General features: G+C 43.9%; 2 protein-coding genes across 4 annotated transcripts in view; both read left to right on the forward strand.

The window, feature by feature from the left end:
- Positions 1-912, forward strand: part of GPD1L (glycerol-3-phosphate dehydrogenase 1 like) — a 19535-nt gene extending 18623 nt beyond the window's left edge. For both annotated transcript variants that reach the window (XM_056800381.1, XM_056800382.1), the window contains exon 8: positions 1-912. This exon is cut by the window's left edge and continues 1474 nt beyond it. The gene's annotated coding sequence lies outside the window, so the exon portion shown is untranslated.
- A 53415-nt stretch (positions 913-54327) lies between these two features.
- CMTM8 (CKLF like MARVEL transmembrane domain containing 8) lies at positions 54328-118775 on the forward strand. Of its 2 annotated transcripts, XM_001370050.4 has the most exons (4): positions 54328-54695; positions 108761-108934; positions 115812-115928; positions 118358-118775. In XM_001370050.4, the coding sequence occupies exons 1-4, from the start codon at positions 54549-54551 to the stop codon at positions 118439-118441; spliced, it is 522 nt and encodes a 173-aa protein (XP_001370087.2). In that variant the 5' UTR covers positions 54328-54548; the 3' UTR covers positions 118442-118775. The 2 variants fall into 2 exon arrangements, with proteins under 2 accessions (XP_001370087.2, XP_016281961.2); XM_016426475.2 differs by lacking the exon at positions 108761-108934 and having other exon boundaries at positions 54335-54695.
- Positions 118776-126391: the final 7616 nt, after the last annotated feature.

The following is a 126391-nucleotide window of genomic DNA, read 5'->3' on the forward strand; positions in this document are numbered from 1 at the left end:
GCTCTTTACTTTTGCTATTGCTGAAAATGATTGTAGACGAATGTTTTGTGGGATTTTTAAAAAATCCCACCCAAAACCACTGGGCATTTTAGAATCAGAAATAGACACCTGTGAGAAGCACATCAGGCTACTTATTCTCTTCATTGACTTCAAGCCACTCGACTGGTGGGAAGCCTTTTAAAAGTTTGTACATTCATGAAAAAAGTTGCATTTTAAGATCCCTAAAGGGTTGTCCACTAATCGGGGGCTCCTGGGTAGCTTCACTGTGAGGGGCGGTTGGGGTTTTGTGGATTCCCCTCTGCATACTCTCTCTTTCTCTGGCTTTTATACTAGTGTGGTTGGTTGGGTTTTGTTTGTTTTCCCCCCTTTTGACAGGCCCTGGCACCACTCTCTCTAAAGTCCATTTTTTCAATCTTAGACATACACAACAGCCACACATTATGAGAAAGGGCAGATTTTTAAAAAATTTGCACGCTGGGGATTCTAGCTATTTATTATTCCACTGGCGATAGCCATCTGCTGATCACCTGTGACCTTTGGTTTGATGCTGACTTGGATTAACGCTTCCTACTAATGGTGGTAACTGGGGGATGTCCATTTGTGCACGAGCCACCCGTAATGGCGCCTTGCTAAAGCATGGCTGACAGCAGCATGGAATCGGCATCTTCCTCAGATTTCTCATCCAAGAGAGTGGAATGAAAGAAGGACCTTGTGAATGTCATGGTCCATTGGGTGGGCTCATGGGGGGATGGGGAAAGGAGATGGAGCTCCTAGTGAGGTGCCCGTGGACAAAAAGAATGTTTTCTGTCACTAAATCTAACTCTTGATTTATTTTCACGTGGACTGTATTTGTTTACGTATCCTAGATGGGCATATAATTAAAAGCTTGGTACAATAAATGTTTTATTCCCACTCTGGTCTTTGAGTCTCTTTGTTTCTTCTAGGCAGCTTGGCATAGAGAATAGAACACTGGCCTGTGTTGGAGCCCCGCTGACTTTGACCCCGGTCAATCGATGCCTTGACCTCATTTAGAAAATAAGAGAATTGGACTCTGGCCTTGAGTGTCCCTTCAGGCCAAATCTGCCCTGGGAGGGGGCGGTCATAAGATGGCGAACACTGGAGAAGATGCCCCGCTCCCCAGCTTGGGTTGGGGGGATGGACGGGGTCACGGATGGTGAGGTCAAATAAAGTATTGCACACACCAAGTGATGTGGCGACGACTGAATAGAAATAGACAATGTAGTAGTACGTAGTAAAAGGATGTTGTAAATGGTCAGACGCTCTTGGGCAGTAAACGGCCTCTGGCATCCGGCCATCTCTTCCATCCCCAGGGCTGGCCCACTAGAGGTCACTCCTGGGCAGACAAACATCTCTGGTTCCAGGCCCGGCCCTGGCCCAGGCAAGACCAGACTTTCTTCAGAGCCAACTTTCCCCAAGAATTGAAGGCAGTGCCTGAACTTGGCCGCACTTTCCCAGAGGTTTCCCTACTGGACATTCACCAATCGCCCTCCTGAGTCCCCGACCCCGGCACGGAGAGAGAAGGCTTTCCGTGTCATTCCAAGTTCGTTCAGTCAGCTGGCCTGTGTCTATTTGAGGTGGAGGATTTTCTTGGTTTCATAGGCTATAGGGGTCCAGTCAAAGTCCCGTGATGTAGAGCCAGGATCCCACCAAATCCTGGGCCCCCTGGACCCCAAGCCCAGTCCGGTGCCCGTCTTCTGGCCGGTGGCTCAGCAGCGGCCCATTCTGCTGCTCCCAGGAAGCCCGGAACCACACGCACCCTGTGAAACGGCCTCTGTCTTTGTCTCCCTCCCTTCACACATATAATTAATAACTATAAATGGAGGAGGCCAGCTAGTCCAACACCTTTCAGAGATGAGGCTGAGGCGAAGAGACGTAAAGAGATTTTCCCAGGAGCACCGAAGGACCAACCAGAGGCAGACAGACTCCTGCCTCCTCCTGCACCCCCAGCCCTGTGGACACCCAATAAGGGCTTATTGACTGGCGCCTCACCTTGTAGACACGGCCCGGCTGCCCTTGAGGTGCCTCCTCAGAAGAGAAGACATAGATGTGACGCAAGTTTTTAATAACTTAAAACCGGAAACACCAACAGTAATCAACAACCATTTTATGGCGCCCCTCCTTGGAGCCAGACTGAAGATACAGAGACAAAAATGAAACCGTCTCTGCCCTCAAACGGTAGAGGGGGAGCATCTAGTAGTCCCCTGCTGTGTACGAAGTACTGGGGATACACATAGTAAAGGAAGAGTGTCTGCCCTCCAAGAGCATGTAGAATAGAAAAGGCATTCATTATTATAATAATGGGGACATAAAGAGCTTGTGTTGTTTTTTAAGAGCTTAGTTGACTGGAGCTCCTGCTAGTCTCCTTCAAAGGATCATCGCCAGGAGCTAGAAGGAATTCAAGAAACTGGGGCTCTGATAGCCTACAGGATTTGTCCAGGGTCTCCAAGGTGGGAGCCGTCTGAGGCAGAATCCCAAACCAGATCGTAGGACCCCCAAGGACTCGAACGAGGGTCTTCCTGGATCCTAGACCAGACCTCTAACTACTACACCGTAATGCCTACATAATAGTCAGAAATTTAATAATATCTATATCAGTAATATCAATTTCAATCTTCTTGAACTCAGTCTCAATTATAAGAAAAAATAGAGATCATAAATGAGTAACCATTAATCATATATATGTGTATATATATATATTAGAAGAATAAAAGAGCACGTAAAGAGAGCTCCAAATGGTTACTTTCCTTTTAGTAATTAAAAAAAAGTTAACACATGTCATGTATAATAATAATATATTGAACTGCATATTGTGATTTGGTGCATAACAAAAAAAATAAAATGCTAGAAAAACAAAGAGTAAGATAAATGAGGGATGGGGTAGGATCTGTGGTTCATTGTTCCAAACACCTCCCAGGTGAGGAAATCCCATCAACTAATGCAGGTCAGCACCTTTGCAACCGGTTTTCTTAGAGAATAACCTATAGCAAAGTTAAGTGACTTGGTCAGGGTCATATATGTCAGAAGTGAGACTAGAACACATCTTCCTGCCTCTAGGATGACCCTCTAATCACCATACACAAATAATAAAAACTATATCCCAAACCTGAAACTTCCCTTATTTCATTTTTAAAAATATATTTAATTCCTTAAAAGTAGGGGGAATTTTTATTTAATTCTGTATCCTATTCATTTTTTAAATGTATATTTTTCAAAATTTTGTTCCTGTTAAGAAACCTAGTGCTGGACTTATAGATTTAAGTCAGAAGGGACCTTCAAGATCATCTAGTCTGACCCCTTTGTCTTACAGTTGTGGAAACAAAAGTTAACAAAAATTAATTGACTAGATTGTGGTCACACAAATAATAGCAGATCTGGATTCAAACCCAAAACTCTTTCCACTCCTTGCCCCTACCTTGGAACTGTTACTTAGTATTGATTCTAAGACGGAAGGTAAGAGTTTTTTAAAATAAAAATAAACAATGACACAAGGTCAGACAGGTAGTGTCGAAGGCAGAACTCAAACCCAGGTTCAATGCCAATTGCCTAACTTAATTTCTATAGCCACTGAACCTTTTTTTTTTAGTGTGATTTTTTTTTATTGGAAATTTTTATTTAATTAATTTAGAATATTTTTCCATGGTTACATGATTCCTGTTGTTAAATTTATGGTTGGACTGAATATATTTAATTGGTCACCAGGGATTTAATTACTAAATCCCCAAAATGAATTATTAAAGTCAGAATGGAATTTATGGTAGTTTATTTTACAATAGAGGGAAGATATTAAGGAAGAGAGAGAGAAAAAAAGGAGAGAGTGAGCTCTGGCTTCCTCTGAGCCAGGTAAGAATTCAAAGGCCTAACAGGCAGTTCTCAGCCAAAGAAATCAAAACTATTAATAAGCACATGAAAAAGTGCTCTACATCTCTTATAATCAGAGAGATGCAAATCAAAACAACTCTGAGGTATCACCTCACACCTAGCAGATTGGCTAACATGACAGCTATGGAAAGTAATGAATGCTGGAGGGGATGCGGCAAAGTGGGGACATTAATTCATTGCTGGTGGAGTTGTGAATTGATCCAACCATTCTGGAGAGCAATTTGGAACTATGCCCAAAGGGCAATAAAAGAATGTCTACCCTTTGATCCAGCCATAGCACTTCTGGGCTTGTACCCCAAAGAGATAATGGACAAAAAGACTTGTACAAAAATATTCATAGCTGCGCTCTTTGTGGTGGCCAAAAATTGGAAAACGAGGGGATGCCCTTCAATTGGGGAATGGCTAAACAAATTGTGGTATATGTTGGTGATGGAATACTCTTGTGCTAAAAGGAATAATAAAGTGGAGGAATTCCATGGAGACTGGAACAACCTCCAGGAAGTGATGCAGAGCGAAAGGAGCAGAACCAGGAAAACATTATACACAGAGACTGATACATTGTGGTACAATCGAAGGTGATGGACTTCTCCATTAGTATCAATGCAATCAATGCAAAATCAAAAACAATCTGCAGGGATCTAAAAAAATACTACCCACAAGCAGAGGATAAACTGTGGGAGTAAAAACACCAATGGAAAGCAACTGCTTGACTACAGGGTTGGAGGGGATAAGACTGAGGAGAGACTCTAAATGAACACTCTAATGCAAATTCCAACAACAGGGAAATGGGTTCGAGTCAAGAACACGTGATAACCAGTGGAATCATGCGTCGGCTATGGGAGAGGGAAAGGCGGGGGGGGGGGGGGGGGGAGGAAAAGAAAATGATCTTTGTTTCCAGTGAATAATGTATGAAAACGACCAAATAAAATAATGTTAAAAAAAAAGAAATAAAACAAAATTATTAAAGAGAAAAAAAAGAAAGGAGAAAAAAAAGAATTCAAAGGCCTCAGCAAGGGGAAAGGAGTCTCAAGACGATGGGCCTTTCTGGAGGCCTCCAGAAAGGCCAAAGGAAAGGAAGTTAGCCTTGACACTCACCATGTGTCAGTTCAATCAGCAGATTCTTTATCAGCCTCAACTCCAGGTGAACTGCTTTTTACAGGAGGTTCCACTGCAAGTACGAGTCTTCACTCCAAGTGAGTCTCTTCACTCCAAGTGTGTCTCCTTACTCCAAGTGTGTCTCTGTTTCCACTTTAAAAGATCATTTTCTCTTGCATCACTTCCTCTAAATTTTTACATCTACCAATCACAGCGGACCCTCTACTTCAGGACTGCCCACTCTTTAACACGTGGGTCACAGACCTCCCACTCAATGTATGAAATGGGTGTTCACACTTTTTTGTGGTTAAAATCCAAGACTGGGTAGATCTCCATACTCAACTTTAAGTACTGTGTTTACATTTTTGGGTATTAAAATCTAAAAACAGACAGGGGGTTACAATTTAATCTTCACAATCAAGGAAGAGCTAAATACTTTCATTGTTACAATCAGGGGAGAGCCAAATCCAATCTTCACACTGTTCTTTTCCTCCCCTTCTCCCCCACCCCTTAGCCAAAATGCAATTCTACTAGGTTTTACATGCATCATTGATCAAGACCTATTTCCCTATTATTGATAATTGCACTAGGGTGATTGTTTAGAGTCTACATCCCCAATCATATCCCCATCAACCCATCAAGCAGTTGTTTTTCTTCTGCATTTCTGTTCCCACAGCTCTTTCTTAGGATGTGGAAAGCATCTTTCTCATAAGTCCCTCAGAATTGTCCTGGATCATTGCATTGCTGCTAGTAGAGAAGTCCATTACGTTCAATTGTATCTCAGTGTATCAGTCTCTGTGTACAAGGTGCTCCTGGTTCTGCTCCTCTCGCTCTGCATCACTTCCTGGAGGTCATTCCAGCTCCCATGGAATTCCTCCACTTTATTATTCCTTTTAGCACAAGAGTATTCCATCACCAACATATACCACAATTTGTTTAGCCATTCCCCAATTGAAGGGAATCTTCTCATTTTCCAGTTTTTTGCCACCACAAAGAGTGCGGCTATGAATATTCTTGTACATGATTTTTTCCTTATGATCTCTTTGGGGGTATAAACCCAGCAGCCACTCAACCTCCTAAGGGTAGCCAGCCATGTAATGAAATACGTTCTTCCCCTTCCTCCTGCCTTGTTCTCCCGAGAACAGCAGCCTTCTTCTTCTGGGGCAGGTCCGATGTTTGGGATGGACATTGTCCACAAGCCGCACCCAGGACCACAGTCACCCCGTGATAGAGAGGGTAAAGGGGATGGATCAGATGCTAGCATCTCTTCTTTCACTCTCTAGTATTCCATCTACAGAGGAGACCCTGATTTCTGAATTGCCTTGGAGCCCTGGACCCAAGGACTGCCGTGTTTGGTGTGTTGGCCCTTCTGCTCTTGGCTCCAATGCATTTGACCCTCAGGGTGTTAACAATCTGGTCTCTGTTGCCAAAGCTCAGAGAATAATATCCACCTTGGTAGAAAGAGAGAAGGAAGAAGAAGGCAGAAGGAATGACATCAGTCTGGGCTTCAGGATGACCAGGATCCAAGTTCCAGTGCTGATATATCCTGGCATTGTGACTATGGGCAAATTATTCAACGTCTGGTGCCTCCAGGAAAAAGAAGATTTGGGTGGAAAAGAGGATTTGGAATCAAGAGGACTTGGGTTTGAAAACAGCCTCTTCCCATAACTATCTGTGTGACCTGGGGCAAGGTGCCCTCTTTGGTCCTCAGGCTCCTCATCTGTTAAATGGGGGAGCTGGACAAGGTGCCCTCTAAGGTTCCTTACAAATCTTCATCAAGAATCCTATGAATTGGCATCAAAGTGGCTATTAAGGTCCCATCACAGACATTGCGTGGTCCTGGCAGAATGGAATCTTTAAAAATAAAAGGATTGGAGTGGTTTGGTGGCTCAGTGGATAGAACACAAGACCTTGAGATGAGAGGCCCTAGGTTCAAATATGGCCTCAGACACTACTTAGCTTAGTGCTCCTAGGCAAGTCATTTAACCCCCATTGCCTAACCCTTTCCACTATTCTGTCTTGGAACCAATACTTCATATTGATTCCAAGGCAGAAGGCAGGGATTAAAAAAATAATAAAGAATTAGGCACAGGAATAACAGTACAAAAAAAAATGGTCATTCCTTGTTTTCCACTGTGGAGAAGGAGATAGCAGCAAAGTCCCTCCCAGCACATGACCTCTATCTAAATCATCTTCAAACCTATTGTCTTTCTGCCTTCCTCTTCCTCTTCCTCCCTCTCTGGGACTCTCCTTTTCCTCTTCTCTTTCTGGACAGAAAAATAGAAGCTGTGTTTTTTATTTAGCCTTATTGTATCTATTAAATATAGTCTTTTGTTTCCTGTTCTATTTTTTCCACTTATTATTGATATATTTGGGATTTGTATCACCTCCATTTCTATATATAGCCTTCTGCCTTCTCCCCAAGGAAACATCTCCTATAAGCAACAACGGGGGGAAAAGTGTTTAGTAAAAAGTTAACCAACCTGTCAACAGACTAAATGTGTCAGTTTCCTGCCCATAGTCCCCTGACTTTGTAAAAAAAAAAGGGGGGGGGTGATGAAACATCCATTTTTTCTCCTGTCCATCCCAGCCAAACTTGGTCATTATAATTACATGGAGTGGGGGCAGCTGGGTGACTCAGTGGATGGAGAGCCAGACCTAGAGACAAGAGGTCCTGGGTTCAAATCTGGACTCAGACCCTTCTTAGCTATGTGACCCTGGGCAAGTCACTTCACTCCCATTGCCTAGCCCTTCCCACTCTTCTGCCTTGGAACCAATATATAGTATTGATTCTAAGATGGAAGGTAAAGGATGAAAAATATTGATTACATGGAGTTCTAGTCTTGTTCCCTCTTCCTAACTTCGATAGCAGGTAAGTGAAATAACCTTTCTGTTGGAAAAGATTAAGGGGGGGGAGGAAGGAAGGAAAGAAGGAAGGAAGGAAGGAAGGAAGGAAGGAAGGGAGGAAGGGAGGAAGGAAGGAAGGGAAAGAAGGAAGGAAGGAAGGAAGGAAGGAAGGAAGGAAGGAAGGAAGGAAGGAAGGAAGGAAGGAAGGAAGGAAGGAAGGAAGGAAGGAAGGAAGGAAGGGAGGAAGGGAGGAAGGAAGGAAGGGAAAGAAGGAAGGAAGGAAGGAAGGAAGGAAGGAAGGAAGGAAGGAAGGAAGGAAGGAAGGAAGGAAGGAAGGGAAGGAAGGAAGGAAGGAAGGAAGGAAGGAAGGAAGGAAGGAAGGAAGGAAGGAAGGAAGGAAGGAAGGAAGGGAAAAAGTTTTCGTTCTTTCATTTTCTCTTTAGGCTATGACATTCCTTGGGATGGCTACCTGGTTGGCCTGGCTGGGTACTGACAGAGGTGGCTGGAGGGGGTGGCTCTCCCTGCCATAACCACCCTAAAGGCAGTTTGCAAAGCCTTGTCTTTCCTTGGGTTCCCCCATCCAACCTCGGAGGCAGTTGGCAGCCATCATTAAACCTAAGAGTCATTAGAGGTCACAGAGGTGGTCACCATTAGATTAGAGGGAAGCTTTGAACTCATCTCCTAAGACACCAGAGCAAAGTATTCTTTCCCTGATAAATAAATGATTATTAAAATCAAATAAAAGTTAAAGATTAAATTAAAAATTAAATTGAATTCCACCATGAAAAAATTAAACTCAAGGTCAGACAGTGAAGCCCCCATTGGGAGGGCACCCAAACTCATGTCTCCTGACCCATCAGTCCAGTCAGTCAAGTGATCAGTCAGTCAGTCATTCCAGGGCTGGATCTGTCCAAATGGTTTGATCCAGTTCCTCATTTGTGTTAGATTTAAAATAGTTTTGAGTGTTAAATAGTTGTAGATAAGAAAGTGGGAGCCATAAACTGTGATAATTAAAATGTTTGGGAGCAAAGGAAATATATATATCAATAATGACCGCTGAAATATGTTTTCTACTGTGTCTTGGTTTTATATAAATATAAGATGGTCGCCGGGGAATATATTCCCAATTTATGAATATGCCCAAGCCAACTGGGTTTTACAGAGAAATTTAATTTATAATACACTGATTAATCAATAGAAAAAGAGAGAAAGTAAGAAAGGAATAAGAATGAATACATCAGTCAGTTGGTTTTATCACTCACCCAAGAACTCTCTAGGTAAGGCTTCTCATGCCAACCTCAGGCTCCACTTTCAAGAGAGCCTCCTTTCAAGAAATGTTTCCAGAGAATTCTCTTCCTTCAGAGCCAGCCTTCTCCCCTGGTCCTCCAACAGAGCAACCTCCTCAGTCCTCCTTCAGAGCCACCTCGCTCAGAGCAAAACCTCCTCCTTCTCTCCTCACACCCCGCTATCTTTAAGGAAACCATCTAAGTCCCCTCCCCTCAGTTCTCACATCTACCAATCACTGTCGATGTCTCCCCTGTGCCAATGGTGGCTCTAGCTTAACCCAGGACTGCCCAGAGGTCTGTTTTCTTGGCACATGTCTGTTGTAGGTCATATTCTCAAATAATTAAATCTTGATCTATGCTGCAGCCCTTCCTAAATCCTGTTACTCTAAGTAGGGTGGAGATTGTATTTTCCAAGACCTGGTTCTGTCATTCCAAGTATCTCTATTGTATCAATTCTAAAATCAATCATGACTCAAAGAACTTCCTGTTCTATGCTTAAGCATAGGTCAAAACCCTTTCCATTGTTTAGCAAAGGGTTTCTGTCCTAAAGTAGTCTTAAGTAGGGAGGAGAAGGATCCTTCCATGCCAAGGGGGTTCACATTCCAATAGAGTTCTTACTATCAGTAGGAAATTTTTTCCAGTATGAAATTTCCAAATGGGGAAATTTCTAACATTCATAAGTCTAAGAAATTTTAAGGTTTACATTTGGAGGACCACAGTTCCTAGTTCTGCCTGTTATCCTCAGATGGATTGAGCTGATGCTCCAGTGGGGGCATCTTTTCGAATATAAAAGGAACTTTTCTCCTCGGGCTCCATCCTGGCCTGTCAGCTCCCAAGGGTGAGTTTTCCTCATTCCTTTCCTTAAGATTAATTTCTGAGTTACTTAATGCCAACCTCTGAGCCCAGGAGGACACCCAGCAGTTCCACAGGGCTCTTCCTCTTACCATTGGAAACAAAACTCTTGTCATGAGTGAACCCAGCAGTGCAGCTGGCTGAGAGCATGTCCAGAGGGACTTTGGACTGTCCTGAGCCTGGTTGGGGGCTGCCAAAGGCTGCACAGGAACAGGACATCTCCCAAAGGCCAGCCACCCACTCGGCCGTGTGTTCTGATCCTCGTATTCCTGTCTGGCTGCCCCAGGACCAGAATGGAGCAGTTGGCTCCTGGTCTGGACAGGCCAGCCCCAATGTGTCCAGGAGACAAGCCATTGTCGGATGTCGGCTGTCTCCCATCAATGGCTCTGGCTCCTGGGATTTATTTTCCTATTACCTGATGCTGCACAAACAATGAGCCAAAAATAGGGTCTTCCGGCCCCGGATGGAGAAGTAAACAACAAGAGTTGCCGAGCCGGCCACGGCTGAGGCTCCCTGTCCAACTGGGACCTTTAACAGCAGATGTAGCAACCTAGAATTCCATGTTCCATTCGAGAAATTTGATAAGTAATTGGACGTTTGTCCGAATGGTGTACAGAGACCTGGGCCAGGAGCCAGACTTGAGATGCCCGACCTCATGGAGCTTAGAGCCATCTTGAAACAGACACAGCTATCCCAGATAGGAAATAAAGCCTGATGAGAATGGCTGGTGCTTAGAATAGCTCGTCAAGGTTTGCAGAGCTTTGTTGGAGGATCTCCTTGGTGCCAGGTGCCATTATTACCTCCATTTTACAGATGAGGAGACTGAGGCAAACGAGTGAAGGGACTTGCCTCGGGTCACACAGCTGAGAAACAGAAGAATTCAGATTCAAACCTAAGTGAGTCCAGAGCAATTTCATCCTTTGAAATTGTTGATTTGAGAATTGAGCCACTTACATTTAAAAAAATTGATAGCATGTGTTGTGGAAGTAAAATACCTGGGGACGTCGCAGGGTGTCTTAAATAGAAATTTTGTTGTTATCGTCATTCAGTTCTGTCATGTCTGACTCTTTAGGACCTCATTGAGGGGTTTTCTCAGCAAAGATACTGAAATGATTGGCCATTTCCTTCTCTAGATCATTTGATGGATGAGGAAACTGAGGCCAACAGGGTTAAGTGACTTGCCCAGAGTCTCATAGTTTGTAAATGTCTGAAGCCAGATTTGAACTCAGGAAGATGCCATCCAGACTCTAGGCTTGGTATTCTATCCATTGTACCACCTAGCTGTCTACTACATGCAAATATCCCCTTTTTAACACTTACTTTCTGTCCTAGTAACAATTCTAAGACAGAAGGGCAAGGGTAGACAAACAGGGTTAAGTGACTTGCCCAGGGTCACCCAGCTAGGCAGTATCTGAGACCAGCTTTGAGCCCAGGTTCCCCTCAACTACAGCTCTGGCACTCTCTCCATGCTGCCACCCAGCTGCCCCATAAATAGCCTCTAAACAAGTGTTCCTTGAAGGGACTGAATTGGATTGCAATCACTGGGAATCCTCTGAGCCCAAACTCTACAAAGGTATCCTCAGATGGCATCGAGGGGAACACGTTGAGATTTTTTGGAGGTGTCCTAACCATTAGACTTGTCCCAAAGTAGAAGGGGCCACCTAATGATAATGGCTAATAGTAACTCACATTTACATGGTGCCTCTGTGCCAAACATCGGATCCTCACAACATCCTTGGAGAGAGATGCTGTTCTTCTCTCCATTTTGTAGTCAAGGAAACAGGCAAACAAAGGGTAAACGACTTGCCCAGGATCATAAAAGCTATCGAGTGTCTGAGGTTGGATTTTCTCTTAGGTCCATCACTCTCTCCCCTGGGGTCCCCCCTCAGCTGGGGTTTTCTAGAAGGGGCAGAGGAAAGGCATGGAGGGTATTCTTAGTCAGTACGTTTACCCTGGAACTTGGATACTCCATGATTTTTTGTTTTAATGGAATCCTTTAATCCCTTCATCTTCTAAGACTAACTTTCCTAGTGAAACAAATAAGGGCCTCTTGCCTAAAGGAGAACAGATTGTAAAATTGTGAAAGGAGTTTTGGTAAAACAAATCTAATAATCCGTGCATGTATCTTTCCCTTATAATTAGATTATAAAGTGCCTAAGAGCAGGGGTCAGGTTGGGCTAGCAAAGCCTTAGATATAAGAGGAGCTGTTTGAACCAAATCAATTCAAAATCACTGATTAAGCTCCTACTATGTACAAAGCACTGAGCCTAGGCACCAGGGACACAAAGATAATTCATAATAATAATAGTTTGCATTTCTATAGCCCTCTAAAGATGACTAAATATTTCATGTAAGTTATCTTATCTGATTCAACCCCCTGAAGTGGGTGCTATTATTATTCCCATTTTGTTGTTGTCCTTCAGTGATGTTCAACTCTTTGTGACACAATTTGGGATTTTCATGGCCAAGATATTAGTCTGGTTTGCCATTTTCTTCTCCAGCTCATTTTCCAATGAGGAAACTGAGGCCAGCAGAGGTAACTGACTTGTCTAGGGCCACCCAGCAAGTAAGTGTCCGAGGCCAGATTTGAACTCATGAAGCCTACTGCTCTATTCACTTCACCTCCTAGCTACCCCTATTCCCATTTGACAGCCTGGGTCACTGAGATTCAGAAGAATTAAGTGATTTGTCCCAGGGTCACACAGCTAGCCAGATTTAAACTCATGTTTGCCTGACTCCAGGCCCAAAGTTCTCTTTACCATTTAAGGCTGCCTGCCCTAAAGTAATGGATATAATAATATATAGTCAAATTCGCCAAAAGTGATCCAAACCTCCTGGCAAAAAAGTCATTTCAGAAGGACCAAGACCGATAACTGGTGGGAATCTGGAAAGACATCCTGGAGGAGGTGACGCCCAAGCCAGGCTTTTGAGGAAGCATCCCATGCTTCTCTCCGTGCAAAGGCATGGAATGGACTGTCCTTGGTGGAGATTGGTGGGGGACAGGGAGGAGGGAGAAGAGCAGATTGTTTGACTGGACTAGAGGCAGTGAAAGGGAATCATGTGGAACCACCCTGAAAGGGGAGCGAGAGCCTGACTCTAGAGAGCTTCCGCCATAAGCCTGAAGACTTTGGATGAGGACCCAGAGAATAGAGGAATCACAGAAGGTTCTTGAGTGAGGGGAGGGTTTCAGGCACGGTGGTTTGGTAGCTGGGGAGAGCAGAGTCAGTCTACTGCTCAAGGAGCAAGAGAGTGGGACCCTCTGCTGAGAGGGCACTAATTGGCTGAGCTCTGACCCTTCAGGATGGGAAGGAAAGGAAAAAAATGAAGGAGATGCCCATGACCTGGGGCACAATGGAGCAAATGGCACAGAAATGTGCTGGGATGCCATTGTAAGAACTAATGCAGAATGACGTGAGCAGAACCAAGAAAGCAACTTATGCAATAACAACAGAAAGGTGCGGTGGGTGGTGCAGTGGTTAGAGCCCTGGACTTCGACTTGAGAAGACTCATCTTCATGAGTTCAAATCTGGCCTTGAAGGCGTCTTTGCTGTGTGACCTTGGGCAAGTCACTTGTTTGCCTCCGTTTCCTCATCTGTCAAAGGAGCTGGAGAAGGAAATGGCCAACCACTCCAGTGTCTGCCAAGAAAGCCCCAAGCGGGGCCACCAAGTCTGAAACGACTGAACCACAACATAATCCAAACCTATTTGGAAAGAATGAAGAACTGGATCCAGCCCGATGGGGGAACATGGCAGCCCAGCAGGCAGCCCCCATTTCCTTTTCTTTTCTTTTTGACACTTTCTTTTCTTTCTCTTTTTTCAGTTACAGGGAGAACATTTTGATAGTCTTCTGATAGTTTGTGATTCAGACTTTCCCTCCCCACCACGACAGCCATAGTCTGACATAGGTGAGGGCTCGGACTTCCCACCGTACATATTTGCTCATCCCTCATGCAGTGACAGAATCGTGTCACAGACAACAAAAAGCACTCTTGAAGGAAATCAAGTGGAAGACGCACACTTTGACCCTTCCGTGGCTGTGGGCTGCCCTTTTCACCATGACGTGGGGTCTCGTGAGGCTGACAAAAGTCCCCCATCGATCAGATACATGCTTCTGTGACTGTATACAGCGTTTCCCGACTCTGTCTGCTCACCGCACTTTGCTTCGGTTCATATCAGTCTTCCCAGATTGTTCTTTTTATTTTTTTAAACCCTTACCTTCCATCTTGGAGTCAATACTGGGTAATGGTTCTAAGGCAGAAGAGCCGTAAGGGTGAGGCAATGGGGGTCAAGTGACTTGCCCAGGGTCACCCAGCTGGGAAGTATCTGAGGTCAGATTGGAACCCAGGACCTCCCGTCTCTAGGGCTGGTTCTCAATCCACTGAGCTACCCAGCCGCCCCCTTCCCAGATTGTTCTTAACGCATCCTGCTCCTCTTTTCTTATGGTGCCATATGTCCTTCTGCCGACTCCTTTTCTGTGTTTTTTTCTTCAATGTGGAGCCTCAGGAGGATTTGAAAGGCTGTGGGCACGGCGGCATTCCCCGGGGGCAAGAGGGCAGCCCGAGGGGCTTGACGACTGACAGGACAGCGTCTGAGCAGCCTGCAGGGTGGGCTGGCCCCAGGAGAGTCACGTAGTGCGTCCCACAAGGAAAGGGGGCTCTTTCCTGACCACTGTGGCTCCATGCGCAGGATTTGTGGTCGGGTCACTTGAAGCGACGCCCCCAAATCACTAAGGGCGCAGCCTGGGACCCAGAAGCAACTGCTCGGCCTGGAGGTCCCAAAGAGTAAAGAGAAGAAAAGGACTCGCGAATACAAAGCATTCGTGGCAGCCTGGAAGACAAAGCGGAAAAGCTCAAGCCCTCGAGGGAGGGATCGTTGTTTGTCATCCGACGGGGCCACCAGAAAGGTGGGGGGGCCTCGGGACCACGATGGAGCTTGGCTCTTGGCTGGCTTCCCAGGTGAGGGACCCGAATCTGCGCACTCATTCGCTAATGCACACCAGGATGCTCTTGTGCTTATGGGCTTTCTTTGAACATACGTTGAGTGCCCTGAACTTAATGCGTGTTTGTGCGCGGAGCACACACTTCCCCACTTCGGGGGAAACCCTAGACTAGAATTAAACATGGAATTGTCTCTGGAGTCCCAGGGGGGAGGCTGTGACCCGCGACTGAGATTGAGGAGCCCCTCATCTATCAGCTGTGTGATTGGGTAATTCACCTCTGCCTCAGTTTCCTTACCTGTAAAACGGGGATGATAATAGCCCCTCCCTCCCAGATTTGTTATAACGATCAAAGCACTTAGCACAGCACAGCGGTGACCCATCTTAGGTGCCTAATACATGCTTGTTCACTCCCCAGAAGAAGATCAGGCTCCCCTAGCAAAGAACTGGGCACATAATTGCTTGCCTAAGTTACAGAGCAGGAAAGTTCAGGACTCTGAACTGTCCATGAGACTGTGAGCTCCTTTGGGGGCAGGAAGGACATTTTGTCTTTCCTTGTACAGCACAGTGTCGCACATAGTAGGCGCTTTCTTATTGATGCTAGTTGACTGATGGACTGCACCCCTCTGCATCACAGTCTTGAAGTCAAATTTCAAAGCTGCCCTTCTCCAGTGCCTGTGCCGCCCCCAATCCTTGCCCCCTCCTTTATGCCCTTGCTTGCCCCAAATTAGAACGTTTATTTTCCTTTATGAGTTAAATTGCATCAGATAAAGGTCTCTTGTCTCTAGCTACACTGGCCAATCTGTGTCTTTGATGTTCCCCAAAGCAGCCTCGATGAACTGGGACCATCCCCTGCCCCACAGCGCCCAAGAGCTAAGGCAGATGCCCTCTACGTTTGGAGGAGAGAAGGCTTTCCTACCTCTCCATCCTCTGCAAATGGAGGTTGGTGCATGAGGCCCCGTTGTGGTCACAGTCCGTACCTGACACGCAGTAGGTGGTTCATGTCTGTTGGTTGGCTGAGGACGTTGGACCTGGCCTCAGAGGACCCAGATCCAAACACTAGCCGTGTGACCGTGGGTGAGCCTCCTCGCTTCCTCAGTTTCCTTCTCTGCACAATGGGGGCATTGGACTGAATGGCCTCTAAGACCTCTTACAGTTCTAAATGAAGGTTTCTGTGATGGATTATTTCTTGCTCACACACAGGGACATCCCAGCACCTAACGTTGTACCTGAAATACAGCAAGCGCTTAACAAAAGTTTGTGGATTGACTGATAGATCTTCAGTGCTGGATGGTGGAATAGCCAAGTGCCCATCCAATGAAGAGGGTTTGCCTTTGGGCCTACCAGAAACCATACGTTTGGGGGGGAAGATCAGGGCAGTTCCTAGATCAACAAAGAATGGCATCTACTTCCCAGGGCTATGGTGAGGATCAAATGAGATAATATTTGTAAAACACTAATCATAGTCTCTGGCACATAGTAGGTGCTTAACAAATGTTTGCTCTCTCGCCCATCCCTCCCAAAATCAAGGACCAGACCAATAGCTGTAGTGTGGGGGTGGGGGCTATGGGGAAAGGGCTAAGCCTAGACAAGGGTTGTATAGGACAGGACTTGCAACCTCCCTTTTATAAAGGTTAAGATTGTTTTCGGAAACAGGATGTGTGCATCCTTGTGGTTAATGTATTTTCCTGATTTCATTCTCCATTTCTATTTTAAGTAAGGTATCCTTTTTTTTTTTACTACTATACTCTGAGGTCATGTGATGAATATAGTATTGTCTTTACAGAGGAAGGGAGAAACAATAGTAGAGACAAATAGATGATGTACATAGAAAATATATACAAATTTTAAAATAAATTTTAACAAGCAAAGAGGGAGAGAGAGAGGGAGAGAGAGACAGACAGAGAGAGACAGACAGAGAGAAATAGAAGTAGTGACAGTTCAGTGCTAGGCAAAGAGTGGTCATTCATGCTCCTTCCTATGTCAGCATCCTGAAGCAAAGCCCCATTCATCCTTTCCTAGTTATGTCTCTTTTTTTCTTAGAGCAGTGTAAAAAATTATTTTAAATATATATTTACCAATTACATATAATAACAAGTGTCCACAAATGTTTTCCTAAGTTATATGATCAAACTTATCTCCCTCCCTGCCTTCCCTTCCTTTTCCCAGTTCTGGCAGAGATCTGGCTTATACAGATATTATTGTGCAAAACATATTTCCATATTGTTTATTTCTGTGAGAATCTTATAAAACCAAATCCCCCAAAAGATAAACCCACCTGAACAACCGAAAAATCATATGCTTTCCTCGGCATTCTGACTCTGACAGTTCTTTCTCTGGAGATGGAGAGCATTCTTTGTCATAAGTCCTTCAAAAATTTCCCAGATCATCATATTATTGAGAGTAGCTAAGTCTATCACAGTTGATCATTCCTCAATATTGCTGTTATTGTGCACAATGTTTTCCTGGTTCTGCTTATTTCACTCTGCATCAGTTCATTAAGGTCTTTCCAGTTCTTTCAGAAATCAGCCTGTTCATCATTCCTTAGAGCAGAATAGTATTCTATCACCATTATATACCACAATTTGGTCAGCCATTCCACATTTGATGGACATCCCTTTAATTTCCATTTCTTTGCCACCACAAAAAGTGCAGCTATAAATATTTTTGTACAAGTAGCCCCCCGCCCATTTTTTTAGTCTCTCTGGGATACAGACCCAGTAATAGTACTACTAAATCAAAGGACATGCATTATTTTATAGCCCTTTGGGCATAATTCCAAATTGCTCTCCAGAATGGTTGGATCAATTCACATCTCCACCCAGCAATGTGTTAAGTGTCCCAATTTTGCCACATCCCCTCCAGCATTCATTATTTTCCTTTACTGTCATCTGATAGGGGTGAGGAAGTACCTCAGAGTTGTTTTGGTTTGCATTTCTCTAATTGAGGGTTTTAGAACATTTTTCATATGATTAATGATAGCTTTGATTTCTTCACTTGAAAACTGCTTATTTATATCCTTTGACCATTTGCCAATTGAGGAATGACTTGTATTCTTATAAATTTGATTCAGTTATATATGTATATATATTTGAGAAATGAGACCTTTGTCAGAGAAACCTGTTTTAAATCCCCCCCCCCAGTTTATTATTTCCCTTCTAATCTTGATTGCATTGGTTTTATTTGTACAAAAGAGGAGGAGGAGGAAGAAGAGGAGAAGGAGAAGGAGGAGGAGAAGGAGAAGAAGGAGAAGAAGAAGAAGAAGAAGAAGAAGAAGAAGAAGAAGAAGAAGAAGAAGAAGAAGAAGAAGAAGAAGAAGAAGAAGAAGAAGAAGAAGAAGAAGAAGAAGAAGAAGAAGAAGAAGAAGAAGAAGAAGAAGAAGAAGAAGAAGAAGAAGAAGAAGAAGAAGAGGAAGAGGAAGAGGAAGAGGAAGAGGAAGAAGGAGAAGAAGGAGAAGAAGGAGAAGAAGAAGAAGAAGAAGAAGAAGAAGAAGAAGAAGAAGAAGAAGAAGAAGAAGAAGAAGAAGAAGAAGAAGAAGAAGAAGAAGAAGAAGAAGAAGAAGAAGAAGAAGAAGAAGAAGAAGAGGAAGAGGAAGAGGAAGAGGAAGAAGGAGAAGAAGGAGAAGAAGGAGAAGAAGGAGAAGAAGAAGAAGAAGAAGAAGAAGAAGAAGAAGAAGAAGAAGAAGAAGAAGAAGAAGAAGAAGAAGAAGAAGAAGAAGAAGAAGAAGAAGAAGAAGAAGAAGAAGAAGAAGAAGAAGAAGAAGAAGAAGAAGAAGAAGAAGAAGAAGAAGAAGAAGGAAGAAGAAGGAGAAGAAATTATTATAGTTTTTCAAATAGTGGCAGTAAAGTTGCCCTTAAGTGGTTACCAAACTTATGATTTCCCCTTTGAAAGCATCCCTGAATAGCCTTAATCATTAGGAAGCAGGTTTGCCCCATTTTCCATGACTTTGATGTTTCAGTTTGGAAAATGCTTTCACTGGTGGGAATAAATTAATCTATCAAAACTGCAGTTTAAAAAAAATAACAAGCAGGCTCAGTAAAAAATGAACTCTATGATGTTCAGTTTGAATCTTCCCTGTACATTACCCAAGGGGGTCCAGGCCCCTTCATCATGGATCAGAGAGAGGTTATTATCCCATGGTGTGATTCTCATCCTTTTAACATCAAAATGCATCCTTCTGCAACCACAGGGAAGTCATCCTCTTTAAATAATTCGGTCTGTTCAACACGGAGTGTCACCATAAATATGAAAGGGGCTTAATGATTTCTGACTCTGGGGCCAGTTGTGTTTTACAAATGATTTTTTCCACAGCCATGGATTCCATCTAAAGAAGATTCTGGGTTCATTTTGTTCAAGTTTTACTGATTTCTACTCGTTTCCCAATGGAATGCCCTCCCACCGCCCTTCTGCCTCTTAGAATTCCTGGTTTCCTTCAGATCTTGATGTAGGCTCTACCTTCTTCTTAAGACCTTTCCTGATTCACCCACCCACTAGCTAAGAGAGCCTTCTCTTTCAAACCTGGGAGGCAGCTGGGTGGCTCAGTAGATAGAGTGCCAGACCTGGAGTTAGGAGGACCTGGTTCAACTCTGGCCTCAGATACTCCTAGTTGTGTGACCCTGGGCAAGTCACTTAACCCCAGTTGCTTAAGTCTTATCACTCTTCTGCCATGGAGCTATTACTTGTATCAGTTCTAAGACAGAAGATAAGGGATTTTTAAAAACTACCTGGCTTTTATTCTATAGATTCTTTCATATATATTTCATATATAAGTTGTCTCCTTTTATATCATGCAAGTGCTTTGAGGGAAAAAAATGGTTGTATTTTTGTCTTTATATCTCCAGAGTCTAGCACAATCCCTGGCACATAATAGGTGCTTAATAAATGTTTGCTGGTTGATTACTGTCTCTCCATGCCACTCTCCCTCATGACAAACACAGTGAAACAAAACTGACTAACTGAATGAGCACATCTACCACACCACAAACATTTCAAGGCTATCTAATCCAGCAAGCATCTTTTACATGCCTACTATGCGCAGTCACAGTCCTAGAACTCGGGTTAAAAAGACAAAATGAAAAACTCTTCTTTCTCTCAAAGAACTCCTGGGTGGATCTGACACGTAAGTAGATGAGCAGATACGAGGTCATTCAAGGTAAAGGGGAGAACATTAATGACTAGAGAAATCAAGAAAGGTTTCTCATTGGAGGTGGCACTCAGCAGTAATGGGGTGCTGGAGTCCCCAACGGTCTCAGCTGAGAGGACAGAACGCTCGGCTCTTCTTGAATCAATCCCTAAATGACCACAAGCTCCTAGAGGAAGAGCTAGAAGGGATCCCAGAGCCCATCCAGGCAAGTCACTCAATGAACATTTATTGAGTCCCCTCTATGTGCCAATATTGGGATGCCATTTTGGTCCTCTTTTAGTATGAAGGACTATACTAAGCACAAAGAAAGGCATGAGACCATTCCTGCCTTCAAGCAGCTCACCATCATTAGGTTGTAAATAGCTAGGTACATTCAAGATATATACAGAACAGACAAGAGGTCATGGGTAAGGGGGTCAGGGAATGCTGGGAAAGGGCTCCTGGACAAGGTGGTGCTTGAAAGAAGCCAGGAAAGGAAGTGGAAGAGATAAGAAGAAGCATTCCAGGAATGAGGGATGGCTGGTACTAAGGCACAAAGTCTACCTGAACTATACGGTATGGAGGGGAGTAATGGATAAGAAATCAGAAGAGATAGAAAGGGATCAGTTGTGAAAAGCCTTGAATGCCAAATAAATGACTATATATTTTATCTTGGGGACACTCAAGAACATATTGAGAAGGTAAGGTAAGGGGTGACACTGTCAGACTTGTGCTTTAGAGAATTCACTTGAGCAGCCCATTAGAGAATAGGTTGGCATGGAAAATGATTTGAGATTAGTTAGAAGGTTATTGTGAGCAGCCAGGTGGCAGTGGATAGAATGCTGGCTTGAATTAAATTTTCCTGAGTTCAAATCCAGCCTCAGAAACTTACTAAGTGACCCTGGGCAAGTCACGTAACTGTTTGCCTCAGTTTCTTCATCTGTCAAATGAGCTGGAGAAAGAAATGGTAAACCACTGCAGTATCTTTGGCAGATGGGGTCACAAAGTGTCAGACATGAATGAAAACTGAACAACAAGAAGAGATTTCTGTGCTAGTCTAGGTAAGAGGTGATGAAAGCTACTTTAGGGGAGAGAAGGAAACACATACAAAAGATACCATTTGGTAGAAACATTAAGGTGAAAACAAATGAATAGGAGAGTGAGCAAGAAGTCACTGACATGGATGTTGGGAATCTGGGCATATAGGTGGTGCCTCTGGGAGTAGGAGAGAAGTTAAGAACGGGACGGTTTGAGGAGGGACGAGAATGAGTTGTTTTGGACCTGTTGAGTTTGACATGTCTATGAGTCATCCAGTTTGAGACATCCAAAAGGCGATTGATAATGTGACTATTTCAACAGAGATTAGGGCTAGATAGAAGGATCTGGGAATCGTGGCCTGCTTGGAGATGTTGATTGTCTGTGGACTCTTTCTCAGAATCATGTTATTAAATGGAAAAATACATATCATTTAAAAATGAATTTTATTGAATTAAATGGGCAATTTTCCCATCTACTTTCTAGAATGCCTTGAAATCTATCCAGACATCGAAGGGTGGTCCATGGGACCAAGATTAAGAATTCCTCCCCTGCAAAAAAGCACAAGAGAACCCCAAACAAAGTCTTGGGGGACACCATTGGACAGTGGGCATGGCATAGAGGGAAAATCTGGCAAAGGAGAGTTCAAAGGAACAGTCAGAAGAACCAGAAGGAGGCAATGCCATAAAAAACTAGAAGAAGAAAAATCATTTTACTCTCCCTTGATTGATTCACTCTCCACAGTGGTTGCTCCAAACTTTCTCATCTTTCTTCAAGATTCTTCTCCACCTTCTCTGCCAAAGAGAACCTCACCCCATACTTCAAAAATGGCAGCCATTTGCTGAGGATTCCTTCTTCTCCTGTCTTCCTCACCTTTCATCAGTCAGGTATCTCCTCCCACTATCTTCTCCTTCATTTCCGACTCTTCTTGCCAAGGCCATCTCCTCTACATGCACTCTTGAACCCATCTCCTTTGTCTTTTCCAGCTGATTGCCTGGTCCATAGTAAGTGTTTGTTGATTGAATGGTTGACTCTCAATAAGTGTTAGCCATTATTATTATTATCTCATTCTTCTCATCTTTTTTGATGGAGTTCAGATGAAAGTGATCCAAGGAGCATTTGGACTGATCCAAAGGTCCAGTTGCTATTCTGATGTGAATCTTTGATGTATACATATATGTACTGTGAATTTTAAAACTATTCTACCCTAATCAGACCATTCTTTAGAAGATCTGATTTAGCTGTTTCTTGATCAATAACAGTGGAGATGCTTGGAATAACAGAATCAGGTCTTAGAAAACCCACATTCTCCACCCTACTCAGTTTAACAAGATTTTGAAAGGTCTGCATTAAACTCGAGATTTAATTATCTGAGGAGATGGCCTTCAACAGACATGTGCAAAAAAAGGACAGACATCTGGGCTGTCCTAAGTCAAGCTAAGTCCTCATTGGTACAGATGAGACGCAGAAAAGTGATGTAAAAACGTCCAGATAAGGCACATCAGTTTCTGCCTCACTCTCTTTCCCTGGAGAGATGACTGGCAGCATGCTAAGCGTTCTGACATCTTGGAGTGTTTGTTGGTGAGTTTGCCCTGGAGCTGATTTCAGGTTTGGGCATCTTAGCTAAGCCTCTTTGGAGGTCAAACTGATTCTTTCCTCCCTCACACTCAAACCCTTACTTTCTAGATCTCCTAATTTCCTGCCCGGTATTAGCCCCCTCCTTCCTCCTTCTTCTTAAAATCTTCTCTACTATATCAATTAAATCACCATAAAATTTGGCAGCTGACTTGGGTATTTTATTATTTGGGATTCACCCTTTACAATACATATATATACATATATATAATGTTCTGGAGACTACTGCTCAGATGGATAAAGTAATTGCTTTTTGTAATTGAATGAGTGTTGGGATGAGTAATATATATATAACCTGTTTATGATTATTATATAGCATGTTAAATAATCATAACAGCTAGCATTCACATAGTATTTTAAAGTATGAATAATAATATCTCACTTGATCTTCACAATATCCCTGAAAAGTAAGTGTTTACTATTATTCCTGTTTTACAGACAAGGAAATGGACAGAGGTAAAATGACTTACCCAGGGCCACACAACCAGTAAGAATCTGAGGCTAGAGTTTTATGCAAGTCTTCCTGGCTCCAGGCTCATCATTACATTTATTCATTTCCCATCTACTATTATGTGTCCAACACTTAACACATAGTAGGTGCTTAATAAATGTTTGTTGACTTCTCTATGGATAATAGAACGTTGTAACGTTAGAAAAGTCCAAATTGCAGGTGATTTTTCGTGATGGAAAGATGCCCATCTTTCAGTGAAACCCCAAGAGGGCTGCCGTCTATCAACAGTGATGATTGGTACACCACATTTGGAATGGAAGACCAAGATGGCCCGATAGGGAAGGGGCTGATGATGTCCCCAGAGAAGGAGATATTAGGTGAATAGCTTGAGGGCTATATTGGTACCCACAGACTATTTTTAAATATCCAGAAAAACATCTCCAGGCATTGAACAGATCCTCTATCCTAAGCCATGGAAGGAGCCGAAGGGAATTCAGCAGAACCAGAAGGCAGGGATGGAGTAGAGAGTGGCCATGTAGTGAGAGCCAGGCTTGCTTGAAGGAAGGCAACTGGCCATTTCCACTCTAAAAGCAAGTTGTTTTCTGAGGCAGTTCGAGTCTTAGAAGATAGAATGGGCTATCTGGGTCTGAGAGTCTTTTATCTGCCTATAAATAATTCATGGTTAGGTCTTTAATACCCAGCAGTGTGTAGGTAAACTGAATGGGGTCAGGCCAGCCCAACAGGCTCTGTATTCAGAGGCATCCAGGGGCAATCTCTGGAGACCAGAGTCTTGCTCACCTTAGAAATACTCCTCGAAGCGGAGTGAGAATGTTCCCTCACGATTTCTCTAGCAGACTCTGGAGCATCAGAAGCACCAAATCGTGGAGAAACCATCGGGTTTTAGAATTGGAAAGAGCCTGTTTCCTCATGCGTAAAATGGAGAATTTAAACTAGATGACCTCAAAGTTGGCCACGAGGACCCGGCTTACAGCTGGAAGCCCTTTCCTCCTCAATGGAAGTCACCCAGGACCTGACGTGCGACACAGATTGGAGAGTCAGGAGAGGACTGATCTCCTGTCCCCCCACCAGCTATGGGACCCCCCCAACCTCTCGATACCCCCAGCAATTGGCTTTCAACTACTCATGTCTGAAACTTCTTTCTTAGTGCATTGCTCACATTAGTCAGAGCAAGGAATGGAGAGCCCAGATACACAACAATATATCTGTTGCCCTTCAGAGCCATAATCTTTATCCATTATAGCCCTCTTTGGCAGGTAGCACTAGGAAATATTGCAAGAAGGAGAGCTCTAAGGAGGAAACGCGTCCGTGTGACCTTATATCCTCTTCACATTTGCTAAATGTCATTCTGTGGCATCACTCTGCAGACATCAGGAGAAGAAATTTCCACACTGGGAGGCCTCTTCTGATTAAATCTTTGGGTCCTCCTCATATTGGCCCCCAGAAAACTACCCTACCTTACTTATGAGGATAAAATTAGTAAAGCCTTATTTTAAAAATCAATGATTATAAGGGGCAGTTGGGTAGCTCAGTGGATGGAGAGCCAGGTCTAGAGTGGGAGGTCCTGGGTTCAAATCTGGCCTCAGACACTTCCCTAGCTGTGTGACCTAGTCACTTCACCCCCATTGCCTATCCCTTACCACTCTTCTGCCTTGGAGCCAATACACAGTATTAACTCCAAGACGGAAGGTGATGGTTTAAAAAAAATCAATGATTATTATAGGATGATTACGAGACTGGTTATATTATCAGTAAAGAAAGGGAAAAGATAGGCTTGTTTCCATTTTTTGGAGGCAGGATTAGTTCACGGCTAAGATAAAGAGAGGGAGTTTGTCCTCAGATTCACTCGTTGGCATATGGCAGACTGAACTTGGGTCACAGGAGTCATTGGGGTTCCCCAACTTGGGAGCTCAGCCTCTTTTTCAAATTGAGCTGTTTGGCATAAGCATGATTTAAAATAAGAAATAAATGAGTCAAACATAAAAAAACAACAACAAAGAAAGAACAGTCTTTTCCATAAAAGAAAAAGAAAAAGAAAAATACCCTCGTTTCGACAACCCCAAAGTTAGTCTTAGTCAAAGGCTCATTGACCATGTTTATAATAAAAATAACTGCCATGTCCTTCCAGTAGAGGTCAGATGGATCTGGTTCCCAGTTGTCCAAAACAGACTTTATTTGTGCTTCTAATCCAAGATCACAGAATATTCGAGCTAGAAGAGACCTTCCACGTTATCCAGTCCTATAATCACAGATTTAGAACTTGATTTCAGGCATATTTAATGCAACACTCTCACTTTATAAATAAATAAACTGAGGTCAGGTAAGTTACAGGCTCACAGGGTCATTGCTCTGAAATTGGAAGAGACCCTCTATGAAGGGATCATCCAGAAGGGTTCACCTAAGACCAGCCCCTAGAGAGGAAGGAACTTAGCCAAGGTCACCCAAATGTGCTCTGGTCTCATTTAGTTCAGGTTTGGTGGATATATCTAGCATGCCCCCACTTGCTCTTTAAGTGTTCCCTTTTTGCTATTATGTCTGAAATGCATGAGATTCATTTAGAAAAAAAAAACTCATAATTTCTATATATAAAGGTTTCCAAAATGGTAGGGCTGCCCATCTGGATTCTGAAGCAAAGGCATTGGGCTCAAATATCAACTCTGCTACTTAAGAGACTCTAACTTTGGCCAAGTCAACTCAACTTTCTGGGACTCAGTTTCCTCATCGTACAGATGAGAAAGTTCAACTAGACCTCTAGGTTATTTTCTTGTGATCCTATTTTCTTTCTGGTCACTGTTAAACCCTAATAAGGCATTTTCATGCCCTGGGCAAAGGGAGAATGTACTTTTTCCAAAGCCCTAGCCAAAGAAATTTAATAACTATTAGCATTCAAGTCCCAATCTCATCTTTTATGTGAAGCCTTTCTTGATTCCCCTGTTAGTGTCTTCCCTCTATTATCCCCAATTTGTCTTGTATTTATCTCCCCAATTAAGCCATGAGTTTCTTGAGAGCAGTGAATATCTTTTGTTTTTCTGATTCAGCCCTTAGAACAATGACTGACATATATTAGACCCTTAATAAATGTTTATTAACTTTCCATAGCTATGAGTAAGAGATATATTCTAACCAAGCAAGAGACAGAACTACACAAATAAAATTGCTTTTTATAAAATAAATAAAAGATTACTTTGATTACTTGAAACTAAGAAACTTCTGTAGACAGCGTTTAATGTATCAAAGATAAGAAGTGAAATGGTTGAATGGAGGGAAAAAAAAACCCTTTGTATCAAATATCTTTAATACGGGTTTGGTACCTAAATAAATAAAGTCATTGTCTAGAGAAATAGTCAATGGATATGAACAAACAATTTTCAAAATAAAATTTCAAAGTATTTACAACACATGAAAGAATGGTCCAAATGACTAATAATAATAAGTGAAATTGAAATCAAAACAAGCCAGAGTAGTTTAATTTCATCTCCTGCCAAGTGGCAAAAATGACAACAATTTGACAATAGTCAATATGAGGGGTTATGGAATGATAGACACACTAGTACATTGTTGGTGGAGTTATGAAATGATACAGCCATTTTGGAAATCAGTTTGGAGTCATGCAAATAAACAGACTAAAATGCCTACACCCTTTAAGTCTGAGACTCCATTACTGAGTTTATATTCCAAAGAAGCCATCAGTAAGAATAAGTCTCCATAAACTCTAAAATATTTATAGCAGTACCTTTATGATAGCTAAGAATTGGAAACAAAGAAGATGCTCATCAATTGTGAAAATGCTAAATAAATGATGATATATGAATGTAATCGAATATCACTGTCATGTAAGAAATCATGTGTGTGATGAATACAGAGAAGCATGGAAAGAGCTATATGAATTGATGCAGAGTGTCAGCAGAGTCAAGAAATCAAAATACTCAGTAACTAGAAGAATGTAAATTTAAAAAAAAAACACACAAAAAGTAAAAAATAAATTTAACAAAAGTATAAAAATTAAGTAAGACTCAAATGAAGAAGTTTGAGAAGATATCCCTATCCTACCCTTTCATGGGAGGTCCAGAGGGGTTACATATTGCTCATGTTCTCAGACTTTTTCAATATATTTGTCAGTATCCTGATGTTTTTCCTCTCCAAAAATTAACATTTGTACTATGAGATGGCCCTCTGGGAGGAGGCAGGGATCCATAGGTAACTATGGTGAGTTAAGAAACAGAAAATATCAACAAAAACTTATTTTAAAAGTGCTTTTTTTTCATTTTTATTGTCATACAAAACCCACTTCCATATTGGTCATTGTTGTAAGAGCACGCTCATACGCAACCCAAATCACAAAATAAAACCAAAGATACATTGATGTGAAAGACAACTCCAACAGCCCTTTCTCTGGAGGTGGAGAGCATTCTCCATCTTTCAGGATTGTCCCAGATCATTGCATTGTTGAGAGTAGCCAAGTTTTCACAGATAATCATGGTAAATAGGCACGTAGCAAGTGGAGCACTCCAAGGCCCTATCCCTGGTTCCCTTCTATTTTATATTTTTATTTATGATTTGATGGAGGACTTGGCAGTGTTGTGGTTGACAAAGTCACAAGAATGACAGAACATACTGTGAACTTTAGATTACTCCACCCTACTTAGTCTAACAAAAATCAGGAAATTGTGAACTTTAGATTACTCCACCCTATTTAGTCTAACAAAATCAGGGATGTCTACACCCATACTGGTGGCAGTGTGCTGGACTTCTTGGCATCTTGGTGTGGCTGCAGCTATTGTCTGGTTTAGCAGTGAGTTTTCCTTGATACTATACTAGGAGAAGCTGACTAGCTAGTTCAGGTTCAGGTATCTTAGCTGAGTTCTCTTGGAGTTTAGGCTGATACTTTCTCCTTTACCTTCCAAACACTATCCTCTTAGAGAAAGCCTCTAATCTTCCCCCTGGTTCAGGCCACTTCTTGGGATGTCATAGAGGGGATTTGTACTTTTAATCTAGATTAGTTGAGACAACCCCAAGCTTCCTTCCAGATCTAGGATCCTAGGACCCAGGATCAACACTGGATGGGACCTTGGAAGTCAGCTAGCCCAAACTGTAACTGAATAGCAATTTCTCCTTATACAGATCCCTTTAGCGGTCATCCAGATTTTGTTTGTAGATAGTGATGAGAGAATGGCCACCTCTCAAGGTACCCCTTCAACTATGGGAAAACTCTAATTTGTGGAATTTATTCTTCATCTGAAGCCTTTATTTACACCTTTACAGCTTCCACACATTGCTCTTAGTTCTTGAGACCATCTAGAATAAGTCTTCCACATGACAATACTTCCAGTACTCCAAGACAGCCATAATGCCCTTCCTGAGTCTTCTCTTCAGCTTAAACACAGATCCACCAGTTAACAAGGGTTTGCTAAGTACCTGGTATGGTGGGTGCTAGGTGCTTTGGATACAAAAGAGTATAGTCCCCTGCCCTCGAGGAGTTTGTATCTTCGGTGCCTTTGGTGGACCTCTATATGGCATGAACTTAAAGCCTTCACTCCATCTTCTTATTCTCCTCTGGATATTCTCCAGCTGATCACAAGCCTCCCCCTCCAAAAGGAGCTGAACCCAATACTTCATGACAACCATTGTGATTCGAGGCTGCAGAATTTTCTGACATCAAAAATACACATGTTTGTAAAAAGCCACATTAGAAAATATCCCTGTATATTGGGCTGTAATCTCAGCCCCTTGATCCTTTCACTAGTTCTGGCTCTAGTACTAATATTATGTTCCAGAACAGTGGTTCCCAAACCCTTTGGTCTCAGGGCTTTACACTTAGAAAAAGTAATTGAGGTCTCCCTCCCTCTTCCAGGAGCTTTTGCTTATGTGGGTTAGTTTACTGATATTTATCATATTAAAAATTAAAACTCCTTAGTTTTATCGCTTAGAATTATCCTCATATTGTTGATCTCAGGGGTTCCCAAAAAGGGTTTTGGGATCCCCAGATCACAGACCATACTTGGAGAATTGCTGTTCCAGGGCCAGGGTCTTATTTGTTGCTTTATATAAGGAAAAGAGCATTGACTTAGGAGTCAGGAGCTCTGGGTTCTTGCCTCAGGGTGACCGCTAATGAACTGTGTGACTTTGGGCAAGTCATTTCTCCTCAGAGAGCCTCATTTTCCTCATCTGTAGAACATGACAATTAGACAAGATGATGATGGTTCTTGTAGGATCATTTATATCCTCCAAGGCTCCACTTTCTACATCATGAGCACTACCATCACCTCTCAGCATTGACAAACACTTTACTTTTATGACCTCACTGGATATGAAAACTTGAAGCCTCTCCTGATCTCCCCAGTGCTTGTGCTTTCCCCTCTGACTTACTTTGTGTTGACTTTGTGATGAATCCATATATACTTGTAGGTAGATAGATAGATTTTGTTGATAGATTGATGGATGGATGGATGGATGGATATACAGTTTGACAGAAGGGTAGATAGATGATGGCTAGGTTGATAGATTAATAGATGGTTGAATAGATACTAGATGGGTGGATGGATAGATGGATGGATGGATAGATGGATGGATGGATGGATGGATGGATGGATGGACATACAGTTAGAGAGGTAGATAGATGATGGCTAGGTTGATAGATTAATAGATGGTCGAATAGATACTAGATGGATGGATGGATGGATTGATAGATGGATGGATGGATGGATGGATGGATGGATGGATGAATATACAGTTAGACATAGGGGTAGATAGATGATAGATAGATTGATAGATTAATAGATGGTTGAATAGATGATAGATAGATAGATAGATAGATAGATAGATGATAGATAGATAGATGATAGATAGGTGATAGATAGATAGATAGATGGACAACCAGACAGATGATGTCTGTCCCATGTTGGCTCCAAGAAGTCAAGGACTATTTTATTTTTGTCTTTGTATCCCTGGATAAATGCTCAGTATCAGGTACATAGTAGGCACTTAATAAATGCATATGAGTTGACTGATGATGATACCTGCTGGTATTTGAAAGCACTTCAAGATTTGCAAAATGTCTTAGAAATATTCTTATTTTATCCTCACAATAGCTCTAGGAGATAGGTGCTATTATTATCCTCATTTTACAAATACGAAAACTGAGAGAGGTTAATTGACTTGCTCAGGGTCATACAGCTAGTAAGAATATCTGATGCTGTATTTGAACTCAGCTCTTCTTGATTCCATCTTCAGCACTCTATGCATGATGGTTGCCACCAACTAACTGCCTAAGAGCAATTAGGCCTGAAAAGCACAGAGTCCTGTAAGGGGGTGCCTATAATTATTATTATCCCCATTTTAGCAATAAGGAAACTGAGACCCATAGTGGTCAGTCACTCAGTCTTAGAGGCAATATTCAAGTTCAAGCTCTTCCTGCCTTCCAGTCTGGCCCTTTGTCCAATATCTGGATGCTCCAACTGGGAGTTCAGAGTTCTTTCTCACAAATCAATCTAAAGTGGTCCCAACCATTCTATCTAATGACTACAACCCCTTATTCCGGCAGTCAGAAAAATCCCCGTGCTCAGTGGGAGAGATTCTGAATGGCCAGGAAGGCATCAGCATTCTGGTCGATGAGCCTCACTTGGAGAGCTTCTCCCCCACATTCCAATCTCTCTTAAAGGGCTCAGATGTTCTGTGACCTTCGGAGAGTCTAAGGAAGGGCTTGGACAAGACGATCTCTGAGATGCTTCCTAGCTCTGCTGCCACATGGAACTTCTATAGCATCCTCAGACCCCTTTGGCATAAATCAAGGCAACCAGTACTTCTTACTCTCCTATGTGCCAGGCATTGTGCAAAAGCAAGTGCTGGGGATTCAGTAAAAGGCAAAAGAGAGCCCCTAGCAGGCAGTTGGGTGGCTCAGTGGATAGAGCCAGGCCTGGTAAAAGGAAAAAGCTCTTCCTGCCTTCCAGTCCAGTCCTTTGTTCAAATTTGACCTCAGATACTTCCTAGCTATGTGACCCTGGGCAAGTCACTTAACCCCCATTGCCTAGCCCTTACCGATCTTCTGCCTTGGAACCAATACACAGTATTGATTCCAAGTTGGAAGGGAAGGGTTTAAAAAAAAAAAAGCTGCAGCCCCTGCTCTCAAAGAGAGCACAGTTTTTGTTGCCCAGGGTCACACAGCTAGAAAGTGTCTGAGGCCAAATTTGAACCCAGGACTTCCTGTCTCTGAGCCTGGCTCTCCATCCACTGAGCCACTCAGTTACCCCATAAAAATCTTACCTCTTAAGTTACTGTCTTGCAAACTTGGGCAACTCACCACCTTCCTGAGCCTCAGTTTATTAGTCTGTAAAATGACCAGGTCAAACTCTCTGGCCTCAGCGGTCCTTTCCAGCTCTAATTCAAGTTAAACTTGAGGAAGGAGAGAGAGCTCTAACAATTGGAGTGATAGGGAAGGCTTCAAACAAAGGGTGTTACCTGAGCCTTCTTTTAAGGAAGTCATGGCTGAAAAGTAACAATGAGAAGGAAGTGCGTTAAGGGAACAGCCTGCACAAACGCAAGGTGGTAGGAAATAGAGCATCAAGTTCAAAGAAAGGCTAGTGGTCCAGACTGCTGGGCCAGTGGGCTTGTGAAGAGGAGGAGTAGAATTTAGCACAGATCAGAAATTTTTAAAAGAAAGAAAGAAAAAGAAAATTAAAAGGACTTCCATTCAGATTATGGGCAGCTAGGGGGTGCCATCGTGCAAAGAATAGCTAGGCATGGAGCCAGGAAGACTCATTTCCAGAGTTCCAATCTGGCCTCAGATACTTCCTAGCTCTGTGACCCTGGGCAAGTCACTTAACCCTGTTAGCCTCAGTTTCTCCATTTATAAAATGAGTTGGAGAAGGAAATGGCAAATCACTCCAGTTTCTTTGCCAAGGAAACCCCAAATGGGATAACAAAGAGTTGGATATTACTGAAAAGGATTTTACAACAAAATATTCAGGTGAATCACGCAGAGCCTATCCCATTCTAGTTTCCTTATGCTGTGGGATTCTTCTCCAGGTATTCCTGTGAATTTTTCCTAGAGGGTCTCCCCAGGAGTGTGCTGGAGGTCTTACTTTCAGCTCTCTGATCTTCCATGGGCATTAGCAAAGCACTCAAAGCACTCCCCACCTTGCTATACCACCATCCTGCCACCTAATGATGATAATGAAGGACATTCTATAGTGCTTTAAGGTTTACAAGGTACTTTCCTTCTAATAATTCCCGTTAGGTATTAAGTGGAGATAGTTTAAACTCATTTTACAGGCAAGACCACTGAGGCAGAGAGGCTAAGTCTCTGGTCTGTGCTTTGGAAGTAGGAAGTCCAGAGCCTGAAGGAATGATTACCGGATGACAGAAGAATGCTTTGCTTTAGGAAAGAATTCACTGAAGGGTTGTTCTCGGTGCCTGAAGTTGCAAAACATTTCGGTGTTGGCCTAGAAATCATCCACTGATTGACAGAGAAAAAATCCTTAGAGAGGAAAGAAGCTTGGCGAGTAGGGACTTGGCCAGAGATAAAAGCCAAGAGAAACTGTACAAAATGGAACATTGAAGCAATAGATGTAGTTTGGAAAAGGTGATGGGAAATTGAGTCTTTTGTAAATGGAATCGCTTGGAATACACAGCAATTAGAGGTCCAGGCTCAGAGGCAGGATGATCTGGGTTCAAATGATAATGAGCAAATCACTTAACGTTCCTGGGTCTCGATTTTCTCATCTGTAAAATGGACAACATGACCCCTGAGGTCCTTCCCAACTCTATAGCTATGAGCTTATAATCCTTGCTGGCTGTATGACCATTGTCAAGCCTCTCAGGGTCCCAGGCAACTGTCTGAGGCTGAGGTAACTCTAGGAGTTACCACCTACTTTGGTGGTGAGAGTTTCCAAAGAAATCATGTGTCAGGATCTCTGATACTCTTTTAAAAATGTATATGGTGGGGGGATACAGCTTGGTGGCTCAGGAGATAGAGAGCCAAGCCTAAAGACAGAAGGTCCTGGATTTAAATCTGACCTTAGACACTTCCTAGCTGGGTGACCTTGGGCAAGTCACTTGACCCCCATTGCCTAGCCCTTACCACTCTTCTGTCTTGGAGCCAATACACAGTATTGACTCCAAGACAGAAGGTAAGAGTTTTTAATTAAGTACAAAGGTTGGGGGGCAGGGAAGGATATAGGAGATGCTTAGGAGAAGTCATCCAAAGGATATCTTCAGTGAAATTTCAGATAAGAAAAAAATATGGGCCAGTCACTTAACGAGAGGGAGGGAAAGTGTTGGAAAGTCTGTGTTCTCCATTGGGATCTTCTGGGCTTCCTGATGTGCCAAGTCCATACCAGGAAGTCCACTGGCCTGAGAAAGATTTGTGGGAAGACATAGACCAGAATCACAAAGGATGGACCAAAGCTTGTATCATTGCAGATTGCACCCACCGTGGTCAGATCACGGGTTGATGGGATTTTCTGGTCCTTACCCCAGGTCTATGAGGGAAAGTCATGTTAAAAACCATGTAGAGGCATCCTCTGAATGAACTGCAGTAGAAATCGAGACTCTCCCCTTGCAGGCATGCTTAAAGCAAAGAGCATCTAGATAGGATATCTTTGGGGGAAGCCATAAGGGCCCCCAGCTCTCCTGGGGAGCTCAAAGGATCTTAGAGTGAGACTGAAAAGGATTTGGGGGTCCATCTAGTCTAGTTTCCTCTACAGATGAGAAAATTGAGACCCAGAGAGAATAGGTAGATTTGTTCAAGGATATACAGGAGGGAGAAGGGATTTGAACCCATGGTCCCTTGGTTCCAAACTCAGTCCTTTTTGCATTGAATCATATTGCCTCTCTGGTGTTGTTTTTTTTTTTTTTTGAGGGAAGTGCTAGGAGGGCTTCCATATGCTGAAGTCATATTAGGAGCGGGCTTGTTCTTTATTGAAGGTAAACTCTATTCCCATTCCTCCCATTCCGTGACCTTCTTGTGGCGAAATCTCCAAACCAGCCAAGCCAGTTCCATCTCCCTGGAGAATATCCCTGAGAAAGAGAACATAGAAGGACTCCATAGCTTAGAAGATGGAGCCTTCACATTTCAGAGTGTGCCATATTGAGCCTTCCCATGGGAGAATTTCCAAGGACTCCATTGGTGCCAGAGAAACCCAGAGTATTCCTGCTTCTGTTCATGATGGGGGGGGGATGGCAGACCCCAGAGTTCCTGTAGAATTACATCAATGGAGGAAAATTCAATGTCCTCCAGAACATTCCCACATCTATCCTGATCCCAAGAGATGGAAAGGGTTTATAGAGTTGGGTAGACCTGAACGCCAATCCCCACCTTGACATTTATTAGCTGTGTGACTTCAGCTAGTACCCGGAAAATTAAGAACCCTCAGAAGGCAGTGGACAGGCCTGTGGTGGGCAGGAGGAAGCTCCAACACATTATAAACAAGGAAGGAGAAACAGAGTAACGGATGTTGTCAAAGCCATGTATTGGCAGAGGTGGGGTGGAAAAGATGTTCTGGTCATATCATGATTAATAATAATAAAAACTACAAGAAGAATAGCTTGCATCAAGACCCTCAACATTTTCTCTCATTTGATCCTTACCACAACCCTTGAAGGGAAATGCTATCATTATCCCCATTTTACAGATGAGGCCACTGAGGTCCAGGGTCCCATAGCTAGTAAGTGTTTCTGGGAATGTTGCAGTCAAAGCTGAAAATAGAGAAAAGAGAGCTCTTGTCGTCACAATCCTGGGCACTGCCAAATGGTTCAGTATCAAACACTGGCATTAAGGAAGAGAGGCATTACCACGGATCTTGGACCTTTTCCAGCTGACTTGCAGCAGCTGGAATGTTCTCTCTGTGTTGTCTGCCTCCTTGGAATGTGCAATCCTTGAGAGCAAGGCTGCCTTCCCTTTCCATCTGCATCCCCAGCACTTTGCATGCAGTAAGTGCTTAATAGATGCCTCGTTTTCCATTCATTCAAGTATCCAAGAGGGGATGTGGCCCAGTGGCCCAGTCTTACTGACTTGAGGTCCAGTTCTTCCAGTTCTCCAAGCATCCTGCCATATTCCTTCTTGGCCCTCCACCATTATCTTCATGGTGTCAAGAGACAGCCCATGAGGTAGATGCTTGTAGTGGACTTATGGGGCAGGCATGGATGGGTTGCCCTCTGTTGCTGGAAAGAATGCCATATTGAGGAATCTGGAAGATTGTCTCAGGGAATTTATTTCATTTCTCTGGCTCAGTTTTCTCATCTGCAAAATGGGTGTAAGAGTGGGGAAGGCTCTTTGTAAACCTTACGGCACTCCAGAAAGTTGAGTAATGAGGAGGAAGAGGCGGAGGAGACATTGACCTGCTTTTAATTGTCCATCAAAGAGGTCAACAGCGTCTATTCAGGAAACTCTAACTATTTATTTTATCACTTTGATTTTAAAACTGGGAAAGGGGAGCGGGGGCAAAGAAATGGTTCCGTTCCCTGGAGGACCTGTAACAAGAGCTTAAGTGCTTTCTATTAGTTGTTTAATGAAGTACTCCAATCAGTTCTGGATTGCAACCTTTATTTGATAGACAGACAAGATAGAGTAGTAGATACAGAACCCTCTATTTCCAGCCAGGAAGACCTGGGTTCAATTCTTGCCTCAGACCTTTACCAGGTATGTGACTGAGGCAATTTTTTAATTCAAAGATATTTTATTTTCCCAATTAGATGCATGTAATAACAGTTTTCAACATTCAATTTCTAAAATTACAAGATCCAAATTGTTGGGGGCAGCTGGGTGGCTCAGTGGATTGAGAGCCAGGCTTAGAGATGGGAGGTCCTGGGTTCAAATCTGCCCTCAGACACTTCCTAGCTGTGTGACCCTGGGCAAGTCACTTGACCCCCATTGCCTAGCCCTTACCACTCTTCTGCCTTGGAACCAAACCACAGTGTTGATTCCAAAACGGAAGGGAAGGGTTAAAAAAAAATCTCTGGCTCATCAATTTTGAGCTGGAAGGGGTCTTGGGGGTCCTCTAGTCCAAGCCTTCCATTTTGCAGAAACTAACCCAGGCAGTTAGCTGTTGAGGTAGTATTGGACCCCAGGCCCTCCAACTTCAGAGCTAGTGATCTTCACTATACATGTTATTTCCCCCAGAGGACACAAGCTCTTGGAGGGCAAACGGTACTTGACGTTGGTCTCTGAAGCCCCAGTCCCTAAAACAGCACCTGATGCAATAGATGTCTAGTAAGTGTTGATTGGTTATCATCCATTGGAGCTCCTCATCCTTGGATGCTCTTCCCCTACGGGTCAGTATGAAGCCCTTTGGGAAATCCACGCAGTTAATCTATGAGCACTTATTAAGCACCTACTATGTGCGAGGCACTCTGTCCCTATCTTTTTGCAGGAACAAGCCTTGGTGCCAAGCTGTAAGAAGTTCAGCGCCCTCTGCCCATCTGGCAGGGCTGCTCATTTTGTTTTGGAATCACTCTGCTCTCTTAGCAGTCCCATGGATGCTCGCCCCTCTTGCCCCAGGGCTTAGCCTTCCTCATCTTTTGCTTCATTTTCTTCCTCTACTCATCAGCACCCCAGAGAGCTTCCACCTGGCTGATGTTTTCTTTCTTTCTGCCAGATAGCATCAGAGGGGGATAATTGAAAGCTGCTCCTGGAACAATGGCCCCTTTATTGCAGGCAGCCAGCTGAGGGTCAGGCTCTCCCCCCTTTCTCTCCTGGATTATCTTCAGCAGTAACCTCCCCAGAAGGATGTCAGTCATCACTGCTGCTCTAGGCTTGGCAGTGCCAGGCCAGACTCCCCTGCACACACACACACACACACACACTCACACACACACACACACACACTTCCTCCTCCCGCCCCTTTCTTTCTTTCCTTGGGAAAGAAGAGTGTTTCATGAAATAATAGGGGGGGACAGATGTTGAAAGTAAAGATCCAGAATCTGGTTCCAGGGGAAGAAAGTCAGGCACAGAAAGAAATCATGGCAGGACTCCTTTCTCTCTTGGGATCTCACTATAGTGACTTGAGGAAGGGGCACCCCAAACTGTAAAAATACTTCACCTTGACCCCCCCAGGCTTCCCTATTCCTTTATGCTCAGGGACTTTATTTAAAAAGCCTGCAAGATGGGGCAGCTGGGTTGCTCAGTGGATGGAGAGCCAGGCCTAGAGATGGGAGGTCCTGGGTTCAAATCTGTCCTCAGACATTTCCCAGCTGTGTGACCCTGGGCAAGTCACTTGACCCCCATTGCCTTTACCACTCTTCTGTCTTAGAAGTAATACACAGTATTGACTCCAAGATGGAAGGTAAGGGTTTTAAATTAAAAAAATAAATAAATAAAAAGCCTGCAAGACACTGTGAAATCTGGTCCGATGCCAAAAGTCCATGGATGGCAAAAAATTTCCTGGAGTTATTAACCAAAAGTTGGGTCCAAAGGATGCTTCAGTTTTCCCAGAGCTGCTGAAAATGTCAGACAAAGAGGCTAATTGTTGGCTCCATGAATTATAACTTCTTTTGCCATCTCAGAGATGGACATATTAGCTAACATTTATATAGTATTAGAATATACGCCAAGTACCTGAATCTCATTTAATCCTGAATCATTGTAAGATAGGTGCTATTATTTTTTTTTTTTAAATTAAACCCTTACCTTCCACCTTGGAGTCAATACTGTATATTGGTTTCAAGGCAGAAGAGGGGTAAGGGCTAGGCAATGGGGGTGAAGTGACTTTCCCAGGGTCATACAGCAGGGAAGTGTCTGAAATTAGATTTGAATCCAGGATCTCCTGTCTCTAGACCTGGCTCTCCATCCATTGAGCAACCGACCCAGCTGCTCCCTAGGTGCTATTATTATATCCATTTTATAGAAGAGAAAACTGAGGTTCAGAGAGATTATATGACTTGTCTAGATTAAGCATCTAAGGGAAGATTTTGAACTCAGGTCTTCCTGGCTCCAAATCAAGCATTTTATCTGTTCTCCCACATTGCTACAGTAGGCATTGCTGTAACTAGGGAGTGATGGGAACTTTGTCCCAGTTGTTGCACTGAGTTAAAAGGTTCTGAATAAAAAAAGAATAGCTAGCATTTCTATAGTAATCTGAAATTTGCAAAGCACTTTCCAAATATCATCTCATTTTGTCCTGACAACCCTGGAAGCTGGGTGCTCTTATGATCCCCATTTTACAGATGGGAGAATGGAAACAGACAGAGAATTGCCCAGAGTCACAAGCTAGTATGGATCAGAAACTGGATTCCAACTGAAATATTCCTGACTCCAGGTCCAAGGGTCCATCCACTGCAATATCCAGCTGCCTAGTGGTTCTGAAGCAGAACAGAATTCATTTCATTTAGTGCCTCATTGGGCATCGAGGTGGCACCATAGTGAATAAAATGCACGACCTGGAATCAAGAAGGCTCATCCTTATGAGTCCAAATTTGGCCTCAGACACTTACTAGTTGTATGACCCTGGGTAAGTCACTTAACCTTGTTTGCCTGTTTCCTCATGTGTAAAATAAGCTGGAGAAGGAAATGGCCAACTGCTTCAGTGTCTTTGCCAAGAAATCCCCGGATAAGGTTATGAAGAATCAGTCACACCTGAGCAACAACAAAAGTGCTAATTAGCAAAACCCACTCCTTACCAGGTAGCAGTCAGAGTCAGGAAAAGGTTTTGGGTCACTTACCTTAGGAGTAAAAATGATTGCTCGATGCTCTAAGAGTGGGTCCTTCCACAATGAGATCAAATCACTCTCCAAGTTTTTATGAGTTGTTGGGACAAAAAAAATTCATCCTGGAGTAGCTAGGTGGCTCAGTAGATTGAGAGTCAGGCTTAGAAATAGTAGGTCCTGGATTCAAATTTGACCTCATAGACTTCCTAGCTGTGTGACCTTGGGTAAGTCACTTAACCCCAACTGCCTAAACAAACAGAATCATCCTGTTCTGGCCAGCCTGTTGGTGAAATCTCTGAATCTTACTAGGTTGGTCCCAAGAAGACAGATACACGGTCCCAGGTCAGTCTTTTAAACACTTCTAGCTTGGTCAGACTGGTAGATTGGTAAGACTTGGTTGGCATAACTTTCAAGAACTCATAGTCACCTCCATGCCATGATGATACTGAAGGAAGATTTGGGGGGAAGATGTGTATCTGGGCTCTTCATTCCTTGCTCTGACTAATGTTTCAGACAGGAGTCCTGTGCCCCCCACAATAATTTCCAGTATAGCCAGAACTGGATTAAAATATAATTGGGAAATATTTAACAAAAAATGTAAAACACATATAACATAAAATAGATAATGTTAATCTGTGGTTTTCTAAGTCAATATGAGGCAATGGCGATATTAGTATATGGTTTAATGGCTTCCATTTCTGTTTGAAACTGCCCAAAGCTCTTTCTCCATCATTTTCTTTTTCATTTTTTGTAAAAATGGGTTTTATGGATGTCTTTTGCATTTATACCATAATCATTTCTAGGGGGAAATCCCTTCCCCCTTTAACTAAATGAGCCCTTCTTGGTTTTTTTATGATTTATTCTTTTTTATTATCATGCAAACACACTTCCACATTGGCCACTGTTGTAAGAGCATACTCACACAAAACCAAAACCCCCAAATCAAACTGTAAACAAACTGATGTAAAAGATAGAATGCTTTGATCCACATCCATCCAACTCCCACAGTTCTTTCTCAAGAGATGGACAGTATTCCCCATCATACGTCTCTTAGGATTGCCCCAGATCATTGCATTGCTGAGAGTAGCCAATTTTTCACAGTTGATCATCATACAAGATTGCTCTTACTGTGCACAATGTTCTCTTGGTTCTGCTTATTTCACTGCATCAGTTTCCACAGCTCTTTCCATATTTTTGTACAAAAAATTTTGTATAAAAGGTCCTTTCCCCTTTTTTATGATCTTTCTGGGATATGAACCCAGGAATGGTATTATAGGATCAAAGGGTATGCATAGTTTTATAGTCCTCTGGGCATAGTTCCAAATTGCCTTCCAAGATGCCCTCAGTTCACAACTCCACCAACAATGCATCAGTGTCCCAATTTAGCCACACCCCCTCCAACATATATAATTTTCCTTAACTGCCATATTGGCCAATCCGATTGGTATGGAGTGGGGTCTCAGCATTGTTTTTATTTCTATTTCCCCATTCAAGAGTTATTTAGAACATTTTTCCATATGGTTGTTTTTTATTTCTTCATTTGAAAACTGCTTGTTCATATCCTTTGTCCATTTTCAATTGGAGAATGACTTATAAATTTGACTTGGTTTTCTATAGATTTGGGAAATGAGACTTTTAGCAAAGAAATGTATTATTAAAAATGTTCCCAGTTTGTTGTTTCCCTTCTAATCATGGCTACATTAGTTTTGTTTGTACAAAAGCTTTTTAATTTAATATAATCAAACTCATTTGTTTTACTTCTTATAATACTCTCTGTCTCTTGTTTGATCATAAATTCTTCCATTCTCCAAAGATCTGCCAGGTAAACTATTGTGGTCCCCTAATTGAGCTATGATATCGCTCTTTATATCTAAATCATACGCCCATTTTGACCATACCTTGGTATGGGGTGTGAGCTATTGGTCTGTACCTTGTTTCTGCATTCTGTTTTCCAATGTTTCCGGCAGTTTTTGTTAAACAGTGAATTGAATGAACCCTTCTTGTGATAAAGGAACAAATTTCTGGTTCAGTAGCCACATCATACTATTTATACAACATTTTGTCCCAGTAGTCTCCCACCTCTCTGGCAGGAGTTAGTTGTAATTGTTTTCAACATACATGACTTTTTTTTTAAATTTTTTTTCTAATGAACAGAAGAAAAATTCTGTTTCTCTCTCCTCCATCCTCCCCATTCCCCAATTGGAAAAGAACAAGAAAAAGAAAAATCATCAGGGGAAGCTAGATGATTTGGTGGATTAAGAGGTCCTGGGTTCAAATTTGGCCTCAGACACATTCTAGCTGTGTAACGCTGGGCAAGTCACTTAGCCCTCCTGGTCTATCCTTTAACACTCTTCTGCCTTGGAATCAATACACGTTATTGATTCTAAGATGGAAGGTAGGGATTAAAAAAATATGCATAGTCAAGCAAAACAAATCCCCACATTGGCCGGTATTCAAATGGCCTCATTCTGGCCCCTGGGTCCATGACCTCATCTGGACTCTGGAATTGTTGGTCATTTTGTGGATCTGAGTTCTGAAGACTTTCAACGTTGAACAAACATTTCTTCTCACAGAGTCTAGCTGAAGGCTTGGCCTTGGCTATCAGATCCCATGGAGTGGGAGAGCACATGTCGATGACTCACACTAGTGCTGGTGGTTTGGTCATTTCCGTTGTGTCCAAAGTTCTTCATGACCCCGGTGGGGTTTTCTTGGCAAAGATACCGAAGTCGTTTGCTATTTCCTTCTTCAGCTCATTGGACAGATGCATCAACGGAGGCCAACAGAATGCAGTGACTTTCCCAGGATCACACAGCTAGTCTGAGGCCAGATGTGAATGAGTCTTCCTGACTCCAGGCCAGGTGCTCTGGCCATTGCACTACCTCATCGGCCAACAAAGGTACCCCCGGGCCACACTGGCCTTTCCCATTATCCAGTCCTGGGAGCTCCCTTGCTCTAATCCACTCATCTTTTCTCTCCTTCCCGGCTGGGTCTCCTTCTCTAGTGGCTCTCAATTCCTCCCCAGGAAGGGCTCCTCCATTATAAGCTCCCCCAATGGGCCTCAGGTTTACATTTCACCAGGTAGCTCTTGAAGCAATCCACAAGCAACCAGCCTGACGGCACCCTCTCTCCAGTCTCTTCTCCCACGCCAATGCCCGCCAAGCTGAAACAGTCAATGCCTGTTGCTTACTGAGGGAAAAGTCTAACGTCACAGAGAAATGTACATCGAATGGCGCACGTTTCAGGAATCAGTGACAAACGGTGGAGATGCTGAAGAGAAGCAGGGTCCACCTGACCCTCGGCTCATCCCGCTCCGGCCACTCCTCAAGGCTGTCCAAGTCCCTGCTTCCTCCTGGGTCAAACGAGTTGGAGAAGGAAAGGATGTCAATGCAGGATCTTTGCCCAGAAAACCCTGAATGGAGTCCCGAAGAGCTGGGCATGCCTGAAGAGCGACTGTACATGACAAAAATGGAGTAAAACAGGACAGATAAATGAGAATAAAATGATGGAGCGCCTGCAGCCAGGCCAGGCTGAGCTTGTCTTTGAGCCTCTGGTCCAAGGGGAAGCAGTGAGGACTTTTGAGCACATTCAAACTTAAACCACAGAGGAAAACACATTTTTTTTTTCAGCTGCAGGGAGGATATGTAGAGATGGAAGAGATGGAAGCAGTAAGGATGAATTCAGAAGCTATTTTATCTCTATCAAAGCAGGAGGGGATGAGGGCTGAGTGGGAGAAAAAGAGGGAAACTGAAAAGATACAGGAGATGCTGGGAGTGTGGAATGGACAAGACTTGGCAATATTTCTGCACGATCCCATTGGCTCTGACTGCTTCTTGTTCCAGAATGCTCTCTGGCTGGGGAAGGGGGCTCCACGAAGCATCCAGACCAGGCAGGGGAATTCCCACTTAACTAAGGTTAAATTAAAATGCCTTCTTATCACCTGCCCCTCCAAGTGGTCTTGTGCACAGAATTTCTTTTAGTTCTAAAAGCAACCGGGCTCCTAAGCCCAGTTTTTCTTTTTGCGGGACCACCCTAAGATCGTCATGCGAGTCCACCAGGCATCCTAGACACTGTTGGAATTCTCCGTCTTCATAGGGTGACTCTGATCTTGTCATCAAAATTCCTTTCATCCTGACCAGAGCTGAATTCCCAAAACACAATTCTTCAGAGTTGTTATTTCCTTCTCTACAATATCATGATATATGTTGTTTATTTCCGTGTTTGAATATAATTTATTGGTCTTCCCCAAAACAATTTTTCAGGAAAACTTAGAAAAATCAGTTTGTCATAGTCCATTGAGGGGGAAGAGTCTGAATAGGTGGACTAGAGAGCAGGGTTATTTTAGGAATAAAGGCAAACCAGAGTCTCATTAGGGCAGGTCCCTAAGCAAAAGGTGTAGTTGTACCTTATTAAGCACCCATTATGTGCCTGGCACAGTGCTAGTTGCTAGAAATACAAAGAAAGAGGAAAGACAAGTCCTTGCCTTCGAAGAGCTTATAGTCAAATGAGGCTGGAAGGAAGATGCAACAGAGAAATCCAGAAGAAAGGAAGAAATGGTTGACTTGGGCTCCTCTGGCTTAGAACCTGAGAACTCCAGACCTGAAAGGGACTATAGAGACCAAGTGGTCTGTAGGTTGAGGGGAGAGGCTACATGGAGGAGTCACGTGATTATGCAAATTCACTTAAACTCCCTGAGCCTCAGTGTCCTCATCTGTAAAGTAGAAAAATAATATTTATATTTGTGCAAGGCCTTAAAGAATGACTACCACTTGGGTGCCCTTGGGCAAGTTGTCACTCAGGATCTCATTTTCCTCCTCTGTAAAATTAAAGAATCTGAGAAAATGATCTCCAGGCCCCTTTTAAGCTCTAAATCTCAGAACCTGCCAATAGAGAGTCTTTGGGGATCTTATGTAGTAGAGCTGCTAGGTTTGGAGTAAGAACACAGCCTGAGCCCTAGAGGCAAGTTTATTTCCTTTCTGGCCTCTTAAATTGCCAGTGAACTATTCAGATTTCAGACAGACCTTCCTTCCTTTTCTTTCCTTCCTTTTTTCTTTGTTTCTTTCTTCCCTTCCTTCTTTCATTCTTTTTTCTTTCTTGCCTTCCTTTTTCTTTTTCTTCTTTCTTCCTTTCTTTTTTTCTCAACTTAATGTAAAAACAATATTTAACATTGATTTTTTATAATGTTTGAGTTCCAAGTCCCCCTTCCCCCTTCTCCCATCTCCTTAAGAAGGCAAGCACTTTGATATAGATTAGGCATATGCAGCTCAGAGTCTTTCTAATGCAGGGAATGTCTGTTTTGCATCTGAAGGCTTTCTCCTTACATTTCTATGTTTACCTCTGATTGTCTCCAGACTTCTAGTTTTCTGATGACTATCATCCAGGCAATCAGTCTTACCCAGTAAAGGCAGGATCATAAATTTAGGGCTGGAAGAGAGTTTAGATGGCAATCTAATTCAATCCCTGGATTTTATTGCTGTGGAAACTAACCCCCACAGAGCTGAAATTATTTATCCAAGGCCACATAGGTAGTAAGTAGAACTGGGATTCAAACCCAAGTCCTCTGATTCCAACTCTAGCACCGTAGAAGAGATATCCTCAGTTTCTGCTTTGTTAAAGACAATATTGGTTTAGGGGCAAGATGAGGACTTTTGTTGTGAATCTATTGAGTTTCAGATATTGACAAGGCATGCGGGTGGTGCTGTCCAGCAAACACTGGATAATGTGGGGCTTCACATTTAGAAGGATTTGATAGCCTTGGGAATCCCCCCCCCCCCCCCCAATGCTGATTAAATAAAGCTCATGGGATTGGCTGAAATAGCTGAGGAGCAGGAGAAAGCCTGAGAGAGCCTCTTTGGCAGATCGAAGACAGCAGACTGGTTTATTGTTACTCTGGAAGGCTAGAGGCAGCCCAGGATAAAAGAGGCACAGGGCTGGAAGAGAGAGAAGGCTCAATCAACCTGAATTTAGTAAGACCACTAAGTGTCAGGCACTGTGCTCAGTGTGGGGGGTGCAGAAGCAAAAATGATTGTCCCTGTCCATTAGATCATGAGCCTCCTTAAAAGCAGGAACTGCCTTTGGCTTTCTATGTATCCCCCACACTTAGCACGGTGGCTGGCCCACAGGAGAGCCTTAATAAATGCTTCTTGTCATTGGCTTATCCTTTGGGGGCATCATTATCAAACATTCATAGAGCCCTTTCAGGCTTGCAAAGTGCTTTACAAATATTCTCTCATTTGATCCCACAACAACCCGGAGAGGGAGGTGGAATTGTCCCTATTTTACAGATGGGGAAACTGAACCCCCAAATTTAAATGACTTCCTTAGGGTCACACAGCTAATAACTGTCATACATGCTGAGAAGTAAATATAAATGTATATTTATATACATATAAATATAAATAGATGATTTTGTAGGAAAGGGGCTAGTAAGTAACTTGGGGCGGGGAATGATGAGCAAAGGGCTTCATGTAGGCAGAAGACAAAGCATTGGCTGTAGGGAGCTCAGAGTAAGATTGTGTCTGAGGGGAGGAAGCCCAAATACCTGCCTTCCAGTGGGGGCTTTGACTTGTGGAGGAGTGTGGGGGAAGAGGGAATGTGAGAGTTCAAGTCCAGTTCTCCTAGGTGAGCAAGCCTTTGTTTCTCAAGTGTACTTAATGAGATGAGTCAACAGAGCAGGTACAATTCATACCTACTAAATGAGCCTCCAGTGTTTGCTTAATAAGCCTACTTGGCCTCTGGGGTGGCCAATCTTTTTTTTTCTTCCCTCAGAAAAAGGAAGAGTCTTCCTTAAGGTCATGTAACTAGTGGCAGACCTAGAACTAGAGGTGGGTCTCCTGACTCCCAGTTCAGTGCTTTTTCTTTATCAAATGCATTAGTTAGGGGCAGTTAGGTGGCTCAGTGGATAGAGTCAGACCTGAAAATTGAAGGTCCTGGGTTCAAATATGATTCTTTCTAGCTATGTGACCCTGGACAAGTCATTTAACTCCAATTGCCTAGCCCTTACCATTCTTTTGCCCTGGAATTGATAGTCTGAATTCTAAGACAGAAGGTAAGGATATTTTTAAAAATGAATTAATTAAAGCTTTTTACAATTATTCATTATCTGTTCTTCCCCCTGAATTCCATCTCAACTGAACAATAAAAAGAAAATCCTCATAATATAGTACAGCAAAACAATATTCCTCATTGTCCTTGTCCAAAAATGTGTGCTTCATTCTGCTTTTTCTGTCCAGCCCCTCTGGCAAGAGATAGTGGCATAATTCATCTTCAGTCCTCTGGATTTGTGGTTTATCATTGGCAGTTAGGTGATGCAGTAGATAGAACCCAAGGCTGGAGTCAGGAAGGCCTGAGTTCAAATCCACTCCCAGACACTAATTGGACAAGTCATTTAACCCTTTTGCCTCAATTTCCTCATTTGCAAAATGAATCAGAGAAACCACTCCAGTATCTTTGCCAAGAAAATTCCAAATGGGGTCACAAAGAGTCTAGACACTACTGAACAACAACAATAAAAATTGCTTTCATCAGAATTCTAAAGTCTTCAAAGTTGTCTTTCTTTAAAATATTAACATTGTAGGAATGGTCCCCCTGGTTCTGCTTCCTTCACTCTCTGTTAGTTCATAGAAATCTTTCTAGTTTCCTCTGAAACTCTCCATTTTGTCATGACTCTTATGGAACAATAACATTCCCTCACATTCATATGCCACAGTTTATTTAGCCATTCCCCAATAGGTGGGCATCCCCTTAGTTTCTAGTTTTGAGATACTACTATAAATATTTTTGTACATATAGGTCCTTTTCCCCTTCCTTCCTTCCTTCCTTCCTTCCTTCCTTCCTTCCTTCCTTCCTTCCTTCCTTCCTTCCTTCCTTCCTTCCTTCCTTCCTTCCTTTCTTTCCTTCTTTCTTCCCCTTTACTAGCCATCTTACATTCAACACTAAGTATTGGTTTAAAGGCAGAAGAAAGGTTAAGGGCTAGGCCAATGATGGCAAACCTATGGCACAAGTGCCAACAATGGCATTCAGAGCACTCTCTGTGGGCACTTGGTCACCACTCCCCAAGAGTTCATTACTAGAAAGGCAGAGGGACTTGGATGGAGCTGTTCCTTTCCTCCTCTGACATTTTTCACACCCCCCACCCAAATGGGAACACTTCCTCCTTCCCCTTTTTTTTGTGTGTGTGAGGGGAGGGGGTCATGGCACTTGGTCTGGGGGATATGGTGGGGGCAAGACCTGGCACTCCATCTCTAAAAAGTTCTCCATCACTGGGCTAGGCAATGGGGGTTAAGTGACTTGTCCAGGATCACATATTTCAGATGTGTCTGAGGCCACATTTGAACCCAAGACCTGGGCTCTCTAGACCTGGCTCTCAGGCCACTGAGCTCCCAACTGCTTCCCCTTTTCCTCTTTCTTTGATCTTAAATTATAGGCTTAAAAGGGGTGCTTTGACAGGTCAAAGGGTTTGCACAGTTTTGTGACTTTTAGGGCAGAACCAGTATATTCTCTACTACTCTAGGCTGCTACATACCATAGAACATTTCAGTTTATAAACAGTCTGAAAAACAAACAAACAACAAAAAAAAAGAAAGAAAGATAAGCAGAAGTACCTGGTGGGCAGAGAGCTGGATGTGGAATTCAGGAGACCTTGAAAATAGGGAGATTATGAAAATTGTGCCTCAGATACTGAGTAATGGTATGCCTTGAACTCTCTGTGTCTTAAGTAACTTCCCAATCTGATGGGATCCATTGGTATCGGTAATCACTATTTCCCTGGGAAATGCTCAGTAGATGCACGATTTTATAGACAAGTTCTGTATTCTGGTACTGAATGGAAATCAAGCCCACTGGCCTGAATGGTTTCAAGCTACCTTCTCTCTATTTCTCCCATTCCCCAGCATCTTTCAAGGATTATTGACAATGGCTTGTCAATTCTTTCAGTACCCTGGAAAGCAGTTCATGTAGAGCTCTAGGACTTGAGTTGATCCCAGGTAGCCAGGTGCCCTCTTACCTATCTCCCTGGCTGAGCCAGGGCTTCTGACTGTCATCTCCTAACTCTCCTGTCTGCTTCAGCTGCAGGGGAGATGCCTCACCCTGTTTACTCAGTTTCTTTCCGGCCACTCCTGCAGCATTTCCTTCGGTGCCTCCGTTCTCTGACAGCCTTGCCTTGTGTCCTCAGATGCTCTCCAGTCTTCTTTCTGGGGAAGAGGAACATAGGCTTTGGTACTTCCAAGTTACTTGCCAGATTGGGTGGACCCATTCATAGTACAGAACTTTTATTCCTCTGAGGAAGTATATCAACACCAGTCTAAATCAGGGGAATTCTCTCCTCTTATTTTTAATTTTCTTTCTTATCACAAACTCTCTATTCCTCTGTCTCTGAATGTCTCTGTCTCTCTCTTTTCCCTCTCTCTCTACTTCTGTATGTATTACTATAAGATTATATATTAGAATATTATATATTAGAATAAGAAATGATCTTAGAAGCCAAACTCCATCCCTCTAATTTCACAGATGAGGAAACTGAGGCACAATGGGGTTGACATGCCTGAAATCTTACAAGTAGTGTCAGAGTTAGGATTTGAATCCAAGGCTTTGGACTTCAAAACCTTGTGCTTCCCATTACACAGTTGATCATTGTATAATATTCCTGTTGCTGAATTTATTTTTCTCCTAGTTCTGCTCACTGTACTTTGCATCAGTTCATAGAAATCTTTCCAGGTATTTCTGAACTAATTTCTTATGACACAATAGTATTCCATTACAAGCATAGACCACAACTTGTTTATCTATTCCCCAAGTGATGGACAGCCCTTTCCTTTCCAATTCTTTGCCACTACAAAAAGAGCTGCTACAAATCTTTTGGTACAGGTAGGTCCTTTTCCCTTACCCCGAGGAGCCTTTTTAAAAACTGGGTTTGGAATAATTTGGTTTTCTTTTTCTTGCTCTCTCCTTTGACCTATTGAAGAACGTGCTTTTAGGCACAGCATGTCTGTTTACCTCAGGGAGAAATTCTTCCCGCTGTCTGCAGGTACCCAGTTGGAAGCACTGGATTGAAATGAATCCCTTGGGGATTTTCAAAGATATGGAAAGCTTCTCAGCTTTGAAGAAGTGCATTGAGTTGGAAATATTCTTCCGGCAGGGGAGCAGCTAATTAGAACGAATTGGCATTTCAGCTCAGTAGGGAGCTGCTGAAGATATATGGAGCCCAGGGGGTGCCAACATCTCCACAGGGCTGGATTGTGGGAGGTTTGGAGGGGAGGGGAGGGGAGGGAAGGGGAGGACTGGCCATTTGGGGGTAGATAATCCTAGGCTCTCAGACTTGGATGGGACCTCAAAGGCCATCCAATTTGATGGATATTTGACCAAGACTCCCCTCTAAGACAGAGCAGGCAAGTCTGGACATTCAGCTTTTCTGAAGAACAGGTGAAGGTGGGTCAAGTACAAGAAGTCTGGGGAGGCAGGAAGGGGCCAAAAATCACACAAAAACATCGATTGCCAGCTGGAGCAAACCTCAGAGCCCACCTCACCCAATTCTCTCATTTTACGAATTTGGAACTGAGAATGAGAACGATTCAGTGACTCTCCCAGGGTCACACAGGGAGTAAACAGCAAAGATTCAAAATCCAGCTTGGGACCCACATCATCCTTTCTCTCTTCTCATTTTCTGTTTAGGTGGAGCTTCACAGATGCTCCAAACTGGAAGGAACCCCAGGTGACCATCAAGCCCCAACCAATCCTGGGAGAGAATCCCCTGCACACCCCCACCCCTAATGGTTGCCCAGCCTATACTTAGGAAGTCACTCCTCCTATATGGGGATAGATCTAAGGGTTAGACAGTCCCTCTTCCCCCTGCCTCTGTGACTTATGCCAGAATAGAAATTCCTGGGATCCATTTAGTCAGCTACTTTGCCACTCTGCCTTTGATCCAGGGCACCTCCACACAGAGCCTCCGGGTGGGCAAATGGAGCCTGAGCCCATTGACCCAGAGACCACATGTTCCGTCTATTGTCCCAATAAACAAACTGGAGCCGGAAGAGGAAAAAAGGAAATGACATTCTGAATTAGTGAAACTTGGAAAGACTTCTTTGGATCCTCCATAAAAGAAGAGATGAAGACAAATTTCATTCAATAAAGAGAAAGGATTGAAAGGCTGTGGAGAGAAGAAGGAGGCCACCCTCCTCCTTGTCCCTGAACTCCTTTATTTGCTCAACAGGCATTTATTAGATGATTATTACATGCCCATGCTTCGCTAGGCTGGGAAGACCAAAAACACCTAAACAACACCTTTCCTTAGGGAGCTTGTGTTCCATTAGGAGAAACCCAAAAAAGACACCAATGAATACATAGTAAATGTACAGTATATAGCAAGTAATAAAAAATAAATAAAATTTTAAAAAATAGGGAGATGCAAAGAAAGGAAGAATGAAAGAAACCTACATGCCAGGAGCTGGATTTGGAATTAGAGGACCTAGATTCAAATCCTGGTGACCCATGTGGCCTTGGGTAAGTCCTTTATAATTTCTTCATCTATAAAACAAAGGGGGGGCACTTAATGATTTTTAGGATCTCTTTAAACCGTACATCTATGACGTCTAATGCTTCTTGAATCAGTTTCTCCCCACCCCACCAATCTCTCTGTCTCTGTCAGCATCTGTCTGTCTCCTCCCCACTCAGTGTCGGGACAATTTGGGAGGCCTCTCTTCTCCTCTGTATTGGCAGTGCAGGATTATTTCCCTCCCACTTGCTAGAGTTTCCTGCTAAAACGTGATCCCATGTGTGTGCACAATGGACTGTAACAAAGCGGAGGAAAGCTACACCTGGGGAGGAAGGCCTCCAAAGAGACAGTGAAAATAAATGAAGATTGCAGATCTCTAGTTGGAAGAGACTGCAGAGGTCACTGAGCCCAACCCCCTCATTTTGCAGAAGAGAAAACTGAGGCCCAGGGAGGTGGCCTGATTGGCATGAGGTTGAACATGAAGTTCAAACTCAAGTAGGTCCTGTGACTCCGGGGTCTGTAGTTTTTCTTTTATACCACAGTTTCTTGAACTTCAAACTTATTTGAAAATAATAATAATAATAATAAAGAACATGATTTTCTTTTTAAAAACTATTCTAGTTTTTTCCCCCTAAACCCTAACTTTCTGTCCTAGTAAAAGGCAAAGGCTAGGTAAATAGGGTTAAGTGTTTTTTGTCCAGGATCCTCTGAGGTAAGAAGATTTGAGTTCAGATTTCAACCCAGGTCCTCCCAACTCCAGCCCTGGAGCTCTATCCACTGAGCCATATAGCTTCCTCCAAACGAGACAAATATGAAATGATAATATCTTGCCTACATAAAATGTGACATGAAGGAGAAAGAGATGGCTTTGAAGTCAGCATGATGCGGGTTTGAGTCCAACCTTTACATACCATATGGCCTGGATGAGTCATTTAACCCCTCAGTTTTGAGACAACTTCCAAGATGATAAGTTGCAGAGGCTTCGGTAAAGGGAGTTTACTCACCTGGAGGTTTCTCAAACTTATAAAATCTTAGATGCAGCCCATGATCCATTCCTTCAAATAATACAGATGAAAAGGACATTCATTGCCTTTGAAGCCAAAAGACCTGGCTGAAAATCAAATCAACAAAATAAAAAATGAACAGAGTGAAATCGTAATAAAACCAGAAGAAATAAAAATAGTTAGAACCTACAACCCACAGTTCTATACTAACCAAAAAAGAGAGCACAAAAGAAATATGAAATACCTTAAATACTAGAACACCTACTAGAAATCATAAGTAATCCATAGTCAGAAAAGACAAATTAGAATTAGATGTGAAGGAACTACCAAAGGAAGAAACTCCTAGTCTTGAACGGTTCTCTAGAAAATTCTATCAAACATTTAATTATAACATTACTATGTAAATTATCCTCAAAAGTTAGGAAAGAGAGCATGTCATCAAATACCTTTGAGGAGACAAATAGAGCCCTAATACCCAAACCAGGGGAGGATAAAGCAAAGAAGGAAAACTATTGACCATTATAAATAATGAAGGTGGATTATCATATTGTATATAAAAATTATATCAAACAGAATATGGAAATTTATCCAAGACAACATGGATTAGAACCCACTTGGATTTATACTTAGGATACAAGAATGACTCAACATTAAGGAAAGGAATCCTGACTCTGCCACTTACTATGTGATCTAGGGCAAATTGCTTAACCTCTCTAAACTTGTTTACTCAACTTGTTTTCCTGAGTTTACTCAGTTGTAGAATGGGTACAGAGTAGATCAGGTCATTTTTGGAACTCCTTCAACTTCTGTCTGGGTTCTTAAATCTACAACGGACTCGTAGTTTGCAAAGGGCTTTATCTTATTTGCTCCTCAGAATAATTCTATGAAGAAATCAGAGGCTTTCCTATCCTTATTCTCTAGGTAAGAAAAGGGATTTACTCAGCCTCAGATCTTGTCATTATCAGCCCTGGAACTGGAACCTCAGTCCTTTCACCCTAAACTTTCGATTATTCCATGCTTAAGCTAAAAACAAAACAAACAAACAAAAAACACCTTGTTATAAAGCTCTTGGTGCCCCTGAGAGGAACTATGGAACAGAGGAAAGAGCATAGAATTCTGGGAGCTGGAAAACTTGGCTCAGAATTTTGGCTCTGATACATGTGACTGTAGGAAAATGACATTAATATTAATAACGACAACAACAAACAACTCCAAAGAAACATTTACGAAGCATTTTTCTTCATCTCTGAGCCTTGATTTCCTCATCTGAAGAATGGAAATAAGAATGTATTACCAGTTCTACAGGGTTGGTGACAGTATCAAATAGGTTTTCTGAACTCTAAAGCTAATAGTAGGAAGCTGTTACTACAGGGTTTAGCAGAATTGCTGGGAGGGATACAAAGTCATCTCTTGGAAGTTGCTGGCTGCAAGAGGAAAGAGATTAAATGGGTTCCTTATATTGTTTCTGACAGGAGGGGCAGGAAATGATAAGGCTGACCAATGGGAGTGGGGGTGGGGCTGCCAGGGAGAGAGGGCTGCTCCCTCTCTCCCCAACCATACACCTGCTTGGCAGGCCAGAGCCGAGAAGACAATTAATTAGTTTCAAGGAGCCTCTTTCTCAGGAGAGGAAGGTGATTGGAGGTTGGGGTGTGTGTGGGGGGGTGAGGATGTAGAGAAACCAACTAGGAGGTCCTACTGTAGCCCTTCTCCCCCAGGTAGGGTTCTGGAGTCCCCATTCCAGGCACAGAAGTAATTTATCCTGCAGGGATCTGATTCCCACTGACTTGAGCTACTTGTCCACACTTAGTGCCTCATTTTCCAGAATGCACTCTGTTGCTTCCCATCTGTATGACCTTAGAAAAGTCATTTCCTTTCATTGGCGCCTGGTTTTGTGATCTGTAAAATGAGGCTAACCTAGATAGCTTCTACAGCCCCTTCCAGCTTCCTATTTAAGTTCTTTTGAGTCAATGGCTCACCGTGGCCATCAGAATAGAGAATGACTGAATACTAATTTAACAGCTGATGCTAAACTCCCACTTAGTCTGCAAAGCACTTCACAAACCATGCCCTCCTTTGATCCTCATGACTAGGATGGGAGGTACCATATCTACTTTACAGGCTCAGGTCTAATCTGAGGCTCTCTATTTCCTCCAGTCCCAGAGCTCTTTGCACTCTAGCAGGTGGCCTAAATCACTTTTCCTTGCTGGACCTCAGTTTCCCCTTATGTAAAATGAAGTCTCTAAGGTGCCTGTCTCCTCTAAAGTTATAATCTGAGTTTCAGCTCTGTTATAAACTTTTTGTGTTGTTCCCCTCTGGGCCGTAGTTTCCCCAGATGTAAAATAAGGGGGCTTGGCTACATGTCCCTAAGGATGAAGTACAGGGACAGCATCCCTACCACAGAGGACCTGGGTTCAAGGTTAGCTCCTGTTGCTTACTAGTTGTGTGATCATGGGCAAGTCACTTTCTAGGTCTGAGTTTCCTGATCAGAAAGTGGGGCAGAGGGGCAGCTGTGTGGCTCAGGGGATGGAGAGCCAGGCCTAGATATGGGAGGTCCTGGGTTCAAATCTGATCTCAGACACTTCCCAGCTGTGTGACCCTGCGCAAGTCACTTGATCCCCACTGTCTAGCCCTTACCACTCTTCTGCCCTGGAGTCAATACACAGTATAGGTTTAAAAAAAAAAAGAAAGAAAGAAAGTGAGGCGGGAAGGTCAAATCCCGGGCTCGGACCCTCTGAGTCTACCTGGCCGCGTTGGGAATGAGCGCGGGTAGCCCGCTTTATGAAGACCCCAGTGGAGCGGCGGGGAAAAGTTTTTTTTGGGGGGCAGCCCCTCCCGCGGCAGCACGTGGGTCCGTGGGTCGGTGAGCCCAGCTGGGGCCGCTCCGCTCAGCTCCTCCCCCGCACCTGGGCGCTCTTCACAGTAACAGGTGACAGAGGCAACAGCCTGACCGGACTGCCTACCGGCTCCCCCGCGGGGCGTGCCCGGGCCGGCCCCCTCCCCTTGCCCGCCCCCTCCCCGCCCCTCGAGCTGATTTGGGGCTGGCTGGCTGGCGCGGCCGGGCAGGCAGGCGGGCGGACGCTGCAGGGCCCCCACCTCTCCGCAGGGCTCCCCTCCTCCTCTTGCTTGCTGCGTTCGTCTTCCCTTCCCCTGCCCGGCCCGCCACAGCCTCCCTCCAGTCCCTGGGGCGCTGGGCCGGGCGCAGAGCTAGGGCTGGGGGCGCCGCCGCCGTTCGGCCGCGCGAACATGGAGGAGGCGCAGCGCTCCCGCTCTCACACGGTCACCACCACCGCCAGCTCCTTCACAGAAAACTTCTCGGCCGCCAGCGGCAGCTTCGCCTACGACAGGGAGTTCCTGCGCACCCTGCCCGGGATCCTCATCGTGGCCGAGATCGTGAGTACCCGTCCGCCGCGGGCCTCCCGGGAGCCCCCCGTACCCCTTGCACCCCCCGGCCCGGGGCTGGAGAAAGGGCGGGCGGGCAGCCGGCTGCTAGCTGCTAGGGGGTGTGGGGCTGTGAGTGTGTGTGTGCGCGCGCGCTCGCGTGCTGGCTTGCGCGCCCCTGGGGGTGCGGGGTGGGGGGAAGGGCTTACCAGGACCCTACTCGGAGTTTCCTGGTGACTTAGGGAGGTGTGAAGGGGAGAGCACCAGGCGAGCTCACCTGCCTGCCGTTGGCGCGGCGCTGGGCGTGCTAAAATCTCCAGGTCATGGGCAGAGCTCGGAGGAACTCTGGGTCTGGGGGCAGAGGCGTTGGGGCTTACCGCCAGAGGGACCTGGGACAAGGCTCCCCCGCCCCCCATTCCGGGCCTCCGTACCTCTGGGGAGGCACTACATGTAAAGCGCTTTGTAGACCTTCCGGCACTCCCGAGAGGAGGGCGAGCTCTCTCTCAAGTTCCTCCCTGCCATCCTGGGTGATCCATGGTCCCCAGCAGCTCCTCCTGACCTGGGGGAGAGGCCTCCGATCCCTTCCTACACCTGAGCCCAGAATCCACCGGGGCAGGAAGGATTGTCGCGTCTCTGGGAAGGATGCAGTGATTTGGGTTGGTACCTTTGCATTGGGACGGCGGGTTCCGAATGGTGGAAATGTCAATGAGAGAAAGCCTGGCTTGCGTGGCCACCAGGGCTTATTGCAGTGTGTCCGGGCTGAGGGAGCTTGGATTTCCCTTCCTGAAGAGCTGCTTTGGGACTTTGAAACTGCCTGAGCCTCAGTTTCCTCATTCGGACAATTGGGGGATTGTCCTAGAAGGTCTCCGAGGGCCCTTCCAGATCCATATATGCTTCCATGACTCAAGTTTCGCTTTTTTTTTTTTAAACCTAACTGGCTGCGTGGTGTGGAGCGTTTGGGGCCCCAGAGGGATGTTTCTCTTTTAAGGCAGGTGTTACCAGTGTCGTCCGGGAGTCCGAACTTCTTCGGAGTCTGCTTTGGCTGGCAGAAGCCAAAGGCTCGCAACCCCCAGCCAGAGCTTTCAGGGAGGGGCAGAAGAATAAACACGAGAAAAACCGCAGTGACTTAATTCCTACCTAGAAATGTCAACAAGCGCAAATGGCCCGCAGTCTGGGTCCCGGAGCGGCTGGGAAGGCTAATCGGGAATGCCTTTCTGGAAGGGGCTTCTGGTTTCGAGATAAGAACCGGGCCGAGAGGCCGGGAGGTGCAGCATTCCTCTTCGGCATTTCCTTGGGCGTAGGGAGCCTTCAGTAAATAGGGAATGAGCGTGGCTGGCCAGCCTGATTGCTGGTTAGTAGCCTCTCCCTTGCTAGATAGGTTATTAACACCAAAAGGCAAACTTTCTCTCCGGGTAGTTCTCTGGAATGCCAGCGCTTATCTCCCCTTCATCCCCGGGCTGGCTAGAAACCCTTCCTGAAGACTAACAGGCTGGCACCTTCTCCGCCTTTGTCTCCCCCCCAGGGCACAGGACGCCTTAGGCAAGTCGCTTGGAAATGCTTATCTTTTCCCTTTCGGTAAACTAGAGAGAGAACCAACTGCCCTGCCCGAAATCTGAGGGAATCCCCCAGTGGGGTGGAGAAGGGAAGTCTCCTAATGGGCGCAGGCTGCTGCCTGTTTTCAGCCTGGGTGATTGGTTCGGTGTGTGGCCGGCCACTCCCCTCCCTGACACAGATAGCGACTCTTTTCTAACCTGGGCAGATTCTCCAGAGGCAGAAACACTTATCGCCCTCTAGCCAACCTGAAAATGGGCTTCTCCTTGGCCCTTGGACAACAGATGCAGACTGGCTCTGTGCTAGCACTGGGAGCATCCTAGAAACCCTGCTGACATGATAGGACCTGCCAGAGCTTCCTCTAGTGGTACAAACTGTGAGAAATCATGGTCATCCTCTCCAAGCCACTCTGTGGCATCAGAGTTAGCCTGGAGAGGGCCTCGAAGATGAGCTAGTCCAAACTTCCCACTTTACAGAAGAGGAAACTGAGACCCAGGGAGTGATAAGACTTGGGATTCTAACTAGAAAGGGAAAGGGGGATGTATGTAATAAACATCCCTGTAGCACCTACCCGTGTGCTAGGCACTGTGCAAATATTATCTCATTTGATCTGTACTATGCTGGGAAGTAGGTGCTGTTATCCTCATTTTCCAGTTGAAACTGAGTCATGCAGAGGTGAAGTGATTTACCCATGTACATGAATTTGAACTCGGGTCTTTCTGACTTCAGGGGGGAGACTGTAGAGGCCTTCGAGTCTAATCTCAGCATTTTAACCAAATTTGAGGGGGGTGACAGAAGACATAGAATCAAGTAGCTTGATAAGACCTTATGGGGATACTACCATGCCGCCCACCTCGTAGGGTTGTTTTGAGGCCCAAACAAGAGAATGTAAGTCAGGTGTTTGGTAGACCTCCGTGTTGTGCAGTTATTTCCGTCTTATCTGACTCTTCATGATCTCATTTAGAGTTTTCTTGGCAAAGAGAAAGGAGTGGTTTGTCATTTCCTTCTCCAGCTCATTTGACAGATGAGGAAACTGAGGCCTATAGGGTTAAGTAACTTGCCGGGCTCACACAGCTAGGAAGTGTCTGAAGCCAGATTTGAACTCACAAAGAATAGACTTTGGGACTCCAGGCCCAGGACTGAATGGAGGATCTTGGGGATTGCTGGAAAGAATGCCTAAGAATCCCTCAAGGGGGACTGGCCAGCCTGTTCTCTGGAGTGGTGTGGGAGGGGATGGCTCCTGAGGTCCCTTTGAACTGTGAGGTCCTGTAATTCTAGGAGGCTCTTGTAGCCTTTGTATACAAAACACAACAAAGCAACTTCTGGGGCCTCACTGAGGCTGGAGAAGGGAGAAGAAGCCTTCAGCATTTCCGATTGATCCTGCATCTGTGACTGGACAACTGAGTTCTCTGAGCCTTGGTTTCTTTTCCTGTAAAATGAAGGTTTGGGCTTAGTGACCTCTGGGTCCCTTCTCCCTCTAAATCACTGATTTTTTTGTTTTGTTTTCTTTGAAAATATTATTTAATTAGATGATTCAAAATATTTTTCCATGGTTACAAGATTCATGTTCTTTCTCGTCCCTCTCCCCCAACCCCTCCCGTAGCCTGGGTTTAACATGTGTCATTGATCAAGACCCATTTCCAAATTATTAATATTTGCACCAGGGTGATCTTTTAGAGTCTACATCCCCAGTCATATCCCCATCAACCTATGTGATCAGGCAGTTGTTTTTCTTCTGTGTTTCCACTCCCACGGTTCTTTCTCTGGATGTGGATAGTGTTCTTTCTCATAAGTCCCTCAGAAGTCCTGGATCATTACATTGTTGCTAGTAGAGAAGTCCATTACATTTGATGGTGCTATAATGTATCAGTCTGTGTACAAGTTCTCCGGGTTCTGCTCCTTTCACTCTGCATAAATTCCTGGAGGTCCTTCTAGTTCACATGGAATCCCTCCAGTTCATCATTCCTTTGAGCACAATAGTATTCCATCACCAACATATACCACAATTTGTTCAGCCATTCCCCAATTGAAGGGCATCCCCTCATTTTCCAGTTTTTTTTTTTTGCCACCACAAAGAGTGCAGCTACGAATATTCTTGTACAAGTCTTTTTCCTTATCTCTTTGGGGTACAAACTACCAGCAGTGCTAGTAGTAGTCTCTTGATGACTGAGGATGACGATTGTCTTTGTGCATTTTCATCTATGATAGATGAGTGTGCACAAAGACACTTGTGCATGAAGGAGATTTAAGTGGAAAAGTCGATGCACAGAGACAGTCCCACTCTCTCGGCGTTGGAAGCCTGGGTCCAGTGGCACAAAAGGTCGTTACACCTGGAGACTTCCTCAGCTGCATTGGATGGCCGTGTTGTCTTTTGTGCTCCAACACACCCTAAGCACTCCACAGTGCCTTGCTGTATCACCATCTCAGCCCTTGAACCTTGATAGCAAGGACACTGAATGGAGGCAGAGTATTGACACCTGCCATCTTTAACTTCCAAGTTATTAATGGTGGGGGGGAGCCTTTTCAAATCTGGTGGGTAAAAAGTTCATTCAACTGGGAGGGTTGGAACTCTTTACTCTCAGCAGGGCCAACATACTGCAGGGAATAGCAGTATCAAAGGGCAGTCTTTTAGCGCCCTTTGGGCATAGTTCCCAATTGCCCTCCAGAATGGTTAGATCAATTCACAACCCAGCAGTGAATTAATGTCCCTACTTTGCTGCATCCCCTCCAGCATTCATTACTTTCCTTTGCTGTCATGTTAGCCAATATGCTAGGTGTGAGGTGATGCCTCAGAGTTGTTTTGATTTGCATTTCTCTGATTATAAGAGATCTAGAACCGCTGATGTTTTAATCTCTCTGAGCCTCAGTTTCTCACTCTGTAAAATTAAGGGGTTGGACTCCATGGTGTCAAACTTAAATAAAAAGAGAGCCATTGATCCATACATAAGAATCTCTGCAGCTATGTTGTAAAATGTAATGTTATCTCCCACTTATTGTGTTTTTATTAATTTTGTGAAATATTGCTCAATGACTTTTTAATCTGTTTGCATGTTTGCCGACTCTAGACTGGCTGCCTCACTGCCCCCATTTGCTCTTTATTTGAATGATTTCACTCATCTCTAGGTGTTGGCAGGGAAGATCCCATGGTTGCCCATGATTCTCCATCCTTCCAGGATGGCCACTCATCAGCATTTTCATAAATCCCAGGACTAATAAATGGGAGATTAAGCTGGCAGAGCTCGTCCAGGATGAGTTCGAGGGTCCTCCTTTCTCGATGAAAGTGATCTTGGCCTTTAGTAGCTCTGATGAGTGTTTGGATTAGACGGAGGTCTTTGAAGGAGAGAAAGCAAAGAAGGTACACTAAATTATAGCTTGCCAATATTGAGAGCCCCTTGGCTGGGAGCACTTTCTTCCCAGAAACCCTGTAAGGTAATCGTTCCCATTTCACAGATGAGGAAACTGCCTCAAATGGTTCTACAGCAGAAGTTGATATGACTTTTATTAGTAGGCAAGGCATTAAAGATGAGGCATTTGCCATGTGCTTTGCTGCTGCACCCTGAGGACCCTGGGACCTTTTCATCTGACTTGCAGCTCAAACCTCCTCTCTGTTGTCTCTCTCGTTAGAATGTGAACTCCTAGAGATCGATACTTCATTTTTTGTTTTTGCCTTCTTTTGGATGCCCAGCCCGAGGCACAGTGCTGGGCACTGAGCAAATACCAGTTCACTGACTGAGACGGATGGGTGCCCACCTTGTTCCCAGTAATTGAGCAGACCACATTGTCACAGCCATACGGTTGACTGGGTTGGGCAGAAGTACAAGATCTAGTTATAATGATCAGCATGTCAAGGAACAAAATGCCTCTCTTGGAAACAAGACTTGGGTTGAAATCCTACTTCAGACACTTGGTAGCTTTGTTGTTGAGCCATTTTTCCTGTTGTGTCTGACTCTTCATGACCCTAATTGGGGTTTTCTTAGCAAAAATACTGGAGTGGTTTGTCATCTCTTCTAGCTCATTTGACACAAGGAAACTGAGGCAAACAGGGTCAAGTGACTTGTCCAAGGCCATAATGTACCTAGGAAGTGTCTGAGGCCAGATTTGAATGTGCAACTTCCTGGCTCCAGACTTGGCGCCACTAGGCCATCTAATTACCCCACTTGGTAGCTAGGTGGCCCTAAACAGGGCAATTAACCTTTCTTAGCCCAAGTCTCCTCATCAGTAAAATGGAGGAAATAATATAGACAGCGCTTACCTCACAGTTTTGTGAGGAGCAAATGAGAATTTATGTAAAACACTTTAAAGAATTTAAAACTGGGGGCAGCTGGGTAGCTCAGTGGATTGAGAGCCAAGCCTAGAGATGGGAGGTCCTGGGTTCCAATCTGGCCTCAGATACTTCCCAGATGTGTGAACCTGGGCAAGTCACTTAACCCCCATTACCTAGCCCTTACCACTCTTCTGCCTTGGAACCAATACACAGTATTGACTCCAAGATGAAAATGTCTCTTGGAATGTGTTTGTAGATTACAAAAAATGCAAGGGAACAAATTGAATGCCCAGAAGGTATGGTCAGTACTTGGTTGGTGTCTCTGCAGAGATCTCTGGATCTGAGATGATGTGAAGGATGTCTGCTGCTCAGATCCCCTTGGTGGCTTGGCTTCTCCATTGGCAGCCTCCTCCCCTGAGATTTCTCTCTCTTCTACCTTGATCTCTCCTATTCTGCCTTCACTGGGGTTTGGCTATTGCTTTCTGGCTGAGAAAGGTTTCCGTTATTCCTTTTGGTGAGGAAACTATTTTGGACCCCCCTCCCACCCCCCCAGTGCCATACCAGCAAGAAATACAGTCATCCATTGATGGTGCTTGCAATGCCAGCTAGCCTAATAGAAAATCTTCTGGAGCCACCTTCCACTACAGGGACCAGCAGGTCAAATTCTCTATCAGCAACCAGGTCTATGGGTTTAAAAAATGAAACTGTATTTTTTGATAGATTTTTTTTATTGATGTCAGTCACTTCCAAAGAAACAACCCCTTCTTGGTAATACCTTCCTATTAAAAAAACAAAAACAGTTAAAACAGTTAAGCAAAGGCACAAGAAATAGGACTGACAATATGAGAGGTCCTGGGTTCAAATCTAGCCTCAGACACTTCCTAGGTATGTAACCCTGGGCAAGTGCTTTAACTCCAGTCGCCTAGCCCTTAGCACTCTTCTGCTTTGGAACCAATATTTAGTATCTATTCTATGACAAAAGGAAAGAAAGGCATAGATTTTTTGTTTGGTATTTGCTAATAAAAAAAAGGATGTTTGCTCTATTTTTTTGTTTTTCAAATTTGAATTGATATCTTTGGTTTTTACATCACATTTGTTTTACATCTTGTCCACATTTGGGACAAACTCTGTCTCCAACTATTAATTCTACTGGGTATTTGATACAATGATTCCCTCCAATCTATTACTTTTTTCTTATTCTATATGCATTGATTTTGTTCACATAAAAACTTGAATTATGTATTATAGCATCTATTTTGTCTTTTATAACCTCTTATCTCATTTCTCCTTATTTATTTTTCCTCTATCTAGGGTTATAAAGATATAAATCCCCATTCTTTTGGGGGAAGGGAGCATACTTTTTCTTTTGAATGAATGAGTCAATGAATGGTTGAAAAAAAGCATTTGTTGAGTGCTTATTCTGTGCCAGGCATGAGGATGACTGGGTTGTGTGATAGATCTGAGTTAGGCTAGATGGTTATTCTCACCAATCAGAAGTCTAGGGTGGTAGTTAGAATGTGAGTTTGGGAAGTAAGTTTGCTCTACAATAAAAGAAGCCAGTCTAAATTGACATTTTTGATCAAATGACTTCTAGTTTTCCTGGAAGTCCTTTTTCTGTGTCGCCAGTGATCAAAACACTCCCTTGATGAGCTGAACCGGCTTCTTGATGGGCAAGGTCAGCAGATTTCTCAGCTGTTGCTCTGGCTCCTCACTAGACTCACCTGCTGTGGCTTCCAGCAGACTTAGCTACAGACTCTATTGCTGCATCTTTGATGACTCTTTTGACCTTTTCCTAGGCTAATGTCATTCATAATTAGGAAAGAATAAACACACAAAGGGTAGAAGAAACAGAGGCGCCACAAATTCATGGTCAATGGCATCAAGATGGAAGAGAGAGAAGGACTGATGCACCCTTTCCCACACAGCAATTCTTCCTTCCAAGCCATACAAGATATATTTTCAGTGGAAGGTTAGCTCTTTGAGGTCAGGAACCCTTTTGTTTTTAACCTCTGAATCCTCCCTTCCATCCATCTTTCAAATGATAATCATAGACAGCTGCTGCATTCCCCAGCTATTCCTAGATTTCAGCCTCTCATCAACGTGCCATATTGGTTTGTTGGATGTTGGCAGGCCTGAGACAACTAGGTATCTAGTTAATACAGACTCAGCTCCCTTGTCCTCAGGCAATCTCCAGATAAGATTTCAAACAAAATGTGAACCCAGGTCTTCCTGACTTTGAGATCCTCTTGACATAATAATGCTAATAATATTAGCTAATTTATATATATATATATATATATATATATATATATATATATACACACACACACACACACACACACATACATACACATATATAGCTTTTGATGATTTGCAAATAAAAGGGGAGATAACTTGATGGTGAATGAGTGCTGCAGGTCTTCACCATTGACTACAAGGAGTGAGATTAAACTGATTATAGTGGGTCACTAGCCCCATCTGACTTGACGACCACAGGGCCATTGGCAGTGGTAGTACCTTTCCTGAAGAATTTCATGGTTGGCCATTAACAGAATAATTACTCTGGCTCTTCATATGATCACTCTGCCCAAGCAGAGGACACAGGGCTTTATAGCCTTATAGATTTAGATCTGGGAGGGATCTTGGAGGCCACCTAGTATTAAAACCACTCAATGTGCAGAAGGAGAAACTGAGACCTGGAGGGGTTGGTAGTAACTTGCCCAAGGTCATAGGGTCCCAGTTTTAGAGAAAGAAAGGATCTTAGAGCCATTGTTTTTGGAGGAAAACTCTGAATTTCTGAGAGGAAAAATTATCTGCCCAAGGAACATCTCCTGGAACTAAAACTCTTCTTCCAAGTCTTCCTGGCTTCTTGGCAGTATCCCTGCTGAGGCCTCAGCACCCTTATGGCTCCATCTGTTGCATTTATTTTTTCTCAGCCCTCAGTTGTCCAAGAATGAGATTTTACTTTCTCTCTGTCTCTTACACACACACACACACACACACACACACACACACACACACTTTCTCTCTCTCTCTCTCTCTCTCTCTCTCTCTCTCTCTCTCTCTCTCTCTCTTTCACTTACACACATTCTCTTTCTCACACACATTGTCCTCTCACACATACTCTCTTTCATTCTCTCTTTCTCACTCACACACATATATGCCCTCATTCTCTCCCTCCCTCTCCCCCTCCTCCTTCCTTCCTTCTCAGCTGCCTACCTGGGTAAACTTGTTTGGTAAGGAAGCCTCCTGGACTCTTCCCATGAAATCTGGTAACACCTCATTTGCATGAATGCGTAATGCATGCACGCTGCTTTTGGAAGAGTCCAAACTGGGAAAGTGTGTTTAGTTCTCTCTGGGGAAAACTCCCCCTAAGAATGGCCACCCTGAGCAGTAAGTGAGGGATCAGTTGATGGCAGGAGTTGTTCAGGATTTGGTTCCTCAGCTCTGGAGATCTGAAACGTCACGGCTAAGCCATAGTGAAGCGCCCTGGTCACAGGCTCATCAGATTAGAGCTGGAAGAGCTCTCAGAGGTCACCTGGCCCATGCCCCTCCTCTTCCAGAACAAACCAAGGCCCAGACAGGTTAAGGAACTTGTCCAAGGTTCCACGGGGTAGAGGCAGACCTGGGATTTGGACCCAGGACCTTGGACTCCAAATCTAGCATTCTCTCTAGCATGGACATGATCTTAGGAAAATCACCTCACTGGGTGCCATGGCAAAGAAACTGTAGTCCTGGGTCTGTAGAATGTGCTCCGCTGTCTTCATAGCCTTGATACACAGGGGTTAGTGTGGCAATATGGAGGCTGAAGTGGCTGGACAATCGCCAAGTATTATTCAAAGCTAGGCTAGCATTTTCATGGTGGCTGGAAAACCAGTTAAATGATACAGGATATGAGATGAGAGATTTATATTCAAAAGACCTGGATTCAAATCCCTCCTGGCCACTCACTATTCATGGAACCTTGAGCCAGCCCCTTCCTCATTCTGGGCCAGACCTCCTTACCAGGAAAAAGGGAGCTGGACAAGACCCCCAGATTCTCTGTGCTGCCTCTAAATCTCTGATCCTGGGACACAAACAGCTGAATGGTATTAGTGGCATATGGGTATCTGTTGTGTGCTAATCTCCCCCCACTATACTTTCCTAAATCAAAAGGAGGTGAGAAGAACATTGGGAAATGTGCAGTCAGAGCAAGGAGGATGCTTATTAAGGGACCAGCCTGGGAAGGAAACGCCTCAGGCTAGACATGGGAAGCCACTGGGGATCTGGGGTCTTTTTCTTCATTCCCTGGAAAGCTCACACTTCACTGATGGGACATCATCCATCCCTGCCCTGGACCCTCCCTAACCCCCAGATGGGAGGCCAGTGGCAGTGAAAACAAAGGTGTCTGCCTGCCATCTGAGCAGACTGAGGGAGGGCGTCTTTGAGGAAGTAAAAGCTGGGAATTTAGCTGCTGGGAAAGGTCACTGGCTGGTTGGGTTTTGAGGGGTTGGTCCCTTCTTGCCTAGGGTCCTTTCTTTACTGAGACTGTCCAGGGCATTTGTGGGCTTCCTGTCCTTTGGGCTGGACCCACTTCCCTCTGACCCATGTAGAAGACTGTCTCCCCCCCCCCAAACCCCCATAGAGCCCTTTTGGATCTTGTGATGGCCTCTCACTGCATCAGAAGGGCTGGTTGTTTCAGAATCGATGCTTAATAAAGGTTCACTAGTTTTGAATTGAATTTCAACATGCCTCAGCTCTTAATTGTCCACAGACAAGGAAGACCTGCCTTCCCCTCCCACAGGATGGGTCCTTGTGGGCCTCCCAGCCCCAAACAGGGACAAGATTTACTCTCTCCCTCTCCCCACCCTGAATCCTGAGAAAACAGACTTTGAGCCTGTCCCAGATGCTCTACTGGTCCTAGGATCCCCTCCATGTAAATGTGCCATCTAATGATGTAGGCAGTTACCTGGCATCCTGGGCAGCTCACTGCAAGGAGTCTCCCCACCAGCGATGGAGGCCTGCCTCCATTTCTCCTGTTGTCACAAGGATACCCTTCCCTCAGCCTTGTCACATGACCGACCAGCCAGCCCATCTTCTCTTCCTTCCATATAGTTCTCTAGTGACAGCCTTTGATCCAGCTCCTCCCTGAAGCGCCTCACAGGTCAGCTGCTCATGACTATGGTCTCCATTTCAGTTCTTCTGATGGTTGGGTTCAAGTCTGAAAGCAATATAACAACACTTTTAAGTAATGTTGATCAGGTCATTTAAACTGGACCTCAGTTTCCCCATTTTTAAAAAGAGGGGGGTAGGACTCTGGACTCGAAAACATACCAGATATGTGCAGGGCACATCAAGGAGGTGAGAATGTGATGGAGGATGATGTGAAAATGGTCCAGAAGGATGGGGGAGCCAGGCTGGGAATAATATTAAGTACCAAAGAGAAGTCTGAATTTAATGTGGGAGGCAGGAGAGGCCCATTCACCACCATTCACCCTGCCCTCTGTGTCAGGCACCAAGGACCAGTATAAATGATGGTAATGATTCACAACAACTTTCTGTAGTACAGGAAGGTTTATAAGGAAATTTCCTCACAATCACCCTGTTTAATAGGTGGGTGGCACAAGTATCACATTGAGACTCAGTTTCTTCATCTGTAAAAGGGGTACAACAAAGGAGAAATGTGAATAGAGCTCATGGAGCTTACCAGGTGTCAGAATGGTGTCTGTCTGTCAAGAGCCTATCATTTTTGGGTCAGGAGACAATTTAGATCGTCTGGCGCCATGTTGTATGTAGTTTGACAAGAAAGAACTGGAACCTTCCATTAAGGCTCCCTAGAAGAGGTGGGCACTGAGCTGGACCTTGAATAAGGGAGCTTGAAATAGCCTGCAGAGTATACAAGAAGCATGGAGAGTCTTCCAGAGCCTCCAGGGGCAATGAATGAGGTATTACTCACAAAGTTATTCATTTCGATCATTCGCTACATTCCAGTTGAGTTAGCGGATCCTGTTGTTATTGTAAAGCTTCTCTGGTTAATACTGAAAAGGGAAAGGGAAGCCCCACTGTTTCTTAGAGAATCTTGTAATGCCTGAAGGAATTGAGGATTAACTATTATATTCATTGTTTAAATGCTTAAAAATAATTGGCCAACCCTGGCTCTCCCTGAATTTTTTTGGCAAATGCTTTTACTGGTGTCCAGGCAGATTGCTGCCCTGCAAGGCTGTTAGTAGTAGGAGCCTAGAATTCAACTCTAATTGGTCTCCTTGTTTCTAGTGTTCTGCTCCATTCCCCATTTTACAAATGAGGAAACTGAGGAATGAAGGGTCAGGTGACTAGTCCACATTACCGCTATATCAGTACTTACAGGCTCATAAATTTAGACTCGGAAGGAACCTTGAAGGTCCTTAAGTCCAATTTCCTCATTATAGAGATGAAAAAAAAATGAAGCCCAGAGAGGGAAGGGAATAAGCATTTATATAGCACCTACTATGTGACAGGTTCCATGCAAACACTTTTTTATAAATATCTCATTTGATCTTTACAACAACTCTTCAAGGGAAGTATTGCTATTATCCCCTTTTTACAGTTGAGGAAATTGAGGCAGACAGAGGTGAAGTGACTTACCCAATGTCACACAAATGGTAAGTGGCAGAGCTGGGATCTGAATCTCCACATCTCATGACCTTTCCATTTTCCCCCACATTGACTCATATTCAACTACTCCGATGTCTCTCAGGGCTTACGTTGAGGATGTTCCCTTCCCCATCCATGGCTGCCCATCCTGCTTCCTCCCTTTGGTTTCCCACAGAGTCTACCCAAAGCTCTGGAAGCCTTCCTCAGTTTCCCTTGACATTGTGTGATGGGGTCAGGAGAGCACACCCACTGTCCATCTGTCATCTCTTAGCCTTGACGCAATACCAATTATGAATAACAAGATGGTGTCTTCAGAGTTAAAGAAAGGCATTCGCTATTTCTCCAGCAGTTCTGGAGATTAAAGCACTAATACACCAATCAAAGCACCTGTTCTGTGGTTCTATGCTGTTTTAGGGGGCTGTGGCTTTTTTAAAGGGAATCTAAAGGCTTGATTATAGTGTGCCGAATGTCAAGGAACTCTAAAAAATTATTTATGTTGCAACTATTTATTATTCCTCCCTCCCACTGCCTCCCCCAACGAACAATTACAGAACAAAAAACAACCTCGTTATAAATATTCCTAGTTAAATTCTCACTTAGGCCACGTTCCACAACACGTGTCTCGTTTTGCATTTTAGGCTCTCTAGTCTCTGGTCTGAAGGCCTCGGGATTTGTGCTTGGGCATAGCACTAGTTAGGGTTTGAAAGCCCTTCAATGTCCTTCTTCCTCATTATGTTGTCATCATCGTTTAAATTGTTCTCCTTGTTTGGCCCACTTATCTTTGCCTCATAGAATTCCGAGAAGCCAGTTTGTTCTAAGACTCCAATTCATCATTTTTTATAACACAAAAATATCCCATTTCATTCTCCTAGCCTAAGCTACTTAACCATTCTCCAGCAGGTGGAAACCCCTTAGTTGTAATTTAGGGCTACCAGGAAAAGGGCCGCTATAAATATTGTTTACACTTGGATCCTTTTCTTCCTTCTCTCTCCTTCAAGTAGAGACCCAATTCTGGTATAGCCACATCCAAGGGGATACAGAGTTAGACTCTTTCTGGGCATGGTTCCATATTACTCTCTAGAAGGGCTGGACCAATTCACAGCCCCACCAACAGGGAAACGGTGTGCCTGTTTTCCACAGCCCCTCCAGCATTTGTCATTTGAGGAAGTTTAATATTGAAAGATAATATTTTATGCAGAAGAAAAACATATTGTTCATCACTTGTTTATATGGGTATAGGATTTGGGGTTTTGGTTTTAAAAGATTATTACAAAAATGAATAATATGGAAGTAGAATTTGAGTGATAATACATGTATAACCCAGTGGAATTGCTTGTGAGCTCTGGAAAGGGGGAGGGAAGAGGGGAGGGAGACAACATGAATCATATAACCTTGGGAAAATATTTTAAAAATAAAATTATATTAACATGTAAAGATAACATTTTAGCAAGGCAATGTGGTAGATAGAGTGCTGGACTTAGAATGAGGAAGATCTGTATTCAAAATCTGCCTCAGAATATTGCCTGGATATGTGATCTTGGTCAAGTCACTTAACCTCTGCCTCAGTTTCCTCATCTGGGAATAATAATAGAAATAGAAACAAAATATTTCTCAACAGAAATTCAATTTGTTGGCCTTATACCTTGAGAAGCATTGCATGGGTGTGTGTGCTGGGATATACCACCTTCCTTGACAGGAAATGAGGGCTTAATACTAATTGACTAATTATGTGTATTCAGCCCAAGCCATTTGGCTTCCTTAAGCCTTCGCTTTTTCTGTCTGTCTCTCGCTGTGTGTCTGTCTGTCTGTCTCTCGCTGTGTGTCTGTCTGTCTGTCTCTCGCTGTGTGTCTGTCTGTCTGTCTCTCGCTGTGTGTCTGTCTGTCTGTCTCTCGCTGTGTGTCTGTCTGTCTGTCTCTCGCTGTGTGTCTGTCTGTCTGTCTCTCGCTGTGTGTCTGTCTGTCTCTCGCTGTGTGTCTGTCTGTCTCTCGCTGTGTGTCTGTCTGTCTGTCTCTCGCTGTGTGTCTGTCTGTCTCCCCCCACCTCCTCCCCCCCCCCCTTTCTCCCCTCTCTCCCCCTTCCTGTGAGAGACTTTGACACTAGATTGTATTTGTCACTGGTTGAAGTCCAAGCTTTTTGATCTCTGGGAGTTTTTACCCTCTGGGTGGTTTTGACATGTGATTTGAACTTAAAGAACAATGAAGGCAACAGCTTAGAATCAGGACCTTGAAAATGGGGAAGCTTGGTGTGGTTTAGGGGAAAAAAATAATTCTGGAGTCAGTCTGCTGCCTCCTGTGTTTAGTATCTTAAGAGCTCTAACCAATATCCCAGGGTTGTTGGGAGAGTAAAATGAGATCCTATTTGTAAAGCACTTTGCAAACTTTAAAGCATAATGCAGGGGGCAGCTAGGTGGCACAGTGGATACAGCTTCAAGCCTGGAGTCCGGAGAAACTGGGTTCAAATCTGGCCTCAGATGCTTCCTAGCTGTGTGACCCTGGGTAAATCACTTAACCCTACTTGCAAGACAAAAAGTAAGATTTTTAAAAAGCATATGCTAGTTACATAATATAATAAGAATTATTATCTCTGACCTTGAACAAAGCTCAAACTTCATGAGCCTCAGTTTTTTCATCTGTAAAATGAGATGATCCACAACCAAATCTGTGAGCCTTTTTACCCTTGAGCCTAAAGGAGATATGGGCTTCATACATATGCATCTCCAAGATACCTCTTCACCATTATTACAGCATCTATATTTGTATTATAGGACTTTTCATGATCTGCCCTAGAAAGGCAACATTAACCATTTCTTCCTGTTTAGGTGATTATAGAAAAAAATATAAATGGTAAAAACTGTGCAGCCATGGATTTAGGTTTAAAGCAGGAGGAGAGCTAACATGGCCCATGAAAACTTGCTCTTGGGTTCCATCCCCACTTTTTTGAGTAAATCAACATCATTTAGGAAGGCTGCTTGGGTCAGGGGGCTTTTAAATCCATGGAGCAAACACTGGCTTGAACTTTCCTGACATTCAAAGCCCTGTAAATGTGCATTATCAACTTTATTTTTTATGACTGTTTCTGCTCAAGCTGAGCACTAGCCAAACTAGTAACTTGTAAAACACTTTGCAAAGCTTAAAATGCTACATAAATTTTTGTTGTTCAGGTGTTCGGTCATATCCAGCTCTTTATGACTCCATTTAGGGGTTTTCTTGGCAAAGATACTGGAGTGGTTTGCCATTTCCTTCTCTGGCTCATTTTATAGAGGAGGAAACTGAGGCAAACAGGGTAAAGTGACTTGCTCAGGATCACACAGCTAGGAATGTCTGAGCCCAGATTTGAATGAGTCTTCCTGACTCCAGGCCTGGCATTCTATCTGTACCACCTAGCTGTTCCAGCAAGCCATAAACCAGCAATTATCCTAGATGATAAATGATCATAGCTAGCATTTATATAGTCCTTTAAGGTTTGCAAAGGGCTTTACAAATAGTATCTTATTTTATCTTCACAACAACTATAGGAGATAGGTTATGATCCCTGTCTTACAGATGAGGAATCTGAAGTAGTCAAGAGGTTAAGTGACTTGTCCAGGGTCTCACTAGTAAGTATCAGAGGCTGAATTTGAACTCAGATCTTCCTGATTCTAGGCCCAAATCTCTGTGCACTGTGGTGCCCCCTGGCTCCTTAACCAATAGCTGGGCTGGTGGGGTAGGGAGGGTTGGACTTGATGTCTATCTCCAATGCTTTGAAGGTCTAGAAGGGGAAGATTAGACTTGTTCTGCTTGCCCTGAAGGGTATAACCAGGAGCCAATGGGGGAAGTTGCAGAGAGACAAAATTGGCTTAGTATAAGTTTCCTAACAATTAGAGTTACTGCCCAGAGGCAGTGGGCTTCCCTTCACTGGGGGTCTTGAGGCCAACGTTGGCTGGTCGTTGATTGGAGATGTGATTCTTGTTGAGATACAGGTTGGACCAAATGGCCACTGGGACAGCTTCCAACTCTGAGAGTCTATGAATGAATGAATGACTACACGTGGAGTTGGAAGCTGTTTATAATATACAAAGTGGGCAAGTTCTGTCCTGTTTATCCCATGCATATGGCACCGCAGGCTAGAATGAAGAGATGTCTGCCATGTAGCTCCTGAGAGAGAGGCTTCTAGTGCAATGGAAAGGGGAGCCACGGGACCTTAGTTGGAATTCCATCTGTCACTCACTACCTCTGTGATTTTGGGCAACTTTCTCAAGTTCACTGGGCCTTCGTTTCCTCATCTGTAAAATGAGATGATTGGACTGGGTAACTAATTTGATCCCCACATTCTGTCTTCATTTAATCAATATCATGGCTAATTTAGCCACTAAAGAAAACTGGAGAGAACCAAGACAATGTGGAATGGACGCTTGAGTCTAGCCAGCAGAGGGCAGGAGCCGCTTAGCCATCGTCCACTCTGCCCTGAGTCCTGAAGAGAATAAAATCGTAGCCATTGGTTTTTAGAGGCTATCCAGAGAAATCCATTCCAGGGTCCTCCCTTATATACTAGTGCACCAAAGGAGGCTTGGATTTCCCAGAAATACCTGCTTCTCACATGGAAGCCATGGGCTGTTTGCCCATTTGGAGTTAGATGGTCCTGTCTTTGAGAGAGGTACCAGCCAGTCTTTGTTGGGTTTCAGAATGTGCTGTCCGACTCTCTCCATCTTGTGATGACATTGCTAGCCTGCAGAATTTTTTGTATGCTATTGCTGGTAGTAAAAAGCTTGCCTTTGCTGCTGGCGATTAAGATTTAGGTGTAATGATTTCTAGCCATTTTACTTCTGGGCGTAATGTACCCTTCCCCCAAGTCTTACTCCCATGCTTCATCATGTTGGGGAGCTGGCCCTCTTTCATAAAGGCTGTTCAGGTGAATGCCAGAGGCATTAGGTGCCTGGGCTGCTGCTGTGTCCTGGGGACCTCCTTTCCCTGGGGACCTCCCATAGCACTTAGTTTAGCCCTTGTTGAGTAATCTTGTCTATTGCAGAATACTCATCTATTTATCCCCCTTCCCTTTTAGCACAGTGTCTGGCAAATAGCAGGTGCTTAATAAATGCTTGTTGACTTTATCTATTATTCCCCTTTTATGCTAGACATTCCATGGACTTCCTATCATCTCAGCACCTAGTACAGATAGTAGAGCAGAAATTTAGAGCAAGAAGGGCTTTTAGAAGTCATCAGGGGGGCAGCTGGGTGGCTCAGTGGATTGAGAGCCAGGCCTAGAGATGGGAGGTCCTAGGTTCAAATCTGGCCTCAGACACTCCCCAGCTGGGTGACCCTGGGCAAGTCACTTGACCTTCATTGCCTAGCCCTTACCACTCTTTTGCCTTGGAGCCTATACACAGTATTGCCTCCAAGATGGAAGGTAAGGGTTTAAAAAAAAAGTCATCAAGTCTAGTGCTCTCATTTTACAGCTAAGGAAACTGAGGAATAGAGGGAGCTTAAGTGATTTGTCTAAGTTCATACAACTAGTTAAATGTCCAAAGTAAAATTTGAGCTCGGGTCTTCCTGATTCCAAATTTGGTGCTTTATCCATTGAGCCATTTCTCTGCCAAGTAGACACTCATTAAATATTTCTCAGATGAAGGCAGCATGGGAAGATTGAGCTCTGAACTGAGAGTCAGGAAAACCTGAAGTCCAAACTCCACTTCCATAGCTGACTAGCTGTGGGATCCTGAGCATTTATCCTTTCTCGACCTCAGTTTTCTCATCTGTAAAATGGAGATAGTGGCCACATCTACCTCAAATGAGATGATACATGTTATGACCCTTGCAGAACTTAGTATAATGTGCTATTGTCAGTGTTTATTAGGCTAATGCTAAGATAATGAACACGTGTGGTGCTTTAAGCATCACACATCACTTTAAGACCTTATTTTGTTTGATCATCACAACAATTCTGGGAAGGGAGGGGCTGTTATTATCCCCATTTTATAGATGAGGAAGCCAAGGGGCAGAGATGTTAAAGTAATTTGCCCACAGTCACACAGTGAGTGTCGGAGGTGGGATTGGCACCCAGCTTTTTCTTATTCCCAGTCCATCATATGGTGTTGCCCTTAAAAGGAAAAACTTCCAGGACAAGGTTAAGCTGACTCAGTCAATTATTAGTCAGTCAATTTGTTGGGGGGGGGGGAGATACAAAGAAAAGCTAAAAAACAAAAAGCCTGTCCTCAAGGAGCTCCCAGTCTAGTGGAGGAGATAGCATGCAATAAGCAAAATATGCCAGAGAAACTGGAGATAGTCTCAGAGAGAATGCACAGAGATCAAGGAGGAATGGGAAAGGCATCAACTATTAGCTCAGACTTAAAGGCCAGGGAAGTCAGGAAGTAGAGAGAAGATGGATGTATGGGAGTCTGTGGGGTGCAAATTCAGAAATGCTGGTCACCAAAAGATTGACTACCAGGTGAGTATTTTTCAGCCCCATCTCAAGAAGAATGTATCCCAATTGAGAGGACCTGGGTTCGAGTCTGGCCTCAGACCCTTCCTAGCTGTGTGACCCTGGGCGAGTCATTTAATACCAATTGCCTAGCTCTTGCTACTCTTCTGCTTAGAATTAATAAGACAGAAAGTAGCAGTTTTAACAGGAAGAAGAAAGTGTCCTTCAAGTGTGAAGGGTTTGGGATCTGCTTCAGTAGAGGCAACAGTAACAAAAGAAAACTTTCGCATCCTTGGCAGTCAGGAAGTGCCTCCCCCTGGGTATTGGAGGAATCTGTCATCCAGCGTTACACAATCTTAATATTGTATCACCAGCACTTGATACAAAGCTCTGATGGCACATGATAACAATTTTCTCTATTGTTCCTCCTCCTCCTTATCTGGGAGAAGGCTTAATTACCAGCTTGCTGGCGTTTAAGGGAAAGATGTTCTCAAACTTAGAAAAACTGGCAGTTCCCTGGAGTCCCTAAATCGGGAGGTGTGTGGGAAGCTCTCCGGCATGTGGGGGAGCTGGAAGAGGAAGCTGGATGGCAGATTCCTCCAGTACCCAGGGGAGGGGATGGCACTCCTTGACATTAATTTGCCAAATAAATGGAGCTCTGAGGAATGATCCCATCTGGGAAGATGGGAATGAGGTGATGCATTTCAGACCACTCACAGAGGACCACTTCTGTTCGAGGCTGGTGGTTACTGTGGTTAGAACCGCAGCCGAGTCTTCTGCGGAGAATCTCTTCATTTTTACATGTTTTGTGTTGAGTCTTTTCATTGGTATCTGGCTCTCTGTGACCCCGTTTGGGGTTTTCTTGGGAGAGGTACTGAAGTGGCTGGCCATCTCCTGTCCCAGCTCATTTTATAGGTGAAGAACTGAGACCAACAGAATTAAGTGACTCTCCCAAGGATACGTAGTGTCAGAGACCAGATCTCTGGCATTCTGTATTTTAAGCCCACTATCATTTGACAGATGAGGAAACTGAGGCAAACAGGATTAAATGACTTGCCCAAGGTCACACAGCTAGGAAGTGCCTGACACCAGATTTCAGTTTAGGAAGATGAGTATGAGACATTTTGTCCACTGTACCACCTAGTTGCCCCTTTTAAATGCTTGCAAGTCTCAAATGGGAGAAGTTTTATGGACATTTACAAGCTACAGTTCCTGCTCATTAAAAAAGCATCAGCTTGGGGGCAGCTGGGTGGCTCAGTGGATTGAGAGCCAGGCCTAGAGATGGGAGGTCCTAGGTTCAAATCTGGCCTCAGACACTCCCCAGCTGTGTGACCCTGGGCAAGTCACTTGACCCCCATTGCCTAGCCCTTACCACTCTTCTGCCTTGGAGCCAATACACAGTATTGACTCCAAGATGGGAGGTAAGGGTTTAAAAAAAAAAAAGCATCAGCTTTCAGCTGAAAAAAGGGAACATTTTAAAAAGAAGATGGGAGATGAGGGCAGCTAGGTTACATAGTAGACTGAGAGCCATGCCTGGAGGTGGGAGGTCCTGAGTTCAAATTTGACCTCAGATACTTGCTAGCTATGTGACTCTGGGCAAGTCACTTAGCCCCCATTGCCCTGCCCTTACCCTCTTTTGCCTTGAAACCAAAACAAAGTACTGATTCTAAGACAGAAGGTGAGGAGTCTTTTTTTTTTTTTAAGAAGGAGGAAGAAGATGTAGATTACAAAAAAAAAAATCAGAAAACAAATATTAAAATTGCACCAAAATGTAATCTGGGAAAAATTAAAATAAAAAAGAAGGGTCAGAAGCATGTGTTCTTTGGTTCTCTGCTTCCCCCTCTTCTTTCTCCTTTTAAAAAAATGGGGATTCAGAAAGAGCTACAGGCCCGAGTGAATGAAATGTTAAACTCCAGTTTTTTCCTTCTGGTCCAAGTCAATAGAGGATGGAGTGCTGTTTCCAGGCCACACCTTCCCTATCTGAACAAGATAAAAGAAACTGATCAATATAAGGTTGTGCGCAAAGGTTAGAAGATTATTGGTGTGTGTAGCCGAGATCATGAAAGTTCCTGGTTCTCATTGTCTTAAGCTGCATCATAACTGATCATTGAGAGAGTAAATCAGCCTCAGGTTCCACATCTGTAAAATGGTTCCACTAACACTCTTAGAGTATCTGCTTCATAGGGCTGTTGTAAATCTCTGTTCAGATCAAGTGTAAAGGATTCCCCAAACCTTAAAATGCTAGATTGATACTGTGAACTGTTATGACAAGCTACGACATTTCTCACAGAATAACTGGCTTAATACAGTTCCCTCTCAAGTGGGTTAATATGGAAGCATTCTTGGAAAGTTGGGGGGAAAGGGCTGAAGAAATCTAGGTGGGCTCATGAGCATTCAGTGGGCTTTTTTTAAACCTTTACCTTCCATCTTGGAATCAGTACTGGGTATTGGTTCCAAGGCAGAAGAGCAGTAAAGGCTAGGCAGTGAGGGTAAGTGACTTGCCCAAGGTCACCCAGCTAGGAAGTCCCTGAGGTCAGATTTGAACTTGGGATCTCCTGAATCTCTGGGCCTGACTCTCCATCCACTGAACCACCTAGCTGCTCCTTTTATTTATTTAATTTTTTAAGCCTTCCTATAATACTTCTCTAAATCCTAGTCAAAGCTCATGCTCACAAAGGTACAAAGGTCTCTTCACTGTTGCGTTTGGCAGCTGAATTGTATGCAACCATGATCCTCTTAAAGGACTTTCCAGGGCTCCCCAGAACCTGGCACGCTCACAAAGCCTCAGCGTGGTAACCTGCCTAAAAGGATGCTTGTTCTCTTCCTCTCAGGCTGGGATTTTGACTTAAGGAGAACCCAAAATGGACCATCAGATTGAAAACTGACGCAGACTCTTGGCTTCATATTTTTCCCTCTTCTGTCACATAAGGGTTTGCAAGACCCCTCCTTATTCTCTGGTCTGGCATCAGTAGCGAGAGACCCACAGCTCCTGGATGGGCTTTATTTTTGGGGGACCGCAGAATGAATGGTGGCTAGATTGTTGGGGGGCTCTTGGACTGCTCCCCTCCAGCCGCCAGGTAGCTAGGCACTCTCCTGTGTGCACACACAGACCCTGGACAAAAGAGGCTTTGTTCATCCCCATCTCTGCAAGCCCAGACTCCCCAGCTAATATTTGTCTCATGGCAGCAGAATATGACGTCTGAGCGTTTTTCATGGAGTAGTTAGAAAGTGCCTGGTGTGGGGTTGGTCAAACCATCGATGGGAAAACACAAGAGACAAACGAAGCCAAATTCTTCCTGCTTGGTTACGAGTTCTTCTTCTAGAGTTCCTGGTCTCGTCTCCCACACTGGGGCCCTCAGCAGTGCCCGCCAGCTACACAAATACCTTCTGCGGTGCAGCTTGGAGAAAATCTTTGGTTCTGTTTACTTTGGGGGAGAGCGTCGGACTTGTAAAGAAAAAGTCTGACAAAACAGATGAGGAGGAATATCTCTGCTTGGATTAGAGCTCCAGGGCCTCCGGGGCTTGGGCTGTCCGCTTGTGGTACAATGAATCGGAAAGCTTGGGTTTAGGTTATTCGTTGGAAATCAGAGAAATTAAATGTGGTGGGAAGGAAAAAGTCAGTGGCCTGATCATCCTACTAACAAGTCAGCATACCAGGAGGGAATGAATGGAGAGCGACTTCCCAAAGTCGCTAAAAGCATTTTTCTTAGGGCGAAGGGGCTGGAGAATCTGGCAAGCGAAGAATGATATCAGGGAAGCAGAAAAGAGAACCGTGCCCACCTCTGTCCGCCTGGCACACTGAAGGCCTTCCTCCCTTTCTCCCAGCATCTCAGGAACAAATGAGATATTTGTAAAGTACTTGGCACAGCGCGTAGCCCATTGTGGGTGCTTCATAAATGCTAGCAGATTGGTTGATGGACATCCCAATGTAGCATCTCCCAGAAGGACACTGGAGTCGGGAGGAAACTGGGTTTGAATAGTATTAACTTGTGCTCGGGCAAGTTACTCTAAAACTGGATTTCCTTCTCTCTTAGACAGGGGCAACACTTAGAGTACCAGCCTCACCGGATTGCCTTGAGGATCAAAGCAAATAATACAGAGAGACATTTCATAAACCATTAGAATTTGTCTATATTTTTATTTTTTGTAAACCCTTACCTTCTGTCTTATACCAAGTATCAGTTCCAAGGCAGACGTAGGGTAAGGGCTAGGCAAAGTGGGTGAAGTGACTTGCCTAGGGTCACACAGCAAGGGAGTGTTGGAAGTCATATTCAAACCCAAGTCCTCCTGATTTTAGGCATCGTGCTCTGTCCACTGAGCCATCTAGCTGCTCCTTCGTCTATCATTATTTCCAAGGCAATGAAAGGGACACGTTCATCCTAGAATCATGGCTGCCCCCCAACAGCAACACTATTTTGAGTTGTGGAGGTTGTCTAGGGTTTGGTTCAGTGAAGCCTGGAAGTCTGAAGAGTTCTGCTTCTTGGATCTTGCAGCCTACCATGTTGCAGCCCTTGCATTGCGGGTTCTCTGCAATATACATCATTTCTCCGTTTTGATCTCGGTGAGAGCCCGGTGCTCTCCCCGTGTTCAGCCAAATTCTACTTGGCACCAATTTTGGATTTTACTTCCTCCATGAGGCTGCTGGGAAAGAGCAGTGATTTGTGTTAGTCTGCACTAGACCTGCATGTGGGCTGGCCTTCATTCAGAAGCTCTGCACAGCTGCCAAATTAATATTCCTAAAGCACAGGCTTGACCAGGTGGCCTTCCTGCCTGAGCAGCCTCCCCGGCCCCTAATTACCTGAGGGCGAAACACAAACTCTTCTTTGGGGGCATTTAAAGGCTTTCACAGGTCAGCTCTGACCTCTCCTTCCAGGCATATTCCAGGTTACATTCCCTCTTGTACAATCTACTACATTCTGGCCAAGCTGGAATCCCCACGTACAATCTTCTGTCTCCTACCTCCTAAACTTTGCCCGGGCATTCCATGCCCGGAATGCCCTTCCTTCTCACATTCTCCTCTTGGGTATCTCTCACTTTCTACGAGGCTCCACTCCAGTGCTACTTACTTCCCCAACACCAAGCGCAAATCCCTTTTCACCCCTTTTCATTACTTATCAGATTCTTTTCATTCTTTGGAATGAAAACTCATTGAGGGCAGCTCATCTTCCATCTTAGAATCAATGCCATGTACTGGTTCCAAAGCAGAAGAGTGGTTAGGTAATGGGGGTTAAGTGACTTGTCCAGGGTCACCCAGCTAGGAAGTGTCCAAGGCCATATTTGAACCCAGAACAGGGGGAATGCTACAGTGAGGCACCCAGCAGCATGGTGTACGACCCCACTGGGAAGTGGCATGGAGGTCTGGTTCCCAGCAATTGTAAGCAAAACTTACTTCTCAGAAGCTGGAGGCAGGGAGGCCCGTTGGGAGGCTATTGTAATAGTTCTGGTGAGAAGCAATATTGGTCCAGACCTAAGAAGGTGACCCTGGGAGGGAGGGGAGGAAAAGGGATGGAGTCAGCTGGCAAAGATTGGATATTGAGGCTGAGGGATAGGGAAGAAGGGGATGAGCATTTATTAAGCACTTACTATGTGCCATGCATTCTACTAAAAATGCTTGATCAAGGGGGCAGCTGGGTAGCTCAGTGGATTGAGAACCAGGCCTAGAGATGGGAGGTCCTAGGTTCAAATCTGGCCTCAGCCACTTCCTAGCTGTGTGACCCTGGGCAAGTCACTTGACCCCCATTGCCTAGCCCTTACCACTCTTCTGCCTTGGAGCCAATATACAGTATTGACTCCAAGATGGGAGGTAAGGGTTTAAATAAAAAAAAAATGAAAAAAAAATGCTTGATCAATAGCATCTCCTTTGATCATCATAGCCACCCTGTGAGGTAAAAGCTATTATGATTCCCTTTTTACAGTTGAGAAATTAAGACAAGTAAAGGTTAAATGGGGCCATACAGCTAGCAAATGTTGGAAATTGTCGGCTGGATTTGAACTTGGCTCTTCCTGACTCCTGACCCAGGCATTATCCACTGAATACTTAGCTTCCAAGGAAGAGTCAAGGATGCCTCTGAACTTTTAAGCCTGGCTGACTGATTGGGAGGCTGGCAATGCCCTCCAGAGAAATTGGGATATTTGGAGAATGAGTAGGTTGAGGATGGCGTGGTGGTGAGGACTAGGGGAGGTGATACCCAGTTCTAGGGCACCCCACTGCGTGCTCCCCTGGCTCACTCCTTTGTACTGTCAGGTCAGAAGCCTTTTACAGCCAGAGCCTTTTCTCATCTCAACCTCAACAGCAAGCACTACCGGTGGTCTTATTGCCCCCATTTTACAGATTCAGAGACTGATGGGTTTATTTTGTCAAAGGCAGGATGGAGACCTCAGTCAGACTCCAAGCCCAGCCTCTAGTGAGGCACCTGGCACACAGTAGGCACCTAATCCAAAAGCCAAACAAGCCCTTGTCGACTGACTGGCTCTGTCCCCTGGATCACGGTACCTCCTGTCCTTAGCTGCAGTCGTCCTGGAAGGCGTCATTCTCTGAACACAGGCAGGAGCTTGTTCCTTTGTGTGGGAGGGAGCCAATTGTGGGTAGTCATAATTCCAGAGGGTGTGCACACTGCTCGTGGAGGAGAGCTCCCCCACCTGCCATGGCCTTCCAGAGAAGGACGGCCCAGGGAGTAATGATAGTAATTAGAAGAACTACCACTTATCCTGGTCTTTAGGTAGTAATAAGTCCTTCATATACCCAGCTTCAGCTGGATCTCCCAGCAGACTCTCGGAGGCAGTCACAGGAACAATAACAACAAGAGCAGATAACGTCCTGGATCCTGGGACCTCAGATGCCCTTCAGTCCAGCCCCCTCACTCTACAGATAAGAAAACTGAGGCTGGGAGAATTTTGTTGTGGCTGTTCAGTTGTTTCAGTCCTGTCTGACTCTTCTTGGCAAAGTGACTAGAGCGGTTTGCCATTTCCTTCTCCAGATCATTTTACAGATAAAGAAACTAAGGCAAATAGGGTGAAAGGACTTACCCAGAGCCACACTGCTAGGAAGTGTCCGAGGCCCAATTTGAATTCTGGAAGATGAGCTTAAAGTTACAACAGGTCCATAATTATCAGAGCCAGGATATGAACCAGATCTTGGAGATTTTCTAGTCCAACCTCTCCTAATATTGCAGATGAGGAAACTGAGGCAGAAAGAGATGGGTGAAGAGGTTGGCAGGGTGAGCCAGCAGAAATGTGTTTCCAAAGTGATGGGAGAAAAGGGAGCCTCTGTGGGTGAATGAACAAAGAGATTGGGAACCTCTAGTGTCTCATAGGCTCCTGGGGGAGTCAGTAGGTGGTGGCTTATGGTGACAGAAAGACCTGACATCAATTCCTGCCTCAGTTTCCTCACCTGTAAGTTATCAATAGTACCCATAGTGACTACCTCATAGGGTTGTTGTGGAAGTCAAATGGCACAATCTGTATAAAATACTTTTTCAAACTGTTAAAGAATTAAAAACTTTTCCGTGGCCAATTCTTTCCTTTTCCCCATCCCTCCCCTACTAATTGAGAAGTCTTTGAACTTTGCAAACTTGAGAATGCTTGTTTGAGCATCAATTATTATTATAATAGGCAGAGAGTGGCTTGAGGAATAGGCTCAATTAAGAATAGATGGAGAGAGAGTTCCTCATTGGGAGTCCTTTCTAGTAATGAAAGTACGGGGCTAAGAACATTGTTCTCACTGCTCTGATTTCCTTGTACGCTGATCCATGGTGTGCGCCAGTCGTTCTCTTAGCCAATCCCCACTTCTGTGTTCCTTTGGCAGTCAGTGTATCTAGCTGTCTGTCGTCTCTTGGTTGCCTGGTGATGGAGTGGGTTAACTTTCTTTCCGGGATTTTCCTATATTCAAAATTGCTTTGGTCTTTGGAAAAACAACGCTGATATCGGCTACACGCAGCCCTCCTTTATTTATGCAGCTCCACAGGAAGGTGGAGATCTAAAAATAACCACTCCAGTCAGGACTGTGTTTTCCCACTGGTGAAACAGCTGTACCAGCATTGTTTCCCAGGGAAACTCGGACTCTGTTTAAACAAAGACTGGGCCCAAAGAAAGCGCGGGTCAGAAGTCAAACATCCATTGTAGAGTGCACACTTGTAAACTGTGCAGAAACTCCGTCTCTGTCTCTGTCTCTCTGTCTCTGTCTCTCTGTCTCTGTCTCTCTGTCTCTGTCTCTGTCTCTCTGTCTCTCTGTCTCTCTGTCTCTCTGTCTCTCTGTCTCTCTGTCTCTCTGTCTCTCTGTCTCTCTGTCTCTCTGTCTCTCTGTCTCTCTGTCTCTCTGTCTCTCTGTCTCTCTGTCTCTCTGTCTCTCTGTCTCTCTGTCTCTCTCTGTCTGCCTCTCAAAAACACCAGCTGCTGAGGATGAGAAACCTCAAACAGGAGAGGGAATCTGCCGACAGCTGTTGGAGCTGGGGTGCGTGAACATGTGCATGTGCACCCTTGGAACGGTGGAGTGAACTTGACCAGGGGAAAGGGAGCTCGCTGGTACCTGTTGCCAGAGGAAGATACAGAAACGAGGGAGAAAAGCCCACTTTATTGGTTGGATCCGTTCTCGGGGAATCTTCCCAACAAGAAAGGGAAGTGGCCGCTTGGATGGGGGAATCCCTCTAGGCAATCCAGAGATTGCCCTATCTTCTTCCTTTGGTCCAGATCTGGGATCCCAACCCTGTATCGATGGGGATCATGAGTGCATTTGCCACTTTGGACCAGAGCTAGGGCTCCAAGGAGTCCTCTCCCCATCTGTTGGTCAACAAGCGTTGATGAAGTTGTGTACCAGACACTAAACATTGGGAATCCTGAAGAATGGTGAAAGCAGTCCCTGCCCTCACAGAGCTTACATTCCAGGAGGGGAGTACATACAAATAAGATCAATGCAGGGTAAACTGAGGATGATAAACAGAGGAAAGCTACTAACATTAGGGAGGACCAGCAAAGGCTTTTGGGGGTGAGATTTTAGTGAAGACTGGAAGGAAGCCAGGAGGGAACTAAGACCAAGGGAGGCCAGTTGAGTAAGCCAAGGTCACATAATAGAGTAAGGAATCCTAACTCAGGTCAGTGAACTTAACAGGAAAAAAAAATATTTTGGTTACTGTTTTTTTGAAATGACTGGTTTCCATTTTTAGATCATACATTTTATTTTATGCAGAGAAGGTCTCCATAGGCTTTCTTCCCCCTCTCCCCTTTTAAAACTATTACCTTCTACCTTGGCATTAATACTAAGTACAGGGTCCAAAGCAGAAGAGTGGGAAAGGCAATTGAACTTAAGTGACTTTGCGAGGGTCACCTAGTTAGAAAGTATCACAGGCCAAATTTGAACTCAGAATCTCTTGTATCTAGGCCTGGCACTCTATCCACTGGGCTCCCTGGTTGCCCCCTACTCCTTTCAGAAAAGTCCATGGCATAGAGTGTCTGAGGTTAAGTGACTTGATCAGAGATACATTATCAGAGGTAGTACTTGGACTTGGGGCTTTGGGACTCCAAGGCCAATCTTCTATTAATGTTACCCAATGAAGTTCTCTTTTATTATAAGGCAAAGAGGAGCTATAGCTTGTTTAACAGGGGTGACTCACCTTCTTTGTAAGGAAAAAGGTCAGAGAAGGAATGAACTTTCCTTCATGTTGTCCTTGAGAGCAAAACCTTAATGTTTAGAGGGATCGCTGCAATGCATCTTTGGAGAGATGATGTCAAGAATCTAGTATAACCCAGCTCAAGACGATTCTTAGGATCATGGAGATTCAGAGCTGAAAGGGACCTAAGAAACCATTAAACCCCCTTCCATTTTACAAATGAGGAAACTTGAGGCACATGCTCACATAGCTAGAAAGCGTCTGATACAGAATTCAAACCCAGATCTTTTTGTCTCTTGACATCACATTTTTTCTCCCACTGGGAAATCAAACTCTGGTCTTCCATGTACCATTCTTCTTCTTCTTCTTCTTCTTTTTTGGAAAATTTTATTTAATTAGTTAATTTAGAGTATTTTTCCATGGTTACAAGAATCATGTTCTTTCCCTCCTCCTCTCCTTACCCCCCCCCCCCAAAGCTGACACAATTCCACTGGGTTTTACACGTGTTGTTGATCAAGATGTAGTTCTACTTTTTTTATTTGCACCAGGGTGATCATTTAGAGTCTACATCCTCAATCGTATCCCCATCAACCCATGTGATCAAGCAGTTGTTTTTCTTCTGTGTTTCTGCTCCCACAGTTCTTTCTCTGGATGTCGATAGGATTCTTTCTCCTAAGTTCCTCAAGATTGTCCTAGATCATTGCATTGCTGCTGGTAGAGAAGTCCATTATGTTCAATTGTACCGCAGTGTATCAGTCTCTGCACAATGTTCTCCTGGTTCTGCTCCTCTCACTCTGCATCACTTCCTGGAGTTCGTTCCAATTCACATGGGATCCCTCCAGTTCATCATTCCTTTGAGCACAATAGTATTCCATCACCAACAGATACCACAATTTGTTTAGCCATTCCCCAATTGAGGGGCATCCCCTCATTTCCAATTTGTTGCCACCACAAAGAGCGCAGCTATGAATATTTTTGTCCATGTACCATTTTTCTAATGATGGTACATGGTAACCATAGCCAGGCATTTTAAGAATATTCTGGATGTCCTGGTTCTCCTTTTCCCTCCAGGCTGAACTTTGATCCTTCTCAATCTCATTAGTCCCTTTTCTATGAAAGAAAGAGACAAGAATGAAAGTATCAAAGCCCAAATGGCTCAGTTTCCCTGGTCAGTTCAACTGATCTCTTCTCCAGAGCCCTGGCTAGTGGGTAGAGGATAAGCTCCGATAAGCTCCCAGCTCTATCCCTGTGAGATAGGGAGAAATTGGGGGCCACCTGCAGATTCTCCATCTTTGTGTATCCCCTCTCCCCCAACCCTGTTCCTCAAAGTCAGTTGGGCTTTTCCTGATCAGAGTAGCTCCACGCTGTCATCAGCACAGTTCCTGACTCCAGAATATTGGCAAGTTTGGGAGATAACTGTAGCTCTTGCCCCATTTGGTTGTAAAGATCAAAGGCAGGGTGGGCCATACCTTGTTGTTGAATACTGCATTTGCTCGAAATCTGAAGACATTTTTCCCCAAACTGCAGTGCCTAAAAGCTCCCTCAAAATTCCAGTCAAACAGGCCCATCTCTTTCTCCTCTTCTATGTGCCACAAGCTTGCTTTCCCCCAGAATGTCCTCCCTCCTCCCTTCTACCACTTGAATTCCTCCTCATCCTTTGAGGATAAAATGAGAATCACAGAATGACATGGAATTTGAGAGCAGGAAGGGACCTCCAAGATCTTTGAGTACAATCCAAATATCAAAAGAATTCCCAGCTTAACACACCTAAGAAGGAAGGAGGGAAGGAAAAAACAAAACAAAACATTTATTGTCTGCTGTGTGCCAGACACTCTACTAACTTTTTAAAAAACATTACCTTCCATCTTAGAATCAATACTGTATATTAGTTGCAAGGCAGAAGAGCAGTAAGGGCTAAGCAATTGAGGATTAAGTGACTTGTACAGGATGACACAGCCAAGAAGTATCTGAGGCCACATTTGAACCTAAAACCTTCTATCTCTAGGCTTGGCTCTCTATCTACTGAACCACTTACTTACCTCTAATAATCACTCTTAAAAATATCTCATTTGATCCTCAGACAATCCTGGGAGATAGATACTATTATTATTTTTATCCCTATTTTATAGTTAGGGAAATTGAGGCAGACAGTGGTTAAATGACTTGCCTAGGATCACATAACTAGATAGTTTCTGAGGCCATATTTGAACTCAGACCTTCCCAGCTCTTAGCTCAGTACACTCCACTGCACCATTTAGATGACAAGTGGTTGTCCAATGTCTGCTAGAAAACCCCTAAGAAGTGGATACCTAGGATATCCTGAAGCTCTCCATCCCATTTCGGATAGCTCTAATTATTAGAAAGTTTTTCCTTTTATGGAGCAAAGATATACTTCTCCCTAACTTCCACTGATCTCTCCTAGTTCTGTCTTCTGGGATCCATCAGAAAGTTGAAGCCCCCTTTAAGAACAGAAGCTTCTTAAAAGCAAGGACCGTGCTCTATTTTTGCCAAGCACACAGTAGGTGCTTAATAAGGACTTGTTGAATCGAATTAACTTGGCTGGTCATCAAATGAACATTTTATCACCAAGCCTGTAATGTAACCCTTTCTGGCTGTACAAGATGGGATCTGTGGAGAGCTTTCTCTCAGCTGGCATATTTTTTGAAAGCTGGAGGTCGCCTCTACCCCTACTGTGAAGGCAATAGGGTAGGGATCTGGTTGAGGCAATTCTAAATATACCTGAATCATAACTATGAAGTTCTATCCCAATGTATAAGTCTGTGAATATCTGAATAATAGATGAAATGCAAATAAGCTTATTGCACTTGCCTTTGGCCAGGGTGGTAGTTTGTCTATAAACATCTAAATAATACATGAAATGCAAATAAGCTTATTCCACTTGCCTTCAGTAAAACTCTAGCCTTTGTGCTTAATCTTGATACACTGAACTTTATTGTGAGAAATAAATTGAATTGTACTCCCTAGAATCTTGTAAACACATCTTCATTTTAAAGTACTTTAAATTACTTTATCTCCAGTTGTATATGTGGCACCTGGAGGTAGCGCCGCCACCCCAAACAATCTCTCCTAATCTATAATCTCACTCTAGGTATTCTCTGAGTAATCAAGACCATATAGCTCATGAGCCCCCATCGAAGTGTTTACTACACTTTTATGTCAGAAGATCCATTAGTTTAGACAAGATCCAATGTATTGAGGGTGATAGGGCTGGAGACCACAATCAGTTCAAAGAAAAGGCATTTAATGAAATAATAGCACAGGAAAAAAAAAGTAGCACTAGATTTCCCTCTTAAACCTGGGGCGTACTTTCTCACAAATACACATAGTGAGAAGAGTGGACATACCTAGTAAGGGACTCACCATTGGAAAGACTGACCACATCCGTGAGATTGTATAGAGCCATTGAAATACCTATTTTCCTATATGTTTCTCCCTTTTCTACCATTACACCAGAAACTTCTATTCAGAGGTCTTCCTTCTCCCTTGTGCTCTCTCATGCTGCCCCACTAAATACTGGTTGTTTGATAACTCGGTGCTGTTGTAGCCCCCACTCCATTTCATTTGATGATTGGTGCGTTAAATTGATCTAATGAGGGGTAATGTTCATGGGTGCCAGTCTTGTCTTGCTCGAGAGACTTTGATTTATGGGTGGAATTTAAACATAGCCAACGGCGGCATCTCATTCAAGTTTTAATTAATGCGTGTGTTTGTGGGTCTCCCCAAAGGGAAGGTCAATACTTGTCTACTCCAGTCAGGGACAATCTAGAATTTATTCTAAGGGTGAACAACTGGGGAAAATTGAACCCCAAACAGGTCAGCTTTATCAGTACTTGGTTATCTGGTGTAGTCTTTGCTTTGCTGTGATTGGTACTCCAAATGGGAGTTACTTGATTCCTTCTTTCCCACTGGACATTTCTTTGCATTTCTTCCATTGGTAGAGAAGCATGGCGTTGCTGCTGTTGTGATAAGGAAACGTGTGACTAAAGACATGGGATAGATTTCCCTCCACTGCACCCAACAAACAAGTCTCCTTCCTGGTTGATCATGCCATGTGATGAAATGCCAAAAAACCAGGAGGTGGAATGTTGTGGACGAAGAACAGGTTTATATTCTGTTGTGGGGATCCGTACCATCCATCCATCAACCCTGGCCATCTTCCCATACACCTTTTCTTACCCCACCCCCCACTCCCTTGGTCACGGTTCTTGTTCTTCCTCTGGGTAGGTTCTTGTTCTTCCTCTGGGTAGGTTCTTGTTCTTCCTCTGGGTAGGTTCTTGTTCTTCCTCTGGGTAGGTTCTTGTTCTTCCTCTGGGTAGGTTCTTGTTCTTCCTCTGGGTAGGTTCTTGTTCTTCCTCTGGGAACTACCGTCAACTCAATCCTAGCATTGCTTTGGAGAGGGAATGTTACTCTGCTCCTCTGGGACCCTCTCCTCTAAGCGGTTGGTTCCCCACTAGAATATAAATACCCCGAGGGCAAAGGATGGCTCACTTTTGTCTTTTGGTGCTCAGCACTTGGCACTCCAAGCCCTTAAGGGATTCTTTCTATCCATGGGTTGTACACAGTGACTTTGCCAGGCAAGGAACACTATTAAATGGGGGCAACAGGAAAGGCTTCATGGAGGAGGAAGCTTGGAAGGGAGCTGAATCCAACCAATAGTAGTTGGTATATTTTTTAAAGACTCATCAGAATGCAGGCTCTGGAGCAGCTGAGTCATCTGCTGTCTACAGAAAACCTCTCGCCAGTTATTTGGGGAGCTGGGAGACAAGTGAGCACATTCACGTGCGCGCACCCAGCAGCAGGCTGAACTAGTGGGACGCTCACATTTCAGCCTCCATTAGCCATTAACCCTTGCAGCAAAAGATGCTGCCTGAGCTCTCTCTCGGCCCACAGCAAGCTGACCTGTTCGCTTATTTATAGCCAGTGAGCAAGACTGACTTGGGTCTCCCTCTGCCTTCCGGGGCTAGTTGGGATGAGAGGGAGTGTGAAAGGTGCTCTGTGGACCTCATGTCTGTCCTGTTCTCAGTGGGATCCTCCTGGGGCCCTGGGCATTCAGAGGCTGAGCCTGCTCTTTCCAAAGCTGCATTGTCTTCCTCCCAGAAAGAAGAGCCCCATGATAGCAATGGCGCCAGGCCGATGGAGCTCCCATCTGTCCCCTCCTCTAAAACTATGTCCTCAGCAGGAGATGAGATTTGCCCTTCCCCTCGCGTTTCCAAGAGCCTATCTCTAGGCAAGCACAATCCATCCGTCTGGAAAAAGCTATTGGTGGAACCCCTTCATGTCACTCTTGGCCAGTGGAAGGCTGCCAACCAGATTGCTTCTTGACTTTGACTCCTGAGGCTTTGGAGAGGATCAGCTTCAATGGCTTTAGTTTAGTTAGACTGATCATGAGAGGTGGAAGGGATTTCTTTGTTGTTTAATCATTTCAGTCAACCCAGACCTTGCAAACTCAGGATTTGAACCCAAGTCCTCTGATTACAAATCCAGCTCTCTTGCATTATATTCCCAAGCAATGTTCTCAGAAGGAAAAAAAAAAGCCTCTGCCTTTATGTTGTAATGACAATTTTTATGAGCATCATCTATGATCACAAATCATACTAATTAATGTCTTCCAATTAACCCTTCCTTTCGTAGTTGATGTCATGTACGAGCCTAATTAATTAATCGATCCTTTCCACAAGAGTTTGTTTCGTCTGTATTCCCAGCACAAAAACTGCAACAATAGCCACATTTCTTGAGTGTAAGATTTACAAAACACTTTCCTTGCAAATACTCTTTGAGGTAGGTGTTTTTATTATCCCCATTTTACAGATTATGGGACTTCAGTTCAAAATGGTGACATCGCTTGCTCATGCTCACAATCCTCCTGTTTCCCTTCATCCTTCCCCCATCACCTCCTTCCTCCCTGTATTTGCCTTGGTCCCCAATTGCCAGGAATTGCCATCTTAGGTTCATTGGAGCATAGGTCTGGACTTGGAAGGGACTTCAGAGTCTCTTCCCAGTTTATAGATGCTAAACAATGATAATAGTTACTAATAAGAATTTTATAGGCTTTTAAGCTTTGTAAAACATTTTACATGTGTTGACTCAACTGATTCTCACAACTCTTCAAGGTAGATGTTATTGTTATCCTCATTTTATAGATGAGGAAACTAAGGGAAATAGAGGTTATAAGTGACTTGCCCAAGGTCACACAGGTAGTCAATGTTTGAGGCAGGATATGAACACAGTTCTTATTGACTCTTAAGGCCACTTAAATAAGGTGCTCAAAATCACACAGGTAGTAACAGTCAGGGAGAGGATTTGATCCGGGGTCCTGTGACTGCAGAGCCCTTTCCATTGTACTGCGCTGCCTTTTAATTGAAGATCCAATCAGCAAACATTTATTAATTTGTTATTGATGACTACGTGCCAGCCTTAGGAGGTACAAAGACAAAAATAGCATTGGGCTTGCCTCAGGGCTTACATTCTCACTAAAGCAAACTGAAGGAACAACCAGAGTTATAACAAGTTACTGATAACATAATATCAGTGTTACTCAGGGGGTGCTCAGTGTGACAGAAAGAAGCCAGATAGTTCATAGAGTGCTAGCCAAGAGTTAAAAGACTTGAGTTCAAGTTCTGACTCTGAATAGGCACCATCTCCTTCCTTGCCTTTGTATCTTAGGGCCTCAGCCCTGGTATGCAGTAGGTGCCTAATGCTTATTGACCGATTGCTCAATTGCCTCTGTCACTCTTTAGCTATGTAACTGGAGCCAAGTCACTTTAACTCCCTGGGCCTTGGTTTCCCCATCTGTTAAAATGAGAACTTTGAACTATTCAGTTCCTGGCCAACCATTTTGGAATATCCTAAGAGTAAAAAACAAAGCAAAACAAAACAAAAGAAGCAGCCTTCCAAGAAGAGGGAAAGCTCTGGGAGCTGGGTCCAGAGCCAGAGGCTGAAGGATGGAAGAGACACTGGGAACTGCATGAGCAGAGCTTTGGGAATTGAGAATGACTAAGGGATAGTAAGGAAATCCACCTTGTAGGACAGGAGACATGTTGAGGGAGATACTTAATGGCTAATGAGAACAACTCCTGTTAAGAGAATACTTTGCATTTTACAAAGTATTTTACTTACAGCTATGAGCTACATAGTATATGTATTATACCCATTTTACAGATGAAGAAGCTAAAGCTCAGAGAGGTTTGTCCACTTGCCTGTGGTCACTGTACTAGCGTCAGAATCATGATGTGAGCCTAGGATTTCTGGCTACAAATCTATTGAGATCTCTGACATCACTGACTGGGGGAAAAATTAAAAGAGAAAGGTGGAAAGGAGCTCAGAGGAATAGAAAGATTATGACGACAACATCCACCAGCTTTCCCAATCAACCCAATCCAGTGAACATTTATTAAGTACCCCCTTTTGTGCTAGGCACTGTGTTGTTCTGAAAATTGGTAGAATTGATTTCCTCTGGCTCAGGAGGAAAATTTAGCCTTTCAAGAATAATTGGGGAGGGAGATCGTAAGTGATGGGAATCTGAATAGACAGTGAAAGGACATTCAAGTGAGCCTTTTTGTGAGCCCATGATGGGCACTCATCCTAACCTCCACCTCCTGACATCTGCTCAGCAAGAGGAAGGATGCTCTGATGTTTGGCACTTGTACATCCCTCTTACTCATTCCCTCCTCTTCCTACCAATGCCTAGAATTGAAGTCCAAATTCTGTAGCCTAGAATTTGAGGTCTTTTCCATTCTGGCTCCCAGTTCTTTCCATTCCATTCCACACTACCAGGACCTTCCACTTGGACCTAAGCCAGAATGGACTAGCCATCTCTTTAATGTCTCCTGGATGAAACAGTGGCTGGAGAGCTGGACTTGAGTCCAGAAGAATCCGGGTTCCAAATCTTTCTCAGGTACTTCCTAATTTTGTGACCATGGACAACCTCTCGAGGCCTCGGGTTCCTCATGTGCAAAATGAGGGGATCAGACTCGTTTGTTGTGTTCAATTCTTCATGACCCCATTTGAGTTGAGGTTCACTTGGCAAAGCTGCTGGAGGAGTGGTTTGCCATTTCCTTCTCCGTCTCTTAGATGAACTCTAAGGTCTCTTTCAGTTCTAAATCCTCAAACCTAACTCCAGTGCTTTGCTTAGGCTGTTCCATCTACCTGTACTCCCTTCTTTCCAATCTGTGTTTATCCACTTCCCATTTCGCTTTCAAAATCCAGCTTAAATGCTGCCTCTTCTCTGAAACTTTCCCCTAATCCTCCAAGGTGCTTGAACATCAATGCACAAATAAGGTGGCTTCCCTTTCTGGCCCCAACCCACTTTTCCAGCTTTATTCTGTATGTCTAGCCAAACTGATATTCTCATCTATTTCTTTTTACCTTCTTCCACTTTGTTTTCTCATTTACATGTAATAACAATTTTTAGCTTATGATTTCTGAAATTATAAGATCCAAATTGTTTCCCCACCTTCCTTCACCCTTCCCTGAAATGCTAAGCAATTTGATCTGGGTTATATGTGGATTAGCATGCAAAACATATTTCCATATTGGTCACGTTGAGAGAGGACTCATATAAAAAAGCAAAACCCTAAGACAAAAACACATACAAATAAGATAAAATGAAAAAGTCTGCTCCAAACTGCAGTCTGACTCCATCAGTTCTTTCTCTCGAAGTGGATAACATTCTTTGTCATGAGTCCTTCAGAAGTGTCCTGGTTCATTGTATTGCTGAGAGTAGCTAAGTCTTTCACAGTTGATCATTGTTAAATGCTGCTGTTACTCTGTACAGTGTTCTTCAGCTTCTGCCTACTTCACTCTGCATCAGTTCATGTAGGTCTTTCCAGCTTTTTCTGAAATCATACCTCTCACCATTTCTTATAATCCAATAGTATTCCATCATAATCATATGCCACAATTTGCTCAGCCATTCCTCAACTGCTGGATATCCCCTCAATTTCTAGTTCTTTGCCATCACAAAGAGCTGCTATAGATATTTTTGTACAAATAGATCCTTTCCCCTTTAAAAAAAATCTCTTTGGGAACAGACCTAGGAGTGGTATCACTGTATCAAAGAGTGTGCACAGTTTTATAGCCCTTTGGGCATAGTTCCAAATTACCCTCCAGAATGGTTGGGTCTGTTCACAGTTCCACCAACAATGCATTAGTGTCCCAATTTTTCCATTTTTCCCTACAGTATTTATCACTTTCCTTTGCTTGGCCATTCTGATAGATGTGAAGTGGTATCTGAGAGTTGTTTTAATTTTCATTTCTCTAATTAATAATGATCTAGAACATTTTTTCATGACTATATAGATGGATTTGATTTCTTCATCTGAGAACTCTCCATATCCTTTGACCATTTCACTTGGGGAATGGCTTGTATTTTTATAAATTTGACTCACTTCTCTATGTATTTGAAAAATAATAAATTTATCAGAGAAATTTTCTGTAAATTGCCCCCTCCCCCTCCCAGTTTATTTTCCTTCTAGGCTTCTTCCACTTTGTTTGGTACAAGCCATTGTCCATGCCTGGAATGTTCCCTGTCAAAATCCTTTGTCTTCTCTCAAAGCCTAACTCAACTGCCACTTTCTTAAAGATATCGTCCTTCATTTCTCCCCCGATTGCTGAAGAGCTATTTTTCCCTCCTCATATTTCTTGGACTTCTGTTCTGAACTTCTCCTTGATGTTTTTCACACTCTATCTTGTATCATGCTTACTTGTGCATGTATGTAGAATATCTCCTTTATTAGAATATAAACTCCTTGAAGTCAAGGACTGTCTCATTTCTCTTCATGTTTGGATTATTTCCACTGCCCCACTTCACACATAGTAGGTCCTTAATAAATATTTGCATTTTGTACCTTCTTTTTATGTTTCTTATATTTTATTTCATATTCTAGTTATTGGCAAATGTGCTTTTTTCTTAAAGTAGTGTGTAAACATCAATTAATTACATCTCTATTAGACTGTAAGCATCATGTAAGTAGGGAATTTGTTAAAAAGCTTTGCATCTCCTTTTGCACTAAGAACAGTGCTCTACCTATCTGATGATTTCACTTAGCAGTCAGTGGTATCAGTAAATTGTTCATTCCTTTGAATTGAACTCCTTACAGGATCACAACTATTAAAGACTATTAAGTCTAATCTCATTTTATAGATGAGAAAACTGAGGCACAATTAAATCATTTGTGTAGTCACCAGCCAGGACGTGCCTGAGGTGGGATTGAATTTGTAGACTCTAAGTCCAATCCCTTGTCCTCTATGCCATGATGCCTTTTACGTTCATGACTGTAGAGAATAGAAACAAAGCCAATGGCAATAATGAAAAGATTCCATGATTCACTCTCACAGACAAGATAGACCAATCTGGTGGGCTTGAACTGTATCTGAATGACAAAATGAGAACAATTCTTTGCCATGGAAGTCAGCCCTGGAATATGACTTTATCTTTCTTTTTTTAACCCTTTCCTTCCATCTAAAAATCAATACTGTGTATTGTGTTAAATTTATGGTTGGACTGAATAATATTTTAGTTGGTCACCAGGGGTTTAATTACTAAATCCCAAATGAATTACTAAAGTCAGAATGGAATTTATGGTAGTTTATTTTACAATAAAGAGGGAAGATATTAAGGAAGAGAGATGCTCAGAGAGATGCTCAGAGAGATGCTCAGAGAGAGAGAGAGAGTTGCTCCAGCCTCCTCTGAGCCAGGCAGGAGTAAAAGAGTCTCAAGATGATGGGCTCCTCCAGAAGCTGGTGCCTCTAGAAAGGCCAAGGGAAAAGGAGTCAGCCTTTATACTCACCATGTGTTAGTTCAAAGAAACAGGATCACCAGTAAAAACTGGGCCAGTCAGCACTTTTCTGAATGAAGAGTTATTCTTCACTCCAGTACAACTACCAGTAGAACTCCAGCAGAAGTGGAAGTCCAAGTTGAACTTCCAGAAGAACTTTTTCTCAGGCCCCTTGTCACTCTTTTTAAAGACCTTTTTTCTTATGTCACTTCCTTTAATCTTTACATGTACCAATCACAGCCAATGCTCCGCTCCAAGACTGCCCAGAAGGCAATCCATCCATTCTGATTCCTCACCCACTCTTTCACACATAGATCACAGTCCTCCAACTCTGTGTGTGAGATGGATGTTCATACCTTTTTTGATTAAATCCAAAAATGGGTAGATCTCCATACTTAACTTTTAAGTACCATGTTTACACTTGTGGGGATTAAAATCTAAAAACAGACAGGGGATTACAATTTAATCTTCACAGTCAAGGAAGAGCTAAGTACTTTCATTGTTACAATCAGGGGTGAGCCAAATCCAGTCTTCACAATTGGTTCCAAGGCAAAAGAGAAGTAAGGGCTAGGCGTTGGGAGTTAAGAGCCTTGTACAGGGTCACACAGCTAGGAAGTGTCTGAGATCACATTTGAACCCAGGACCTCCTGTCTCAGCCTGGCTTTCCACTGAGCCTCCTACCTGCCCCTAATATGAGTTTATTTTGATAAGTATAAGCTAGAGAACAGTAAAAGAAGTTTTTTGCTTTAGGCTTTTCTTTCCTTGCACACAATGATCAGTCTAGAAGGTGTAATACTTGTTAATATCTGATTATAAATCATTTAACTTTCTGTATGAAGTATAATAATGTGGGGATAGATAAGAAAATGATGCAGATTTCAAGGAGAACCATCTTGCTGTAGGAGGGTCTGTATATTAACATAGGAAGAGAGATTCTGATTTGATCTGCTAATGGGGTATAGCAAGAGTAGTACTGAACTGTGACATGGGTTCAAACTCTACTTCAGATGTTTGCTAATAGCAAATCATTTCATCCAATCCAACAAGTTTGTATTAAATGCCTACTTCCTGGATGACACTGAGCTGTGCACTAAGGATACAAAGACAAAACAAAAAACAGCCCAGCCTCCAAAATTCTTATATTCTATGAGGAGACAGTGGGAGTGAGATAGAACACATACAGGTGATGATCTACATGTTAGTTTGAGGATAGATAAGGCATGAACAACTAAGGCAATCAGGAAAGACCTCACACAGGGGTCAACACTTGAGCTGAACTTTCAAGGAAATGAGGTTTTAATTAAGTTTGTTTAATTTAGAATATTTTCCCATGGTTCCATGATTCATGTTCTTTCCCTCCCCTCCTTCTACCCCACTCCTGTAACCAATAAGCAATTCCACTGGGTTTTACATGTGAAACTTGAGGTTTTCAAAGAATTATGCATTTCAGAGAGGTAGAAAACAGAATGCCTCAGTTTCCTTATCTATAAAATGGAGATATTTCTACTTGTCTTATAGATCTCTTAAGATTGTTGGGAAAGTATGTTATAATCCTTAAAGTTCCATAGAAATAGGAGAAATTATGAACATTTCTCAGTCTTGTGACCTGGAGTCCCAAGCTATGTAATAGTGATTTTCTGACCATGTAAACACTGACCTGGCTCCAAATAACAGCTGTTGGTTCCAAGGCCAGAGGTCAGGTTGGCCCAATGCCTGGAGCACATGGCTGGATCCCAAGTGTTGGTTGGTTGGACAGGAGGTAATGATTTACGGAATCTCTAACTTCAATTTAGTATTTGAAACAAATACCAAAAGATGGAAAATCCAGGGAAAAATAGAACTAAAAATGGACATGCTACATAGACTACAGGCTAGAGAGAGAGTTCTGTGGAACTAGATCTGCACCTGCAGAGCTGAGGTCTCCATCCCGAAACAGAAGGATAGGAGATCATAGTTCTTATTGGAGCAGGAACCAGCTCCATCAGCTGCTGTTAGAAGCCCTCAGTGGTTAGAGCAGGAGTTCTTGTCATACTGGACCCCTTTGGTGGCTGGCTGGTAAAGCCCAGTGACACACCCCTTCTCTGAACAATGTTTTCAAATACATAAAATGGAGGATTACAAAAGAAAGCAATTAGATTGAAATACTGTTATTTATTTTAAAATATTCATGGCTTGTAAACCAGGAATTGATGCAGAGTGAAATGAGCAGAACCAGGAGAACATTGTACACAGAGACTGATACACTGTGGCACAATCGAATGTAACTGACTCCTCTACTGGCAGCAATGCAATGATCCAGGACAATTCTGAGGGGCTTATGAGAAAGATGCTCTCCACATCAGAGAAAGAACTGTGGGAACAGAAACAGAAGAAAAACAACTGCTTGATCACATGGTCGATGGGGATAGGATTGGGAATATAGACTCTAAGCGATCACCGTGGTGCAAATATCAATAATGTGGAAATGGGGTTTGATCAATGACATATGTAAAAGCCAATGGAATCACCCATCAGCTATGGGAAGGGGTGGGGGGAGGGAAGGGAAAGAACATGATTTTTGTAACCAAGGAACAATGTTCTAAATTGACTAATCAAATAAAATTTTCAAAAAAAATATTCATGGCTCCTAGATTGAGAACCCCCCTGGTGTTAGAGGATGGAGGGGCAGAGGATGAGGTGAGAATGATAACCCAAGGCTGAAGGTGCAGGGTCCCTCAATTTTTTAGCCCTTTCTCCAACCCCGGTCCTTGCCATTGCTGGTGAAAGATCAGTTACTGTAAGGGAAAGGCATGCTTTCTGTATACCCTCGATTCATTCATTTGATGAAAATTTATTAAGGAAAATACCAAACTAAGCTGGAGATTGACAGGAGGAAGCAAATGATTCAACAATCACGACCAAGTCCCTGGTGGATGGGCTGTTTCTTTTTCAAAATCTATTTTTTAAAGAGTTTTTGTACTCTGTTAGTTGCTATCAGTGTATTCACTCTCCCTGCATGCTCCCAGTAGAGCCACAGAATTTGAGATTTGGAGAAGACCTCAGCAACGATCTAGTCCAACCCATCAAAAGAAATTCTCATTTTACTCTACTCAACAAGTGCTGATCCAGCCTCTGGATATCCCTGAGAAAGGCAAACTCACCACCTCTTTCTCCCTGAAACCCATTCCTAGCAGCTCTAATTGCTAGGGAGTTTTTCTCAACATCAAATCTCAATCGATCTTTGTAATTTCCACTCGCTGCTCTTGGTTCTTCCTTCTTCGAGAAGTAGAATTCCCTCCTCCCTACGGCAGCCTTTGAACAGAATTATCGCTTTCTCTCGTCTTCCCTACAGTAAATGTCCCCACTTACTTCAATGGATCTTCATTGTGACATGAACTCAAGGCCCTTCACTCTTCTGGTTGCTTCTCCCCTGAACATTCTCCAGCCAAATGCATTTCCCTACATTCATCAACCTCTTCCCAAGGTTCATTCCAACCAAGTTCATTTATCTTCTCATCTCTCCCACAGTGCTCTTGGAAATCTCCACTGAGGTGCCAACAAAGTTCCTCAGTCGTCCATCTTTCTTCTTCCTCTTTATAATGGAAACTTGGCTCTCCTCTTGCAGCCCAGTTCACTGGAGGACATTTCTAGAGGAGCTGCAGCCCCCTCATAGGGCTGGGGGAATGTTACTTCCTTCACATTGTGAACTCTAGATCAAATCACCCTCTTCCCCTTTCTTGATACTTATCCAGTGAGCTCCAGGCCATTCTTCTGATTCTTGGTCTCCCTCTGAACTCTAGCCCCTGTATCATTCCCTGGAAGAGTTCGTGTGACCTCTCAATTCCTTATTCCCTCCCTCATCTCCAGGGACGGCCTGTCACGCCTACTGAATCCAGTTGCAGCTCACCATGATCACGTGTTAAAGCCAACCTCCTTGAGATGTTTCTCCACCTCTAGAAGCTCTGTATTTTTTTTTAAATTTCACTCTTAGATGAAAACTTCCTATTTCTCAATCTCTCCTCTTATCACTCTCAACCTACTGAAACCCTTGCGAAACATCTCCTCGGGCCTCTTTTTATGATCTCCAGTCCCCTGCATCACATTTGAAATCTGCAAAGCCTTCTCCCCTACCCTGACTTCAGTTGCCTCCCTCCCTAGTCTCTATGCCCATAGTATAACTAACTGCCTCCTTAGAGTTTATGCCTTGTTCCCCAAGCATTAGCCATATTTAACCAAGGAGTTCTCATTGGTGGCTAATTTCTCACCATCTAATTTCTTATATACAGCAGGGCTGCTGGGTGACCCTGGGAAAAAGCTAGAATTCAAGCTACTTTCACCCATTACAAAATTAGGTTACATTACATCAGCTTATAACTCCCTGCTACTTGACAATCCTGCAACCTATTTTGCCATTATTGCCCAGTGCCAGGCACACTGTAGGTACTTGATAAATGTTTACTGATGAATTATCAATTGACTTCTAATCTCATTCTCCACAGCAAATATTCTTAATCCGATTCCTCTTCCTCCTTCCCTTCTATCCCTATCTATTCCTTAGACTTCAAGTAGGAGATTTAGTCACCTGGGAAGATCAAAATTGTCTGAACTGGTCCTCAGCTCTGCCTTCTCCATTTCTTTCTTTTTTTTTTAACTCTTACCTTCCATCTTGGAGTCAATATTGTGTATTGGCTCCAAGGCAGAAGAGTGGTAAGGGCTGGGCAATGGGGGTCAAGTGACTTGCCCAGGGTCACCCAGCTGGGAAGTGTCTGAGGCCAGATTTGAACGTAGGACCTCCCATCTCTAGGCCTGGCTCTCAATCCACTGAGCTACCCAACTGCCCCCGTCTCTCCATTTCATAAATAGTATTATCATTAATAACAATAGTTCACATTTATATGGCACATCATATGTGTGCAAAGCACTTTACCCACATTCTTTCATTTGATTCTTTCAACAGCTCTGTGACACAATGTTGTTGTTATGCTCATTTTACAGTTGAAGAAACTAAGGCACAGAGGTTAAATGACTTACTCAGGATCACACAAACTAGTATGTGTCTGAGACAGGATTCAAACTCAGGTTTTCCTGACTTCAAGTCCAGTGCTCCATCACTAGCTGAGTAATCCAGCTCCTGGCAGCCTCACATGCTTTCTTCTCCTTCCATCTACTTACAGAAGTATCCCTTTTCCTTGCTAAGGCTAATCCTCTCCTACCAGTTCTCTTTATATTGTTTTCTCCAGTTTCTGTCATGTCCTACCTCCAGCGTTCACCTGCTTTGGCTAGCATTATCAATCTCTTGAGCTGTAACTTTTCTTCTACACTATTTGTCCATATTGGCAAACCTATGGCACACATGCTGGAGGGGCTGTTCTCTTCCCCTTCTACATCATGCCTGAGGATACTTTTCACTTCACCCACCCCTCTGCCCAGCAGCCCAATGAGAGTACTTCTTCTCTCCCCTGTCTGGGGTAAGGAGGTGGCTCACATGTGGCATGAAGGTGCAGTTTTGGGCACTCGGTCTCTAAAAGGCTTGCCGTCACTGCTACATACCATTTTCATGTCTCCCTAATTAAAAAAAAATCTCTTGATTCTGTCATCCCATCCAGTTACTATCCCATTCTCTCTCTCTTCTCCTTCACATTTAAAGTCATTACACAATTTCTACTCTATGCCCTCTTTCTTTAAACTTTCTCCATAATCCCTTAAAATGGACCTTGTAGCACCATTCTTTTGTAACTTCTCTCTGACACGTATTGATAGACTCAACAATCACCAAATCCAGTGACCTTTTTTCTATTCTCCAAAATCCTTGAACCATCCTTGACCTTGTTAATTATTCCCTAGTACTTGGTTCTCTCTCTTTCCTTGGTTTCAGAGGCATCATATTGTTCTGGATCTCCTCCTAGTCTCTTTCCCTGGGTCCTAACCTGCCCCGTAATGATTTTCCTTAAGTGTCTGAGCCTAGCCCTTCTTTACTTTTATCTTCGACAAGATCATCTGTTCCCCTGACTTAAACTAAAATGTCTTTGCAGATGATCCTCAAACCTTTTCTCCTCAATCCTGATTTTTCCTCAACTCCAGACCTAGATGTACTTTTCCAATGAAGTTTCTCCCTGGATGACCCACCTTGCACAAACAGCTACCATGCCTAAAACTAAGCTAATGGTCATTTCCCCTAAACCTTTTCTTCCTCCTGTCTCTCTACCACCATCACCCAAATCTTCCATATTTGTCACTTGGGTTTGTCTTGGAATTCTCTCCTTCTTACCACTCATCTGCAGTCAGTTATAAAGTCCTGTTGGTTCTAACCCATATTTTCCCATTGTCACTATCCCAGTAGTACCCTTCTTTATAGTATCATATCAGAGGCAGTCTAATCTTGTGGGAAAAGCAATGGTTTTTGGAGTCAGGACCTGGGTTCAAATCCTACCTCTATCATTTACTACCTATGTGACCTTGAGCATTCCCTTCATCATTCTGGGCCTTAGCTTCTTTTTCCTCAGTAAAATGAGGGGGTTGGACAAAATGACCTCTTGGGTCCTCTTGAACTCTAAATTTGGGATCCAGTATACTGTGTTGAGTTACTCCCAATGGCTATTCTTGAGCAAGAGAGCCAGGGAGGGCATCTAGCCTGCCATTTTCTCTCTCATTCCTGATCATACAAACAAAATTTAGAGCTGCAACTTAGAGGGTATCTAGTCGAACCCTCATAACGAAAATGAAGCAATTAAGAGTAGAAAAGGATGTCAAAGCAAATAAAGGGAAGATTTGAACCCATTTGTCTTGATGACAAATCCATCATACTGCCACTGTCCCACAATGCCTCTCTGTAGCTGCCGCTTCAGTCAAAGCTCAGGAGGGACCCTGCAATTGTGCATTGAGCTTCTTTGGACCCTCCCCACTGGTGGGCTCTGAAATCCTCTGGCTCAGTGTACAGCATGTTTCTGGTTGGCCTTTTCTGGAAGCATCATGTAGGGTGGGCTGGGTGATAAAGTCTAGTTTATTCTGCCTCTTCGGAATGTGTGTTTATAAACTCCTGAAATGATCAAAACAGATGGAAAGCCACTGATTGGTCCCAGTGAATGGAAGTGGGTCTAAAGCCATCCCCAGCTCTTAGCGTGGTATTTGGGCACCCCCTTGTGGCGAAAGGAAACAAGGCCGCCATATTGAAGAGTTGTAAAGAGCCTTCTAGACATAGATCTAGGAATTAACCTGAGGCCTCAGGATGACCAGAGCCCCCTCAATCAAAAAAGGTTTTCTTTCTCAAAAGAAGTAATTTCTTTTGAACTGAACTTCCCACAATGAAGTTAATTAAACTTATGGTAATGGCTAATTAAACATTTGAATGAAACACCTTCTAGACAGAGGCCTGTTTCTTAAAATTCCTTGTCTTTGTACGATGGTGTCTCCATCTGCTGTGTTTGCATTTTACTTGTTTATCTTACGAAGGCACAGATCCAACTGTGTCCCTGCTCACACTCCAGATCTTCGGTCTCCCAGAATCCCAGCATCAGAGACTGAGAATAGGAGGGGCCCTAGAAGCCACCTACTCTAACCTCATTTCACGGATGAGGAAGCCAAAGGCCAAAGAAGGTAAAGAACTTGCCTGCGCTCAAGTTCTCTAGAGTTGGCCCGCACTGCTGCTCTTAGAGAATGGATGAATGGCATCTGCCCAGAGAGCTCAGATGACTAATTCCTTTCTTTGGGGCAGCTGGAGAAAGGCCAAAGATCTAGACCTAAAGAGACTCTGGGGGTCATCTTGTTCAACCTGCTCATTTTACAGAAGCTTCAGAGAAGTTTGAGACTTGCCCAGAATCACACAGCTATTAAATATCCAAAGTACAATTAGACCCTAAGTCTTCTTAAGAAAATGGAGAGGTGGTCCAGTGGACAGAAAGCCAGGCCTGGAATGGCGAGGACATGGGTTCAAATCTGGCCACAGACTTAGCTATGTGACCCTGGATAAGTCACTTAACCCTAGTTTTGTTGCTTTTGCCTTGGAACTCATACTTAGTATGGATTCTAAGATACAAAGTAAGGTTTTTTAAAGAAAGAAAGAGAGTTGGGGCAGCTAGGTGGCACAGTAGATAAAGCTTGGAGTAGGAGGGACCCAGGTTCAAATCTGGCCTCAGGTACTTCCTAGATGTGGACCTTGGGCAAGTCAGTTAACTTTGATGGACTAGCCCTTGCCACGCTTCTTAGAACTGATACTTATTAAGACAGAAAGTAAGGGTTTAAAAAATAAAAAGAGGGGAAGAAGGAAGGGGAGGGGAACAGAAAGGAGGAAAAGGCATCATTAGGGAAATGTATTGTAGGAAAAGAAGATGGGGCTGGTCACATGGATAGAAGGTGAAGGATAAGAGTTGGGTGGGAGAATGAATCAGTGGTCTAGATCAGGCGTATCAAAACACCCCTGAAACAGATTAAAATGGCATTAGAAATATTCAACAAAATGCATAAGAGAAAGCATAGGCAATGTTGATATGTAATTTTCCAAGTCAGTATGACCACAGGCTGGGATTCTTATGTAAGGTTTAGTGGCCCCCATTTCTATTTGAGTTTGACACCACGGATCTATTAGAAGAAAGAGAAGACCTCCAGCCTATTGGGTGTACCCTCTTTGGTAAATGTGTGAGAGGACAAGAGTTTCACAGGATTGCCAGAAACAGAGGGATCGTGACCTGCATTATTAGATGGCGAGTCCATTTGAGTAGTTGAATATTCACCCAAGAAAAGGTCATCATTCTGCAGTGGTGCTAGAAAAATGGGACTACAGGGTAGGGTACAGGTCAAATGTTGGCCCATTTATTTCTGCAGGTAGAGATGGTGCCACCAGCGACATTGTCAGTGCCTGAAGGCTGCTTGTTTCTTCTCTCCAAAAGTAGCTGCTTGGTCCCTTGAGTTAAACATATTTAATCATGCAAGAGGCTTCCTTGCTTTGGAGACCATGTCTCTGTATCACATGGGAGCCCTTTGCCTGTTTAGCCAGACACCAGTTCGGGGGTAAACTCTGCTACTTCCTGTGCATTGATGGACAACGTAAGCCCCATCTGGGCTGATCCACTCCTCTGCCACCCTATGCAAGTCATCAACAGAGAGAGCAGCCGACCTTTTCGAGTTCCATCCAGAAATCTGGAACATTTTCTTACTGTCTGTCATGCCCAATCCCATCAAGCCCCGATCTCTCTGATCAGACTGAATGTCAAACGCGCTTTTATAGATTACCTGTCAGGTATGATGAATACTAGCAGAAAAAAATCCCATTAGTGTAAATCTTGGAGTTTTCAGGAATTACATCGGGCTCGTGCATCTTAATACCAGATAAATTGCATTGCCACTGCCGGAAACCCAGAGAATACATCTTCATTAAGCATCCTTTCTTTGGAGTCCTCATACATAGTGTAAACGAAATAAGGAGATAAAAGCTTTAAACTTCCCACTCCATGGAAGGGAAAGATGGTTAACAACCGTCATAGAGAATCTCATCCATGGGCATCTTTGCCTGTTCTTGGCCTTGGAGGCTTCTCTTTTCCTGAATGTTTTCCCAATGAAAATACCCAAGGATGAATATTCAAAGGAATTCAATATAAGTGTCCTTAATGACATCTTCCAGGACTTAATACATCCTAAGGGGTCCTTGCCTATGTCCAGTCAAATTCTTCTTGCCATAATGGCAAACCCATTCCTCCTTCCTTTAACTTGGTAATCGCTGAATGGTGGTGGGAGGAGGGGAGGGAAAGAACATGAATCTTGTAACCATAGAAAGATATTCTTAATTAAATAAAAATTTTCCAAGAGTAAAAACAAACAAACATGGTAATAGCTGACACATAATATCTTGGGGCAGCCAGGTGGTGTAAAAGATAAGAGTGCCAGGCCTGGAGACAGGAAGACCTGAGTTCAAATCTGGCCTCAGATATTTACTAGCTGTGAGATACTGGGCAAATCACTTACCCTTGTTGGCCTCAGTTTCCATATCTGTCAAATGAGCTGGAGAAGGAAATGGCAAACCACTCCAGTATCTTTGCTGAGAAAACCTCAAATGGGTCACAAAGAGTTGGACATGACTGAACAACACAACACCCTAAGATTTTGAAAAGAACTTGAAGCACTTGATGTTATTATCCTTATTTTAAAAAGAAAAAAACTGAGTCTGGGAGAGGTTACATGACTTACCCAAGGTCACACACTCAGTGTCTGCTGCAGGATTTGAACTCAAGTTTTTTTGACTTTCAATCTAATACTTATCCACTATGCTGTCCTGAAATGAGAATAGATGTGAGGCATTTCCTCAACATCAACTTGGGATAAGTTTTCTCTAGCCATTAGTTGTTTTAAATAAGCACTTGGTTTGGATCTACAGAACTATGGAAAGATGGATAAAGTTGGCTGCAATATGTTTAAATTTTAAAAGTTATTTTGCAGCATTTTTTTTTACATCAAAGTTATAATGTTTCTTTCCCATGGACAGTTCTTCCCTGCACATAGCAGTACAGTCAAACAAAATGAAGAACAAGCACCTTCTCCTCCCGTCCCTTTGCAGAGATGGAGTCTGTATGCTGGTTAGTTTTGTTAAATTGTTTTCCTCTGTTTAATTCTTTGTTATAAAGAATATGGCTCTCTAGGAGGCAGCAATACTTGGAGAGATGTTGATATAATCACAAAACATGGCAATTTAAAAGCCAACCAACTCTTACCTTCTGTCTTAGATTCAATATTAAGTATCAGTTCCACGGCAGAAGAATGGGAAGGGCTAGACAATTGGGGTTAAGTGACTTGTCCAAGGTCACACAGCTAGGAAGTATCTGAGGTCATATTGGAATCCAGGACCTTCCATCTCTAGGCTTGGATCTCAAACCACTGAGCCGCTTAGCTGCTGCCCCTAGGAATACCAATTTATTAATAAAATAAAATATGTGGCTTGTTGCTCACCTAGAATCCTCACCTCTCTGTTCTGAGCTGAGAAAATCAGTCCTTTAAATTCACAATAGGCCACTTCCTTGATCAGAGTCTTTCAGGGTTGTTTTCCTTAGATGTTGAAGTTGGCAATTAGGCAGCATGGACCCCACGTGGCCCACAACACCCCCAAGTACAGTCTGAACCAGATTCAAAAGTAATTGGGAAATATTTAAAACAAAACAAATAAAAATACAATAAAAAAGATATTGACACGTGGTTTTCAAAGTCAATATGCAAAAGCAGTTAGTTAAACCTATATTTAGAAGTAGCTAAACTTGAGATAGGCAACTGGGTAGCAAAGTGGATAGAGCTGAGCCCAAAGGCAGGAAGAATTCAAATCTGGCCTCACACACTTACTGGCTGTGTGACCCTGTTGGACTCAGTTTCCTCATCTGTCAAATGAGCTGGAGAAGGAAATGGCAAATCACCCTGGTATCTTTGTCAAGAAAACCCCAAATGGAGTCACAACAAGTCAGATATTTTCTGAACAACAACTTAAAACCTCCAAAAACTTGCATCGTACCAGCTGGTTCCTCCCTTTAGAGCCTCTGATTGCTTTTATCTATTCCTTCCTTTGTTTTGGGTATATGTTGTACTTTGTGAGGGCAAAAGTGGCATAGGGGAGAGAGGGCTGGGCTTAGAGGTCGTCAAGGCTCGACTCTGACATACATTGTCAGTCCCTAGGCAACTCTTTAAGACCATTATAGTTGATAAGTTGATAGTGTGCTTTGGTGGAAGGAATTTCCACATTGGAAGTTCTCTAGACCAATGAGATCCCAAGTTGAAACAAAGAACAGAAATTGCTCTTTTATATAGCTGCAGTCTGAGTGTATTTTCTGGTTCAGATTTCTTCATGTCCCACTATTTCAACCTTTCCTGATTTTTTTAGTGTTCTTCATACTTGTTACTCTAGTTAGGCAGTGAGGTGGTACAGTGGATAGAGAGCTCTTAGCCTGGAGTAAAGAAGACCTGAGTTCAAATCTAGCCTGAGATACTTCCTGGCTGTATGACCCTGAGCAAGTCACTTAACCTCTATCAGCCTCAGTTTCTTTATAAAATAGAGATAATAATAGCCCTTCACTCCCAAGACAGTTGTGAAGATTGCATGAGATAACACTTATAAGTCACAGGGCCTGGCACATAGTAGGTGCCACATCAATGCTTATTTCCTTTTCCTTCCCCTAAATTGTTTGATGATGTTCCCTTACTTTGGTGGACCAGGTTCTTAGCCATTCCCCAACTTTTGAATGTCTTGGTTGTTTCCAGTTTTTCCATTTGCTATTAGTATCTCAGGTCAGGGGCAACTCTCTTTTTTCTTTTTGGAAAATTTCTTGGGGTATATTCCTAATCCAGAGTCAAAGAGAATGGTTGTTCTATGACTCTCCTGGCTTTAATCACCAAGATTAGAAGATGGGAAGGATTGGCTTTATCTTTGTTTGGGGTATTTGCCAGCAAGGAAAGTTTAAGCAGTCCAGTTGGAGTCCTCATCCCACACCGAGTCAGATATTAGGTCCAAAGTAGGCTCTAAACGAGTCCTGTCTTAGCTTTTCCTTCGTCTACAGTCTGGTGGTTCAGGCACTCAACTTGTTAGTGGCAAGGTCATTTGGCTTTTCTCATGTTTTAGCTCTTTCCTCTGTTGTTTACTTGGGGATGCCTAGGGTCTGGGGAGGCTTTGGATGACTTTCTTTGGCCAGCATCAATGATAACCTTGTTTGGCTTGTGGATAATATTGGTTGAGAAAGGAGAACATTTAGATAGCAAGTCAAAGCAATAGCTATTGCAAAACCTCTGCTCCCTGGATGTTGGCCAGGTGGGATTATGTTTCCTATGGTGGTTAGTCCAAAGGCATTGAACTAGACTCCCCAAAATGGCCAATCCTCTGTTCCTGCTCTTCTAAAGGGAATGTTCCTCTTTACTGTTGCTCATAATATGGCACATGTGGCAGGCATGTAACCAAGAACAGGGAGGAAGGATGTTTCCATACTGAGTTGTACGCCATCAAGTTTACCTTCAGCTTAACACCAACCCCAAATTAATGTCACTGGCATTCGGGAGAGGTTTCTTCTTCATCATCTGTTGCACGGTTCCAGCCTCCCACAGGGGATGGGGTCTTGGAGGTGGGACGGTGTCGGCAGAATGATGAATGGGACACACCCCATAGCACAGGTTTCACAGGAAAAATTGCTCCACCTTGGCTGAGGCTTGGCTTTATTTTATACCCTCATTGTCACATGTCTATTTGGCACACAGTTTCTTTAGAGAGCCATCCAGCAGTCTCTCTGAGGGTCCGGAGTCCACTCTGGCCAGGTGTGACAATTTCAGTCAAATAATGGAGTGAGAAGCACTACGTGCTCAGTCCTACATGCATAAGCATCACATAGTGTTCTGCCATGGCATGAGGTTGGTTTATTTTATAGGTTCAGTGAGTACATGCCTTTCTGGCACACAATCAATTTTCTACATACATGTTTCCATAGAGCTTAACAATAGACATGAAGCCTAAGGAGATAGTCAATGAAACATTGTTGCTATGACAGAAATAGATGAATGACATAAGTAGGGTGAATTGGAGGTTAGTCCCTCTTGACCTAAAGAGAATCACTGTTACTTCTGGTCAGCTTTCACAATCAATCACAATTACTTAGGGGGTGGATAACAAAACATTTTGTAGCTAGGTACAGGATCAGAGGATAATTTAATGACAGACCAGAATTGAGGTTTTCCTCAATTTACAAGTTCTATTTTTCTCATGTTACTTTAAAGCGCCTGGCAATGTTGCCTGGTTTCTGTCTGCAGTGGAGTGTGTTTTGAAGGTGATTGATGTTCTTTGCTTGCCTGGCTTGTAATGGGAGTGAACGTAACTCTGTGGAGAGGGAAAGGAGGGGCGTAATGGGTAATGATCTTTAGGTTTTAATTCTGTGAATATACTATTTTAGGGTAATAATCTGGGGGGATTAAAGTAGGATATATATTTATTCTATAAGCATTTGCTCTTGTATAATTTCTTTTGTATTGGAGAGAGAACAATAATCATCCATTAATGAGGGAATTTAGAGGGAGAAGTCATAGAAGGGGATCAGTGGGGGCCTCATTTTCTGGGAGCTGCCTTGCAGTTCCCATTTCCCAAACTGTGACTTTGTCAGCCAGTGGGGGTTTGATGGCTCCTAACAAGTTTAATTCTCAACATACATGTTTCCATAGATCCTAACAACAGACGGGAAGTCTGAGATAGTCAACAAAAACACTATTGCTAAGTGTGGGGTCAGAGGGTAGAATCAACATAACCCAATTGGGGAATTTTGAGCACAGATTTACCAGAAGTTTTAAGCCTAGAAAAGAGAGTCCTATCTAATTGGGTACATAAGTATCCTTAGGTTTAATTTTGTAAGTGGGATCTCCTGGTGATACTCTTTTGGGACAGAGTGGGACATCTGTATTAATCCTGCAAGCATGTTGCTCTCATCTATTCTTCCTGGGACTAAGTATGAATAATAATCATAGCAATTCTAATAATAAGGGGATGTTAATAAGGAAAGTCACTCAGGAGGGTTGAATGGTTGTCTCATCTTTCCTGGGGGCTGCTTTACAGTCCCCAGTTTCCACGTGTGACTGTGTCAAACAGTGTGGTCTTTGATGGCTCCTGGCAATCATCATCATTGTCATTGTTGTTGCTAATGTTAATGCTATTACACTCATCTATAGTTCAAGGGTTTTATCATTTCTAATTTAGATCTCTGTAGAGTAATTATTTTCTCTCTCCCACTCCTTTTCTTTTCTCTCTTCCCAACCTCTTTTCCTTCTTCCTCTATCTGCTTCCTTTGTCCCTTTATCTCCTTCCTCCATTCCTTTCCTTCTCCCTCCTCTCCTTGCTTCTCCTTTCCTTCTTGCCCATCCCCCTTTCCATTCTGCCATCCCTACAGGTTCTAGGGCTGCTTGTGTGGACGCTTATCGCTGGAACAGAGTACTTTCGGGTCCCTGCCTTTGGTTGGGTGATGTTTGTGGCAGTATTTTACTGGGTCCTCACAGTCTTCTTCTTAATCATCTACATGACAATGACCTACACCAGGATCCCCCAGGTGCCATGGACCACAGTGGTAAGAAAGTATATTCCTTTTCTTTGTTTTCTCACTAATCTCTGCCTTAACCACTAGTACCTCACTTTGAAATTATCTCCAATTTATCCCATCTTTGTTTTTAACCCCTTACCTTCCAACTTAGAATCAATACTGTGTATTGGTTCCAAGGCAGAAGTATAGTATGGGCTAAACAGTTGGAATTACATGACTTGCCCAGGGTCATGTGGGTAAGAAGTATTTGAGTCTAGATTTGAACCCAGAATCTCCCATCTCTAGATCTGGCTTTCTATCCACCGAGCCATCTAGCTACCCCAATTTATCCCATCTTTATCTTGTTTTTCAGAGCTGTTTGTATGCCATCTCCTCATTAGATTGTGAGCCCCTTGAGGGCAGGAACTATCTTTTGCTTTTCTTTGCTTCCTCGGTATTTTGTGAAGTGTTTGGTACACAGTCAGTACTTAGTAAATACTTGTTGACTCCCTGACCAAAGAGCCGAATTCTCATTACAAGTCTGTCTCCGTGGTTTCCTATAACTGACTTTAGGCTATCAAGAGAGTTGAGTGTGTGTCAGCCTTCCTGGATGTGAATGCAGGAAGGCATGCGCGCGCGCGCACACACACACACACACACACACACACAGCCCCATTTGGAGGTACTCCAAATGCTTCTCCACTGCCAGCTGCTATAGTACCTCCCCCCTTGAATCCTGAAGACTGACAGGATAAGGAGAGCCCTCAGTTCTACCACCAGGCTCTTTGGAGAGGAATTGTCTGTTTCTGAATGTCTAGACCTCTCGGTTTTCACAGCTGCACATGGGATTAACAGGTGGGAGAGGCATCTGCCCAAGAGAACAACCTGTGGGTCACAAGATACCAAGCATATCAATCCTGCCAGTCAAGCGTAGCATGCAGCCAGTCCCCCAGGGTCAGGGTCCAATGATCCAGCAGCATGTCCTAACTCGGCCTCATTTCTGGATAACCCTTACTGGAACGCCCTGCCCCTGGACCACTGGATTTCCCCCACCAGCTTCCACGCCGCCATTTCCTTCCAGCAGGGTTTTATCTGGGATCCCTGAATCCTCCAGGAGAGAGATCTTGGAGGACTTGTGAATTTAGTGGGGGAAAATGGAAATCTTTATCTCCTTCTAATTGGCTTCTTTTTCTAGCCTATTTGTTTTCTTTTCCACATTTAAAAACATTATTCTGAAAGGGAGTCCATAAGTTTTCCCAGACTGCCAAGAAGTCCAGAACACAGAACAGTTAGGAATCCATGCTCTCGAAGGATTTTCTTGGCACGGCAAGTCTTCCAGCACCGATCCTGCCTCGTGCAAACTCTTAAGCTCCATCTTAAAGTCTTCTCTCCCCTGAATGCTGGCATCCTACCCTGGAACCTTCCACGCAGACACACACACACACACACATGTCTAGGTTTGGGGACAAATAGATGACAGGTAGATAAACGCACAGATAGTTGCCTTCTAGAAATATTGCTGTCACTTCTTAATGGCCTCCACACCGAAGAGCCCTCCCTTGTGTCCACAGAGTGAAACAAAACCAGCCATCACTTTGGCCATGTGTGTTTGACAACCCAGCCTTGTTATTAGAAGATGCGCTGAATGGCTGGCAGTGTCAGTGCAGAGGCCAGAGAAGGAAGCAGAACCAGGCGGGGGGGGGGGGTCAGGGGGGGCTGTATTGTCTTGCTCTTGTGGCAGCTTGAGTAGCTGGGGGCTTACAAGAGAGACAGACACAGATGAATGGAGAGACGGACAGACAGGGACATAGACAAAAGATGGACAGACAGGGAGGGACATACATGAAAGATGGATAGACAGAGATGTTGCTGGTCATTGAACGAGGCTTGATGGCATTTGTCTTTCTGGGAGTTTTGAGATTTATTGCACAGATGTAGGTGACTTGGGCAGGACGCTACCAATCTGGTTCCCTGGTGCATGTGTTAACTGGCAGAGAAGAGGCCAGGAGGGAGAGAGGGAGGGTGTCGGAGAGAGCCTCCATCTCCATGCTCATCCTTCAGTAGAGAAAGGAGGCTCTGACGGCCGAGAAGGGAGCCGGCTGGGTGTCTAGCCCAGTGCTTGTTCTAGGACTTCCCCTGCCATCAGAAGGAACTTATCTGAGAGCAGGGAGGTAGTGCCAGGCTCCTCCTGAACTCGGTCCTCAGCTCGAAGAGCTGACCTGAGAGCCCAGCTAAGGGAGAGCCTGGTGGGAAAGTCAGAAGGCCCTTCATCTTTCCACATGCAGCTGCCCCAGCACATAAGGCACTGTCTGAGTGTGAGCTTAAGGAATCTGTGCTTTGCTTTGGAGCTCATCCGAAATGACTGTCTGTCATTCCCTCAGTACATCTAGCACAGGGGAGGTTCGAGGTCACAATCAGCAGCTTTTGGTATGCAGGCAGACCTTCAGAACGCCTGTGAGAGTCTGAAAAAAATGGCTGTTACAGACCATTCAAGGACTGAGTTTTGTGGTTTGTCATTTTCCTAAAACCCCAAACTTCCATCTTAGGATCAATACTGTATATTGGTTCCAAGGCAGAAGAGCAGTAAGGGCTAGGCAATGGGTGTCAAGTGACTTGCCCAGGGCTACACAGCCAGAAAGTGTCTGAGGCAGATTTGAACCCAGGATCTCCTGTCTCTAGGTTTGGCTCTTAATCCACTGAGCCACCCAACTGCCCCTCATTTTAAGCTTTAGAAATCTCTGCCCTCACAATACTACCTTCAAGGCAGCAAAAGTATCCCCATTTTTCAGAAAAGTGAGTTGAGTCTCAGGAGTTATCATTTGCCCATGGTTATACAGCTAGTGAATGCTGAAGATGGGATTGGAACCCAGGTCCTCTGGCTTCCAAGGCCAAAGTTCCTTTTGTTCTCCCACACTTCCATGAGTCATTCTTGTCCATTAGCTGTACACTAGTCATTAATCCCACTTTAAAGATTAATAAAGTGAGGCCCTCAAAAGTTCAGTGTCTGGCCCAAGGTTACAGGGTTAGTTGTGGATCTCAGACTGAATGAGACTCCTTGAAACTGGCATCCCTTGTACTGCCCTTTGTAAAGGAAATTTAGCCATTTCTCTCCTATATCACACTCATGTAGCACTGGCTCATCCCACGCTCCTATATTGACTCCCAATAGCTCTGTGATAAAGGAGACTCTGGCCACTCTTGGGTAGACAGGGTGTCAACCCTCCTGGCCCCTGAACAAGGCTCTTTGTACCATCCTGATCCAGAAGGATTCCGTGTTCTGTTGGCAGACCCACCATTTTCATGACTCCTCTTAGCTTGGCAAATCCATTGGCTTGGTGATGATTTCCCCAGGCTCATTTGCTGTCAGCGGCCCTGGCCTCATCTGAATCCAGGTGCTACTTGGAATAAACCCTGCTGGGTCTGCCCTCCCAGCTGCTAGCCTAAATGGGCCAGCGCTATCAACTCTGCCTTCCCACAACATAACATTGATTTTGGAGCCTGGGAGAGATACTCCTTGGCTGTGAATAATTGCTTAGATTCTACTCCATCAAAAAAATCGATTTGAAACACTTGGCTTTGCTCTCCAAACCCGACATTCCAACTTGGTCTTGATGCGTGCCTCTCCCCCGTGCCAGGAATGCCCTCCCCACCCCAACTTTTACCTCTTGGAATCCCAGTTTCCTTCAAGGTCCAACCACCCTAGAAATGACTTCCTTAGGTCCTGGGATGCACCTCTCTAACCTTTCCTCCCTTGTCCCTGGAATGCTTCGTTTTTTGTCTTTGTCTCCTCAGCACCTTGGACAGTGCCTCGTGTTTGATAAGTACTTAATAAATGTTGAACTGAATTGGATTGAAAAACCGGTATGAATTCTCCGACTGGATTTCATTCTTCACTAAAGCAGGAAGGCCCTCTCTCCCAACAAAGGACAGTATTAAGAACAAAAGTCCTCTTTTAGCCAAACGTGGAGAGTCTAGGAACTGTTGGCCAGGAAATCGTCTTTTCTTTTCATCTTCTTTTTACTTGTCCTTTTAATGTTTATACTGCCTTCATTTCCATAGATACCCCTCCCTTCCTTCTTGAATGAGATTCCCCTGGAACAAATATCCATAAAGAAATAGAGATGAAAATAGTTCAGCAATTATTTGTTCTCCTAGTGTCTACACCATTCCACATCTATGGCCCCACTTCTGGAGAATAGGCTTTTTCCTGCAGACAACTGGAAACTAGAACATTCCCAAGAAACCCAGGTTTTTTCCCCTTTTTTTGTTCATCCCAAAATCTGTGGGATAATGCAGTTGTTTCAGTGGTTAAGGCAAGGCCACGAATTAGGAATGATCTTTAATAGGCTACAACCTGAGGGACTGAGAACTAAGAGGATCTCAGAGCCAGATTTGAGTAGGCACCAGGACTATCTAGTCTGGAGAAGATAAGATGGAGGGTTAAGGCATGGTATTCAAGTATTGAAAGAACTGTCGTATAGAAGAGACCTTAGACTTGTCTTGGTTGGCTACAGGAAACTAGGAGCAATGAAGGGAAGTCATAGAGTGTTTGCTTTAGGCTTTTTTGAAAGTAAAAGCTTCCTAGCAAATTGAGCTGTCCCAAAGTGGGCTGCCTCACACTGGAGGTCTTCAAGCAAAGGATGGGTGGCCACTGACGTGGTAGGGATGTTGCAGAGGGCCAGGCCAGTGTGGCTTTTATCTTGGGATCCCCAGGGCCACGTACCTCGGAAGCATGTAAAAAATGCTTGTTGAATCAATTCGAGGCCATTCTTGTACAGGTAGAGGTGGATTGAGATGACTTCTGAGATCCCTCTTTAATATGTGGTTTTCTGGAGTGGGCAGGTGGTTTTAAGGCTCTCTAAACCCCCATCCCAGAAGCCGTGGATCAGTGGTGGTGACACTTGCTCCAAAGTGGAGTGTTTTCTTCCAGCTCTAAAGCTGATTGAAACTCTTAAGAGCAGTAAACTTGGTTTAAGAAACAGATGGCAATTTAACAGGAGCCATTTGTCTGGTGTGATACGTTGGCAGAGAGGCTTCAGGAAGCTGGTGATTACTTTGATTTTCCCCCATTACTTCATGTCCCTATTAAGATTTCGCCCACACTCCTATTATGGTAAAGAGTTCTGCTTATTTTTCCTAATTAATGTCCCCTTATGCAGTTTGTAACTTAATTCTTTTTAATCATCATTTATTTTTTCTCCCTCTCATCTCCTCTTCTTTTTCCCCACAGGAAGGAAGGGAGGGGGAAAGGAGGGAAAAAGGAAAGGGAAGGAGGGAAGGGAAAGAAGAGAGGCAAGAAAGCAGTATCCTTGTAGCACATAAGCCGAGTCAAGTAAAAAAAAACTTCCACATTGGCCATGTCCAGAAATTGTGTCTCAGTTGGCATTAGTCCATTAGGACTGATATTAGGTAGTTAGGTAGGGAATAGGCTTCATCATTGATTGTCTGGCATTCTTTTTCAAATAGACTCATTTTCCATCATACCATTCCCTCCCTGCCATGCGAAGCATCCCTCAAAAAAGGCAGATGGGAGCAAACCACTGTCTGACAGTCTGTAGCATTTTGTCACCCAGAATCCCTTGAGAGGCACTAGACATGGGTCTTCTTTTCTCTGGACCCAAGATGAGTCATTGCCATTCCTTTTAGACTGGCTTTACTGAAAAAGAAATGTACCTCCAAAAGGAGATATGTGGATAGAGAAGGACCCAGATGGATTGGTGATGAAAAAGCCACCTTAGGGACCTTCCCAGGGCCAGTGAAGCACAAATCCCTTGAGACTATATGAAAACACATTGATCTTGCTTATTAAGGTTAGGGAGCTGATAGTTAAGATCCAATATGTCCCTGAATCTTCAAAGCTCTACCTCCACCACCCCCATCCTGTGCTCCTCTCCTGAGAAAGCTCTTCTGGTCTTCTTAAACCCTTATCAGCTCCCTGATCTTTCTAACCCCCAAAACCCATCTGTCTGACTATCTATACTAAGCAGCTCAGATTATTAACCAGCTAACTTAACAGTCTCTAAAAGGGCTAGTGAGAATGGATTCACAAGTGGACTGAATCCTTTCCTAAGTCTGGGGTTGGCTTCTTAAGTAAAAAACCTAAAGTCCCAGGCATTAAACCCTTTGGTTTACTTTAGCCAGATTGTCCACAGCACTGCAGGGATACCCAGATCTCCTCCTAGGCATCTGCCAAGCCCCCAAACCCTCCAAACTAGTCAGGTTACAGGAGCTGATGGAGCAGGTGTTCTCCCTTCCAGCTCAGGGACAGGACCATTGTGCTAATTCCCAAACCATCCTCTGCAGTGCCTTCTCCTTCTAGAACCTTTTCCCAGGGTTCATAGCTAAATTCTCCTCTCTCCCTTTTAGAGACAACGTTTGCATTTTCCCTTATCCCTCTATTCTCACAGTACCCTAGTACCATATTAGTTCTCTTCTTTTGGCTCTCTTGCTCTGGCAGTCCATACAAATCTTCCGATCTGATTTTTTTAAGTGACTTAAAATTGTGTGACTTGGATGAAATGGAAGTCTCTACTGCTAGTTAATAAGGGAGACCTTCGGAAATCAGATTAGTGTTGGAGGCCAAAGATCTGGATTCAAATTCTGATTCTATAGTTCTGACAGCTGCCTCTTAAGAAAGGCCTGATAGAAGAAATCATTGAAGGTCTAGAAAAAGTTGGGCAGTTTGTGTAGGAGAGGAACATTGAATCTAGATTCAGAAGCTCCAGATCCATATCCCAGCTTTGCTATTGACTATGGGGTCACTTCCTTCTCTGGGTTTCCTCTCCTCAACTATGAAATGAAATTGTTGGGCCAGGTCATTCCCTCCTCTCTAGGCACTTATGGAATGTTCGTCGTGTTCACCTAAGGGCTATGTGCTCAGGTGCACACAAACGCTGAGCCCCGTCTCCCCTTTGTCTCGGCACAGGGCCTCTGCTTTAACGGAAGTGCCTTCGTTTTATACCTTATTGCTGCCATCGTAGATGCCTCCTCAGTTACCAAAGAGAGGGACAGCCACAACTACAACAGCTGGGCTGCCTCGTCGGTAAGTAAGCTTCCCTGTTCTCCCAAACTCAGCACAACACGTGTTCACAGATCCGCTGTTCCCCTCCCCACCCAACTCTCCCAATCCTGCCTGTAAGAAAGAAATTAGTCTAAAACCATTATTAAGCACCTACTATGTGCTTGGACAGACTCAGGAGATAGTGGAAGCAGAAGGGCCAGGCATGCTATGATCTGTGGGGTCGTGAAGAGTTGGACATGACCGAATGGATGAACGACAAGAGGAACAATGTGCCGGACGCTATTTGGGATTCCAAAAGGGGCACGTGACAGCCCCTGCCCTCTAGGAGCTTACATCCTAACAGGAGAGACAGCATGCAGATAGGTGCAAACAAATTATACACAGGATGAAGGAGAAACAAGAGAGGGAAGGCGCTAGAACTAAAAGGGGCTGGAAAAGACTCCCTGTAGAAGGTGGGGTCTTAGTTAGGACTCGGACAAAACCAGAGAAGGCAGGAGGCAGAGAGAAGGGAGATTAGGTCAGACTTTTCTGTGTTTAAGCTATGGCAGTGGTCAAGGAGGAATGGGCTGGTGATGGGGGCCCCCATTTTCCAGAATCCCATAACAGAGTAGAGCTAGAGAAGAATGAACTTGGTCTTTAGAGGGGATCTCCTGTGGGATAGTAGAATACTGACTGCAAGGTTCAAAATGTGAACTCTGCCCCATCTGAAGGAAGAGCTCTCCAGGAACTTGGTGGTTCCCACAGGAGCCAAGATTTGCAGAACTCGGTTTGATGGCTGCTTTTTGTAGGCAGCTGTAGGGCAGAGGAACGAACGCTGGGTTCAAATAGTGGATCTACCAGGTATCCTCTGACCTTGGACAGTCAATCAATCAATAAACTTTTTTTAAATGCCTACAAGACATTTAACTCTGTTTCCTCCCCCTGGAAAATGGGGGCAACAACACTTCAGAGTACTTGATCTTTTTTTTGCAAAGGCTTTACAAACCTGACAACAAAGGTACTATAATTACCCCCATTTTCCAGATGAGGAAACGGAAATAACTGAGAATATGGAATAAGACTACATTTTTTGGATGTGGCCAGTTTGTGAATTGCTTTCCTTGACTATATGTATTTGTCATGAGAAGTTTGTTTTTCTTTTTGTTTTCAGGGGGAGATGGAAGGGAGAAGAAATATGCTTGTTTCTCTTTTTCAAAGGGGAACATGAGAGGAATCAATAGATTTCTTTTTGATCAGAAAAACAAATTAAAAGTGCTTTTGTTAATAAAAAACAAATTTAAAGAACTCTAAAACATCTGATGAATTTCAGCATTATTCATTATTATTGTTCCTATATTCAAATGAGTGAGAATTTATTAAGTGATTGCTGTTTACAAGGAAAGAGAGAGTGTGGCTGAGTGGAGAGAGCTCGCCATGGAGTCAGGGAGACAGGTTTCAGTCCTTCTGATATCCTGGCTGTGTGATTGGGAGTCAGTCCTTTCAACTCTCAGGCCCCCCAGGCAATTTAGAGCTATAAACTATAGAGAAGGTATCAATTGGCATTAATAATGGGAATTTCCTCTCCAGCCATTTCCTACACCAATGAAATTACAGATCCTGATACTCCTCTCTCCCCTCTCAAAAAATATCCCAAGCATTATAAAGGGATTATAAATACAAAATGACAAAGTCAAGAGGCACTATAGGACTGTGGGGAAAACATAAGATTTGACATCAAGAGAATCCATGTTAAAATCCTGACTCTGGCACTTACTATCTGTATGACTGGAGAGATTGCTTAATGTCTCTGAACGCAGTTTCCTCATCTGTAAAGTAAGAGGCTTCTATGATCTCTTAAGAATGAAAATATTCTACACCTAAAGATGACCTTCTACAACCATAACTACACAGCACGTGATCTCAACTTCTTCCAAAAGCCAAATCGAGACAGCCAAAAATGGGCAGAGAAATGACACTTGAATCAATAGTCATTTCTGGCTAGAGCGTGGTGATGATGTGTGAATCAAGGGAAGACAGATCATTAACTAATTAAATTTATTAATTATGACATTTGTAAAACATTGCTCTGTGATCACTGGTTTTGTTCTTTCTCCCCAAATTATTGTAATTTAAAAGTTGGTTATGTTTACAAGATCCATTGGAGAGACCAATCTTCCAAGAGATCTCAGGGGGGATTGTGTAATTGTTAATCTTGTGCCTTTGAACTACATTTCCCAGGAGCCCCCTGACTTCCTGTCATTATGTGCTGATGTAAATAGTAGATAAATAGGTTGGTCTTCCCTGGCTAGCTTTCTTTGCTCCCTTTTGGTGACTGTGGTGGAGCAGGGTTTTTGAATAGGTAAATTAGCCATGGGCACATGGTCTTATTTTGTTACTTCTAGTGATTTATTAATAAATCTTATAGAATATTTGAAATTATTGCATATTAATTTTAATTTTTACACCCCCAGTTCTTTGCCTTTGTGGTCACAATCTGCTATGCTGGGAACACGTATTTCAGCTTTCTATCTTGGAGATCCCGGACCGTGCAGTGATCCCCATCTCGACAACGATACTCATTGAGAGAACTTCAGGAAAAGCCGCCATGGGTCCATTTCCAGAGAACTCTGTTTGAAGCGTGTTTTTGTACTCGTAGTTCCATTGTGGTCGCTATGGTCAGTTGCAAGTAAAATGGATACTTGTTTACAAAATGTTGTAAATCCTTAGGGCAGAACCTTTTCAGTACATTGTTACAAACCTCACAAATCCTATTTTTCCTAGTCAGTAAGTAACAGATTTGCTAATATGAAGACTGTATCCAGTTTGTAAACCTAACTTGTAAAATGCCAGATTTTTTTTTTGATTAAATGTTTGAAAATCACCCGTGAACTTCGGTGTCTGAGTTTTGTTGGGGCCTGAGAGGAAAATGGAGCCTTTCACTAAAACCAAAGTGCATGGCTCCGTGGTACATTGAGTGAATGCCAGCTTATTTATAGGAGAAACCTTTCTACCGCGATTGAGATGCCCTCATCTCCTGCTCACCTAAAGCCATCGCCATTAGGATGGTGTGTGTCAAACACGGGGGGCCCTCAAACCAGATTAAAATGTTCATTGAGAAATATTTAACAGAATACATAAAAATGGAACAGGACATAGATGATGTTAATCTGTGGTTTTCTAAGTCAACAAGTAGTCCACAGGACTCTATGTATAGTGGATACCACTACGCTGTGTTCTAAAAGTCAGGGTGAATTTATTGAATGAGCATAAATTAAAGTGGTGAATCCCAAGCCACATTGACAGTAGAATTTAGGGTTCCCAGAGATGTCTTCCAGGACCTGTGGGCTTTTTGACCATCCCTGCAGGGCCATGGCTATTGTTGGGTGACTCGGTCTTGACTACAGGGTGGGATATTTATGTACCTCTCCTTCTTCCCTGGCCATGGTACAGATGAACCCCATACAGCCTGGCTCTGGAACAGCCTGCCCCAGGGCATCCTCTCCTTAACACTGATGCCTCCCACCCCCCAACCTGCCTTCCCTCCACCTAAATGTGTCCCAGAATAGGATTCCTTCTCCCCAACAGAATGCCAGCTGAGCTTTCTTATTCCCTTGCTCATCACAAAATTGGCTAATTTTGATTCTGCTGTGGACACAGAAGTGACTCCACCATGCATCAAAAACCCCTCATCCTTTGCCATTAGTGATAGCAATCCCTGAATGTTTCACACTCGGGGCAGCTGCTAGTTCAGGCTTTCAAAGAAAACCCCAACCATTTGAGCTAATCATTCTGTTTATAGAATACAAACCTCTAAAAACAACTCTCCCTCTTTCCCCCTCTACCCCTCTCTCTCTCCCTCTTTCCTTCTCCCACTCTCCTCTCCCCCTCTCCCTCTCTCTCTCCCACTCTCTTCTTCTTTCCCCCTCTACCTCTGTCCCTTTCCCTCTCTCTTTCCCTCTCCTGCTTTCCTCCTCTCCCTCTCTTTCCCTCTCCCCTTCTCTCCTTCTTTCCCCATCTCCCCTACCTCCCCCGGGGGAACTATACTAATTTCCCTTTTACCACCAGGATCTCCACCTGTGTTCAGCAACACAGGGAGAAGACCCAGGAGATCCGCTCTAGACCTGCTGATTGAGTGGCCCACAGGGCTCCCAGTTTTATACCCAGAATTGCAAGGGGAGTGAGAGTCCTTTACTAAATCTGTTCATCTAAAACAAGCAGACCTGGGTATCTTGGAATGCACCAAACCTGAATAAGTAAAGTAACAATGAACTTGGGAAAACCCCTTCAGTGTTCAGGGCTTTATCAACAGCCCCATCATTTACTCTGTTTCTTTCTGGGTCTTCCTGCTTCTCTCTGAGGGCAAAGGACTTAATCATGGCTAGTTTATAGAGCACTTTCAGGTTTGCAAAGCACTTTACATGTTATCGAAACCTCTCGACCACTTTTTGAGGTAGGTGCTAATATCTCGATTTTACAGTTGAGGAAACTGAGGCTAAGAGGTTAAGTAACTTTCCCAGGATCCCATGACTAGCAAGAGGCTAAGATCAGATTTGAATTCTTCCTGCCTCTAAGTCTAACATTCTATCTACCATACCACCTAGCTTCCTTTGTCTTAGCAAATTGCATCAGGAGATTAGCCAATAGATCTAGGAAAAAGATGGCAAAACCAGTTCCTACAGAGATTTGTTTCCTAGAACCCTTAACTCCATCTTAGAATCCATACTGTATATTGGTTCCAAGGCAGAAGAGTTAAGAATTAAGCAATGGGGGTGATGTGACTTTCCCCGGGTCACACAACGAGGAAATGTTTAAGATCAAATTTGAACCCAGGTCCTCTCCACTCCAGGTCTGGTGTTCTATCTACTGTACCACCTAGAGAACCCACCTTCCCTTCTTTTTTTTGTAACCCCATACTTTTTTAAACCCTTACCTTGTATCTTAGAATCCATACTAAGTATCAGTTCTTCTGTACTACCTCGCTGCCCCATTAAGTACTTTTAAAGCACCTGTTATTTACTATATGCAATGCAGTGGATAGAGTGCCAGCCCTGGAGTCAGGAGAACCTGAGTTCAAATCCAGCCTCAGATAGTTACTAGTTGGGTGACTCTGGGAAAATTACTCTGCCTTAGTTTCCTCATCAGTAAAATGATTTGGAGAAGGAAATGACCAACCACTCCAGTTTCTTTGCCTAGAAAATCCTAGACAAGGTCATGAAGAGTCAGACCTGACTGAAAAATGACTGAACCACAAATGTACCACTGAGGATATGAAATAAGCACCTACAGTAGAGAAAACTATTAAGTGGTGGCTGGTTGGAGCTAGTTAATCCTAGGAAATCTGAATGGGAAGGGACCACTGAAGTCCAAATGGTGATCCAAGCCATGTCCAACCAAGAATCCCTGGTAGTCCATCCCCAGCAGACTTGGCCTTGGAGTCCAGACTTGAGTTCAAGTCTTGTCCAGGCTCCTTATCGTGTGACCTTAGATCATTCTAAGCCCAGATATCTTCATCTATAAATACTTGTACTACCTAATAATAAAACTCATTAACACAATGTTCTAACATGTGCAAAGCACCCTAAAAAGGTTATCTCATTTGCTCCTCCCAACAACCCTGGGAAGTAAGTGCTAATATTATCCCCATTTTACAGGTGAGGACATCGAGGCCCTGAGGGTGAAATCACATTGCTAATAAGTGTGTGTTGTGTGTGTGGTGAGCTCTGGGCTTCCTGTCTGGAGTTCAGTGTACTAACCACTATTCTAAGCTGCCTCTTCTGGGCTGTTGTGAAGAACAAATAGAGGCCATCTTTTTAAAAGAATGTTATATCAGTACAGAGGTGGAAGAATTGGGGAGAGCAGAGCTTGTAAGCATAGATTCAGGTCTCCTTCATAAAAGGGGGGACAGCTTGGGCCAGGAGGGTCTCAGCCCCCTTCTGGAGCCTCTCCCAAAATAATGAGCACTTGGGGTTTTAATTTCATTGCAGGATGCCCCCTTTCAGTGTTGAAGTCTGGTTTAAGTGTTATGTTTGAGATGACTTGTTTGAGTTTATTTAGTTTGCTTGATGGATAAAAGTAGTCAATAAAGGAGTGAAAAAATCCAATCCAATCCCTCAGGCATTTGTCCTAATGAAATATGCCCGGCACTCGGGCCCCTTGTTTGGGAAGGCTTCCCCTTGCCTACCCTTCTGGCTGCATGTGAAAAAGCCACTATCTACTCGCATTGCCCCTTCTCTCTCTCCCTTCTTTCTCTTTCTTTCTCTCTCTTCCCCTTTCTCTTGCTCTCTGTCTCTCCCTCCCTCTCCCCTTACCCCTATCTCTCCCTCTCCCTCTTTCTCGCTCCTTCCCTCCCTTCTTCCCTCCTTTTTTTTTTTTTTTGGTCTGCCTCTCTGTCTCTCTCCCTCTCCTTTTCTCTTACTCTTTGTCTCTCCCTCTCCCTTTTCCCCATCCCTCCCTCCCTCCCTCTCTCTCTCTCTCTCTCTCTCTCTCTCTCTCTCTCTCTCTCTCTCTCTCTCTCTCTCTCTCTCTCTCTCTCTCCCCTTCTTTCCCTCTGTCCCTCCCTCTTTCCTTCTCTCTTTTGGTCTGTCTCTGTCTCTGTCTCTGTCTCCCTCCCCCCCCCCCCCCTCCCTCTGTCCCTTCAAATGTAACAACTCCCAAACTAGAGTGAATGAGTAGCCAACAGGGGTGAGAACTTTGTCTCTGGGCCTGGGGCTGCTCAGCCTTCTGGAAAGAGTCGTCATGCTGGGTGTCCAAGGCCAGGGAGGCCAGGGGGGAGCTGATAGGGCCTGAGGGTGTATTTTCAGGAACTTGAGGCCTAAAAAGAAAAACCTATAAATCTTGTCATTCTGCAGAAAGGACTCCGAAGGGGAGCCAGGAGAATGGGACTCTGGTCCCAGGACGTGTGGGTCCTTGTCAGGTCACTGCCTCTCTGGGCCTCTGTTCCCTCTCCCTGAAATTGAGAGAATTGGCTGAGATCTCCCAGGGCCATGGAGAGACGTGAGGAGTCCATAATGGGGTAAAAGAGGTCGATCTTTATTTTCAGCTGAAACTTCCCATTTCTTCACAAACCCTTTGAGAAAGGGTCCAGAGACTTCACCAGGATGCTACCAAAGGACTCCAAGTCACTGAAAAAGTTAACGGGCCCTAGCTGGCCTAGATGATCAATTTCATCAATTTAACACCAAAAACCCCCAACAACAACAATCAAACTTTACCTCCTATCTTAGAATCAATACAAAGAAACGTTTTCGAAGGCTGTAATGTAAGAGTTAGGCATTTGGGTTAAGTGACTTGCCCAAGGTCACCTGGCTAGGAAGTGTCTGAGGTCAGATTTGAACCCAAGACTTCCCATCTCCAAGCCTGAATAACATTATTTTTTAGTTATTTTAATTTAGAATTTTTAAAAATCTTTCTCCATGTTTCCATGATTCATTTTCTTCCCCCCACCTTCCCCCCATTCAATAAACCCTTCCACTGGGTTGTACAAATGTTCATTTTTGCTGTGGAGCGAATGTAGAGCGAGCTTTTAAAGCCCAAACCCCCAATCACACATCCATATAGACAAATGATAAGTCACTTGTTTTTCTTCTGTAAGAACCTTGCAAGAGTGCCTTAGCAACGGGCTGCATACATAAGAGCTGTGCCTAGGAAAAATGTCGATTTTATCAGAGTCAAGAAGAGAAACGCGTTCCAGATAGGCAAAGGTGCAGAGGCTGGAGATAGGATGTCCTCTCCATCGGATAGCTAAGCAGGTCAGTGTGGCCTGAACCGAGCTTAGAGGGATACAAAGTAAGCTCGAGGAAGGCAGGCGTCTGCCCACTCCTGGGGTCTTTAAATGCCCTCTGATTCTCTCTTAGTGGTACTCATGAAGCTAAGAGGAGGGAACGGTCCAAACCCTTGGGCAGGTGGCCATGATTTTACATGGTGAGGTTACCAGCCGTCCCAACGTGTCTTGGGGCTGCCCCCCCACCCCACCCCCCCAGTGCTCATTTTGCCCATTTCCTCAAAAGCACGGGGATCTCATTGTCTCTGATGGTCCCATGAAACTTGAGCCAGGATTCCAGGCAGACATTCCCTTCTGCGAATGAATGGGCTTCCCCGAGCCCTTGCCCGGGTTCCTTTTGTCCCCTCTGTGAGACAAGCTGTACCCAGCTGCCACACACTCCTGGGAACTCCAGCAGGAATGGGAGGCAGGGAGTGGAGAAGCGAGATTGCTGAACGTGGGCGATCCAGTCCTCCGAACGCCTGACTGAGGGGCAAGGAGGACCCAGCTCTTTGGGAGGCAGCATGGTTCAGTGGGCGGGGAGTCGGGGGAGCAGGACTCAGCCCAGCTGTGAGATGCTGGAGAAACCACTTCCCTTCTCAGCTTCCTGCGCTGTAAAATGACAAGAGGATTAGCCTATTGGATCAAAGAATGGGAAGAGATCTTTGAGGCGATCCAGTCCAATCCCCATATTTTACAGAAAAGGAAACTGAGGCCCAGAGAGGCAAAGGGAATACAGATACAAATCTGGTTGCGAATCCTAGAGAGCTTTGATCCCCAAACGATTCCCCTTTCTGTGGTCCCACCCTGACTCTCCCTCCTCTGAGCACCTTTTCAGTTCTAAAATTCTCATCTCCGTAAGTACTGAAGCCCTCTCCCCTGCTGCCTGCTCCAGGAACTCTCCTTTCCTTTGCCGAGTGGCAAGAAGAAACTGAGCCAGCCAAAGCCAATGGGCACCACAATTGAGCGACCAACACAGGCTTAGACCTGTGGGTTTTCGTGGTGTTCCACATGGAAATTTGGGGCCTGAGCAGCCCCAGACAGAAGCTGGATTTCACTTTCTGGTCTGGAGGCTGCATTGCTCTCATGGGCATGTGCCTGGACAGACAAGAGCTGAAAGGTTGGTCAGCAACCCGGAGTAACACCCCAGGGGAAGAGTGTCCTGTCAGGGGCTCAGGCCTGCCCCTCCCCTGCTCCCCCACCTCAGTGCCCCCAGCCCAAGGCTTCTAGATCTCTCTGGGAATGGCAACCCTCCAAGAGCCATGACCCAGAAGACCTGCCCCAGTGACAAATGACAGTTGACTTGGCGCCTTGGAGCATCTTGGGGCTGCACAGAAAGCCACGTGGGGAAATAAGCACTTATTTTTAACTGAAAGGAAATCAGAATTTCCTCTTTTGAGCGAAAGAATACCCCAGCCGTGTGGGTGTGTAGGTGAGTAGAGCATTTGTCTTGTGACCCTCCAATAACTTTTTCCATTATTCAAAGAGGGTGTGAATGACTTTGAGTTTGCCTTGGATGGAAGGTGACTGTCGGTAATAACCCAAACAAAACCCGAAACAGTTTAAGCTGTAAAGACTCCTGACCCAGGAGATGGGAAGTTGGATGGCTTTTGTAGACAACTTTTCCTGAGAATTCAGAATGTCAGTTTTGTGTAAGATACCACAATGGAACCAGATCATCAGTGGGCGTGCCCCGAAATAGCCATGGGAGCCTGGGCAAGTGACTTCCTCTCCTTCGGTCCTAGTTTCCTCATCTGTGAAATATTGGACTGAATAATGGCTCCCATCGCTTCCACTTAAAAAAAAAAACAATCAATTCTCAGATTCTATTAATAATGCCCGTGTGCTTGAAACGTTTGCCATCTGGGCTCACCATCTGCATTCACCTCAAGGTCCTTCCAAAACTTTGACATTTTGGCTGATGGAGTCGAGTCAGGAGGGTTTCTAATTTGATCTGCTCACCCTTTCACTGCCAATCAATCAAGTCCTCTTAAGCAATTAACTTCCATGGTTTGTGCCCAGAAAAATGATCTGGCCAATGAACACTTGCTGATAGATGATGTGGGTGGAAGGCGCTAGAAGGACTTGATTCATCTTGGCATTCGTTTGAGCTTTCAGCTGCACCTGTAAGGAGAGGTCCCCTCTGGCAGAGGTACCCAGAAACCTGGCTGCCCACTGAACATGGACAGATGCGGATTTCAATCAGGAAAACACTGGCTCAAGTCCAACCACCACAACCGATACTGACTTCTTGGGCTTTGGCATGTCCATTTGTAAAACAGAGGTTGAACCCTCTGGCTCTGGAGCCAGAGGACCTGGGTTTCAATCTGGCCTTTGCCACTTACTACCTGCATGACACCGAACAAGTCACTTGACCTACGAGGGCCTCAGTTGCCTCATCTATTAAATGAGAGACTATTAAAAGTTCTATCGGCTTTAGATCACCAAACCTGTAAGCCTTCTGCCAACCTACCACCATATTTATAGAAGTACAGGATCGAGGGCCATCTTGTCTATTTTGCCAGTTTCCCAATTGGTGATGGTTAAAAGGAATCCATCGCCTATCAGCCAACCTTCTTAGTGATGAGCCTCTTTGGTGTTTAGCCAGGCAAGAGACAATCGAGTCATCCCGGGGCCACATCTGAAGCATCCTCAGCTTTGCAGAACCTGCTAGGACTTGCTTTCCATTAGCAACCAGGGCCAACTTCACCCTAGGAAGAAGTGTGGGGGTACGACTTTAATAGAG

Source organism: Monodelphis domestica, chromosome 5 (assembly GCF_027887165.1).
Source record: "Monodelphis domestica isolate mMonDom1 chromosome 5, mMonDom1.pri, whole genome shotgun sequence".
NCBI lineage: Eukaryota > Metazoa > Chordata > Mammalia > Didelphimorphia > Didelphidae > Monodelphis > Monodelphis domestica.

Coding starts and splice junctions, on each gene's coding strand:
- CMTM8 (XM_001370050.4), top strand. CDS start 54,549: ATGGAGGAGGCGCAGCGCTCCCGCTCTCACACGGTCACCACCACCGCC. Junction 108,935..115,811: donor AGGTGCCATGGACCACAGTG/GTAAGAAAGTAT, acceptor GTCTCGGCACAG/GGCCTCTGCTTTAACGGAAG. Junction 115,929..118,357: donor ACAGCTGGGCTGCCTCGTCG/GTAAGTAAGCTT, acceptor TTACACCCCCAG/TTCTTTGCCTTTGTGGTCAC.